This window comes from Lynx rufus, unplaced genomic scaffold, assembly GCF_022079265.1.
Source record: "Lynx rufus isolate CCGP_SWC_20201006 ecotype Redwood Valley unplaced genomic scaffold, mLynRuf1.p SCAF_6, whole genome shotgun sequence".
NCBI classification, from domain to species: domain Eukaryota; kingdom Metazoa; phylum Chordata; class Mammalia; order Carnivora; family Felidae; genus Lynx; species Lynx rufus.
Genome location: NW_025814878.1, coordinates 104,881,779 through 105,007,999, shown reverse-complemented (window position 1 = coordinate 105,007,999; position 126,221 = coordinate 104,881,779). Strand labels below are relative to the sequence as shown.

At 47.8% G+C, this 126,221-nt stretch overlaps 4 protein-coding genes across 8 annotated transcripts; 2 read left to right on the top strand and 2 right to left on the bottom strand.

Moving 5' to 3' along the window:
• The first annotated feature begins 7,657 nt into the window (after window positions 1-7,657).
• On the top strand, window positions 7,658-42,163 carry TTBK1 (tau tubulin kinase 1). Its single transcript, XM_047103321.1, has 14 exons — window positions 7,658-7,765; window positions 12,367-12,514; window positions 12,753-12,826; window positions 12,996-13,136; window positions 14,334-14,438; window positions 14,860-14,925; window positions 15,343-15,435; window positions 15,521-15,646; window positions 17,243-17,397; window positions 18,326-18,557; window positions 18,810-18,988; window positions 21,689-22,250; window positions 39,515-41,103; window positions 41,773-42,163. The coding sequence occupies exons 1-14, from the start codon at window positions 7,658-7,660 to the stop codon at window positions 42,161-42,163; spliced, it is 3,969 nt and encodes a 1,322-aa protein (XP_046959277.1).
• Window positions 42,164-53,337: 11,174 nt separating this feature from the next.
• Window positions 53,338-58,791, top strand: SLC22A7 (solute carrier family 22 member 7). 2 transcript variants are annotated; one of them, XM_047103294.1, is made up of 10 exons: window positions 53,338-53,730; window positions 54,373-54,476; window positions 54,610-54,764; window positions 54,889-55,057; window positions 55,859-55,982; window positions 56,335-56,444; window positions 56,910-57,124; window positions 57,299-57,407; window positions 58,105-58,308; window positions 58,737-58,791. In XM_047103294.1, exons 1-10 carry the CDS (start codon window positions 53,338-53,340, stop codon window positions 58,789-58,791), a joined length of 1,638 nt encoding a protein of 545 aa, XP_046959250.1. The 2 variants fall into 2 exon arrangements, with proteins under 2 accessions (XP_046959250.1, XP_046959249.1); XM_047103293.1 differs by having other exon boundaries at window positions 54,349-54,476.
• A 736-nt stretch (window positions 58,792-59,527) lies between these two features.
• Window positions 59,528-62,831, bottom strand: CRIP3 (cysteine rich protein 3). Of its 2 annotated transcripts, none has more exons than XM_047101643.1 (8): window positions 62,382-62,831; window positions 62,036-62,130; window positions 61,554-61,611; window positions 61,326-61,457; window positions 60,470-60,541; window positions 60,242-60,345; window positions 60,095-60,152; window positions 59,528-59,920 (listed from the first exon to the last, which is right to left on the bottom strand). In XM_047101643.1, exons 1-8 carry the CDS (start codon window positions 62,422-62,424, stop codon window positions 59,859-59,861), a joined length of 624 nt encoding a protein of 207 aa, XP_046957599.1. In that variant the 5' UTR covers window positions 62,425-62,831; the 3' UTR covers window positions 59,528-59,858. The 2 variants fall into 2 exon arrangements, with proteins under 2 accessions (XP_046957599.1, XP_046957600.1); XM_047101644.1 differs by having other exon boundaries at window positions 60,251-60,345.
• A 4,961-nt stretch (window positions 62,832-67,792) lies between these two features.
• ZNF318 (zinc finger protein 318) lies at window positions 67,793-113,535 on the bottom strand. 3 transcript variants are annotated; one of them, XM_047101641.1, is made up of 10 exons: window positions 113,051-113,521; window positions 110,371-110,522; window positions 103,703-104,342; window positions 101,294-102,736; window positions 99,497-99,596; window positions 97,293-97,597; window positions 92,254-92,457; window positions 91,695-91,794; window positions 90,622-90,740; window positions 85,970-90,331 (listed from the first exon to the last, which is right to left on the bottom strand). In XM_047101641.1, the coding sequence occupies exons 1-10, from the start codon at window positions 113,504-113,506 to the stop codon at window positions 87,023-87,025; spliced, it is 6,828 nt and encodes a 2,275-aa protein (XP_046957597.1). In that variant the 5' UTR covers window positions 113,507-113,521; the 3' UTR covers window positions 85,970-87,022. The 3 variants fall into 3 exon arrangements, 2 of the variants coding, with proteins under 2 accessions (XP_046957598.1, XP_046957597.1); XR_006966111.1 differs by lacking the exons at window positions 85,970-90,331; window positions 90,622-90,740; window positions 91,695-91,794 and adding exons at window positions 67,793-70,665; window positions 80,617-81,103 and having other exon boundaries at window positions 113,051-113,535; XM_047101642.1 differs by lacking the exons at window positions 85,970-90,331; window positions 90,622-90,740; window positions 91,695-91,794 and adding an exon at window positions 79,709-81,103 and having other exon boundaries at window positions 113,051-113,535.
• Between the last annotated feature and the right edge of the window lie 12,686 nt (window positions 113,536-126,221).

Below are 126,221 nucleotides of genomic sequence, written 5' to 3'. Positions count from 1 at the left end.
AAGGAGAAGCAGGGCTCACCCAAAGCAGGGCTCACCCAAAGCAGGGCGTGAGCTCACCTGATGTGGGATTCGAACTCACAAATTGAGAGATCATGACCTGAGCCAAAGTCAGATGCTTAATGACTGAGCCATCCAGGCACCCTGCCCATTTTTAAAGTGGATTGTCCTTTCTTCCCCCCTATTGAATTGTATGAGTTCTTTATATATTTCAGATATTAACCCTTTACCAGATATATGATTTAAGAAAAAAATTTGTTTTACATTTTATTTATTTTTGAGAGAGAGAGAGCACAAGTGGGGGAGAGGCAGAGAGAGGGAAACAGAATCTGAAGCAGGCTCCAGGCTCTGAACTGTCAGCACAGAGCCCGATGTGGGGCTCGAATTCACAAACCATGAGATCATGACCTGAGCCACCCAGGCACCCCTACCAATATATGATTTGCAATCATTTTCTCCCTTTCCATAAATTGCCTTTTCATTTTATTGATGGTTTCCTTTGCTGTATAACCTCCCATGTTTAACAAGCAAAACAACTGGATAGGATATATGAAACAATGATGTTTGAACATCGGCCATCAGGCAGTGTAGGACAGCAAAGAGGAAAACAGCTCACCTGAAAACAGCCAGGTGAGCTGTGTGTCCCCTCCTCCCCCATGTTGCCTGCAGGGCTTCCAGGCTTCAGAGGGGAGGAACCAAGCTGAGCCCAGCAGTCTCCTTGAGCTGAGGAGGCCGATTGGGGAGTCCACGGAGGCCAAGGCAACTGGTTTGTAGAACAGAGCATAGGATCCAAGAGAGAGCTCTGGAATGTTCAGAGGGCACTCCGTGACAGATCAGCACATGTGTGTGAGGAAACTCTCTGAGGCAGGAAAAGAACCACCTGAAAGTAGCAAAGTGAATCTCCAGAGCTCACACAGCAGTGGAAAAAGTGCCTGTTCCCTCCAGCCGAGGTGGAAAAACCTCATCATGCATGGGGCATGAGGTAAATTATGCTGAAGGCTTGTGCCTCAGTACTGGGGAAAATTATCCCTGGTCTAGAAGCTGTTTAGGTCCCACCTAATAAAGCTTAAAAAGTAAGCCTTAGTGGATCAAACTTTCTAAGTAAATGAGTTGCATCCTGGAGCAAAACTCAAGAGTATTTACTGAAATACAAAAATATCCAGGGGTGCCTGGGTGGCCCAGTTGGTTAAGCATTCGACTTTGGCTCAGGTCGTGATCTCATGGTTTGTGAGTTTGAGCCCCACATCGGGCTCTGTGCTGACAGTTCAGAGCCTGGAGCCTGCTTCAGATTCTGTGTTTCCCTCTCTCTCTGCCTCTCCCCCACTTGTGCTCTCTCTCTCTCTCAAAAATAAATAAACACTAAAAATTTTTTTTTAAAAAATCCCAAACCCAACAAAGTAAAACTCACACTATTTGGCATCCAATAAAAAATTAGTGTATGGAAAGAAGCAGAAAAACAGTGAAAAGAAAAAGCAACTGAAACTGGTCCAGAAATCATTCAGGTAATAAAATTCATTGGCAAGTACATTAAAATAGTTATTATAACTATTCCATATGCTTAAGAAATTAGAAGGCAAATTGAACATGAAAGATTTTTTAAAGACCCAGATTGAATTTCTAGAGATGTATACTAGAATGAAAAATACATCCAATGGGATTAATACCACCTGCAAAAGGTAAGATTAATGAACTTGAATACACAGCAGCAGAAACTATGCAAAACAGGGGTGCCTGGCTGGCTCAGTTGGTAGAGCATGTGACTCTTGATCTCAGGGTTGTAAGTTCGAGCCCCATGTTGGGTGTAGGGATTACTTAAAAATAAAATCTTAAACACACACACACACACACACACACACACAAAACACAGTGAGAAAAAAAGACTGGGGGAAAAATGAACAAAGCATCAGTGAGCTATGGAAAACTCAAGTGGCCTCATAAACAGGCTAATTGGAGTCTCTGGGAAAAAAGAGAAGGCAGAAAAAAATATTTGAGAAAATAATGGCTGAAATTTTCCCAAACCTGATGAAAACTATAAATTCACAGATACAAACCCCAAGCACAAGAAACATGAAAACAAAACAAAAACTATGGCAGGTCACATTATAAGCAAATAGCTCTAAAAACAGTGATAAAGAGAAAATCTTAAATGTGGCCAGAAGAGTAACAGACATTACATACAGGGAAACAAAGACAAGGATAAGTGTAGATTTCCCAACAGAAACAATGCAAGCTAGAGGAGAGGAGAGTGACATTTTTATAGGCCTGGGGATAAGACTGTCCACCTAGAATCCTAAGTCAATACTTGGATCAGACTTGATCTTCAGTGATTTCCTGTGTGAAGGTCCAATTCCCCTGGACATTGACTCTGAGACGGAGAGGATCACACAGGAGGTTGATAGGGAGGGACTCTGGGGATCAACATCTGTGGAGTAAAGAAAGCAGGGCTGGGCGGAGCTTCAGTGCAGCCTCAATAAAGCTTAGGGTGACCCTCTCAGCAGTTTTGAAAGTGGATGTCCCTTCAGAGCTGTCTTGAGTTGGGGTGAGGGGGCCAGGCCTTTGTCCTCACAGGTTGATCATCAATCAGATATCGGTTGCCCCAGAAAGGGTTCATGATCTTGAGTTGAGGCAGCTCCCTTGGCCAGGGGCAATTTCCAGAAAAAAGAGTCAGCTTAGAGTGCTCAGACTACAGCATCCCAGGCAGGCGGAGGAATGAGTACCTAGATTCTGAAGGGGGATTTGGATGGCTTGTGACATTATCCACTATATTTTCAAAAACTAAGTGGAGAAAATCCAGTCTTCTTAGCATAGTGCACAGTGCCCTTCATGATCTTGTACAGGCCCACCCCCAGCTCACCTCATGCCCTCTTCTCAGCCTGGGAGCCTCTCCCACCCTCTGCCCTGGCCCCACTTACCTGTTGGAAAATAACTAATCCTTCAAATTTCAGTCGAACACACCTCTTCCAAGAAGCCTCCTCTGAATGGCCTTGTTGACTCAATGGTCCTTCCATCGTGGTTAGGAGCATGGACTCTGAAGCCAGGGTTTGAATACCAGCTCTGCTGTATTCAAGGTGACTCTGTAACCTAAGGCAAATTACTCAACCTATCTGTATCTCAGTTTCCTCATCTATAAAATGGGTATAACATTAGTACTGCTATGTCATTGGGTTATTATGAGGATTATATGAGTTAATATGTGTAAGTTAGAACAATGTCTGGCAGGAGTAGATAGTTGCTGCTATTATTATTGTTGTTGTTAGTGAAGGCACTCAGTATGCATTTGTTGAAGGCACAAAGGATGGAAGGAAGGACCTGAGAGAGACAAAGTGCAAAGTATGCTCAGGGAATGCTGAGCAATCAAATTTGTCAGAAGGGTGGTAATAATCTCTATACGGTATTATTACCCATGTTGGGAAGACTATTTAATGTCATGGTAAAGAGTGTGCATCCAATTTTTTTTTTCAACGTTTATTTATTTTTGGGACAGAGAGAGACAGAGCATGAACGGGGGAGGGGCAGAGAGAGAGGGAGACACAGAATCAGAAACAGGCTCCAGGCTCTGAGCCATCATCAGCCCAGAGCCCGACGCGGGGCTCGAACTCCCGGACCGCGAGATCGTGACCTGGCTGAAGTCGGATGCTTAACCGACTGCGCCACCCAGGCGCCCCGAGTGTGCATCCAATTTTTAAGCAATAAGAAATTTGCTTGACAGAATTTGTCAACAGATGGGAGAGAGGGCCAAAGACAGAGAGGGACAGGTTGCGCCAGGAGGTAAGGCCTATGTGTGGAGTGGTGAGTTCTAGGCAAGGGACGTGTGAGAAGAAATGGCGGACGGGGACTGTGGGAGGATGGATACAGGTGAGGGGAGCGGCGTTTAGAAGCAGGTAATATGAACACATGGAAGATGCGGTGCGGAAATCAGTTGAGGCTGATAGGGACAGGCAAGGAGTGACTGGGAGGGGAAAAGATAAGGGGTGATGGAGACAGGTGAGTTTTATGGGGACAAGTAAGGAGTGATGGGGCACTGCAGGGGTGGGGGCGGGGTGGCGGTCAAGTAAATGGCAATAACCAGTGAGGAGAACCGAAGAGCTGAAGCGGGACCATCCGAAGGAGAGCTCCAAGGCTGCCGGCGTGGCGAGAAGAGCGGAGTGGAATGTGATGTCAGAGAGAGGGCGGTGATGTAAGAGCCGGGCGGTGGGGTGGTGATGTCAGGGCTGGTGCTGATGCTGGCGGCGCAGTGCATTGTGGGCAGCTCCCCGCTCCGCCGCTGCCTCCGCCGTCGCCCGAGGAGGATCGGGGCCGGGCCGGGCCGGGCGGGGATGATCCCGGGCGGGAGGCCGCCACCGCCGCCGCCGCCGCCGGAGGGAGCGGGCCGCCCCGCGCCGCACTGAGCCGCCCCCGCCCCCGCCCCGCCCCGGCCCCGGGGGATGCGCCGCCCCGAGCCGCTGCCTCCGCCGCCGCAGCCGCAGCCGCAGCGGGCACAGAGCAGGTGAGGCGGGGCGGGGCCGGCGGCGGGCCGGCGGGGTCGGGGCGGGGGCTCCCCTGCGGGCTCCGCGGGCCTCGGGCCCGGCTCGCCTCCCAGCGCAGCCTTCCCCAGCTCCCCCTCCCCGCGCCGTGTCCGCCCGAGCCGGGACGCCCGCCGCTGGCCTACACAGCCTGGGCCGCATCCCGAGGCCTGGAACGGCTCCCTGCCCCCCCAGCATACGCGCCTGCCTTCGTCAGCCGGCCCCCCAGAGCCTCTGCCCCTCGCTTCTCACCCCTGTCCCCGTCCCCGCGGCTTCACTCGGCTGTCACCCTGACAAGCCCTTCCCAGCTGCCTCCATTACCTCTCCCCCTTGTCCTCAGTCCCTGCGTGCCTCCCTGCCTGCCGCTAGCTGCCTTCCCAACCTCCTTACCCCTTCGGCGGTACCCAGAAGCCTCTCCCAGGGTCCTGCCGCTTCCTCACCAGTCATTAGGATCGCTCACCTGCCTCTGTCTTACCCAACCCCCTCCTCCGATCCTGTCATCCCCCCCAACCCTTCCCTTTTTCTCTGCCTTCTTCCACACCTCTTTTCACCTGTATCCACCACCCCTCACTGGGCTCCTTCACCTCTCCTTACCTGCGCTCCCAGATCCCCACATACACCTGGCTCACACCTTGAGTAGTTACACATCAGCACCTCTACTCACACACCATGATGAGCTCCCTCTCTCTCCCACCCTCCCTGGATGTCTCTCCTTCCCTGTCTCCCCACCCCACACCCACACCCCCACACACATACCCACACCCACACCCACACCCACACACACAGTTGGCCTCACGCTGTCTGACAGATATTCATAAAAACCTCTTCCACAAGCCCTCTCACACGACACACCCATGCCTCCACACACCCAAAAGGTCCTGAGGGGGCAGTAACGGGGCAGCCAAGTTCCTCGTGGCCTGTTGTCCAACCTAGTCTGACTTGAACGTAGTCCTTTGAGGCAGAGTGAGGATGGTGGACTGGGAGAGGCAGGGAAACCTCATTTATCCTCTGGTCTCCATTCTCCCTTTTCCCATCTCACCTGTTCCTTCTAGGCTGCCCATCTATAAACTGGGAGCTGCACCCAAAATTTTCTCATCAACCTATAGAATCCACCATTACAGGATGGAAGACCCACCGGAGGTCACCAGTTCAATCGCTCAAGGCTCCCTCCCTACTGGTTCAATTGCTTCTTCAGTCTTGTCCTCAACCTGTCTTTACCTTTATTCCAGAAGCCCCGATCCCCTCCCTCTCCCTTTATCCTGCCATTGCCCTCACTGCCCTCTGAATTCCTGATGCCCCACATGCCACTTTGGCAAAAGGTGGGCAGAGGCCTATTTGACATCCCCACAGCTCTGATACTCTGAAGTTGGGTGGACTGGAGGAAAGAGTCAGCTGAGTCACTTGAACAAGACAGGAAAAGAGTGACAGTGTCACTCCTCTTTTCTACATGTCCCTCACGGTACACCATGACCTGTTGAAGGTTGTTTCTGTGCCTTTACTATCCCACACTGCCCCCTGTAGCAGGATGGCTAGACACAGGAGCCTTGGGAAGTATCCTGTCCCAAGGAAAGATTGGTTTATGGAGTTTCTGCCCCATCCATAGATACCTTAGGCATTTTCCTCCTTGCCACCTCCCTTCCACCCCACCCTGTCCCCAGCTGGAGTAACTGCCTTCAGTCTGTGACTCTCCAGGATCATCGTGAGGGTAGAGCAATGTGCTTATACAAAGTGGGGGGGGGGGGAGGGGGGGAGAAGAAAAGATCCTGATTCCAATCCTGTACTGAGTTGCCAGAAATCTCAAAAAGTGGCCCCCTGCCTATACACATGCACATCAAAGACAGACACAAAAACACATAAGCACATGCAGACAGAGGTACAGGCACAGACACAAAGACACACACACAGACACATAAACACGCAGAAAGACACATAAAGACATATACATGTTCACAGAGGGACACATGCACAGATTCACGTGCAGACACGTATGCGTGCACACACTTACATTTCCCGACATAACACTGGCTGGCTTTCCCAGTCCTCGCTCACAGTTGGGATGCTCTCCTTGATATTCAACTTCTACCTTTGCCAATGCAACCAGAGCTGTCTTCCTTCTTGTTGTTCCTGAGCAGACACAGAAAGGTGTGGTCAGAGCTCTCTCATCACATGCCCACCCAGACCTGCTGCTCCCTGTCATTCCTCCTGCCTCCTGTTAGACCCATCCCACTCCCTGTGGTCCCCAAGCCCCCCCCCCCACTTCCCCAATTCAGCCTGTCTCTCTCCCTTGGAGTAGCTGCAGGGCTGCAGTCCCTCTAAAATCCATGTCATGAGTCCATCACCTTATGTTCACCCCACAGCTCACATCCTTGCTTTGGAACCATTAGCTGTCAGTGGGATGGACTCTCCCCTGAGAAAGGTGTCTTTCTCACAGCTGCATCCTCCTCACTAGCATTAGCATCCTCCTCAAGGGGCTTTCGTGTATCTCATTTTCTTGATTATCCCATGCCCTGGTTGATTAGCAGGTCTCCATCACTCTGGTGTGTGTCTCCCATGGGTCACCCCTTGGTCAGCAGTTCTCCCCTTTCAGACGCACAGCTCCATGGGCATTTGGTGGCACGGGGAAAGTGTGGGTGCCGGGGTCTCAGATCAAGTCACTCAGACTGGTCCTTCTCAGCCTAGGTGTCCCCTACACATGCATGGGTCCTAGACTAGTATGCACCCCCTCCCCCCACGTCCGCCCCCCACCCTCGGGGTCAGCAAGTTTCCTCCACATTAGTTAGCATATCTCTCTTTGGGAAACGCTTTCCCCATAGCCTGTTCACATGGCATTTTTCTCTCCTTTTTTCAACATGTGTGTTCTGCTGCTGTTTTTCACATCTCCAGTTTGTAGTTTGTATCTCCCTTCCTGTGGATAGTATTTCTGTCTTCTCCTCTGACCTCCACCTGGGTGTTTACACAATGCTTCCCCCAGTAACCCCTAGAGCATCTGCCCACTGGGCCGAGGAAAGATGCCGGCCAGGAGAATGGAGCTGCCCTCCTCCATATCTGCAAGGTGGTCCTGGTCCGTAGCCTGCCCCACTCACAGTCCCTCCCCACTCCCCCAGGTAGATGGCCCCCCCAGGGCAGGCCCTGCGGACACCCCTCCCTCCGGCTGGCGGATGCAGTGCCTAGCGGCCGCTCTTAAGGACGAAACCAACATGAGTGGGGGAGGGGAGCAGGCCGACATACTGCCGGCCAACTACGTGGTCAAGGATCGCTGGAAGGTGGTGAGTGAGTGACCCGACGGGGCCAAGGGAGGGGTAGGGAGAGGAGGGGAGGAGAGGACCTGGAGACGAGTTAAAACAGTTGCCCCCAACTCTTCTACCCTAAGAGGGAGGTGCCCCTGAGCTCATTTGCATACTGCTTGCAGTCACTATTTTGGCGTACACTGGTGGACAATCGCGTTCTCCCAGAGCCCTCTCTCACCCCCTTCCCCGCTAGGTCACGTTGCTCCGGCCCAGCCTGGAACAACTCTTGGCTGGACGTCGGAGCAGGAGCTGCAGAGCTTAGTGGGGGAGGCGGGCAGGGTGCGGGAGGGGGCTCTTTCGTTGCCGGACCTTGGAGAAGGGCAGTGAGTGAGCATGTGTCCCTCCGCTTCCGCAGAGGACAGAGAGGCCTGGCTTCAGGGAAAGAGGCCCTGCGGGCTGCTCCCACCGCAGCCGCACTCCATCTTCTCCTTCCACCCTCCTCCCCTCACTGGTTCCTGCGGCAGGTGCAACACGCCGAGACTCCATCTCCCAGCGTGCCTTGCTCCTCCAGCCCAGGACTTCAGGCTGTTCGGCCTGTTGGGAGTTGTAGTCCGAGCCTCCTCCGGGTTTGGGCCTGGATGGGAAGGGGACACGTGAGGGGCTTGGGGAAAAGCAGTGTCTGGGGAGCGGGACCTACTGTAAATCAATCCCTGTCCCACCCACCCCCCTCTTTCTTTCCGTCGCTTGAGATTGCGCTGGGGTCCTCTTATTGTGGGGGCAGGATGGTGTAGGGTGGATTGCGGGGCGATGGTGTGTGATCTTGTGGGTCTGCGTGGCAGAGTGGGGAGCCTGGAGGAAGGGAGGGAGAACAGACAGGCCTACACTGAGCCTCTATGTGGGGGTGTGTGGGAGTGGAAGGAGGAGGCTCAGCTCACCTGAGCTGTCAGGCTGAGAGGAGAGTGGGGCCTGGGTGCTGGCCGGTTTCCATGGCAACAACCACGCTTCGGGCAGATCCCCTAGAGTCCCAGGGATAGGAGCAAAGGTGGCAGCGTTGTCATTGTCTCAGAAGTCTCTGGGACTGGGGAGGGCCAGGAGAGCTGAGGGAAGGCCTGCTTGGTCCCAGAGGAGGACTTCCTGAGAGGGAGAGTGACAGGACAAAAATTGGGGGAGGAGGAGCCAGGGCAGTAATCAAGGGAATGAGGGTCTGGCCAACTGAGGAGTATTTCTCCAAGAACCCTCCGGTCCCCTAACATGAGAGCCTAGTTTCTGACAGATTGGAGGCAGAAGGACATTTGCACTGAAGAGGTGAGAAAAAGATGGTGTTCACACCATACTGAGTTTGGATTAGAACTTTGTTGTACTTTTTGAGGGAGGGGATGGGAGATGAGTGGGGAGAGAAATGGCAAGAGGGAGTTGGGGGGGAGGGGCAAGCCCACAATCTTTGCCAGGCTGACCTCTCCAGGTCAGCTGCCAGGCTGACTCCCGAAGAACTAGAGAGGGTAGGGTGCCAGATGGCTCCCCTCAGCCATCTCCCTGTGAGGGGTGGGACGTGGGCATGAGGTAGAGCTCAGGAACCAAGAACAAGCTCCCTGAAGAGAAAAATGAGCTGGCTAGGGGAAATTGAGGGTCAGTGGCACTAGGTGGAGTATTTGCAAATAATAACATTTCACTCTTCTTGAGGGGTGCTTCTCAGAATCAGAATAGCAAATAATAATAATAATAAATGATAAAAGCAGCATTTGTTTTGAGCCCCCACTGTCGCCAGACACGGTGCATTATCTCAACAAACGATGGAGTAGATATTGTTATTACCCCCTTTTCACAGGTGTGGAAACAGGGGTAGGGATTAGCTAACCTGCCAAGTTCTTAAGACTGGGTGGAACCAGGTCTGTCTGACTGCTGGGTCAGCAGCCACTAAGCCATACTGTTTCGAAAGAATTAGCCCACCCAAGAATCAGGAGCACGGAGATGAAGGAGTCTTTCAGACCCGTTCTAGAACAACTCTTTCATTTTACAGAGGAGGAAAAGTGGAGGCACAGAATTTAAGAAACTCACTCCAGGTGACCCAGAGCTAGGCCAAGAAACCAGGTTTCCTTTTTCCTAGGTAAATGTTGGTCCTACTGTGTCATATTGGCCCTCCAGTTTAGGGAGTTCCTTTGACAGGGGAGGGGATCATGAAAACAACTAGGAGAGGAGGAATAGGGTCTGGCAAAGGGAGATTAAAAAAATATTTCTGTTAGCAGGCTTGGGCAGGGCTATATTATGACTTTCATGGGCCCTGGGCCCTTTTGCCTTCATGGACCCCTTTCTCTATAATAAAGTAGTAAAAATCATATTTTATGACTGCACTGGTATACAGAGGAATGAATTAATATTATATGCTACAATTTTTTGACCTTCTGATTTGAAATATTGAAATGTTTTTAGGGCTCCCTGTAAGTATTATGGGCCACTGTGCCTGCTGTGCCCAATGGTTAAGTGGGCCCAGACTGTAGGGCCTGGGGAGGAGGGGTGTTAGGTGAATGGGTGGGTGCAGATACCTAGCTTGCCTCCCTGGGAGGTTCTGTAATGGGGTGGGGGGCAGGGAAGGGACCAAGGGAGGAGAAGAAATAGCCTCTTTGGAAATGAAGACGGTAGAGAAATACTATTGGCCACCCTTGGAAATTGGGGAGCAGGTACCAGAAATGTCTTGGCTGCCCCGAGCCCTCCTTACCACCTCCAGTGAGGATTTTGGAGTCTAGAAGATCTGGGCTTGAATCCCAGCACTCACACTTTTAATCCCTGTGCTGTCAACAGTTTCCTATGATATCGCGGTTAAGAGCGTGGGTTCTGCATCAGATTGCCTGGGTTCAAATGAAACCTGGCTTTGCTACTTACTAGCAGTGTGACCTGGGGCAGAGTACTTAACTCTCTGTGCCTTAGTTTTCCTTCTGTGCAAAATGGTGACTCTTATGACCTTCCCCACGTGTTGTCAGGAACCTCAGGGGATGAGCTGAGATGATCTCTGTGGGTCGGGAGCACAAAGCCTGAGATGTGATTATTGTTCCCTCCCCTCCCCGTCTTCCATGTTCACGTACAGCAAACCATAAAGGATTCTAGAAGATACTATCATCTCCCCTGATTTTAAAGTTCCCCAGGGGAAGACATGACGCTGCTTTCCTTGAGTCTGTATCTGTCCCCTCCTTATTCTGAAATTCTTCGATGAGTCTGACTTTCATCTCAAGTAGAGAGAGATTCTGGTTTCAGACTGTTCTTCCCCCTTTCCCTTTTCCTGCGTCCTTTGTGAGCACGAGAGCCTTCAAGATGCAGCCAGACTTCCACTTCTTTTCTGAATCTTCCCTTCTTCCTTCTCTCTCTTCCTAGAGTTGTTTCAACTGTAACCTGCTGGGAACTCCCAGTCCTTGGCTCAGCCCTGCGCCCATCCCCCACTCCGTCCCCTTGCTTCAGCCACCATTAAACATTTAATGGGGTCTGAGTGCTGAATAAATGCTAAGGGGAGGGCTTGGAGATGCTAGAGGCTCAGAGTCCGTTTACAGGCTGGCTGGTCAGAGCAGCCTCCGCCCAATCACTAGCAAGCCCAGCTGTGCTGGTGAGTTAACAAGCCAACCGGAGGCAAGTGAGGGTTCTGGAAGGTGCTCAGCGAGGGCGGGCCACCCATGAGGTGAGCTGTACATCTTTTTTAAACCAAACAGGTCCCGACTTAGAAGTCTGCACCTTCTCCTTGTCCTTTATCATTGCCAGTAGCACACTCCAGGGACCCCGGGGCCTCTGACTTGAAGTGATTTTAATCCCTTCCCATAGCTCAGCTTTGCTCATCCACCCTTGCGAACTCTTCCTCCAACACAATTCTCCCCTCTGCCTTTTCTCACTGCCTGCCCAGGGATGCTGGAGGAGGAGGGCCTAGAGGGTCAGGTCTGTACTGCCCCGTCCCTTGGGGGGATAGACAGACTCTCCAAACCTCCATTCGCACCATGGTCCCACAGTACCCCCTACCCTCAGGGGAGGCTCACCCTGATTTGAGGCATTTGACCAGGGGTCTAGGGAGTGCTGTGAGCTTCAGCAGCAGGATGGGCATTGAATACCCTTTGCTGAGTCCTCTCCCCCAAATACTTCTCCCCCGCATTACTCTCTCCCTCTAATGACACCTGTCAGGACATTGCCAACCCCAGGAAGGGCCAGCTTCCCTGGAGGATCCACCCTGAAGCTGGGAGGTTCTGGAAATTAGTTTTCCTTCTGGATGGTGGTTGTTCAATCTAGTTTGGGGGATGGGGAGAGTGTAATATTTCTTGTCCTTCCAGAAAAAAAAAAAAAAGATTTATGGTGGCCCATGATGTCTTCAGAATCCTACACAGGCTCGTCTCCATGTCTACATGGGGTCAGAGGTCACATACCCTCTCCCACCTCCCAGCCTGACACCTAGCCCTGTGTGTGCATGCACATGCATGCATGGGCTGAGCTGTCTCTGGCACTAGGAGGGGAAGTGGGGACACAGGTGGGTGGGGCAAGGAAGGCAGACAGGGTCCCCCCCTTCAAAACTAGCCCTACTCCCACCAACGAAGGGTATGACCCAGCAGCGTGTGGGATGAGGAGCTGCTCAGCCTGATCCCTGGGTTTCCTATCCCCCTCTTCCATCTCTGTAGCTGAAAAAGATCGGGGGCGGGGGCTTTGGTGAGATCTACGAGGCCATGGACCTGCTGACCAGGGAGAATGTGGCCCTCAAGGTGGAGTCAGCCCAGCAGCCCAAGCAGGTCCTCAAGATGGAGGTGGCTGTGCTCAAAAAGCTGCAAGGTGCGGGCCCTGGGCAGGAGGATGGGAGGGAGGAGGTGGAGCCAGGGGCTAAGGGAGAGCTGATGGGGATGGTGAGATGGAACCAGAGTCTAAGGGCCGTGATGGGGAGAGGGGCATGGGGAGGTGGTGGCAGAAGTGGTCATGGGACCAGGAATCAAGAGGGCACCAGAGACACCTTGGGATCGGAAGTGAGGAAGAAGGAGTGGGAGTTGGGAGACCCCTGTCTGTGCCCCCACAGGGAAAAGCCACGTGTGCAGGTTCATTGGCTGTGGCCGGAATGAGAAATTTAATTATGTGGTGATGCAGCTCCAGGTGAGTCCCTGTGGGATCCTCCCTCCACTTACCCCCCAAAGCTTGGGTTGTGACCCCTGGGGTTGAGGAGTGGGCACAAGCCTTTGGGGACAAGGCTGGGCAGAGTGTCACGGTGGTGCCGGTTGGCATGACAGCTGAGCCTGGACCTCCCCCCTCCCCCCACCCTCAGGGCCGGAATCTGGCCGACCTGCGCCGCAGCCAGCCGCGAGGCACCTTCACGCTGAGCACCACGCTGCGGCTGGGCAAGCAGATCCTGGAGTCCATTGAGGCCATCCACTCGGTGGGCTTCCTGCACCGTGACATCAAGCCGGTGAGGGCTGCCCCACCTGCCCCCTCTTCCAAAGCACACCCCCTCCCCCACCCTCTCCCTCTGTGGGTCCCATGGTTTCTCTTCCAGAACAGTGGTTTGGGCAGGAGCAGCCTCTCCTACCTGTCCCTTCCTCCTGCTTTCCACCCCAAGCCCCTTCTCCCCGCCTGCCAGGAGAACACACCCCTGCCTGCCCCTTGCCCATGTCTCTCTTCTGTTCTTGTCTTCTCCCTTACCCATGCCCTGATTAGTCCTTGAATCTCAAAAGGTGCAGGGGTTGGGGAAGTACAGAGAAATTGATCAAAAGGGGTGGAGGGATGGGGCTCCCAGGTGGCTCCCTCGGTTTAGTGTCCCACTTCGGCTCAGGTCATGATCTCATGGTCCATGGGTTCAAGCCCTGCGTTGGGCTCTGTGCTGACAGCTTCAGATTCTGTGTCTCCCTCTCTCTTTGCCCCTCCCTTGCTCATGCTCTGTCTCTCCCTGTCTCTCAAGAATGAATAAACATTAAAATTTTTTTCTTTTTAAAAAAGGAATGGAGGGGCTGGGCTTGGTAAGAAATTCCAAGTAGCTGATTTTGTGGCATCTTGGATCCCGGTGTTGTAAGAACCTCCAATTTAATAAGGGGTAAAAACTGAGGCCCAGAAAGATTGGTTGAATGACCCAAGGTCAGACAGCAAGAACAATGTAGGTCTCCTGCTGCCTTACAGCAGGACAGTGACCCTAAGCCACACTGCTCTGCTGGGGAGTTCTAAGGATTGGAACCCCCAGCTGGGTTGTCACTTTGCTTTGTGATCTTGGAGAAGCCCCATAAGCTCTTTGGCTTTCAGTATCCTCATCTGTAAAATGAGGGTGCTCCCACCTGCCCCTCAGATGGGATGCCATGGCCTATGGCGCATGTTGATGTTTTCTCTTTATGTTTATTTTTGAGAGAGACAGAGAGAGCACGGGGGAGGGGGAGGGGAGGCAGAGAGAGAGAAGGGGACAGAGGATCTGATGCGGGCTCTGTGCTGACAGCAGAGAGCCCAAAGAAGGACTTGAACTCTGTGAACTGTGAGATCATGACCCGAGCTTAAGTCAGACGCTTAACCCACTGAGCTACCCAGGCTCCCCAAAGCTTACTCTTAAACACGTTTCTTGGCACTCCTTGAGATGGGCCAAGTGGGGTTGAAGCCCCACGGTCACAGCCACTGTCTTTCCCAGTCAAACTTTGCCATGGGCAGGCTGCCCTCCACCTACAGAAAGTGCTACATGTTGGACTTCGGGCTGGCCCGGCAGTACACCAACACCACGGGGGATGTTCGGCCCGTGAGTATCGCTGTTCCTGGGAAACCCTGGCCCCCTCACCCGGCCCCTGACCTTCACCAATTTTTCCTGCAGCTGCCTAAGCAAGCCCGGCCCGTGTTCAATATGAGTGTCACCCAGCTCAGTCTACGCTTGGCCCGTCTCCTGGCTCCCTGGGCTCTTGGTGGATGCCACATCCACACCTTGTGATCTGGCTGCCTACTTTGGTCAGAGATGGATACAGGGGCAGGGAGCAAGGTCAGGAGGCAGGTGTAGGACTAGGGTTGGTGTGTCAGGCTTGCCCCTGACCAGGCCAGCATGGGGGTTGGTGGACAGGGAAAGCAGTCAGGATTAAAGTAGGCAGTTAGACTCAGTTAGCAGGGCTGAGATGTGGCCCAAATCAGGGGCAGCGGGTGAGTGTCCTGCTGTGTTCTCCCTTCTACAGCCTCGGAATGTGGCCGGGTTTCGAGGGACTGTTCGTTATGCCTCAGTCAATGCCCACAAGAACCGGGTGAGTGGCAGAGCTGTGGGCCTGAGGATGCGGGGGCAGCAGGGCCCAGGTCAGGGGCAGAGGAAGGGGAAGAGGGTCGGGTGGGCAGCTGTTGAGGTGGGGAGAGAAGTATGGGGCAGGGGCCGGAAGCTGCCACGCCAGAGGCCATGAGTGGAACAAGATTTTGCGGCCATTTCTCCATGACTTTACCTTCTTCCTTGTTTTTCGGGATTCCCTCCTCTCTGCTCCCACCATCAATCTGTGTGGACACAAGTTTTGAGACTCATACTCGATGTGTGTTGGAGGGTCAGGGATAGAGCCAGGGTTTGGCTGTCAGGGCTCCCTGAAGGGTCCCCTCCTTGTGAAGGATCAGCCCACGCTCCCAGGAAGGACCTGAAAGGTGTGGGTGACCCCCCTGTCGTTCCCCCCCCCCCCCAGGAGATGGGCCGCCACGATGACCTGTGGTCCCTTTTCTACATGCTGGTAGAGTTTGCAGTGGGGCAGCTGCCCTGGAGAAAGATCAAGGACAAGGTGAGCCCTGTGCAGGTGGGGCTGAGGAGGTGGAGGGGGCGTGGGGTCGCTGGGGCTCCATTACCCTGTGCCCTGTTGCCTCCAGGAGCAGGTAGGGATGATCAAGGAGAAGTATGAGCACCGGATGCTGCTGAAGCACATGCCCTCCGAGTTCCACCTCTTTCTGGACCACATTGCCAGCCTCGACTACTTCACCAAGCCCGATTACCAGGTGGGAGCCTGCCACCTGGTCCCTGCACCCCCAGACGTCTCTCTGGGGGTGACCATCCCCAGCAGCACCCATACTGCTGAGGCCCCACTCCCCTGTTGGCTTAGCCTCGTGTATCTCCCCCCCCCCCCCGGTCTTCCAACTGCATGAAACTGTTTTGTGCTCCTGTGAACAGTCTTCATGGCTAAGATTTCTTAACAGTTTACTCTGTTCTCAGTGCCTTTCATGCATTAACTCATTTAAGCTTCAAAACGAGCCTTCGGTGATAATGCGTGTTCCTTATGTTACTATTCTAACACTTAACGGTTAATGAAGCCAAGTGCTTTCGAAACTCTGCATTGTCCCCATTTCATAGATGAGGAAATGAAAGCCCGATAGCAAGGCCGTGAGCAGGGCTGGGCTCAGGCACATCTTCTGACTCCAAGTCCAGTGCTTTTTCCAAGGTGCCACCACCACACCCCTAGGGGACCCACTGACCCCGACAGGAGAATGAGGATACATCAGCAGTGTTCTGCCCAGGACCCACTGTGTGCCAGGCACAAGTCTGCACACCACAGGGAGCATAGCATCAGGCACACAGTGGGCCCTCAGTGAAGTGGGTCCTGCCAGCAGAGAGAACCTGCCCTGTATTCTGGAGAGAGTTAAGTCAGAAGTGGAATGGTCCGGGGTGCCTGGGTGGCTCAGTCGGTTAAGCATTCGACTTTGGCTCAGGTCATGATTTCACGGTTCATGGGTTCGCGCCCCGCATCAGGCTCTGTGCTGACAGCTCAGAGCCTGGAGCCTGCTTCGGATTCTGTGTCTCCATCTCTTTCTGTCTCTCCCTGCTTGCGCTCTGTCTGTCTCTCCCTCTCTCTCTCAAGAATAAATAAACATTAAAACAATTTTTTTGAAGAAAGTGGAATGGTCTGGGGGCCTCTGATGTTCTACAGGTGCCCACTGCCTCCAGAGCCTAGAGCCTAGAGGTTGTGGACAGAGATGCCTCACTTGGGCAATAGAAGGCCCTGCCCCCCTCCCCTCGCCCAGTCCTCAGCCTCCTGGGGTTCCCCAGACCAGACAGCTGCGAGTGAGCGAGCACGCGGTGTGCGCCCCGTGCTGGCTGCTGAGGAATGCAGATCAGGAAATGTGTGGGTGGGGGAATCAGGGAAGGCTTGTTGAGCAGAGAGGATTGGTGGTAAAGGCGGTGTGGGCGGAGGATGCAACCTGTGCAGAGGCATGACCCCAGGTGGTGGTTTTGGGAAATGACCGGTGCTTCCAGTCTGCGGAGGCTTACCCCCCACCCCTACCCCCGCCCCCCCCCCCCCCCGCCAGATGGTGGAAATGGCAGAGCAGGCTGGGGATGGTGAGCAAGGGACAGATCTCAAGAGGGCTTGTGTCCAGCCAGCGGGGCTCAAACCAAGATAGTAATTTGCGTACTGATTTGCATATCATGTGCATGTTTTCATTTAAAATCAATGTGCCCTTCTCCTTCCAGTGCCCCTTCTCGGCCTATCCCTGTCCTGGAAGGCCCCTCTCTTCCCTCTGCAATCCCGGCAACTGTCCTTTCCTCCTGGCTAGCCCCAGGGTCACCTCTCTGTCCTCCCGCCACCCCCACCCCTGCAGTTGATCATGTCGGTGTTTGAGAACAGCATGAAGGAACGGGGCATCGCTGAGAATGAGGCCTTTGACTGGGAGAAGGCGGGCACCGATGCCCTCCTGTCCACAAGCACCTCCACTCCACCCCAGCAGAACACGCGGCAGACGGCAGCCATGTTCGGGTGAGTCTTGGGAGGGATGACGGCCCAGTGGGGGGCCAGGTGACCTCTGCCTAGTGCTGTCACCCAAAAAGCCAGCCCTCTCCTCCTCTTCTCACCTGGACACATCTGGCTGTCTTTCCCATCCAAGGTGCTCAACAGTGGGGTTCTCAAACCCCAGGCGGTCCTGCCCCATCTCCACCTTCAATCTGGGGACAGGGTGCACATCCTCACTTGGAGTTTTTGACTTTACGGGGGAGTGGGGAGCCCTGAGTGAAAATACCTGAGCCCCACCGTCTGTTTCTGTTGCTCACATGCATCCATTTAGTGAACGTGTCTCGAGCCCCAGCACTGGGGCCTGTGGGGGCTCAGAGAAGAAAGTTGCAGCCCCCGCCCTCAGAGTGCTCTTGGTTGGGTCTGGGATATTTGTAACGGATGGGTCAGCGATTCCAGAACCCTGTGGCAAGCACAAAGACAGAGGCACCTGGGGAGGGGCCAGAGTGAGGAGGGACACCCCACCCTGCCACGGGGGCAGCCAGGGAGAGACAAGGGTAGGGGCTCCAGGTGAGAGACCCGTACTGTAAAGATACCGCTCAAGGAGTTCCAAATGACTCCTCTTTACACCCATTCCTGGTCTAAATGAGGTCAGCCAGTGAACTGCGATGGAAATCTGGCTGGGCCTGGAAAGCAATGGGCCTCTTAAATTAACAGGATGAGGTGGTGCCGTGCCCGTCCCAGGCAGTCACATCTCCTTGCAGCCCTTTGCTGGACTAAGGAGAGTCTAGTTGCAGGCTTTGTGAGCCAGGGATGGGGATGGGCCTAGGGACATCCCCACCCCTGCCGAGGCCTCTACTGTGCCTACTTCCATGGGTGGCAGTGATCTCCAGGGCCTGTGCTGGGAGGAGAGAGAACCCCTGCCAGCCTTGCCCATGGCCCCTCCTGGCCTCTCCAGGGTGGTCAACGTGACGCCAGTGCCCGGGGACCTGCTCCGGGAGAACACCGAGGACGTGCTGCAGGGCGAGCACCTGAGTGACCAGGAGAACGCACCCCCAATCTTGCCTGGGCGGCCCCCTGAGGGGCTGGGTCCCAGCCCCCACCTTGCCCCCCACCCCGGGGGTCCTGAGGCTGAAGTCTGGGAGGAGACGGATGTCAACCGGAACAAACTCCGGATCAACATCGGCAAAGTAACTGCAGCCAGAGAGAAGGACGTGGGTGGCCTTCCCCCGCTCCCACCCTGGTTCCCAACCCATGGCCCCCCTCCCGCTCCTCCTGTGTGCCCTCTCCCCAGCCATGTGCCCACCTGCCCTGTCTCCGTGGCCTTGCCCCATGTCAGGATCACCAGCGTCGACCTCCCTCAATCTCCTTCACCCTGGGAAAACCACTTGACCCACAGCCGCCCTGTCAGCCCCAGTTCATGGCACTCCCCTCTCCTGCAGACCCCTTGTGTGGTGGAAGAGGAGCAGAGCCGAGGTGTGGGGGTCCCCAGCTCCCCGGTGCGTGCCCCTCCAGACTCACCGACAACCCCAGTCCGTTCTCTTCGCTACCGGAGGGTCAACAGCCCTGAGTCTGAGAGGCTTTCCACAGCGGATGGGCGGGTGGAACTGCATGAGAGGAGGTAGGTCTGGGGCTAGGGGGACGGCCAAGGGCCTTCTGGCCCCCTCAGCCTTCACGTGGCTGGTCTGTAGGAAAGATTAGATGCAAGGTTGGGGGGCCCCAGGAGTGTTGAGAGGGTTATACTAGGGCCTGGGGTCAGACTTGGTTGGTTGGAGGGGGGCAGATACAGAGGCCCCAGCTCATGCCACAAAGGGATGTAGGGTGGAGGCATGCCATACGAGTGGGAAGCTGGGTCCCTTGGCCCAGGAGGAGGCCGAGGGGTGAGGTGGTAGGTGGGTGTGCTTCCAGAACCTCTCCCTAGAGACTAATTACAGGTGCCTCAGAGCAGCTGACTAGGCTCCCTTCAGCTGTGGGGGAGGGCCCTGGGAGGAGAGCCCAGGGAGTGCTCAACTCCAAGAGTGGTGGATCAGGTTTGGGGGGTCAGGGCTCAGGGATCTGAATGTCACAGGGGGGACCTGGTTGGTGGGAGAAGAGTTTAGAGCCAAAAGGATCCTTCAGGATGGAGGGGGGGGGTGCGAATGTGAGGGTGGTCCATGGCCATCAGGGACCAGAGTCAGAAGCCTGGATGAGCTGTCCAGTGGGTGGGACAGCTCAAGTGGGAGAGGCCTGTGAGAGATGTCCCCACCCTCGCTTGGCTCTGGGCGGGGCTTGACCTCACAGCAGGGCTGAGGTCTTCTCCGCACCAGGAAAGGGGTCTTTTCCCAAGGCCCAGCCTAGGAGGGCCCAGTGTGCCTCATCCCCATCTCATTCATGGCCCCTCCTCTGGCTTGTGCTCCAGACTGCACTCTGCCTCTGGGATGGGGCACGGCGCCCCTTTGGAGCATGGCAGTACTCAAGACAGGGGAGCCCTATACCAGTCCCCACGGCACCCCCAGGACAGAGGGATGTGGGCCCTGTGCTCAGGTGGCCAACAGCCCTCACACATACACTCACACTCACACAGGTTGGCCTCCCTGGGACTGAAGACCACATTTTCATCCATGGTAGCCCAGAGGGTTCAGGAAACAAGGAGAACTGAGGAACGGCAGTTTGGAAGGGATATCAGTGGAGAAGAGAGGTGGGAATGCCCCGAACAAAGACAGTCCTGAAGAGCAAACTGGTTTGATTCAGAATGAACACCTTGTTTCAGGGATGATGGGAAGAGGAGACGGCTGAGGAGAGATTTTCTGGAAGGGAAGGTTCAGGATCTCGTAGGCAGGGCAGAGGGTTTGGGTGGGCTCTGGGACACCTGGGAGCAGGAAAAAGTATGAAGCAGATGGGATTTGGATTTCCCTCCTTCTCCCCTTTCCTCGCCCCCCTTTTCCCCTTCAGCCCCTCTCTCCTTTGTGTCCATCAAAACAAACCATGCTCTCAGGAAAGGAAGCAACACCAGCCATTCGCACGGGAGCATCAGTGTAGGACCCTGGGTGGCCCACCTCAGGGATGTTTGTATTTAAAGCCTTATGAAATCAATACAAATCTTGTGGAGAGGGAGGAGTTGGTAGGTCCCACAGACCAGGGCAGGGGGGTGTTGAGAAAGCCCCACAGTGGCTCTGAACTGCACCCCTCTGTCTCACAGGCTCAAGGCTGCGGGAGAAAAAAAAGTCAGCCCCCTGCCCACAGCCTGAGCATGAGGGTGTGCACAACCCCAGGGGAGCTAAGCCTCCGTGGTCCTCTGTGGGGGCACCCTGGCCTTTGTGTAGCTTCCTGCAGGCAGCAAAATCTTCACCTTGGCACTGGTACCCTCCCCTCCAGTTGAGAACCTCTGGAAGTAATGTGAGGTTCACAGCACAGTGTAAGGTAACAACGGAAGAGGTGTCCCGAGGTAGGATCACTGCCCCAGAGTGAGATGGGACCCAGTCCCTGGCTGGCAGGGCTCACGGCCTCGTGGGGAGACAGGTATGTAAACACACGGGCTCCACTCTGTGAGGACAGGGGCGCACAGACAGTGCTGGGAAGGCAAAGTAGCCCCCCAGGCAGGATGGAAAGGCTCCCCCCACAAGAAGTGACATCCAAGCTGCTTGGGACAGCAAAGGGTGGAAGGTCAGGCCATGTGGAGAGAGTGACGTGTGTAATGGCACAGAAATATGAGCACATGCGCAATTTGGGGAAAAGCCAGTGACCCTGACTTGGGTCCGGCTGGGAGAATGGTGATACTGGGCCTTAGTCTGGCTGCTTGAGTGCCATGCTAAGCAACATAGACTTTGTCATCAGGGCTGGGAGCCACTGGAGTTTGCTAGGGGTGGTGAAACCAGCCAGCCAGACCTGGAGGTGGTGGTAGAAGAAGCTAGAAAGCTCATCTGCAAACTCAAGGGCCAGATGGGTGTGTTTGCCCTGGAGGCAGCCTCTGACGGAGTGTGAGCACTGGACCAGCAAGCATAAAGTGGGCCTTAGGGAGATTAAGTTTCCTGGCTGGTCCAGAAGAGAGCGTTCCTTGGGCACAGGAACCAGGTTTTATTTTCTGCATGTTTGTATTCCTGGAACACAGTAAGCATTCAAATACATGTGTTGAAGGGAATGAATGCATGAATGGATGAATGAAATCTTTGTGGGGAGTGAGGTTAGGGGGTGGTAATCTAGGAGGTGACCGGGCCTGGCCCAGGGTGGGAGAGATGCTGTGGTCAGTAGGTTCTAGGGGTCACATTGCACCTGGCCACCTACTCGAGTTCCTTGGAGATTTGGAGAGGCTTGGCACTGAGCCTCCTGTGGGCTGGCTTTGCAGGTCACGAATGGATCTGCCCGGCTCACCCTCGCGCCAAGCCTGCTCTTCGCAGCCGGCCCAGATGCTCTCAGTGGACACAGGCCACGCCGATCGGCAGGCCAGCGGCCGCATGGACGTGTCAGCCTCCGTGGAGCAGGAGGCCCTTAGCAACGCCTTCCGCTCAGTGCCGCTGGCCGAGGAGGAGGACTTTGACAGCAAGGAGTGGGTCATCATTGACAAGGAGACAGAGCTCAAGGACTTCCCCCCGGGGGCCGAGCCCAGCACATCGGGCACCACGGACGAGGAGCCCGAGGAGCTGCGGCCGCTGCCCGAGGAGGGCGAGGAGCGGCGGCGGCCAGGGGCAGAGCCCGCCGTCAGGCCCCGGGGACGAGGCATGCAGACGCTGGCTGAGGAGGACCCTCGGCAGATTCCAACCCAGCCCCTACCACCCCAGCTGAGCCAAGCTGATGGCCGGTCAGAGACGTCGCAGCCCCCCACGCCCGGCAGCCCTTCCCACTCGCCCCTGCACTCGGGACCCCGGCCTCGACGGAGAGAGTCCGATCCCACAGGCCCGCAGAGACAGGTAAGGCGGCTTGCACCCACTCCCCACCCCTGGATGCCTATAGTTTTTGCCTGGAGCGCTCTTGATGTGCTCCTTGTGTGCTCTATGGGGGTTATTGAATAGCACCCAACAGTTGCAGGCTGTGATGAAGGTAGACAGATTTCAGGGTCCAAAACCATGCTTGGGGGACAGTCAAAGCTTCCAGAGAAGGCACCCTCAACGTTCTGAGTTGAGTTTTGCATTATGAGCAGTGTCAGCCAGGTGACAAAGCAGGAGAAAGGCCTCCCAGGCCAAGCAGACAGTGTGTACAAAGGCCCGGAGGTGGCAGTCAGAAAGCACTGCGCTGATTGCATGTTGCAGCAGATGAGGCTGAGGGGTAGGTCCCTGGCTCCATCCTGGAGGGCCTTGGGGCTGAGCTAAAGGGTTAGAGCTTGATTCTGAGGACTCGGTGAGCCACCCGAGGCTTTGAAACAGGGGTGTGACATATGTTTACCTTGGTCCTCTTGAATGATCCCTCTGGCTGCTGTGTGAAAACGGATTAAAAGGCACAGAACTGCCAGTAGGAAGGCCACACAGCAGGTGCCAGCAAGAGAGCGCCCTGGTGGCTTGGACCAGGGTGGGCGCTCTGGACGTGGGGCAAGGTGGACAGAACCAAGAGGTGTTGGGGAAAGAACTGAGCGGGCTGTGAGCAGAGGGTTCCCGGCTGAGTTCTGGATGGACAGCAGTGCTGTCACTGGTGGTTTTGAAAGGAGCATGTCTCCTCTGAGGGGCTGAGGAGGGCCAAAGAGGTGATGCTGGAGGGCTCTGGGGCTGTGCCGCGTTCCACTCAGTCACCCCACGTTAGGGGTGTGCACCAGGTGGCTCTGGGAAATCCAAGGAGCAGGGCCCAGGGCCGGGGTCAGTTCTGCTGTGTGCTCAGATTGGGAGGCCCGGCCTGGGAGCATGTGGGTGCCCTGGAGAAGGGCAGCTCCAGGCAGGGCTATGTTCAGGCCCCATCCCCACGTCTAGAAGAGAGGGTCTCTGAGCTGAGATCCCAAGGGGTGTGCGTCTTAGCTGTGCCCTGGATTCTGGACTATAAAAGTGGGAACTCTGAGAGAGGTCCTAGCCAACCTAAATTGGAGGCTCAGCCAGGGCAGAGTATGGGCTAGCATGACTGTTGTTGACCTAGACATTGTGCCCACCAGGCCAGCACTGGGTAAGCAGAAGAAGCAAGATCGGTTTGCAATTCCACCTCGCTCCCCTCTCATTTTTTCCTGCGTTCATTCATTTGTTCAATACCTAGTCATTCCACACTTGCTGAGCATGTAGCCTGTGGCAGGTCCCAGAGGCACCAGAGGTCATTTGCACCCACAGGAAGTGCAGAGTCTAGGAGGGGAGACTGACAGTGGTGGTAGAGGGTAGAGAGAGCCCAGAATCCAAGTCAGGAGGCCTAGATTCTGGACCTGGGCTCTCTGCTGGTCCCCTCCTGGTGACTGCAGGCCAGTTGGGTCTCAGAGAGGGAGCTGAGCTATCTGGGAGGTTTTTCTCACCTTCAGATTCCTTCCAGGTCCTGGGAAACACCCTTGCTTTGGGGAATTCCAGCCAAGGGGGTAAGGAGAAAGAGTTGGGGAAGCGGGCGCAGGGGACTTGTTCAGTCTCAGCCTTGGGCTCAGGTCCTGCTCGTGCTGTGGACAGGCAGTGAGTTGTATGTGTCTGGAGGGGGTGTTAAGTGGGGACTTAGTTTCCCCATAGTGCACGGCAGCGAAGTTGGTTAGCATTCTTTGGCTGCGTGTATGCATTTCTGTATCAGCTCAGCTCGGGAGCGCACATGGGTGTGGGTGTGCACACACAGTGGTGTGTCTGTGGAGCATGCAGCGGGTCTGCAAAAGCGCAGGGAACCCTGGGAGCCGGGATAGCAAAGCTGGAGGGCTGATGATCATCAGAGCAAAAATTCTGGTGACAGTGACCAGAGATGCATTGCTCTTAATGCCTCCGTATTTCACGTGTGTCTTCCTCACAACAATTAACGCAAATAAGGAGACCCCCCCCCCCCCCCCCGGCCTTCAAAAGGTAAGGAAACCAAGGCTGGGAGGGGCTAAGCCTTTAGCCCAAGATCACCAGGGGGCAAGAGGTAGAGCTGGGTGAGCGCTGTCTGAGGCCTGTGAATTTAGGAGAGGAGCAAACACAGGCCAGAGAGAGCAGCATCGTGTAGGGTCAGAGAGAACCGGAGTACTTATGTGTGTGAATGCACGTGTATGTGTTCACCCGCTGGCTGGGCCATGTCAGCAGGTGTGCCTTGGGCACAGCAGTGTTCACGGTGGCCTGTGTGTGTGTGTGTGTGCGGCTATGTGTGAGCACACGGGGTGTGACATGTTTTACGGAGTATTTCAGTACAGCACAGTCCAGGTGAAGGAGGCAGAGACCCTCCTTGTCAAGGGCAGAGGAAGACGGAGACGTGGACTGGCACATTTGTTCCTTCTTTCTTTGGTCTGAAAGGAGTCCTGAGTCCAGGCTATGGGGGGGCTCCCAAGACTGGCTGCACACTGGAACCACCCTGCCACCTTTCTGCAGGGAATCCCCTCCTAGATCTAGCTTGCTCTGCTCAGCATCTGATGTGTGAACTTCCTCATAACAGTACTCCTTAAAGATACAAACACCTGCAGCACTGTGGGGAGCAGGGACGAGGATAATGTGGAACCAGGCGCAATTTTAGAGCATCTATTGTTCCTTGGTGTGAATGCCATGATATGTTAAACTTTCTCTTTACACACACGCACTGCTTTCTTCTGCGGGGAATTTAAGGTGCAAATTAGTCGTGGCTGGAAAGCTAAGGCCGAGGGGAAGGCAGCAGAGGGTGTGTGATTTGGGGGAGAGATGTTTACCATCCTTTGCCAGTTGTCTCTGGCTGATAACACAGCAGGCCAGCATTCTCTGAGTGCATGGACATTTGCTTGGCCGCCGCTAGAGCATTTCTCTGCCACGTGCCAGGCAGCGTGCTGGGGGCTGGGGACAAAGATGAATAAGGCTTCACAGTTCTGCTCTTTCAGAGCCCGCAGTTCTCAGGCGTGGGTGGGGACGCAAAGGTGTGGACATGGGTGTTTATTGGCAAGGGCCATAAAGCGGAGAGCAGAGAACTCTTCTTTGCTAGAAGGGGGGGCCCGCCTGGGAAGCTGGGTGGTCTCGCAAAGGTGGCATTTCAACCGGGCACGGAAGGCAAGTGAAGGGCAGGAGCACGCTGGGATTAAGTCCTTCCGGAAGCTGCCACACTCTGGCTGGGGTGTTACACTCAGACTGCGCACGTGTGCTGCGAGGGGAGCCGTGGGCTGGTGTCTCTATCGCTTGGATGGAGGGCCTCGGACCCCTAACCCTCAGTGCAGCCAGGACCGCCAGCTCAGAAGGAGCTGGAAGGAAAAGCAGGGTGGGGCCAAAGACAATCCTATCAGAATCTTCTGTCTCCCCCTCTCTCTGATGGAGGCTCCATGTTGTGTCCCTATTTGACATCTATAAGGGGGCACTGGAACTGAGTGTCCTGGGCCCACCCCACCCCACCACTCCTTCAGCTTTCTGGCAGCTGGCCCAGCCCAGTCCTCAGGACCCACCAAAAGCTATTTAAACTGACTTCAGTCACAGGAAGAGCTAGGGGTCAGGATGGGAAAGGTCTGGTGACACCCCAGTCACCATTTCCATCCCCACGGGCCTGGGATGCACAGGCCCACTTTCCCTTTTCCTTCTCAGGGTATGAGGCCAAGAGGGCACAAACAGGATTCTTCCAGATATCTGTGAGGTGGCCAACCCCCTCCCACCGGCTGCCTTGTGGCTCCGCCTTGGAGAGGACTGGGGGAAAAGCCACTTTGGAGAAATGGTTTCTGTTTGCCTCTCCTACCAGTCCTCTATTCCTTTCCTCATTCTCAAGAGTGACTTAAAGGATACTGGAACAGCTCACATGACACAGCATTTACTCCAAGGCAGTCCTAAGTGCTGTGCATATTATAAACACCTAATCCTTATAACAACCCTATGAGGTGGGAACCATTATTACTCCCATTTATACAGGTGAGGAAGCTGAGGCAGGAGAAGTGAAGTAGCTTGCTTGAGGTCACCCAGGTAGTGAGTGGTAGAGCTGGGATTCAAACGTGGATAGCCGGACTCCAGAGTCCTACCATTCTGCTACATTTTGTTCACTGAGACCCTGGCATCCCGCTGTGGTACAGGCAGAGGGTGTGCAGGGAATGTTCTCTGGACCACGTCATGAGGAGTAAGGAGTACAGCTGGGGAGACAGATGGCAGGTAACAGTTGCAGAGGGGCCTTCCTGGGGGGGAGGGCGGAGGACTCCTCAAGCCCGGAGGGAACTCTGAGCTCCCACCCGCTAAGGCAGGAAGGCTGCCCCGGGGAGGTGAGTGACCAAGGTCTCCGCAAGGAGACCGAGGTGTGAGAAGTGCCAGAGAGGAGGAGGACTGGGAAGGGAGTTGGAGGCCAGGGGCTAGGTTCTGAGGTTGGACGGGGCAGTGTGCACCCCTCCACCTGGCCGATCCTGCCCCCCGCCCTGCCCGGGACGCCAGCGCCGCAGGGGCTGTGAGCGGTGGGTGGCCCCCGAGACGGAGCTGTCGAGTCTGTGCCTGACGCCTCTTTTCCCTCCACTCTCTTGGTCTCTTTCAGTTGGAGGAGGACAGACTCTCGGGGCACTCCCTCCCGCGGTACAGCCCTCTGCGACGACTGGCGTCCTCCGTGTTCTCCTCCTCCACGCTGGAGACCGAGCATTACCCTCACCCTGGCGGCGGCGGCTCCTCCGGTTCCCTCATTCAGCGCAGCCGCTCGGCGGAGAGCAGCCCCGTGCGGGCGCCCCACCGGCGCCACGCGCCCCTCGCCGCCGGCAACCACAGACTCGTGCCCTCGGTGCTCCGCATCTCGCGGTCCCAGCTGCAGCAGGTGTGGGCCCGCTTCACCCACAAGACCTAGGCTGGGCTCCCCCCCCTCCTGGAGGGGGCAGGTGGGGGGGGTGGGGAGCAGGCAGAGACCATGGTTCCTTCCCAGGTCGCAATAATCACACACTCACACACCCCATCCCATCCCCATCATGCAATACAGCCCCATATAACGTTGGCCCAAGGTACTGTAATGCCCACCCCCACCCCCCAACGTCTCCCTTTGCTTGGTGCCAGCCAAATGGTGCAGGGAGGGGTGGGGCTGTCGGTGCGCCTTCAGGGACAGGACAGAAGCACTGGGCTGGAGCCACTAGTGGGTCCAGAGTCCGGTGGAAAGCAAGGTGTCAGGGAGAAAAGGCATGCTGGGTCAGAGTCGGTCTGGCATGGAGTTCATTCTGTTTAATCGGTGACTTCTTGGCATGGCGGGGCGGTTCAGCCCTGGGGGAGGGGGCAGAAGATTGAGACCCTCTCCTGTAATGTGTCTGTTTGTGTGGGGCAAGGCATGTGGCCCTGTGTATGAGCCGGGGGCCTCGTCAGCCAGATTTGGGGCTCGGTAGAGAGTGCCTCCGTACTCAGTGATGTGAAGGGAAAGCAGGCTTGTGATCCAGCGAGTCTTTCCCATGCCCTTGTCACAGAGGACAGAGCCCCTACCTCCCACATCTGACCCAGGAGGCCTGAAGCTCAGTCCCCTGTAGGCTGCCCTTGGCCCAGGGCATATGTGCCATCACCCCCTGGTGGGACTGGGTTGCCCAGCTCGTTTGGGGCTGAGGATGGACGAATGGGGGCCTGGCGTCTGCCCCTCAGAGGGAGCTGGAGCCTAGGGTGAGGGGGCTCAATCTAGAAGCAGTGGCAGAGAGGGTGGTTGTTAAGGATGAGGCGGCACCTGTGAGCTCAGGACAAATCCCAGACAGCAGCAGCCCCACGAGTGTCCCTCTTAGAGGATGACTACTTCCTGTAAGTGCTCAGCCAAGCCAGTTGGCCCCCAGGGACCATGGTGAAGAGGGAGCACAGGGTAGGCAGATCACATGGGGATCTGGAGATGGGTGCCAGATTGCTATGCCCTTTCCGCTCATTTCTCAGCCCCCAACCTGTCACTGCAGGGACCCCCAAGGTTCCCTTTCCTCATTCCTGCCCCTGTCAGCCAGCACCTCTGTTTCTCTGGGTAATGGAGTAGTGGTGGGGAGGGTGCCAGGAAGGGTAGTGCCTATGCCTATTTAGAAAGGGAAGGAAGGGTTGAGGCCTGAAGGTTTGCAAAATATTTATTGCAGTGAGACTGTGTTGGTGTATATGCTTGTGTGCACGCATGTACACTTGTGAGTGTGAGTGTGCTTACATATGAATATTTGGGCATGTGGCAAGGCTGCCATGGACAGGTGCTGAGGCTGTGCACTGCACAATTCCAGGGAGTACCATTTACATAGATCCTAATGTGAATGACACCCACTGAATTTGCAGTGTTGCAGCCCTATGTGTGTGGGTGTGTGTAAGTGTGCATGTGTGTGTGTTAGGGAGTCAGAAAAATATTTGTGCAGTCCTTGATAGTTTCCTATGTACCTGCTCTCATCCTGGCTCCTCTCTCTACCCCCTTTTCCCCTTAACTCTTCTTCCTTCCCAGGTCAACTCCCTTCACCTCTCCAGCTATCTCTGGTTGGAGTAGAGGCCTCAGCATCCTTGCCCCAGCTTGGGGGTGTCATAAGTGGGTGGGCAGTGCTGTTTGGCTGAAATGTCCTCACGGCTGGCTGGCACTGTGTATAGCTCATTCACATGAGCTATACCCACACTCACTATTTCTTTTCTCCAAAATCTGTTCTTATCTGAGGATGTCTGGGCCAAGAGCACCTTCCTAATCTAGGAATGAAAGCCAGACTCCTGCCCTAGTACTTGTGCCCCACTCCCACCTCATCCCAGCTGCTTACTTTTGAACCTCCCCAAGTTCAAGCCTCTGTTGCCCTCCAGTGTGTTTTGGGTGGCTCTACATCCTGCTGTGGCAGAGGGGAGAGGAGCGGCAGGGTAGACCCTTTGAAGAGAAAGGACAGAGAACACAAAGCACAAAGGTTAGGGGGTGGGATGGACAGTAGCCCCACTCCCGCCTTCCACATTCTGGCACTGCCCCCTGCCCTTCCCCCTACCCTCTGGCCCTCTTCCCATCTTCCCTAGCTAGTGGCAGAGGGTGAAATGAAGGGGAGTCTGTCCACCAGCAGCTCTGAAAGTCAGCAGCGGTGGGGGCAGGGCCCCTGCTATCCGGGGTTAGATGAAACCAAGCACTCTGTTATCCGGCATTCCCTTCCAGAGGGTTCTGCTACCTGACCCTGAGCACAGCTCCCACTCGGTGACCAGAACCCTGAGGTACTCTAAGATCCCAAAGTGCCTTGTGACTTATCAAAGATGATGGCACTAGCTTCAGCCTCTGTTTTAGCATTAAATATTTCTGTTTCCAAAGCTTTTGGAGGTGGGGAATCCTGTTTAGCATTCCAAAGGTGGCTAAATTTTCACAGACACCCCTCCCCTCCCAAACTGATACCTGTGGGAGAGGATGTGTCCTTTAAAGTAAGATCGTGATTCAAACATTCTGTCCTTTAGGGGACATCCTTTTGGATGACAGAATGATTCAAACATTCTGTCCTTTAGGGGACCACCTTCTGTGGTGATGGGGAGAGTATTTTGTAAGCCATAACGCTCTGAGCCAACAGGAGGTGATCCTGATAACATTATTATCTTTTGAGGGTGGCTCTGATTTCTGGAAAGAGCGAAGGCCATTTGGAACTACGTGTATTGGGTCAAGTTTATGCGCAGCTCGGTAGAGCCATGCATGCTTTACGTGCATGAGTATAGTTGCTTGTCTGTAAGGGCCCAGGCTGGGTAGGGAAGTTGTGAGTCTGCGGTGTTGGGCTCTTTTTCTGCAGGGTTTCCCAAAGAGGAGGTCACACACAGCTTCCCCAGGGGCAGCTTTGAAAAGAGGCAGCATTCTTTGCTGTACTTCCAAAATAGTGTCTTTGTACTTTATAGTCACACCCTGCATATAATGATGGCTTCCAATTATTATTTTTAAATTTTATTTAATGACCAGTGGCACATAGTACTTTATTATGTGCCAGGCAGTGATCTAAGCAGTTCACAAAATTAACTCATTGAATCCTCATAATAGCCTAGGAGGTAGATCCCAGTATTACCTGCATTTACTAGATTAATCAGAATATTTAAGTTACCAAACATTAAAACACTCACCAATGCCGAATAACTGAGGTCTTGTTTGATAGGCATTTTAGAGCATTTTAGTCTGTGTAGTGGTCTATTTACTGTCCTTTCTGCTTGGCTCCTCCTTGCTCTACCTAAGAGGCAGGGAGTTGTCTAGAAGCCAGACTCTCCTCCCTTCTCCATTCCCACTTCAGTGTAGGATGGTGTCCAGGTGGGGATCACTCCAGAGTACCAGGGTCGGTTGCAGTGGCCGACCCTATCTCTCCAGAGACCCCACCCTCTCCATCCCACAACCCCAGGCATCCCAAAGCAGCTCTGGAGATTCAGAGGGTGGAGTGGAGTAAGAACTACAGTGAGAAGGCAGGTACTCAGAACCATGACCTTGGAGTATTTTGGACTGGGGTGGGGCGGGGGGAGGGGGTGTTCCTGGGCTTCAGGCTCACAGGGAAGGTACTGGCATTGGTTAGCACTGGCCATGGGGATTTGAGCTGTCACCAACTCACACCTCAACAGGAGCCAAGCAGTGTCAGAGAGAGGGCAGGTTTGGGGACTGTGATAAATGGGAGAACCATCCCCCCATCCTCAGCTCAGCCAATTGTTGCCACTATCTTCCAGTTTTTTTGTGTGTGAAATCTCCCAACTTTTAATTATTGGCATATAATTTAAAAACACACACACACACACACACACACACAACTTTTTAAAGAAAAATCACTGTGAGCCAAACAAAACTGGCTTAAGGGCAGAGACTCTGAACACAATTTGCATCCTCTGGGAGCCTGAGGACTCCCTACCCACCTCTTCTGTCCAAGGCTGCAGCACTTCAAGGGGGATGATGTTTCAGGAACTCAAAAATCAAGTGGGCTTCTAAAAGGAGGCAGCTCACGGCCAACCAGTGGGGAATGTGTGGCGTGTGCTATGTGTGCATGTCGGTGACCTCATGGTGTGTGTGCCTGAATGTGTGTGTGGTCCAGTGGGCTTGGGGTAAGTGGGGTCCTCCTGATAGGACCAGTATTTTCTCTGATGGCACAGGACCCTAGGTCAGTGAAAAATACTCTAGTAAATTCTCAGTAATGAGTAAACACCCCCACACACTCAAGGCAGCTCGGGTCACAGCAATAACCACTGATCATTCATCCCAACCACTAGCATCCTGAATCCATCAATCTCCCTCTGCATTTTCCAGTTTGTGGGGAAATGGGCATAGCCGTGCCCAGCATGTGGGGGAATGATGGGACCTTTGAGCCATGCGTGTACATTAACCCTTGCTTCCCCAGCCAAGGGGGTTGGGCAGACCCCTCCAATCCCAGGAAAAAGTAGGGGTCCTCTCTGTAGAGGGTCCCGGGAACCTCCTTTTCTCTCCTCTGCCCTGCCTAGATCCCTTTTTCTGAGGAGGGGGTGGTGCTGTCTGCCCAGGTAGTGGTGATGGGGAGCCTAGGCCACTGGATGGCAGAGGAACTGTGGCAAATGTGTCTATATTGGATGGCCAGGGAAGACCATGCGTAGGGAGTGCGTGGGGGCCCCTGGCTGTGGGAGAATGCAGTATCCTCTGTTCTCTTTGGGTTGATTGGATGCCTGAGAATGGACCCCTAAGGAGAGCCTGAACACCACCCCACCCTACCCCAAACTCCACTAAGATTCCGACCCAAAGGGCAGGAATCTGCCCACTGCCATAGGCAGTCCTTGGTAACAAGGAGTGTGGCAAATCACTCTCCTTTTTCTTTTATGTTTACTTTTGAGAGAGATAAGAGTGTGAGCAGGGACAGGGCAGAGAGAGAGGGGGACAGAGGAGGATCCCAAGTGGGCTCTGTGCTCACAGCACAGAGCCCACCATGGGGCTCTATCCCACCAACCTCGAGTTCATGACCTGAGCCAAAGTCGGATGCTTAACCGACTGAGCCACCCAGGCGCCCTGCAAATCACTCTCCTTAAGTTGGAGGGCATGTCCCCAAAGTTTGCATTATTCCTATTAGGTACAGAGGTGCCTCCTGGGACTTGTGGGTCAGCCTCTGAAAATTTTAAAGCATCCTTCTCCCTAAGGGAGAGGCTCCCAGCCTGAGGACCACATCCCTCAAATATCCCCAATGGCTCCCCATACCATCCAGTGGGCTTCCTAGCTCAGGGCGCCCCGGAGCCTGAGTGGACCCCTTCCCCCCATGTAAAGAGTTGAGAAGCAGTAGGGGAGGAGAGGCAATGAAGCCCAGAGGACTATGGGAACCTTTCTAGACCTCTCCTTTCACTTGGCTCCGCCGTCAGTCCCGTAACATACAGTCCCTTCTACCTGCACAGGCTTTGCGTGTGCGGGGGGTGGGGTTCACCTTGCCACAACTAACTGGCCCGCACACACACGCACACTCCATTGCTGCGCGCACATTTCATCCACTCTCCGGACAGCAAACTAGTAGCCCCCGGCCGGGAGAGCACAAAGATCGCGTTTCCGGGCACCCCTCGCAGGTTTATAACTACTGTAACGGGACCCCAACCGCCACTTCCACTCTGTCCCCGCCCCCGGGACCCGCCCCCACACGCCCGTTCCCACGGCCAGCGCGCCACGAATGTATGGTCCGTCTTTTTAGCTGCTACGCGCGCGACCAGGGTACCGCCCGACACCCCCCCCCAGCCCCGCCTTCCACGTCGCCCCGCCTCCGCGCGCGCCCTCGGGACCTTCGACCCCTGGCCCCCCCGCCGAGCTGCCTGCTGCTAAAGTACCCCTTCTCGGGGGTTAGCCCTCCCCGCCGCCCCGCCCTCGCGCCAAGTTTGTGTTTGCTTTCCCCTCCACCGGCTCGCGGCCACTGGGTCCCCGACCCTGGGGCGGGGGCTTGCCCCTCAGTGCTTCCAGGGCTGGGGTGCAGACGAAGGGCTGGGAGGGGGAGCTGGCCAGTTCTCCCGGCTCGAAGGGCCCCCGTCGCCCCACCCCAGATTCCTGTTACCTCAACTGCCCACAGCCACCCCCCCCCATAATTGGCCTTGCAATTGGATGCCAAAGAGCCCAGAGTTGAGGGGGAGACAAGCTTTGAGCCTAGGTCTCTCAGAGCCACCCAACACCCCCTTTTTACCCACGCCTCCACGTCTGTGTCTCCTGCCCCACCCCACTCCACACTGCGGGCCCTGGGGGTCCCCAAACATGCCCCCACTTCCAGCTCTTCTCCCTCCCCACCCCCGAAAATAAAACTCAGGGACCAACATCTGCTTCCTTTGCACTTGCTCTGTCGACCCCTCCCCTCACCCACACTTGGAGGGGCTTCCGTGGGGGAGCAGGCGGGGTTCGGGGCCCTAATGTTTGCCAGTATTTAGCAAGGAGAGGGCTGGCCCCTGCCCCCTGAGAGGTGGGACTGGTGGGATGGGGGAAGTTCAGCCCCGGGCCCAGCTGAGCCCCTTCCTTCCAGGGACCCAAGGATCCCCTCCCAGCGTTGGGAGCTGCTTCCTAATCGTGGTGGGGAGGGGAGTGAGGGATGGGAAGGGGGTTGGGGAGAGGACCCTTCCGGAGGTCCCGAATTCCAGCCAGTTTATTCCTAAGCCTCCCCCCTCCCATCACATCCCCCCCCCTTTTGTACTGCAATAATACTGTATTATAAGCTTGCACTGTTCCCCAACCCTAGCCGCGTAAGCATGCACGAGAAACTCAAGACCACACACACACACACACACACACACACACACACGAAGATGGGACGCTTTTTTTTTTCTTCCTCTTTCTCTCCGGGGTGCGTCCTCAGTGTACATAGCGGCGTCGGGGGGGCCCCGGGCCCGGGTGGAAAAGCATGCACTGAGCCCCCGCCCCTAGACTGCGAGTACTGTACAAATCCAACACTTGAAACCGACACGCACACGCGCGGCGCCGCCACGGGGGTGGGACACGGACACGCACCCACGCGCACACGGCCGCGCAAGGGCGGGGGTGGGGGGCGCCCCGCCGTCACGCGTCGCTGTGCGAGGGATCTTGTGCCTTTTTAAGTCCCTGTATGTTAATGCAGACAATCCGGAGAGCTTGTGTACTACCAAAACCTGATTAAAGACGCCTTCCAGGAACCTGCGCCTCGCTTGCTTTCTTTGATACTTCTCCTTCCTAACCCACCCCTCGATGCAGACCCCAACTCCGGGGGTGCCTGGCTGAGCAGAGGGCAGGAGCTGATCTTGCTGATTCTGGGATTGGGTGGGGGCAAATTCCAGATCAAGGGATCCAGCCCCACCCCTACCTCAGCCGCCCCTAAGACAAGGACCAATGGAGAGGGGGAGGGGGACGGCAGGAGGTTTGGGGCCTAGTTGGACTCTAGCAACCCTCACCCTGTCTTCTTTCATCTGGAGGACTGGTTTGGGGATGGACCCTGGTCTCTGGGGCCTGAAACCAAATTGCCAACTTACAGGAAGAGGGATGGGAAGTAGGTGGGTGGGCACCTAAATCTGTTCTCTGTGGATCAGACTATTGAGGCCAAGCGCCTGTGCCTGTCTGCAGTGGGAAGGAGGCCAGGAAGCCAGCAAGCTCTGTGAAGGGGCCATAGGAGTCTTCCCCTGTCCCTCTGCTCTGATGGGGGATCTGAGATGGCCCTGGCCTGGGGGAGAATGGTCTGTCCAGGGGGATCAGTGAAAGAGTGGATTGTGCAGAGCCTGGGGCGGGGGTGGGAGGCTGACGGATAGAATGTGGGTTGAAGGAAGACCAGGTCCATGAGAGGAGTGGGACTGGAAGAAGGAGGATTGCTGCAGAGAGAGAGAGAGTGCGTGTAAGAGGGGAGGCTCTCCCTCCGTCAGGTCTTCTGTCACAGTGCCACACTTCACTCCTTGGGGCCTAAAGCAAGTGTGGGGGCAGAAGGGTAAGCTAGAGCTGCATTTCTTGCCCCTGAAGCATTTAGAATGTCCTCATGCTGTGAGCTCCGGGGCAGGCAAGGCTGGGTTGGGAGCACTGAGACCTGGGATTCAAGTGTGCGAGGATCTGCTTAGACCCAGGGTAGGCAGCCACCTTCTCAGGTCTTCTTACCCCTCCCCGCCCCCAGATGAGCATCAATGGCCAGTGTGTCCAGGTGGGTGGCCCTGGGGTGGAGGAGTGCAGGGAGGGCCGTGGCTTGGCAGGTGTGGTTTGAGAGTGGAAACTCGGATAGGTAGCTGAAAGGTCTGGGAAAGGCAACGGTGGTCAGAGTGCTACACTGCCCACTTCTCATCTCTGGTTCCAGGTGGGGGAGTTACGGCAATGGGGGCTCCCTGGGAGGAAGAGAGATGCGGGGCAATTATGGCAATGAGGGCTCCCCAGGAGGATGAGAGATGGGAGGTGTGTGCCAGCCTTGTGGGGGAGGGGTGGGATGTCCCCATCCATCCCACAGCTTTGGTCACTCACTAGCCCCCCTTCTTTGACCTTGGGACTGTGGGCTGAAGTGCAGTGTGCAATGTCTGGGCTTGGCCAGGGTCCAGGCAGAGCTGCTCTCTGCACTCCATCTAGGGAATGGAGGTATGTAACCCATCCAGTCCCCGGCGTGGGGGGTCACTAGTGTCAAATGCTGAGGAGAGCCTCAGCAGCAGGGAAAGATCAGAGGCTGGTTCATCCCTCCACTTTTCCTGTTGACTGGAGTAAACATGGATTAGGGCTGGGCTCTGAAGCTGGGGAGGCCACAGCCTAGGGGTCTGGGCTCAGACCCCAGCAAGGGGAGGGCTGGGACTTTCATTCTCTCTGAGGGTCTTAGCTCCAGTGGCCTGCCTCACCTTCTCCATGATTCACCCTTACAGTAGCAGCCTTTTGCCAAACTCCATCAGAACCACCAGGGAGATTTAAAATAGAGGGATTTCTGGGCCTCATCTCTGACCTACAGACTAGGGGTGGGGGGTAGGGAATAGGACTCAGGGCTCTTTAGGTTTAAAAAGCACCCCGAGAGACTCCAGTGCCAAGCCAGTCTGGAGAGCCACAATAAGTAAATTGGAATCATAAAGGGTCGCTGACCTAGGAAGGGAGTAGGAAGGTGTGAGTCCTCCCAGATGCTGAGTTCCCCTTGCTGACACCCAGCACACTTGCTGCCCTCTGAGCTGGAATGGGAGAGTGTCACTGCTGTCCCCCTCCCACGGTATCCACAAATCTACACGGCCAAGCACACAGAGGCTGTCTAGTGAACTCTGGCTGAATGAATGAGCACAGGATGGCAGGGGCAAGTGGATGAATATTCACTGGGCTCAGGCATTCAGGAGAGGGTGGGGGAGGGTGAAGGGGACCTCCCACTCTCTGAGGAAGGAGGAACTTGAGCCCAGGCCTGTCCTTCCCAACATGGAGCCAGATGGGGAGAGGTGGAGGGACTCTGAAATGGAAAATCCAGTATGCCCAGGCCCTGGGTGGGCTTGTCAGTGATCCTTAGGGCAAGTCTGTCCCCGTTCTGAGGTTAAGGTTCTTCCTGCTAAAGGGCAGAAGGTACCAGGTTTCCCTGCATGGGAGGGTGGGAGGCCAGTGAGGCGATGGAAAGAGTTTGGGGTTCTGGGCCAAGTTGGTTGATGTGCTTTGTGAAGTGGGCTTGCCAGTGCCTCTCTCCAGGCCTCAGTTTCCCAATCTGACATTGTCACTGATGCCTGATTTCAGTTCTCATCCCTCCTCCCTCCCATGTAACAGAAGGGGAGGGCTTTGAGATGGAAGGAGAAGGTTCCACCTGTGATCATCTAACATGGACATTGTGAACAGAGGGTCTGTCCTATGGATGGGTCTTTTCTAAAGGCTAGAGGGAAAGGTAGTTGTGCCACGGACACTCAAAGTGTCAAAGATGGGACAGGGAAAATAGGCAGAGGTTCTGCTGGGTGGCTGAGTTCTGAGCTAGACAGTAGGGAGACATGATCAGAGCTCCGTGTCTGTCTATAGGTACCTAGCACTCAGTACGGGCATCTACACCATGGTGGCAACTCACCCAGGGTCTCACAGCATCCCCCTCACCTCTGCCCAGTCTTTAGCCTTACTGTTGGTAACTAAACATGACAAAGGGCCCCCAGCACAAGGCCTGGCACAGAACTAGGGCTTAATATTTGCTGAATGAATGAATGAATGAATGAGAATAGTGCAGAAAAAGAAAACAATTGCTGAGGACTTCCAGCCTGGATGTGAAGGAGAAAAAGCTCTAAGGCCATCTGGTGCCTGGCTCAGACAGGGTGTGCAGGGGTCCTGCCTGGGGTCGGATGCTACCCCATCTTGCATGCCCCCAACCTTCATTACATCCTCATGGATGGTCTGATCATGCGAAAGATTATGGCAGTTGAGGAGAGGAAAAGTCACAGCCTTGGGCAGCTCCTCAGACTTGGGGATTCCCACCTTCCCCTCCACCAGCCTCTGGCTATTTGCAGAAACCTCAGCTGGGAGAGGCCCTCCTTTTCTCACTACCCTATCTCCCATAGGTGTGGCATCCAGGCATTTCTGGGCTTACAGAGGGAGGCAGTGATCTCCAAACCAGAGAAGCAGGGCAGGGGGCAGGAGGTGGGGGTGGGAAGGAGCTGATATTTATTGAGCAACTGCTATACGCCAGACCCATTGCTTATCTGATCTCATTTATGATCACAATCTCTGTGGAGTATGCATTATCCCAATTTCATTTCCTAATAGAGAGATTGCACACTCTGTGAAAACAAGGACCATATCTATCTTGTTCAATACCTGATGCACAGATGCATAGGCTCTAACATGGTGGCCAGGACAACAGACATTCTAGGACTTCTTCTTGAAGGAAGGAAGGGAGGAAGGAAAGGAGGAAGGAGGGGGGAGGGAGGAAGGGGAGAAGGGAGGAAGGGAGGAAGAAAGGAGGGGGGGAGGGAGGGAGGAAGGAAGGAAGGGAGGGAGGAAGAAGAGAAAAACCCTCAGGGAAAACAAGTAGAAGGGAGGGTGATGATGCCTGCTTGGTGGGTGGACAGGAAGGTGTTTTGGAAGGTTGTTTTAAGCTCAGTCCTGGAGGAAGAATAGGTATTTGTCATGTGCCCAGAGGAAGTGACAGGGACTCAGGCAGAGGGAACTGCCAGAGGGAAAGACAGCAGTGTGAGAACCATGATACATTTGGGGAACTTCTGGTGGCATCAGCATGGCTGGAGCACAAGGCGGGGATCAGAGGGCGCTGATGGAAGTGAGGCTAGAACTGAAGGTCGGAGCCAGACCAAGGAGTGAGAAACAGGATTGTCATGTGCCAAGCCAAGAACTGGAACTGTTTTCTGAGGACTGTGGGGGCTCCTGTAGGTTTGTGCAGGTTTGAAGTGGAGAGAGAGAGGATCAGATTCAAGTTTCAGGAAGATTACTGTAGCAGCTGTCGGAAGGATGGGTGGGCAGTGCGGGAGGGACAAAACAGGCCACCGGCTGGGGAACCACCAGGCAGATGTGCCCATGTGCTCTGCAGCTGCTGAGGTCCTGAGAAGGTGGTCAGGTCTTTCCAGTCCAGAAGGGAGGAGGCTAAGGGGAGATGTGGCAAGAGCCTAGAAAACCAAGAACAGGCCATCACATTGCCAAGCTGGACAAAGCTTCAAAAGGGAAAACTTAATCAACTGGAAAGAAACTGCCCTTCGTAAGCTGGCTGTGAATTCCCGAAGGAAGTATGGACTCAAAACACACCTGTAGAGGGCTGGAAAGTTCTTGACTGACAGGAGGGTAGGGGGGCTGGAGCTCCAGGGGCCAGCCTGCATCTTGGGGTGTGGAAGACTGCCGAACTTTGCCCTTGTCCTCCATAGCTCTGATGGCCCTGGTGGCCAGCTCCCTGGCTGCAGAGAAACTGTGCCCTACAAGGAGCAGTGAGGGCTGACCCAGACACTTGCTGCCCCCCTCCAGACCTGATTTCCTCATCTGTCAAAGGGAGGGTTGATCTACATGGCGGCTACGATGCCTTGCAGCTGTCATTGTCTTCTACTGACTGAACCAGAGCTGGCCCTGGGTTTTGGAGGCAGGGAGAAGAGTGAGGGAGATGGAATATGGGAGACAGAGAAACTGCCAGGATCAGGGCCGGGGGTCCTCAGGGGAACTGGAGCATGCACACAATCCTTCATCAGAGATTTACTGAGCACTTACTAGGTGCCAGGGACCATTCTAGGCCTTGGGGGACAGAGCAATGAACAAAACAGACCCAGTGCCTACCCTCATGGAGCACACACTCTGGTGCACATGGCTGGGCACGTGGGCCTCCTAGCTTGTGGGCACAGCCCAGGTCTCCTTGGGCCCGGCAGGGTGGGTGACCTCAGCCAGTCCCTGTATGTGCCTCTTGCAGGTGTTCTCCGTGGCATCCCCGTTTGAGGTCAATGGTCTCCCACGAGCTGTGCCTCTGAGCCTGCCCTACCAGGACTTCAAGAAAGACCTCTCTGATTACCGAGAACGGGCTCGGTTGCTCAACAGGGTCCGGAGGGTGGGATTCTCCCACATGCTGCTCACCACCTCCCAGGTCCCACTGGCTCCTGTTCAGCCTCAAGCTAATGGGAAGGAGGAGGAGGAGGAGGAGGAGGAGGAGGAGGAAGAGGAGGAAGAGGAGGAGGAAGAGGAGGAGGAGGAAGAAGAGGAGGAGGAGGAGGAAGAAGAGGAGGAGGAGGAGGAAGAAGAGGAGGAGGAGGAGGAGGAGGAAGAGGAGGAGGAGGCAGTGGCTCTAGGGGAGGTGCTGGGGGCTCGCAGTGGCTCCAGCAGTGATGGGAGTGAGAGGAGCACTGACCGGAGCCAAGAGGGTGCCCCTTCCACGTTGCTGGCTGATGACCAGAAGGAGTCCAGGGGCCGGGCCTCCATGGCCGACGGGGACCTGGAGCCTGAGGAGGGCTCCAAAACGCTGGTGCTCGTCTCCCCTGGCGACATGAAGAAGTCGCCCGTCACTGCCGACCTGGCCCCTGACCCTGACCTGGGCACTCTGGCTGCCCTCACTCCTCAGCAAGAGCGGCCCCAGCCCACCGGCAGCCAGCTGGACGTGTCTGAGCCAGGCACCCTGTCCTCTGTCCTCAAGTCTGAGCCCAAGCCCCCTGGGCCGGGAACAGGGCCAGGGGCCGGGGCAGTGACCACAGGGGCAGGAGGAGTGGCAGTCACCTCCTCACCCTTCACCAAAGTTGAGAGGACCTTTGTGCACATTGCAGAGAAAACCCACCTCAATGTCATGTCTTCCGGTGGACAAGCCTCCCGGTCTGAGGAGCTGGGTGCTGGGGGTGAGCCGGGCCTGGAGGCACCCTCTGATGGGAGGGTTGTGGAGGAGGGGGCCTCCGTGCCCCTGCAGAATGGCATCGCCCAGTCAGGGCTGGAGAGCTGTGTTCTGTCTGGACCCCCGATGGATAGCCCCTTGGAGGTGGCCACAGACTCACTGCCCAATGGCCCAGCCCTTGTTAACGGGCCAGCTCCAGCATCCCCGCTGGAGCCAGGCCCAGAGAAACTGGCCACTGTCTCCCCCAGCCGCCATGCCATGCCAGGCCCTCGCCCCAGGAGCCGGATCCCTGTCCTGCTGTCTGAGGAGGACACAGGTTCGGAGCCCTCGGGCTCACTGTCGGCCAAAGAGCGGTGGGGCAAGAGGGCCCGACCACAGCAGGACCTGGCACGGCTGGTGATGGAGAAGAGGCAGGGCCGCCTGCTGCTGCGGCTGGCCTCTGGGGCCTCGTCCTCCTCCAGTGAGGAGCAGCGCCGTGCCTCTGAGACGCTCTCAGGCACGGGCTCAGAGGAGGACACGCCTGCCTCGGAGCCTGCTGCCCCCAGGAAGGCAGGGCGGGCAGCTACCACCCGGAGCCGGATTCCCCGCCCCATCAGCATCCGCATGCCCACGCCTGCTGCAGCCCAGCAGTCCCCTGGCAGACCCCACAGCGCTGCCCCCGCATCTGACACAGCCATCACCAGCAGGTGAGAAACCGCTGCCAGCCCCAGGGTGGGCAGAGGGTGACCACAGAAGGCCTCCACCAGCAGGGGCCTCCCCAGAGCCAAGGTCAGGGCCTAGTGAGGATGCAGCTACACCTGTTCACCACCTTCCCCATTAAGTGTCTCTTCTGACTCAGGTCCCAGCCCTGTCACTGGGCTCAAGGGAGGGGCTACAGTGAACGTGTCTAGAGGGGTGCCAAGGAGGCCAAGCTTGGGAAAGGTTAATAGGGGCCAGTGGAGCTCACATCACAGCCTCAGGTATGTCATGAGGCATTTGAAGCCAAAGGATAAAGGGCAGAGTAGTTGGGAAAAAACACGATTCATATCAATGTAAACACGGGTACATTATAGAGTAGAATGTAAAATCCATGAGAATTTCAGAGATGAAACAGTGACGTCCAAGAAAGCCTGCAGCAAGCTCTTGGGGAGCAGCCTGGGAGAGGGTGGACTCTAGAGGTCCCACCCTGGAGGATGAAGCACCAGGCCTCAGTTTATTCACCTGTGCCATGATCTCCTCAGCCTCATCCAGCTCTGAAGACGCAGGACTCTAGGGCTCAGTGCCCAGAGATTCTGAAAATGTGTCTCCTTTTTTTGTTTCTTTGCCCTCTTCTTTTCTCTTGCCTTCTGCACCCCTCCATCCCCCTCCTCCCGCAGGCTCCAGCTGCAGAAGCCCCCAGGGTCGGCCGTTGCTGCTGACCTCCGCCCCAAACAGCCCCCCGGCCGTGGCCCGGGCCCAGGGCGAGCCCCAGCCGGCACCAGGCCCCCCGCCCCGCGAAGTCCAGGCCCCTCCACCTCCGCCGCGCCACGCCAGCCCAGCGCGTCCCCCCGGAGCCAGTCCCTGTCCCGCAAAGAGAGCTCCTCTCCCTCGCACCAGGCCCGGCCCGCAGGTCCCCCGCCCCGGGGCGCCCCGCAGGCCCGGGCCCAGCCTGATGGTACCCCCTCCCCGGGGGGCCCCAAGAAAGGACCCAGAGGGAAACTCCAGACTCAGCGCGCAGCAACCAAAGGCCGGGCGGGGGTCGCGGAGGGCCGGGCCGGGGCCAGATAATGACGCGCGAGGCTCTCCGCGGCCCCCCACCCTCACCCCGGCCCCCCATCCGCAGCCGGCCACACTGAAACAGCTCCCAGCACAGCCTTACGCGCCTGACGCGCGCCACCCGCGGCCCCAGCTTCCCGCCTGCACCCGCGAGGACGCGCGCCAGCATTCGCCGCGCCCGCCCGCCGGCCCGGCCGGAGGGGGACGCCTTGCCGCGGGGTGGGGGAGGGGGGGGAGCGCCAGCCTCCCGGTACTCCGCCCCCTCCCCGTGACCCCTGCCATCCCCCTGCCGCCCTTCGGGTGGGGCAGGCTCACCCTCCGCCCCGGGGAAGGCTCAGCCACTTTTTCACTGAGGACTCCACTAATGGGGACGCCCCCTCACCCGCCAGGCCTCTGCTGCTCTTCGTGCTCCCACAGGGACCTCTGCTTACACCTCCTGCGGCGCCTTTTCCTCCTCCCGGCCTTCTTCCAGCCCAAGCCCACCCACCTCCACTTTGAGAAAGGCAGCCTCAAATTCCGGAAGTGGAAGTTCCAGCCTCCCCACCAGGGACCAATACCACAATCTCCTGGAAGCTGTGGTGGTCCAAAAGGCCTCCTCTTCTCAGCTGCTAGGCTGGGGTTGGGGAGCTGGGATCCAGGGGCCATTGGTCTACTCAGGTGTGAGGGGGCAGATCTGACCAGCCCCAAAATCCGCTCCATTCTGGACACCCCTGTGGAAGATGGTGGGCAGGTGATTGGGGGGGCTGCTCTTCTGCACCCCTAGGGTGCAAAGTCCTTCTCCCCATAAATTTGGGTGGGTCCTCAATGGGAACCAGAGAGCGTGTGTGGGCTGCCTTCCTGGGCACATGTTTCCCAATGGGAAGTTGGAGGGGGGCTTTAAAAAAGGTTTCACCCCCTCCCTTGGCCTCCTGATCTAGTGCTCAGGACCCCTCACCATCAGGAACTCCTTCTTGCCATCTAACCTCAATCCTGCCTGCTGCAGTTTCAGCCAACTTCCCTCTCTCCTGAGTTCAGTGGAGGTGGAGAATGGCTGTTTTTCATCTTCTCTGCACTGGCCCTTTAGAGATTCATGGACTCAGTTCTGGCCGGGTCACCCTGTCTGTCCTCCTGGGGTGGAGAGTGGGCTGGATCAGACCATCATCTGGCCTGACAGCTGGCCCCTGGACTCAAGACAGAAAGGCCCTTCTAAGTCCAGATGGTATGCTTGTGTGATGGGTCCAGCCTAAGTCCCCTCCTCCCCCAGCTAACCCTTCAGCCTGTCTCCTCTTGTCTTAACCCCAACCCATGCAGCTGAGCTGTCCCTGCAGAGGGTGAGGGCTGTGCTGCTCCATGAATGGATATGGGGCTTCCTCCTGGGTCTGGCTCCTGCATAGCTCATCCCACCTCATCATGAGCCTCAACTGCCTACATCTTGGCCAAGCAGCACACGGCTGCAGAAGGGACAGCCGACCCTGTCTATCTGGGACAGGTCCCCTGCAGGCCTTCTCCATCCTCAGCACCCTCAGCCTCTGTCCCCTGGCCTGGCCCCTCTGTTCTTCTGTGAGTCACAGAGAACAAGGCTAGGCAACCAGGGGAAGAGGAAGAAAGGCCCCAGCAAGCCCCAGTGGTCTGGCAGCATCCAGCCACCATCGCTTAGAAGGATGCCCACGAGGAAGTTGGCCCTGGAAGCAGCCTGGTGGTGCCAGCTGAAGCCCCTCTTGGAGAGTCAGCAGGCTTGGGCAGCTGTTTCCACACCAAGGTGGTGGCTTCTCTGCAAACCAGCCCAGGGGAGGACTCCAGGGTGGACGGCCTTTGAGGTCCATCCCATGCTGACGCAGAAGCTCCCAGAACACTCAGGAAACCTCTCCGGACAGAGCCCTCTTTGTCAACCCAAGACCCTCCCAAGGCCTCTACTGCCCTCTGGGTCCAACAGAGGGGGTGGAAGAGGGGCCACTCCCTGCCACCTAGAGCTTCTCCGAATGACAATCAGCTCGTGCCAGGTGGGGACCAGGGCATGACCCCCGGTGCCCAGGTCCTGGGCCTGCTCCTTGCCACCAACCGAACCGTGAATGTAGGGCCCCCAGCTTCACCTCTGCCCCAGGACCAACAACACCCTGGTTTGGTGTTGGGAAGAAAAGGGGCGGCCTGAGAGAGCCCCAGGCCCATCTGACCCCTAGCTTCACCCAGCACTGGAGCTGGGCAGAGACGCAAAACCCTGTCTGCTCTCGGGATTCCAGACCTCCCTAGGGCTCCCAACTGACCTCAGGCCTCTGCGTCATGGAATGTCACCAAGGTGGGGGAGGAGGGGTAGGGGTGAGTGTGGGAGGGGACTAGGGAACTGACTCTGCTCTTCTCCCCAGGAAGGATCCAGGGCAGAGGACACCACACCTCCCAGTGTCCCCACCCCCAGCTGCAGCCTCTTCCCCCTTGAACATCCATCCCCTCCACCAAGCCCTCCTGGGCCTGAGCCCTTTCTCTATAAGAGTGCCACACCACCACCACCGCTACCACCACCTCACCCCTCGAGCACTTCCCCATCATGACAAACCTGTGTCATTGGCTCAGACACAGGTCTGCTCACCCCAGAACATGCCTCCCCTCCCAAGCCACACTGTGCACGAAGCGGGTGCAGGAGAAGGGCCATGTCCCATTCATGTGGGCACCCCCCCTTCTGGGCTCCTCACGGGGGCCTGGCTCAGTCTTCTCAGCTCCGGGGATCAGCCCTGGTGGGCATGGAGTGGGGGGCAGGGAGGTGCCCTCCCCCTCCCCCAGGGAAGCCACTGAAGAATGTTTACATGCCAAACAGAATGTAACACCCTCCCCCACCTCTTCCCAGTCACTGCATGGCCTCTGCCCACCCTGCACCTGTCCACCCCCACCCCAACACCCTGGAAGCCGCTGTCATGATTAGATCGGGTCTTGGAAGGGAAGTAGCCATCACACCATTAAAAAGCCTGTGGACCTTTCGTTCTGTTGGCCTGGACTCTTCTTCCTTTGGGGAAGAGGGAAAAGCCTAGGCACTGTGGCTGGGAATGGGCAGGGGAGAAGAGTGCAAGTTGGTGGGCAAGTGGGAATGGACTGCCATGGAGGCAGATTAGATTGTCTCTATGGAGATGGAAACAGACGCTCAGGACAGGAACAGATAAAGGGTCACACAGGTGGAAGAGGGCTACTCTCTGTCTCTGATAGCAAAGCCTCTGCTCTCTCAGCTCCTCTGGTTGTCTCTCCAAGGAGGCTCAGAGTCTAGCTTTGTGCAGGGAGGAAGGGAGGAAGAATTTGCATTGCCCCAAAGTTAACAGACACAAGTGAGTTTGGAAAACCATAAAGCTAAAAAGCTCACAGGCAAGGAGAAACAATGGTCATTATTCTAGAAAAATCTATGAAAATTATAAATGAATGCAGCCTATGACCTAGCATTGCCACTGACAGAATCGTATTATGGATTCGTAAACTTGTGAAATTTCATGTCTCCAAAGTTACTCACTGCAGCATTTTCCATGGAGCTCCCCAAACCTCATCTGCTATCTCACACTCAAAACATTCTGGAAATGGGAGTTTTTTCATTAGATTCACACAAACTCATGTGGTATCAAAACTTGACAAGACCATTTATAGTCTTCATTAATTCCACTTATCATACATGTTTGCAATGGAAATATCAAGGTGTTGGATCCTATTAGGGTATTTCATAATATATGGAATACGCACTAAGTATGTATGTGTGTATACACACACACACACACACACACACACACATATATATATACATAATTTTTTAAATGTGAATTCCAAAAGAATTCTCATCCCAATGGTTTGGATGAGAGACTGTGGACTTGTAAAAGCAAAAGTTCAGAAGCAATCTAAATGTCCACTAGTTGGGGCTGATCAGTACAGCATGGCCAGCCATATGATGGGGACCCTATCACTGTGTACTGGGAGGCTCTACAGTGAAGGAGGTGTAGACACTTTGTATACACTTAAGGACTGGTCTCCAAGACTAAGAATAGGTAAGAGAACCATGTCTATGATGTACAGCTATTTATAGATGAGTGAGGGATCTCTGGTTGCTTCAGGGAGGAAGGCTGTGGAGAAAGGGAGGCTTCACTGCAGTGTACTTGCGGTACCTTTTGTAGTTTGGACCCTGTGTTCACCAGGTGTAAAAATTTCCCCTAGGCAACACATAAACAATTTCTGTCTCAGGACAGGCTTCTGGCTGTGCCTGGGATCAGTGGTAAAAGAGACAGGTTCTGAAGTTCTACTTTACGACTCAGATGCAGCTCTGACATTCCAAAACCTGTGTAACCATTTCCTATTCCCCACCCTTGCCTCCTGGGATCCCCTTTCCTCTGACATGCATGCCAGGGGGCTCTAGGTCCTAATTTACCAGACTTCAGTGGGGCCCCCACATGCTTTCACCTTCCTTCTTGTTTAAAAATGTCAAAAGCAGGGGCGCCTGGGTGGCTCAGTCGGTTGAGCGTCCGACTTCGGCTCAGGTCGTGATCGTGCGGTTTGTGAGTTCGAACCCCGTGTCGGGCTCTGTGCTGACAGTTCAGAGCCTGGAGCCTGTTTCAGATTCTGTGTCTCCCTCTCTCTCTCTGACTCTCCCCGTTCATGCTCTGTCTCTCTCTGCCTCGAAAATAAATAAACGTTAAAAAAAATTTTTTTAAATAAAAATGTCAAAAGCAGGTCATATTTGTAGTATAAAAGTGAATGTTATCAGCATATAGAATAAAACAGGAAAGCCCCCTGTCCATGAATCTGATCATCTAGAGGTAACTCCTATAAATGGATTTTTTTTAATGTTTGTGTGTGTGTGTGTGTGTGTGTGTGTGAGAGAGAGAGAGAGAGAGAGAGAGAGAGGCAGAGAGAGAGAGCGGGACAGATCATCCCAAGTGAGCTCTGTGCTGACAGCTTTGGTGCTGACAACAGTGAGCCCGATGAGAGGTCAAACTCAAGAACCGCAAGATCACGACCTGAACCAAAGCCGGAAGTTGGACACTCGACCCACTGAACCACCCAGGCACCCAATGGATCATTTAAAAAAAAATTTTTTTTAATCTCTACACCCAACGTGGGGCTCAAATTCACAATCCCAAGATCGGGAGTCACATGCTCTAACCACTGAGCCACCCAGGTGCCCAAATGGCTTTTTCTTTATGTTTATAATAACTCTCTCCCTCCCTCTCCCTCTCTCTCCCCCTTCATAAATAGAAGAGCATATTATACTTGCTATTCTGAAATGATTTTTATGCCCAGCGATATCTTAAAATACAGTTTTTAGTGTATTCACAGAGTTGTGCAACCATCACCACAATCAATTTTAGAACATTTTGATCACCCCAAAAAGAAATTCCTTATCCATTAACAGTCACTCCCAAATCTCCCCAACACCTCCAGCTCTTAGGCAACCACTAATCTTTCTTTTTCTGTATAGATTTGCCTATTTTGAACATTTCCTATAATACATGAAATACATTTCATACAATATGTGGCTCTTTGTGACTTCCTTCTTTCACTTAGCATTGTTTTCGAGGTCCATCCATTTCATGGCTGAATGATATTCCATTCTGTGAATAGACCATATTTTGTGTATCCATTTATCAGTTGATGGGCTTTGGGTTGTTTCTACCTTTTGGCTGCTGTGAATAATGCTGCTATTAATATTTGTTTACAAGTGTTTGTGTGGACATATGTCTTCATTTCTCTTGGGTGTATGCCTAGAAGTAGAATTGCTGGGTCATCTGGTAATTCTATGTTGTTTTTTAAATCAATTTTTAAAAATGTTTATTTATTGTGTGTGAGAGTACAAGCATGGGAGGGTCAGAGAGAGAGAGAGAGAGAGAGAGAGAGAGAGAGAATCCCAAGCAGGCTCCATGCTGTCAGTGCAGACCCTGACACAGGGCTGGACTTTATGAACCATGAGATCATGACCTGATCCAAAACGAAGAGTCAGATGCTTAACCAACTGAGCCACCCAGGTGCCCCTGGCAATTCTATCTTTAACATTTTGAGGAATTACCAAACATTGCACCATTTTACATTCCTACCAGTAATATATGAGGATGTTCTTTTTAATGGCTACATAGTAGTCCATGGCATGAATGATCCATAATCTATTTAACCTACTCCTTGTTGATTTTTCATTAGATTCTCTCTAACTTTTCACTCTTTCAAGTAGTATCAAAGTTAACATACTGGCTCCAATCTTTGCTTATCTCTGCAAGTCTAGTGCTAGGAAAAATTCCCAGAATAATCAAATAGATGAAAAATGGTATCTTGCCCAATTTTTTATTTCTCTTACTATTACTGAGAAGGAAGGAAGGAATGCCATGATTACTCATTCATTATTTAACATTCTTTCAATCATTCATTCATTCATTCATTCAACTAATTCTTCAGGCCATTGCTGAGCTCCACATGTACCAGAAGCTATGCCAGACATGGGACATTGTCTGAGAATTGAGGCAAAGCATAGAGGGCTCTCAAGAAGGTGGTTGTAAATTAACTTTCACTTGACATGTGCTATATGCACTTAGGCAGAGACTCCTAGCCCAGACTGGGCCCTTCAAGGAAGGGCCTCAGATGGATATGATTCTTAGACTGAATTTTGAAGAACAAACTGAAGTTGGCCAGATGACGAGGAAAGGACATTCCTGGCAGAGGGAGTAGCATGGGCCAGTTGTGGAGGAGTGAGAGCTACATGTCATTCAGTGTGGTGGTTATAGGTGTGAACTGAGGGATAGAGAGAGGAGTGAAAGGTGGTGGGACTGTGTCAAGGAGGACAGCTTTATAGGGTTGTAGGGAATCCCTGCTTTCCCCATTCTCCAAGCCTGAGATCTGCTGGGCACACTCACCTCCTGAGGCCCAACATGACTGCCACAGCCTACATGATGCTCCATGGGTGAGGAGCTATGAGAGCTCTGAGGACATGGGCACAGAGAAATAAGTGGCTTCATGGAGGCTGTTCAGTCAGGGGCTAGAGAGGGGCCATAAGATCAAGGACATTGGAGGTACATTTGTTAGCAGAGAGAGGTCCCTTGGGTATACCTGGAGAAAAGAGACAGGGTAGGAGTAGGGTGGGTGGTGCCATGCCTCTGATCATCAGACACTGGGGACTGCTGAGACTTTCCCACTGGCTACTCAGGAGTCAAGGCCAAGCCAAGACTGAAGGACGGTCAGGATAACCTTCTGAGTCCTCAGAAGATGTCATTGTTCATGGTGATGAGGTGATGGGGAGGGGAGGCTACATGGTCATAGGAATGTGGCTATAGGTTAAAAGGGACACATGACACAAGTTCATGTTCATCACTCCAGGTGGCATTTTCTGCATTCCTTCTCATCCCATGTACCATTAAACCCAAAGTGGCATAACATTACCCATTACCACCACCATCTATCTCCATTACCCACCTCTAACTCTATTACCAGCCCCATCATTACTCAAATCACAGATACCCTTCTCCCAAACTAGGCTCCGTCACCACCATTACCATCAACATTACCAGCCTCTGATGACAGAATGATTAACAAGAGAGATAAAATTCTTGCTCTCAGGGATCCTGTACGTCTTCATCATGACCACCACCACCACTTTCACCACCACAATACCATCACCATAGCCACGCCCACCATCACCTCCTCCACCATTAATACCACCACCACCACCATCAGTATCGTCTACAATATAACCCTTGTAACCACCACTGCCTTCATAACCACATCAGTATTACTATTATCCTAGCCCCATACCCCTCACCCCTACTCCAATCATCCCCATCACCACCATTTTACCATCAGTATTCCCATATGATCACTATTACACCATCCTGTTACCATACTTATCATTAAATTGGGATCCCATCAGTTGGAATTCCACCGTCATTACCACCATCATCAATGTAGGAAATAATTACATGGGTTGCAGTTTAATGGTGCTTTAAAATTTTTTTTTTCAACGTTTATTTATTTTTGGGACAGAGAGAGACAGAGCATGAACGGGGGAGGGGCAGAGAGAGAGGGAGACACAGAACCGGAAGCAGGCTCCAGGCTCTGAGCCATCAGCCCAGAGCCTGACGCGGGGCTCGAACTCACGGACCGCGAGATCGTGACCTGGCTGAAGTCGGACGCTTAACCGACTGCGCCACCCAGGCGCCCCTAATGGTGCTTTAATAATGCTTTAAGGGAAACCCCAACTAAGAAGGGAAGGTCATCTGAGGTCACTCAATGTAGAGAGGGGAAAAGAGTAATAAGTCTGTAAGTGTAAGAAATCTGTATTGCAAGCAATCCCAAATGGGAACTTATTCTTCTCCAAATCCTCTAACAGTTCTAGCAATAATTTCAACGAAGGAGTTGCTATTTTTCCAGTGCACAAGGCTCCTTCTTCTCTAGTTTGGTATAAATGAATGTTTCCTCCATCTTGGCCTCTGAGCTCAAGTTTGGATTCCCAGGTTGGAGAGGGATGAGAGTGGTTAAAAATTTAATCAAAACCAGCTCTTAACTAGTGGTTTAGAGCTGATCTGCCCTCTGGTTAGACCCTTGGCATTTCAAACCTTGCCTGTCTATTTCCATCATCTGCCTCCACACATCATGGTCACTGTCACCACCACTCCTTGATGACATGAGAGAGGAGAGTTGCCATACAGCGTGGAAGCAGGAAATAAAGTGAAGACAGGAGTACAATTAATGCCAAATCATTCTCTGTAGAAAGTGGCTGCATATTTAGATCTGAGTTTCCTAGGAGTCAATGCAAAGAGGGGAAGGTAACCACTATCCGACTATCAGCTCTTTCTCATATTAAGGCAGGAGAGAAATTCCCATGGTGGAGAAAAAAAAAAAAAAAAAAAAAAAGGCACCACAGCCATGCCCAGACTTGGTCTCATTGGCTGTTTCCTTTGGCTATGAAAACTTCAGAGTATTTCCTATGAACCACGGGGGTGAGATGCCTGCAAAACTTAGCTCTTGGAGCTGCAAATGGTTGTGGTTATTTGTTTGTTTGTATGTATGTATGTGTTTGTTTGTTCTTTTTTTTTTTTTTTTCAACGTTTATTTATTTTTGGGACAGAGAGAGACAGAGCATGAACGGGGGAGGGGCAGAGAGAGAGGGAGACACAGAATCGGAAACAGGTTCCAGGCTCTGAGCCCTCAGCCCAGAGCCCGACGCGGGGCTCGAACTCACGGACCGCGAGATCGTGACCTGGCTGAAGTCAGACGCTTAACCGACTGCGCCACCCAGGCGCCCCATGTTTGTTTGTTCTTAAAGTAGGCTCCGTGCCCTCACCATCCTGAGATCAAGAGTTGCATGCTCCACCAACTGAGCCAGCCAGGTGCCTCGATATTTTATATTTTTATATAAATAATATGATTATGAGGGAGGAACCAACAGGGTAGAAGTCACATGTAGGGGAGAGCAAGAGGGGCAGGGCTGTGTCACTCGTAAGCTGGTCTCCAGGGCAGCTTGGGCATCCACCAAGTGAATAAAAGCGAGGCCAGTGCTGCCCAGGGGACTGCAAGGAGGTGTGAGGTGCCAACAGGCTGGTGTATTGGGGGAACTGGAGGGAAGGGGGCATGGTAGGGAAGGGCCAGCGTGGGGCTAAGGGAGAGGGACAATCCTGAAGGGGGGAGGGGAGGAATCACATGGGTCAAATGGAGAAGCTGGACTTTCACCCTCCAGCAGTGGGAGCTTTGCCCTGGGACGCTGCCCTGTTAGCTTTGTGTTTCTAAATGTCCACTGTGGCAGGTGTGCAGAGGTGAGAGGGGTGAGAGGGGTGAGACTGGAGGCAGGAAGCCTTGTTCAGCTTGTTCTAACCCTCTTGCTAGACTGTGTGCTCCCTGAGGGCAGGGGCTGTGACAGGCATCTTTGTACTCTGCAGAATGCTTAGGTTATCTTACTGTTATCACCTCCTGTCACGGCCATTAGATCACTGTCCTCCTCTCATGTTGCCATGTTATTAGCACCACCCTTACCACACATCATGTCAGTGGGTTAGTTCCTCTCCCAGAGCTTTCTCGGGGAGCCCAGCCTAGTGCACACGGAACATCCTCAGTGCAGCAGCAGGTCAAAGGCCTGGGCAGAGGCAGGGATCCTGGTCCTCTTTCCAGTTCTGCTGCTGAGTCACTGTGTGGCCCCAGCAATGCCCCCGCCCCACCCCCCATCACCGTTTCCTTAGCTGTTCAAAATGAGGGCTACATTAAATTAGTGGTTTTCAAATTTTTTTTTTAGGTTGGGCCTTTTAGAAGCCTATTTGCTTAGAAATCTGGAGCCCTGGGGAAAACAAATTTGACAACCTCCCAGCTCTGCCAACCCTGAGTTTGGAGAAGCAGATGAGAATAAAGCTGATATTGCTGGCTTCTGCTGTGCTTTTGCTGCAGGGGCCATGAATGGGAACTGAGTGGGGAAAGTCAGACAAATCCTGAGTCTTAGGCATTGCAGCTACCTATGGTGGGACCTTGGCAAACCGCTCTCTCTGCCCACTCAGTTCCCCAAGGGGAAGCTCCTGAAAAGAGGGGCAGGGGGAAGGCAGGAGGGACTATGTGTATGGGAAGTGGGACGGTGATAGGTCTGGGATCCTCCAGATTGACCAGGCTGCCCAGTGCAGTTCCAGGTGTGTCTCAGGCCAGGGCATAAGCTCCAGGTGGGGGCCTTGGGGTATAGGGAGGCTTTGTGACTCAGCAGAAAGAACTCTTCAACCTGGTTAGGGCCTAGCTCTCAGTCTTGAATCCTGAGGGTCCAGCCAAGCTGTGGCTTCAATACATAAGGCTGACCTAAATCTTCACAGGACAAAGGGCATTCCTGGAGAGTTGCCATCAGGCCCCGGGGACTCCTCCTCTTAAGGACTCTTGGAGCTCAGTTGATCCTGGGGCTAGGGGCTCACTTCCTGCACACCTAGCTACCCCATCATGGCAACTGGAGGCTACCCCTGAGCACCAATATGTAAGTCCCAGAGCCATGGAGTCGGTGACCTCTGAATGGACGGCCCCTCACCCAGGCACTGGGCCAAACAGGCAGGGATCCCTGGAGACCTGGTGACCAGGGAGGGCTCAGTCCTGGCCCAGCCCCTGAGGGCTGGATTCTGACGGTAAACTTCTGCTCATCAGTCTACTTGCTCCCGCCTCCAGAGTCCAAAGGTCCAAGTGGTGGGTGGACTGTGCTGCACTGAATGCTACAGAGGAAGCCCGCACTGAGACCGGTCAGTGGGTGGGTGGGCAGCATGAGATTTGAAGAGCTGCTGGATCAGGTGGGAGGCTTTGGGCCTTTCCAACTGTGGAATGTGGCACTGCTGGCCCTGCCCCGAGTGCTGCTGCCCATGAACTTTCTCCTGCCCATCTTCCTGGCTGCCGTACCTGCCCACCGCTGTGCCCTCCCTGGTGCCCCTGCCAACTTCAGCCACCAGGACGCTTGGCTGGAGGCCCACCTGCCCCGGGAGCCCGATGGCACCCTCAGCTCCTGCCTCTACTTCAATCACTCCCAGGCCCTCCCCAACACCACATTATGGGGAGCGGGGCAGAGCCCTGGGCAGCTGGAGGGTGAGCCTTCCACAATGCCCTGTCCTCAGGGCTGGGAGTACGACCGCTCGGAGTTCTCCTCCACCATTGCAACCGAGGTACCTGAGCAGGAGATCGGGGGACACGTGAATGGGATGGACCTGCCACTGCCCTGGGTGATTAATTACTGTGTGGGCATTAGACCGTTACCTTACCTTACCTAATCTCAGTTTACCTATCTGTAGATGGGGTCTATGAATTTAAAGCACTGAGCTTAGTTCCTGGCTTGTAGTAAGGAGCCCATACACCAGAGCTGCTATTATTAATTAGGAGGTGATTAAGGCAGGTAAGGGCTAAGATGGCTCTAGGGAGTTGGGGGAGAGTTGAGAAAGGTGTTCTGCAGTAGGAGAAGGAGACACAATAGAGGCCTCCTTCTTTCCCTTCTTTTTGGCCCCAGGTCTGGGATTTACATAATCTACCTAGAGGTGAGTGCAGATGGGGCAGAGTCTCTCTAGAGAGGAGCGGACCTGTTGTCAAGGTCAAGACCCTCCACGGAAAGAAGTTGAGGCTACAGAATTGGGGAAGGGCAAAGTCTCTTACCCCTCAAATTGGAGTGAATAGTTGAGGGTTTATTATCTGACACGGAGGTACCAATATGGAACAGTTGACCTCAGGAGGCCGAGAGTCTGGAGGTGGGGGGGTTGGTGCTACCTGGAGAGGGCCTGTGCCCATGAGAGGCCCCTCCCTGTCTGTCCCTGCAGTGGGACCTCGTGTGTGAGCAGAAAGGCCTGAACAAAGCCACGTCCACCTTCTTCTTTGCTGGTGTGCTTGTGGGGGCTGTGGCCTTCGGATACCTGTCTGACAGGTGGGGTGCAGTGGGGGCCAATAAGGGAGCGGGCTGGGGCACCCTCTCCCACTGGTTGGGGTATGGGCCTAGTTTACCTCTGTTGTGGGACCTCCCCTCTACAGGGAACTGACTCTGCATGACCCCTGTGCAGGTTTGGGCGGCGCCCTCTACTGCTGGTGGCCTATGTGAGTTCCCTGGTGGTAGGCCTGGTGTCTGCAGCCTCAGTCAGTTACATCATGTTTGTCATCACCCGCACCCTCACTGGCACAGCTCTGGCTGGCTTCACCATCATCGTGATGCCACTGGGTGAGGCAGGCAAAGGATGGGCAGGGCCCAGAAGACTGGAGGGAGGCAGTTGTCAAGGGTGAGACTGAACTCATCTGGCCCTTGCTAACTGTCTTCCTGTCTCTGGCCCCTGCCCTGGGCCCAGAACTGGAATGGCTGGACGTGGAACACCGCACCGTGGCGGGTGTCCTGAGCAGCACCTTCTGGACAGGGGGTGTGACGCTGTTGGCACTGGTCGGGTACCTGATACGGGACTGGCGATGGCTTCTGCTGGCTGTCACTCTGCCTTGTGCCCCAGGGATCCTCAGCCTCTGGTGAGGACTGTGGGCAGCTTGGGAGTGGGAGATAGAGGAAGCCAGAGATAGAGTTAATCAGAGGCTGAGATTAGAATACAGAGTGACTGAGATATGAAAAGAAAGAAAAAGTCAGTGACCGAGAAACAGAAAAAGAGAGAAAGAGAGACAGACCAGTACAAAGAAGATGGCAGTGGGCATGAGAAGCAGAGAAACACACAGTAACATATTGAGAGACAGTGGAGAGACAGAAACAGAATCAGTGAGAGATAGCAAGTGGCAGAGACCAGGACTGAGGGGCAGATTCAGGGGGACAGATAGAGATGGACATGGGGGTCACAAGAGAGACAGGGATGGAGAGACAGGGCCAGCATAGGGGTAGGGAGTCCAAGCAGGACAATAGGAAGCCAGGCAGGGTGGGCATTTCATTGTCTTCCAAAAATAATTGGCTTTTGATGCCCCTTGGGGATTTCTGTATGTCGGTCTCTCCTTCATCCTATGCCCTCCTGTCACTTATGGGAGAAGTGGGTGGCTGACGCTGGGGAATGAGAATGAGACCAATCCAGTTGAACAGAGAAGGGAATCCCAGGCTGTGGAGGAACTAAGCCTGGGCAAGGAAGTGTGGCAGGGTGGATTTTAAGTTGGGCTTTAAAGGATGAATAAAAGTTTGTCAGGTGAGGAGGGTTTGAGAAGGAGAGCACATTCCAGGTTGAGGGGACTGCATGAGCAAGAGCCTGGAGGCTGACAGGCTGTGGTGTGTCCAGGAGGGAGATGTGACTGTGGGTGCTGACTCTGCCTGAAGGGCCTCCTGCTGTCCCCCAGGTGGGTGCCTGAGTCTGCACGCTGGCTTCTGACCCAGGGCCGTGTGGAGGAGGCCCACAGGTACCTACTCCGCTGTGCCAGGATCAATGGGCGGCCTGTGGGTGAGGACACCCTGAGCTGGGAGGTGAGAGTGAATGTGTGTGTGTGAGCACATGCAAGTCCATGTGTGTGGGGACGCGCACGTGTGTGTGTGTGTGTGTGGCCGTCCCGTGTCAAGCGTCCCCTTCCTGGGGCCCACTGTATGTGCAGGAAAAGCTCTTGACCCCCAGTGGAGAGTTTCCAAACTCATTGGGATGTCCTACCTGGCTCTGGTGGGCCACACCCTTGACTCGGAGCCCACCCGACTCAGCCTGCACGTGCATCCCCACCCCCACTATTGGAGAAGGGAGGAGGAACAGAGACCCAGAGAGATCAGTGTGCCTAGCTAAGGCCCACAGCCAACTCTGATGTCACAAACTCTCTTCCTCTCCCACCAGGCCCTGAGTAAAGTGGCCGCCAGAGAGCAAGTGGTCCGCAGACCCTCGTACCTAGACCTATTCCGGACCCCAAGGCTCCGACATATCTCGCTATGCTGCATGGTGATGTGGTGAGGAGCAGGGGATGGGTGGACAGAGAGGCAGACTCCAGAATGATGCTGAGTGTGAGTTGGAGGGACTGTAACCGTGCAGGGCAGGAGGACCAGCCTCTGGGGAGATGGGACACTGGAAGATCACAAGATGGAGCAGGCATCAGAAGCAGGGCTCAAATTCAGGTGCTGCCACTTCCTGTGAGATCTTGGACAGGTCACTTAACCCCAAGCCTCAGAGCCCCTTCTGCAAAACAGGACGCTGTTAGTTCCTACCTCACAAGGTTGCTGTGAAGATTAGGTAAAGACGCTTTGGCCACTGGCACGTGCTGCATACTCCGTGGGGATTATGAGGACAGGGATGGTGGTGGGCAGTAGGCTCTGGAGGCGGGGGAGGTGGTCCCTCTAAAAGGCCAAGGCTCCCTAGGAAGACAGGACAAGGGAGATGAAGAGGAGGGCCCCTGAGTGCATTGCGACCCCTTTCAGGTTTGGAGTAAACTTCTCCTATTATGGCCTGAGCCTGGACGTGTCGGGGCTGGGGCTGAACGTGTACCAAACGCAGCTGCTGTTCGGGGCCGTGGAGGTGCCCTCCAAGCTGCTGGTCTACCTGTCGGTGAGCCACGCAGGACGCCGTCTCACGCAAGCAGGAACGCTGCTGGGTGCCGCCCTTGCTTTTGGTGCCAGACTGCTGGTGACCTCGGGTGAGCCTCACCCGGAGGCCCCGCCCACTCATCGGAGGCCCCGCCTCCTGGCCCAGAGCTCCTGCCCTTTCCCGGAGGCCCCCACTCAAAGCCCTCCATTTGGGCAACCTCTCACCCTGGGAGTTCTCGGTCTCGCACAAGACCCGCTCACTGCCTGAACCCCTTTTCCTCTAGAGATGGGGTCTTGGAGCACCGCCTTAGCAGTGATGGGAAAAGGTTTTTGTGAAGCTGCCTTCACCACAGCCTATCTGTTCACATCGGAGTTGTACCCTACCGTGCTCAGGTGAGGGGAGCCTGACAACCCATGCGGGGGGGGGGGGAGGGCTTGTAATCAGGTCTCTTTACCAACCCCCCCCTTCCCCGCCACACACACACACACACACACACACACACACACACACACACACTGCAGCCCAGTTCCTCCCACCCATTCCTTATACCACACCCAGAATACAGAGCTAATCAGAGCCGTCTGCATTTGCTTAAGTCTGGGAGAAGGCAGAACATTTTATCTTTACTAAGTGACCCTGAGTGAGGTCACACTTCTCTGGGGCTCCTTTAAAATAAAACAGTCACAAAAGGCGCCATCTGTACCTCCCTCCCATTTACCACAGCCCAGGCAGAGCTGCCCTGTGGGGTTGTCTCTGAAAGTAATTTCTGGGGCCCTTTCAGCTAGCTATTGGCAGGTGGGGAGACTTGTTGGTATCTGGGTATGCTTAGAAAGCCTTGCTCCTCCTCTACCAACATGACAGGGTCTGTAGGAGCTGCTGTCCCTCTTCCTTCCACATCACCCTACTCTCAGAATGAGGGTCCCTGGCCTGGGGACAGGTGGGAAGACCACCTGAAAGAAGCCTTAGCTTTCTTAGCCGTCTGGGGAGAAGGGGACACCAGGGCTTGCCAGCCCAGGATGGGGGAGCCCTGTGAGGCATGACCCTAAGTAGGTGTGAACACCTACCTTCCCCTATCCTCTTTCTGAACAGACAGACAGGAATGGGGCTGACTGCACTGGTGGGCCGGCTGGGGGGCTCTTTGGCTCCACTGGCAGCCTTGCTGGATGGAGTATGGCTGTCACTACCCATGCTCACTTATGGGGGGATCGCCTTGCTGGCTGCCTGCACTGCCCTCCTGCTACCAGAGACGAAGCAAGCACAGCTACCAGAGACCATCCAGGATGTGGAGAGGAGGTGTGTGCACAGAACTATTTGTGTCTGTGTGAGCACATGCATGTGGGAATGGGTGCCCAGGTACCTGACACCTTAGGTAGGATTCAGAGAAGACCTGTGTGCACATTGTGTACCTGGTGCATATGTGCAAGCGTGCATGGGTGTATGGCCTGAGGTATGCAAACTGCATGTGTAAAAGTACACAAGTCCATATATGTGTGTGTACACAGATGTCCAAGATTGTCCAGGAAGAGGTGGGTGTGTGCACCCCTTCACGTATGCCTGCACATCAGAGATGCATACAAGCATGTGTGTGAGTCACTGGCAGAAGTATACATGTTTGTTTACCAGCAGCTGGGGAGAGGCATAGGCCAGCCATGACGAGGCAGGCTTGGGTGGTAGGCCCAGGGGCTAAATCCCACCATTGCTCATGACTCCTTCTTCCCCAGTGCCCTGTCTAGGCTTCAGGAGGAAGAGATGCCCATGAAGCAGATCCAGAACTGAGTGGTATCAGGGGCAAGCTCTCTACAGAAGTTCTGCAGCAGGAGCTGGAAGATTAGAAGGGCAAGCCCTGTGGCTGGGGCTACAGGCATCAAGTCCCCTGCCCAGGGCTGGAGTTGCCACCAGTTCCCCCTTCTCTGTGCTCATCCAGCCTTGACTGTTTGGCCTCCAGCAACTGGGCAACTTCCTAGAATGCAGTGGGCTGCTGGACAATTCTGGTACCCCTCTTATTCTGTAAATAAAGGTGTCCTGTGGGTTTGGGGCAGCAGTGAGAAGCTGTGGGATGAGCCCTGGATGGGAAGCCAGAGTCTGGCCCTGGGTTCTAATCCCAACTTTGCCACTAATTTGCTGTGTGACCTTGGGCATGTGGGTTTCCCTCTCTGGGCTTCAGTCTGTTCATCTCTCAAACGGATAATGAAGCCTCTTAGCAGACCTCACCACAGGATCTGTCTGTTGTCATGCTCAAATGAGATGTTGAATAATGTGTTTCTCCTAGAGATGGTGCTAAAGAAGGAATTGCCCTATGATAACTTCTGGCACCAACCGAGCTGGTGGGCATGCTGTCCACTCACTGCGTGGTGCTGGGAACTGTCCAGGACCAGGGTTCCAGGAGAACAGAGCTCTTTGTTCCCATGGCCGGCCCTATACCTCCCAGGTAGTTTGCAGGGTAATGCATCCCCCCTCCCTATACTTCCCATCCTCCAACCCATTGATTAGGCCTCATGCCCAAAGAAGCGTTGAAGGCATGGGAGCCAACATTTTATTGGAGAAGCCAAAATAAACACATTTTATAAGTACCTTGAAGTTATCGAATTTGCTAGGGAAAGGGATTGGGAAGGCCAGGAGGCTACCCTTTAAAATGTGGTAGCCTAGTTCCTCTGACCAGATAGAAATGGGAAAGGCAGGAATTGGCAGAGAATGTCTAGACCCCCTGGTCTACCATAGAGCCTAGGCCCAGGCCACCTGAAGCCCACCTTCCCCCTGAGGGACTGAAGAATTCTGTAGCTTCCAGTAGGACCATGGAGGGAATGGGTGAGATCCGAGTTAGAGTGACCTCTCCTGTGAGCATCTCATTTGGATTTTATCTCCACGGGGTCATAGATGTAGCAGCCCACATCACCAATGTTCACACCTGAGAGAGAGAGCCCCATTACCAAGGGCCCTGGTGCTGGGGGGTGTTGGGCTGAGGGATGAAAGGAATTGGGAGGGGTCTGGGGTGTGTTTGACCACAGGGAAATTTGCCCACACATCCCCACAGACCCACATGCCATACTTTAGGCCCACTGTCTGGGGTGTGGCTGCCCACCTTTGGGGCCAAACAGGTAGCCGTAGCAGGGGATGTGGCAGTAGGGGACGCCGTCATGCTGGGACATAAAGAGAAAGAGAGCCATCTCAGCTTGGCTCTCTTCCCATCTCCAGCCTCCCTCCTCCCGACACAACCACCCATCCCTACCCTGTTCACCTCAGCATGACTCCCAGCAGTAAGGGTCTTCCGGCAGCGCTGGCACCTCAGACAGGGTCGGTGCCAATTTCTGCCCAAAGACATCACCTTCTCAGCTGGTGGTGGAGACATTTGGTAGTTCTAGGGGCAGGGCAGGGAGACCTGCCTACTTTGCACCACCTCCCTACACTTTGATGCCCATCCTCTGCCCCCCTCCCCAAGCTTTCCATTATCGCTTACCAAAATAGACAGGTTCTTCGCAGCCAGGGCACAGTGAAGTCTCTCCAGTAAATGTCTTCATGTGGGGATGGCCTTTAAGGGGAAGAGGCCCTGGCTAGGGCTGAGGTGGGGGCCATGCCTAAGCAGGGCCCACCAGCACTGGCCCGTGCACATGGCTTCTTCCAAAAGCCATGCTTATCCCAGAGCCCCCCACCCAGGTGGCCATGAGTCTGCTTTCTTGGACAGAGCTCAGTTTCCTGTGGCCCCTCGTCCTGCCCCATCCCTATCTGTAGGAGGGACCACCCACTTCCTTCTCCTCCCAGGGGCTCAGGTGCCCACCATCCCAACCCTGTCAGCAACTCAATCCTCAGGAAACCTGAGCTGATACAGGAGCTGGCCAGGGCATGGGTGTCAGGTGTTGGGGAGCATGGTGTCATTGCCCACTCTAGGGGATGGGAGGGAGGAACAGGGAGAGGGGAGAAGTGGAAGAATATGAGGGGCTGGCCCTGTCTCAATGACCCCTCGCTCCTAGGTCATCCTTTCCATGGCCTTGGCCTGAGAGAGGCCCGAATTCCAGGTCAGGTTTGCCTCTGACTAGCTGTGTGACTGCACAAGCCACACACTTTGCTGTCTACACACTTTGTTTTCCTCACCTGTAAAATGGGGATGATAATGCCATCTACCCAATTTACCTCTTAACTCAGCAGCTGACATAAGGGAACCCCCCTCTCCCCCGCCAAAGTGCCATGGACAAAAGAAGACTTTGCCACAAAGTTGTAGGAATGTGAAGCAGAGGACTAGGTGGGAGACTGCCACCTGGTCCTACCCTTTGTTCCAGCCTAAGGATGAGGAGTAGCTGGGGCCCAACTTCACTTACTTTTCTTGCCCTGGGGGAGGCCAGTCCTGGGCCTGGGGGGGCTAAAGCTGCTGGGGCTGAGGGGAGTGGTGCTGGCAGGGGTGGGAGTGGGGGAGTTGTAGAGGTAGGAGCCCACACCACCAATGTTCACCCCTGCAGAGAAAACAGGGGCAGTCAGCCTTGAGTCTCCAGCTCCCAGCCACAAGGAAGGTCCTGCTGTCCCCTGGCCTCTTCTAGGCTGGTACTTACCCCTGGGTCCGAAGAGAGCCCCATAGCATGGCTTGTGGCAATACGGCCTCCCGTTGTGCTAGGCACAAGCAGAGGAAAGAGGGTTGCTCAGGGCTAAAGGGGGGGTGGGGGTTCTCCTGTGTCCTACAGGCCTTCCCTCAAGTCCGGTTGCCAGGTGTATCTGTCCACTTGCCTGGTGGGGCTGGTGAGGCTGGGAGGGTGGAGGGTAAGCTGGCATGCTAGAATTGCCACTGTGGACAGGACAAAGGGCAAGAGCAGGCCAGAAAACAGCATTGCTTCTCTCCCCTCCCCACCAAAAGGCACCGGGTCCACCAGCACAACTCAGGCGTCCCAAGTCCTGGTTGGTGTGGGGCCCTCCGGGTAGCTGGTCTTGGTAGCTGACTGCTGAGGTTGCCTTCGGTGAGCTTCCTGAGCGGAAACTGGGGACTGGTGCTTGGAGAACAGGGACAGACCGAGGGCTGTGCGCCCTGGCCAGGCCTCACCTCTGCATGCCCTCCTGGGGACAGGACGCTGTGGCAGCGCTCACATTTCAGGCAGAAGCGATGCCAGTTCTTGCCCAGGGAGCTCACCTTCTCCGCTGTGGGGGACAAGGTGGAACCGGGCTGTGGGGGAGCCAGGCCTAGCAGCGGGCGCCCCCATTCCCCTCCTCAGCCCCGCCCGCCCTGCTTCCTAGAGACTACGAGGAGTGTCCCCGGGAGGCCAGTTCCAACCCGCCCGAGTGCCCTGCTCCCGAGAGGTGGAAAGGGGGTCTGAGAACACACGGTCGCCAGTTCCTCGCGTTCTCAGAGGACGTCCCATCTCCCCCTCCCTCCTCAGCCCGGACCTCACCGAAGAAAACGGGTTGCTGGCAACGCGGGCAGGTCCAGCTCATGGCTCCGCGCAAGGAAGCTGGCGCCGCACACAGTAGGCACCACCTAGGGGGGCTCCGTTCCCGCCCCCTTCGCTGGCCCCTCCCATGGCTCAGCTTTGAGCCTCATTGGGCTGGATCCGAGGCGCCTCGGCGCCTATTGGCCGTCAGAAATTTAGAACAACTCCACCTGGGAGACGGTTACTTCCAAAACTAAAGCCTCCGGCCGGGCGGTGGAGAAAATAGAGGGACTTGAAGCCAGACTGGAAAGGAAGATAGAAATGAAGAAGCCTGGAAGGGTGGCACTAGTTTTTGGCTTGGTACAAGAGGGAAACTATCCAGAGTGTAGACGCCATGAAAACACTATTATTTCCTTAAAGTGAGGGGTCAGGCATTCTTTGAAATGTTTAAATTTTTTTTCCCAACGTTTATTTATTTTTGGGACAGAGAGAGACAGAGCATGAACGGGGGAGGGGCAGAGAGAGAGGGAGACACAGAATCGGAAACAGGCTCCAGGCTCTGAGCCATCAGCCCAGAGCCTGACGCGGGGCTCGAACTCACGGACCGCGAGATCGTGACCTGGCTGAAGTCGGACGCTTAACCGACTGCGCCACCCAGGCGCCCCTGAAATGTTTTAATTCAGCCTTGACAGTCTCGCAGGTGGCTGGTTAAGAGCAATGGAATCTGGGGAGCATCTCTGCTATTTACTCTCTGCCTTCAGGCAAATTACTTAAGCTCCTTCTGCATCCGTTTTATTTGTACAATGAGTATAATGACAAATCTCTACCTCATAGGATTGTTGGGGAAACTTAAGTAGGTTAATACATGGAAAGTGCCCAAACAGTGCTTAGCACATAACTGCTATAAAAGTGATAGCTATCATTATGATGGATCTCATAATGAACTCAAGATTCTTTGTTTGGAAGCCTCAAAACCGGTATGGATACAATAGCTTGCTTGTGAGGGGCGCCTGGGTGGCTAAGTCGGTTAAACGACTGACTCTTGATTTCAGCTCAGGTCATTATCCCAGGGTGGTGAGACGGAGCCCTGCATTGGGCTCTGCACTGACAGTGAGGAACCTCCTTGGGATTCTCTCTCTCCCTTTCTCTCTGCCCCTCCCCTGCTCACACTCTCTAAATAAACTTAAAAACAACAACTTTTGCTTATGACATTATAATGCTTATTTTTAAGATTTTAAAGTAATCTCTACAGCTAATGTGGGGCTCTAACTCACAATCCCAAGATCAAAAGTTGCATGCTCTTCCTACTGAGCCAGTTGGGCTTTATAATGCTTATAAATTTAAAGCTATAATTCAGACACTAATTACATATTCCTAATTTTATTTTAAGGTGTTTTAGTATTTGTTAAAAGTAGCCCAGCAGCACCTCAAAGGACACTTCAAGAAAATCCACAGAGAATGGGAGTAAATATTTGCAAACATGTATCTGATAATGATCTAATAATCAGAATATATAAAGGACTCCCACAACTCAGCAATAAAAAGACAACCTGATTTGGGGTGCCTGGGTGCCTCAGTCAGTTGAGTGTCTGACTCTTGGTTTTGGCTCAGGTCATGATCTTGTGATTTGAGTTCGAGCCCTGCATAGGGCTCTGTGCTGACAGCATGGAGCCTGCTTGGGATTTTCTCTTTCCCTCTCTCTGTGCCCCTCCCCTGCTCATACTCTCCCTCTAAATAAATTAAAAAAAAAAAAAAAGAGAGAGACAGGGGCGCCTGGGTGGCTTGGTCGGTTAAGCGTCTGACTTCGGCTCAGGTCATGGTCTCGGAGTCCGTGAGTTCGAGCCCCGCGTCGGGCTCTGTGCTGACAGCTCAGAGCCTTGGAGCCTGTTTTGGATTCTGTGTCTCCCTCTCTCTCTGCCCCTCCCCTGTTCATGCTCTGTCTCTCTCTGTCTCAAAAATAAATAAACGTTTAAATAAATAAATAAATAAAAAGAGACAACCCAATTTTAAAACGGGCAAAGAATTTGAACAGATATTTTTCTAAAGAAGATACACAAATGGCCAACAAGCACACGAAAAGATGCTCAACATCATTAGTCATTAGAGAAATGAAAATCAGGATCACAATGAAATATCATTTTAGACCTATTAGAATGGCTATAATAAAAAAGAGGAGTAATAACAAGTGTTAGGGAGGATGTGTCAGAATTGGATTCCTCATATGCTGTTGATGAGAATGTAAAATAGTGCAGCCTTATGAGAAACATTCTGGCAATTCCTCAAAAGGTTAGACAATTACCATATGACTCAGCAACTGCAATCCTAGGTATATGCCCAAGAGAAATGAAAGCAAAGCACGTGTCTGCACAAAAACTTGTACATGAATGTTCATCGTACTGCTATTCACAATAGCCAAAAGTCCATCAGTTGATAAATGGATAAACAATGTGGTATATCTGTGATAGAATATGATTCAGCCATAAAAAGGAATGAAGTACTGATGCATGCTACAACATGGATGAACCATAAAAACATGCTAAAGAAGCCAGACACATAACACCACATGTTGTATGATTCTATTTGTATAAAATGTCCAGAATAGGAAAATCCATAAAGACGGAAAGTGGATTAGTGGTTGCTAGTGGTTTGGGGTGGAACAGTTGGGCATATCTGCTAATGAGATCTTCTTATGGGGAGATAAAACTGATCTGGAATTGGTGGAGGTAGGTGCACAACCTCATGAATATACTAAAAAATCAATGAATTGTATACATTAGAAGGGTGAACTTTATGGTGTGTGAGCAATTTCTCAATAACAATGCTTGAAGAGAACTTATTTTTTTAAAAAGGTAGCTCAAAGGGTCACCTGGGTGGCTCAGTTAAATGCCCGACTTCGGCTCAGGTCATGATTTCACGGTTCTTAAGTTTGAGCTCTGCATCGGGTTTTGTACTGACAGCTCGGAGCCTGGAGCCTGCTTCAGATTCTGTGTCTCCGTCTCTCTGCCTCTCCCCTGCTGTGCTCTCTCTCAAAAATAAATGAACATAAAATATTTTAAAAAAAATAAAAAGGTAGCTCAGCAAGTGAGGGGCAGGAAAGAGAGCTGATTACTGTGTGCCAGTGCCCCAGCAGTGAAAAGAATACCTCGATGAAGTATTAGGTGGTAAAATTAAGACTTTTCTGGAGTAAGCGTCTTTGTTTTGTCAAGTCAGCTCAGAAACAGCTGAAGGGGACTTTGTGCTAAAGTTATCCTTCAGCTGCAGTGCTCTGCTCTGCTGGGTAAGAGGAGTCTGTTTATGTCTCAGGAGTCAGAGAACCCTCTCTGGACTTGAGTTCCCTCAACTGGGCAATGGAATGGGACTGGTGTCTATGAACTTCCACTTAACACTCCTGTTTCTTCACTTGTCTCCATCAGTACTTTTTGCTTATAACACTTGTTTTATCCTCCTTGTTGAATTATAAAGGTGCAAGGCTGCACACCGTGAAACAAACTTTTCTATACATTTTCATTGTTTCTTGTTTTGGGAACTATTTCAAGATCCTTAGTTTTTTGTTTTTTGTGTTTTTTTTAATGTTTATTTTTAAGAGAAAGACCGAGTACACATGGGGGGAAGGGCAGAGAGAGAGGGAGAGACAGAATCCAAAGTAGACTCCAGGCTGTCAGCACAGAGCCTGATGTGGGGCTCAAAACTCACGAACCGGGAGACCATGACCTGAGCTGAAGTTGGATGGGTAGGGGAGCCACCCAGGCGCCCCTAGAGTTTTGTAACTTTCTTGATGGGCTTCCTTTTACAAATTTGCAAAATATTAGTTTTAGTCTCCACCAATGTTTACTCTTGTGTTTCTGCCTCTCTCATTCATTTCTTCTTAAAGAAGGCAGCTTGGGGCGCCTGGGTGGTGCAGTCGGTTAGGCGTCCGACTTCAGCCAGGTCACGATCTCGCGGTCCGTGAGTTTGAGCCCCGCGTCGGGCTCTGGGCTGATGGCTCAGAGCCTGGAGCCTGTTTCCGATTCTGTGTCTCCCTCTCCCTCTGCCCCTCGCCTGTTCATGCTCTGTCTCTCTCTCTGTCCCAAAAATAAATAAACGTTGAAAAAAAAATTTACAGAAAAAAAAAAAAAAGAAGGCAGCTTAAGATTCATTGCTTTTTGTTCTCTATGGTTCTCATGGAGGTCCCACTTCAGGAGGCTGGGAGGACTTCGTTGTAGTTATTCTTAGACATTGTATGTATTCTCCTTTAGGAAGGTTAGCTTCATTTGTCCAAGGATCTATCCTTTGAATTTCCAGAGCAATCCTTTCCCAAGGCCCTGTAGCTCTTTGTGCTGGATCACCTTGGACACATGCCTCAGCCTCCTAGAGAGGTCATCTTTACCCTTGCATCCAGCACAGGGCCCCACACAAAGAAGCCAGTGTTGCAGTGTGAGCACCATGCTGCTTTCACACAACTTGCACTGAGTTGGGGGGCAAGTGCTTTGCTGCTTCTCTCTTCTGTGGCCTTCCTGTACTGTATGGCTGTAACAAACACAGTATGCCTTGTCTTTTCTATGTCAGTGCTTAGGAAAGACCAGTTGAAACTCTTCCTTTCTAAATATTGGCCATCCATTTGTACATACAGTAAATCACAGTATTCCACTCTTCTTCCTTGCCTGGCTGCTATTATTCTGTCTCTTTTAAAAGAGGCTTTATAAAGAATGTTAACAGGGAAAATGGACACTTCTTGTAGAAATGCACTTGTTTTACTGACAGTGGCTGTTTTGAATACTTTGTGTGACTAAAGCCTCTAAAGTGATATTTTAACAAATACCACGTGTGGCTAAGTCCAGTTGAGTGTAGGTATTACCCATTCAGTTGTCAGGGTAGAGTTTGTGTCATCTAAGAGGCAGGTTCCTCTTTCATAAAGATGATTGTTCCCTTGGTGCTCCACCATTACACCCTACTTTTTTTTCCTGCACAGACCGGTCACAGTATCTGTATACTTGTGTTACACTTATTTACTTGTGACTGAGACTCATCTGTTTATCTATAGCACCAAGTATAGTGTGGGTGCTCAGTAAATGATAGCTACTATTATTATTTTTTAAGATTTTTAAGTAATGTCTACACACAACCTTGAGATCAAGAACTGCATGCTCCACTGACTGAGCCAGCCAGATGCCCTTTTTATTTTTATTAAAATCTATCGCTAACACTTTTTACTTCATGTTTTCAAGGTCTATTTTTAGGTACATGTATGCTTTAGGATTGCTGTCTTTCTTGATAAATTGACCCTTTAAAATTTTTTTTTTAGTGTTTATTTATTTTTGAGAGAGAGAGAGACAGAGTGTGAGCAAGGTAGAGTCAGAGAGAGAGGAAGACACAGAACCTGAAGCAGGCTCCAGACTCTGAGCTGTCAGCACAGCAGGGCTCGAACTCACGAACCATGAGATCATGACCTGAGCCAAAGTCGGATGCTTAAATGACTGAGTCACCCAGGTGCCCCTGAATTGACCCTTTTATTGTTGTTGTGAAGCTGAAGAAATAAGCTCTTCAACTCTAGGTGGTGGCGAAGATAATGGCCTCAAACACCTGAGGGCTGTCACATGGACAAGGCATTAGGGGCACTACTGAGACCCCTGGAGAGAGGTCACAGGGAAGCAGATTTGGATTCTGTCCAAGAAAAGAACCCTTTTGCAGAACCCAAACATGAGTGGATGTTTCAGACAGTAGTAAGCTTCCTGTCCCTGGATGTTATAAATAATGCTGGACAACAAACCAACTGATCGCCAGCGTTGCAGAAGGGATGCAAGCATCATACACAGGCAGACCTTCGGGGTTTCTTCACAATTTGACAGTACAGTATATGATTTTGTGATTCTATTCCCAAAGAAGAGTGTAAAATTTGTGTTAGCAAGAGAACACTGTTAAAATAGAGACAGCTACCACCTATGGAGTACCAGTCATAGGCACTGTACCTGTTATTCCTGACCCTACAACAGCCTGATGAGGGGTTTAAATGCTACATTATCAATTGTACATAAAAGGAAAGTGTCCTGGAGAGGTTAAAAGATTTGTTCAAATCATACAGACCCAAGACTCTCAAGCTCTCAAGCTCTTTCCACCCCCTGCTTCTAAGCATGGTTTCTGCTATGCTGCCGGTGCGTTTCAGTCTGAAAAGATACTACACCTGTCTGCACACCACCTCTGTAAAGATAAGAGGACCTATCCAGGTAAATAATGGGTTACAAGAGACAGGGAAATGTCACTGAAACTTTTCCATGGCTTCTCAGTACCCTCAAGGTAAAGTTTTTAACTTGGCTCTAAGGCCTACACCTTTCCAATTCTAGCCATTTCTCCTGTTTCTCCCTCTAACCATACTAAATGAGCTTCTTAAACCTGCCAAATTGCTTCCTGCCTCACGACCTTTGCAAATGCTATTTCTTTTCTGAGAACTTGCCTCCTTAAGATCACTAATTCCTCACTAATTCCTGCCTAACTTTAGGTTCCCCTCACCTACTCAATACCAGGCTACTGGCCCCCGGCACTCTCTCCTACAATATCCTATGCTGGAGGACCCAGGGGGTACAATTGATGATAACTGTGTTTTCCTTGCTTGAGAGTTCAACCACACAAGGAAAAAAAGACAAATGGAGACTCATGATAAAGTCTACATTGGTAGCTTAGTGGGAGAGTAAAACAGGTCTGACAACTTCCTGCCCACCTTCCCCACTCCAGTCTAGGCTTTGTCTACCCATTAGTCTGTGAGCTCCATAAGGGCATGGACCAGGAATGCTTTGTCAACCACTGTGTATGTTTCCAACACCTCGCTCAATCTCTGATACACAGTGCTCAATAAATATTTATTGGTGAAAGAATGTTAAATGTTATATACAAGTCTCCCTCAAAAAATGGGTAGATGAAGGCTAGTGAAGAGATGTGGAGTTAGGAGGGGACTGGTAGGAGTTGAAAGTTTTGGTACAACAAAAGCCCTGGAGCAAGGGAAGCTTAAGTGCCGAGGAGTAAGAACTCAGGAGTTTCTCTCTTAATATTCATGAGGATCAGCATGTATGATACAAACCAGAATATGATTTAAGCTGATCCTGATTATAAATACTAGGTAACTAATAAAATGAGAACTGAAAATTTGCTTTGGCAGCAAACCAGTTCCACTAATTACAGTCATTCACAAGAACTTACTAATTAAACTTAATTAGTATGTAGCACAATTATGTCTATCATTAAATATATGGCAAATGAGAGAATGAGGCAAAGTGTTATGTAAACTGTAAAGCACCATACAAACTTGGCTGCCATACTGCAGTGGGTTTTGATTACAACTATAAAGTCCACTTATTTTATATCTTTGTAGATTTGTTCAAGTATATGAGCACATGCTTGACTTTTAAGGCATTACCAAAAACTTTGTTCCTAGATGACTCTTGAAAGGTTTCATTCAGTTCTGGCATGTTAATGAAAAATTAGTCTTACCTCTTGATCATTGTGTTTCTTAACCTTTATTTCCCATAACCTGTGTTCTCACTCCATCTTCTGAATATCCCCTCCAACCAGTAAACTTTGTCATTTATATTACTTTAAAAAAATAGAAACATATACACAAAACAAAAACAGACTGAAATGCTTTCTTAAAAACACACCAGCAAGTGTGACCTTTTCCTTCGTTTTCCACTTGTCATTACACGAACCTGGAGAGCCCCCTGTATACAGCTACTTGTGGTTAGCTGCTTAGGGTTATTAAGTGGGCTAGATTTTGTGATTCAGTGGCATCAGCTGTGTGCTAATTCAGACTGAAGATTGTAGGAAAGGACCCTCTGATCCTTTACCACAGTTGCCTTCAATTTATGCTCATGAAGAAATCAACAACAGCTTCAAATGGTGGTTTTCCATAAAAAGATGAATTTGGTTTCTCAAATATCACTTCGAAATGTATATTTCATCTCAAAGTATATAAAAATAACTATATCCAAATAATTTGCAGCATGAAAAATGTATTTATATGCTGGAAACTGAGAAGAAAACAAAAAGAGTGAAACTTGGTGGTCAGCCTGCTATAGACCTGATATTCATCGGCAACTTCCTCATCTAAGGTGTGGTGGGTAATTTTTTACAATATATAAGAACAGTCCTTCCAGGTCATGAGACTATGTTAATGGAACTAAAATAGTTTAATCTTATGAATTCAGAAAAATGCAAATGCTTACCTTTTTATAGAGGAGTTTCTCAGTTCCTCTATGAAACTCAAAATCAGAGAATCAGGAGTCAAGTTCCAGGCTCTTCCCACTCCAAAATGATTGGCTTTTCCCCTTCTTCTCTGGGACTTTTGGAAGAGGCAGAGCATCTTTATTCATAATCTCTTACCACCACCACCCTCCACCAAGGACAGGGCAATAATTATCATATCTTGTGGGGACAAGAACTTGAGCATCTGTATTGTGATAAAAAGCCACTAAAAGAAAGGTTACAAACGTAAAGGCAGCACTGAATCTTTGCAGCTCTACTGAGGACATTTTATTTTCTATTTAGAAGCATTTCCTTTGGGGGTGCCTAGGTGGCTCAGTCAGTTAAGCATCCAACTGTTGATTTTCACGTCAGGTCATGATCTCACGATTTGTGGGTTCGAGCCTCATATTGGGCTCTGCACTGACAGCGCGGAGCCTGCTTGGGATTCTCTCTCTCCCTCTGTCTCTGCACCCCCCCCTCAAAAATAAATGGGTAAACATTTAAAAAAAAGAAAGCTTAAAAAAAAAGAGAAGCATCTCCTTTGAGGAATCTCACCTTCCCCCATTCCACATGAATTCAACTTAGTCTAAATTGTTCTATAGGGTAGAGCCTGCCTTTCCATGGTGAGCTTATGAGCAGGGCCTGGTGTGAGTACTTCATCCACCTGGCCATAGTAACTGTTCAGGGATAGGAATGTGGACCAAGTCACACTTGTCTTCATCCCAGAGATTTTTGGTGTTATTAGGAAAAATACATTTTTCATTTTCTAGATAGAAACCTATAAGGACCATGGCAGCTTGAGACTGTAGGGACTATCCTGCCCCTGAGTGAAGAGAGAATGAGGCTAAGCAAAGCTGAGGGAAAGGGGAAGAGAGGGTCCTAATGACATCTCTGATCTCCTGGATATAACGCTGCCCCAGTTTTCCAGTTACCAAATAAATTATCCCCTATCCATTTTTTTCTTAAGCTTGTTTGAGTTAGGTTTCTGTTATAACCAAGAGTCCTAATTAATACAACATGCATCTTTACACAGGTAGAAGTGCCTCTTCTTGTACTTAAAAATTATGTCATGTTGTATAAAGTTCTGACACTGTAGATACCTTTATATACATGTTTTCTTAATACATGATTTTTAGGATAACCATGTAAGAAAAAAGACTAGACAATGATATATTAAAAAATGGATCTTAGACAAGTTATCCAATTAAAAAATGGGCAAAGGATTTGGAAAGTTTTCCAAAGAATATATACAAATGGCCAATAAGCACATGAAAAGATGCTTGACATCTTTAGTTATTAAAGAAATGCAAATAAAACCCATAAGGATATATCCTTTTACGTCCACTGGGATGGCTGTAATCAAAGAACAATAGCAGAAAATAACAAGCGTTGGGAAAGATGTGGAAAAAATAAAACCCTCCCACTTCTGGTGGGAGTGCAAAGTGGTGCAGCTGCTATGGAAAGCAGTTCAACAGTTCCTCAAAAAGTTAAATATATTGAGATGTCACAGAAATGGCATGGTAGAGAGTTACAAGAATCAGTCCTCCACTGAAGCTATCATTAAGCTGGCAAATCTGAAAGAAGCAACTTTTTCAGAACTTGGGAGTCTAATAAAACTTACAATGGAGTCTAACCAGTGGGGTGCTTAATGAAGGAAGCAGCTATTAAATATCAGTAACAAAACGTGGCATTTTTGTTTACCTGTCTACCATCCCCTCTTCTCCAGTTTGGTGGTGGCTGTGGGACAGTGGCCCACATTCCTAGTGTGGCTTGTTAGTGCCAGGGGAGGATATATGCATCCTTGTTCTCAAAAGATTGTGGCTGTAAATTCTGCCCTGTCTAGTGGTTCCCCAGGGGACCCATGCTGAGTCTGACCTCTTGTTTTGCCCGCTCAGGTTGAAGCAGATTTCCAAGTAGCATCTGTTGAAAGTATTTAAAGACATATATACTACTGGTGGTTACCTAAAGCAAGAGATGGAGAATGGAATAAGCAGCAGATGGATTTAAAAGCCTGACAAGTAGGAGCATGAGGAGAAAGCTACATGGGAAAATAAGGACTCTGAAAGGTTATCATGTGATTGGGGAAACCCAGCATGAAAGTGCATGTTCAGAAAAGAACTGAGAGGACCCTAGACTTGCACCTTTGGATGATCTTTGGGCTCCATGCAATCAGGAGGTGAAGGCTGAGGCAGAGTTTCAGACAAGTTGGTTTAGCACTGAACTAATGCCCCAGCTCAGAGCCAAACTACAAAAAGCTGGTGGTGGTGGTATTTTCACTCCAGGCATTTAAGGAAACTTCTGTCAGGTCACTGACTGACTACTGAGATAATGAAACAGTTTCAGTAGTCACACACAACAAGAAATACAGTCTTAGCAAAAAGAGTTTGGAAAAGTTAATAAACAAATGGATGACAACAGTCTTCAATAATCAACAGCAGCAAACCCTGGGAGGGCGATCTGATTCCCAGACTGACACACTGTAATGTTCAAAATGTTTTTTTAAACAAAAAAATCACAAGGTATAAAAAGAATAAAGAAAGTATGATTCATTCACAGAAAAAAAGTTTATAGAAGCCATCTCACCAAGGAAGTTCAGATGTTGGACTTAACTAGGCAAATATTTTAAATCAAGGTTTTCAATATGCTCAAAGAGCTAAAGAAAAAAATAGGCAGGGCCACCGGGGTGGCTCAGTTGTTAAGCATCTGACTTCGGTTCAGGTCATATTCTTCCAGTTCATGAGTTGGGAGTCCCACATTGGGTGATCTCGAGCCCCACATCTGGTGAACACAAGCCCCATTTCAGGTAAAACATAAGCCCTGCTTCAGGTGAGCCCTGCTTCTCTCTCTCTCTCTCCCTCTCTCTCTCTCCCCCCACCTCCCTCTACCCTTCCTGGGATTTTTCTCTCTCTCTCTCTCTGCCCCTTGCTCACACTTTCACTCTCCCCCCCAAAACAAAACAAAACAAATAACAATAGACAAAAACACTAAAGGAAACTAGGAGAATGAACAAATGAATAAAGAATATTAATAAAGAGAAATTATTTAAATTTATATTATTTTAATATACATTTATTATCATAATATTATATAAGAACTAAATAAAATTCTAGAGCTAAAATGTATAGTAGCTGAAATGGAAAACTCACTACAGGGATTCAACAGCAGATTCAAGCTAGCAGAAGAAAAAAATGAGTGAACTTGAAGATGGACTATTGAAATTATTCTGAGTAGAAGAATAAAAGACTCTCAACCAATATTCTATATCCAATAAAATTATCCTTCAAAACAAAGGGGAAATTAAGACCTTTACAGAGAAACAAAAGCTGAAGGAGTTCATCACTAGTAGACCTGCCTTACATGAAATGCTAAAGGGAGTCCTTTAGGCTGAAATGAAAGGGCACTAGGACAATAACTCAAAACCATACAAAGAAATCCAGTCAAAGAAAACACATAGGTAAATATGAAGTCCAGTATTATTCTATATGTGGTTTGTAACTCCCCTTTAGTTTCTCATATGATTTAAAAGGCCAATGCCCAGGGGTGTCTCAGTGGCTCACTTGGTTAAGTGACCAACTCTTGGTTTGAGCTCAGGTCATGATCTCACTGTTTGTGAGCTCAAGCCCCGCATCAGACTCTGTGCTGACAGTTGTGGAGCCTGCTTGGGATTCTCTGTCTCCCTTTCTCTCTGCACCTTGCCCCCGCCCCCCCCCGCCATCTAAAATAAATAAACATTAAAAATTTTTTTAAATAAAAGGCAAATGCATAAACATTTGAACAACACTGAACTAAGTAGTCCTAACATACAGAATACTTTATCCAAAAACAGAATATACATTCTTCTCAAGTACACATGAAACACTCTCCAGAATAGATATGTTAGTCCACAACATATCTAAAAAATAAAACTCGATACATTTAAAAATACTGAAATCATACAAAGTATCTTCTCCAATCATAATACAATGAAGCTAAAAATAACTGAAGGAAAACTGGAAAATTCACAAAAAAGGAAATTAAACAACACACTCTATACAGTAACCAATAGGTCAAAGAAGAACTCACAAGAAAATAATAAAATACTTTGATGAATTCATCAAAATGCTTTGATGAATGAAAATAAAAATACAACATACCAAAACTCATGGGATGCAGTGAAAACAGTGCCAAGAGGAAAATTATAGCTGTGAAATGTTTTAAAAAAGATCTTAAATCAATAACCTAACTTTACAGCTTGGGGAAACAGGAAAAAAAAAAAGAGACAACTAAAAGACAGTAGGAAGAAAGAAATAATAACGATTAGAGCAGAGATAAATGATATAGGGAACAGAAAAACAATAGAGAATCAATGCAATCAATCAAGAGTTGGTATTTTGAAAAGACTGACAAAATTGGCAAAACTTTAGCTAAATTTACTTAGAAAAAAAGAGAGAAGGGGCGCCTGGGTGGCGCAGTCGGTTGAGCGTCCGACTTCAGCCAGGTCACGATCTCGCGGTCAGTGAGTTCGAGCCCCGCGTCAGGCTCTGGGCTGACAGCTCAGAGCCTGGAGCCTGTTTCGGATTCTGTGTCTCCCTCTCTCTCTGCGCCTCCCCCGTTCATGCTCTGTCTCTCTCTGTCCCAAAAATAAATAAACGTTGAAAAAAAAAATTAAAAAAAAAAAAAAAGAGAGAAGACGCAGATAACTAAAATCAGAAATGAGGGACCTGGGTGGCTCAATAGGTTAAGCGTCTGACTCTTGATGTTGGGTCAGGTCATGATCTCATGGTTGTGAGATCGAGCCCCACGTTGGGCTCCATGCTGGGCATAGAGCCTGCTTAAGATTCTCTCTCTCTCTCCCTCTGTTCCTCTCCCACCCCCAAAAAGAATAATGGCTTTACTAAAACTGATATGTAGTTGGACAAAAAATTAAAAAAATATAAAATCAGAAATGAAAGTGGGACATTACTGCTGACCTCCCAGAAATAAGAAGGTATTATAAGATAACCCTATGAACAACTGTGTAATTAAGTAGGATTTATCCCAGGAATGTAAGGGTGGTAAAACAAGAAAATCAATCAATGCAATACACAACATTAATATAATGAAAGAAGAAACCCCACTCATAATCATCTCAATTAAAACATAAAAAGTATTTAACACAATTCAACACCTTGTCATGATAAAAACTCTCAGAACATTAGACACAAAAAGGAATTCCTTCAATATGATAAAGGTCATTTATGAAAAACCTAGAGCTAACATCACAATGGTAAAAAGCTGGAACTTTTCCCCCTAAAATTAGGAAACAGACAAGGATGTCACTTTTACCATTGCTTTTAAACATTGTACTAGAAGTTCTAGCTAGAGCGATTAGGCAAGAAAAAGAAATAAAAGATATCCAAATTGGAAAGGAAACAGTAAAACTATCTCTATTCTCAGATAACATGATCTTATGTATATATAATATATATTATACTATATTAATAATATGTATTTATTTTTTAATATTAATACTATAAAGAGTCCACACACACATTCAGCCAAGTTTCAGGGTATAAGATCAACACATAAAAGTCATTTGTGTTTCTATACCTGCAATAAATAGTCCAAAAGGAAATTAAGAAACAATGCCACTTACAACAGCATACAAAAGAATAAAACACAGAGGAACAGGGGCGCCTTGGTGGCTAAGTTGGTTGAGCATCTGACTTCGGCTTAAGTCATGCTCTTGTAGTTTGTGGGTTCCAGCCCCACGTTGGGCTCTGTGCTGACAGCTCAGAGCCTGGAGCCTGCTTCAGATTCTGTGTGTCTCTCTCTGCCCCTCCCCCACTCACACTCTGTCTCTCTCTCTTTCTCTCTCAAAAATAAACATTAAAAAAATTTAAAAATATATATTAAATAAAAAAATACAGAGAATCAAATTTAGCCAAGGACGTGAAAGACAAACACAAAAAACTATAAAATATTGCTGAAAGATATTAAAAAAGACCTCAATAAACAAAAAGGCATCCTATCTATGTTCATGGATTAGAAAATTTAATATTGTCAAAATAGCAATGCTATCCAAAGTGATCTACAGATTTAAAACAATTCCTATCAAAATTCCAATGACCCTTTTTGCAGAAACGAAAAGCCAATCTTCAAATTCATATGAAACTGCAAGAGGGCCCGAACAGCAAAACAATCTTGAAGAACAAAGTTGGAAGACTCATACTTCTCAATTTCAAAACTTACTACAAAGCTACAGCGATCAAAATAGAGTAGCACTGGCATCAGGACAGACATGTAAACCACTGGAATAGAACTGAGAGTCCAGAAATAACCATATATCTACAGCCAATCAATTTCAACAAGAATGCCAAGACCATTCAATGTAGAAAAAAGTTTCTTCAATAAATGGTGCTGGAACAACTGTATATTCACATACAAAAGAATGCAGCTGGACCCCTACCCCACACTATATATAAAAATTAACTTAAAGTAGATCAACAACCTAAACGTAAGAGTTAAAACTAAAAAATTCATAGAAAAAATTGATGGGTAAATCTTCATGGTCTTGGATTTGGCAATGATTCTTAAATATTACACCAAACCAACAATAAAAAAAAAATGGATATATTGGACTTAAAAAAAATTAAAGTCTTTTGTGCATCAAAAGAACAAAGTGAAAAGACAGCATACAGCATGGGAGAAAATATCTGCAAATCATGTATCTGATAAAGGTCTAGTATCCAGAACATATAAAGAATCCTTAAAATTCTACAACAAAAGGGCGCCTGGGTGGCTCAGTCAGTTGAGCATCCAACTTTTGATTTTGGCTAAGGTCATGATCACAAAGTTGTGAGATGAAGCCCCGTGTTGGGCTCTGCACTGAGTGTGGAGCCTGTTTAAGATTCCCCCCCACCTCTCTCTCTCCCTTTCTCCCTCTCCCTCTCTCTCTCTCTCTCTCCCCCCTCCCCCCCGCCCCTCTCCCCCACTTGCGCTCCCTCTTTAAAATACATACACACATACATACATACCATTCTACAACAGAGAGACAAACAACCCAATTAAAAAATGAGCAAAGGGCTTGAGTAGACATTTCTCTAAAGAAGATATATAAATGGCCAAATAGTATATGAAAAGATGTTAAATATCATTAGTTATCAAGGAAAGGTAAATCAAAACCACAATGAAACACTAGGATGGCTATAATATATATAAAAAAGGAAATTAACAAGTGTTATGAATATGGAGAAATTGGAACCATTTTATATTGCTGAAAGGGATGTAAAATGATTCAGGTGCTGTGGAAAAGTTTGGCAGTTCCTCAAAAAGTTAAACATAAAAATAATCACCCAGCAATTCCATTTCTAGTTATATACTGAAAAATAGTGAAAACAGGTACTCAAACACATACTTATTCATGAATGTTCATAGCAGTACAATTCACAATAGCTAAAAGGTGGAAATAACTCAAATACCCATCAATGAATGAATGGACAAACTGTGGTATACACATACAATGGAATATTATTCAGCTATACAAAGTAATGAGTGACTGATACGTGCTACAAAATGGATGAACCTCAAAAACATTATGCTAAGTGAAAGAAACCAGACAGAAAAGGTCACATATCCTATGACTCCATCTATGTGAAATAACCAGAATATGCAAATCCATAGGGACAGAAAGCAGATTGGTAATTGCCAGGAGCTGAAGGGAGGTAGGAATGAGAACTAACTGCTTAATAGACACAAGGTTTTATTTTGGGGTGATGAGAATGTATTGGAACTAGACAGAGGTGATGGTTTACAACATTGTGAATGTGCTAAATGTCACTTGTTTATCTCACCTCCATAAAACAAAAACAAAACCAAACAATACCTCAGATAGCAGTCAAGAAAAGTGGTTACATTTCTAAAATGTGTGTGTGTGTATAATGTTTATTTATTTATTTATTTTGAGAGAGAGTGCAAGCAAGGGAGGGAGAGAATCCCAAGCAGGCTCCACATTGTCAATGCAGAGCCCAATGCGGGCTTGAATGAACAGTGGTTACACTTTTGAAAGTGTAGTAACTGGATGAGGACATGAGAGGGGCTTCAGGGGTGTTGGTTATATTCTATCTTTTGATTTGGTTGTTGGTTACCTAGGTGCGTTCATTCCATAAAAATTTTTGAGCTTAACACTTGTGATGTGTGTGCTTCTGTTTTCTATATGCACCTTATACTTTAATATAAAACTTCATTTTTAAAATGTTAGAGAGTTGGCCATAGGACCCAGGATATACTCAAGAGAACTGAAAAACTTGTGTCTACAAACACATGCATACAAATGTTCATGGTAGCATTAATCATATTAGCCAAAAAACAGAAATAACCCCAAATCCCGTCAGTTGGTGGATAAACAAAATGTGGTATATTGACGAAGTAGTGTATTTTTCAACCACAAAATACAATGAAGTACTGACACACGGGACAACGTGAATGAAGTTTGAAAACATGTTAAATGAAAGAAGCCAGACACAAAAGACCACACATTGTATGACTCCATTTATACAAACTACCCAGAATAGGTAAAGCCACTGAGATGGAAAGCAAATTGGTGACTGCCAGCAGCTTTGGGGTAGGGAATAATTGGGAGCGTCTGCTAATGGGTATTTTTTTTTAGGGGGGGGTGGTACAAATGTTCTGGAATTAGATAGTGGTGATAGTTGCACAACCCTGAATATATTAAAAACTACTGGACTGTATACTTTAAAATGGTGAATCTTATGTTACAAAAAATTTAACGTTATATGAAATATATTTCAACAAAAAGGCCTTAAGTATCTTATCATTATAATATGTGTGAACTCTAGCATATCAAATAAAAGTTCAGAGGGAAAATATTACTCTAAAAATGTTCCCTTTCTAGGGGTGCCTGGGTGGCTCAGTCGGTTAAGTGTCCAACTTTGGCTCAGGTCACGATCTTGTGGTCTGTGGGTTTGAGCCCCGCGTCAGGCTCTGTGCTGACAGCTCGGAGCCTGGAGCCTGCTTCGATTCTGTGTCTCCCTTTCACTCGGCCCCTCCCCTGCTCACATCTGTGTCTGTGTCTGTGTCTGTCTCTGTCTCTCTCTCTCTCTCAAACATTAACAAATTAAAAATTAAAAAAATAGTAAAATAAAATAAATAAAAATGTTCCCTTTCCCCCTGCCCATCCCCCAGATCAGCACATCTTAAAGGTGGACCTCAGATACCACTGGAGAATGCAAGCAGGAACAGTTAGGAATGAAAGCTGTGACCAAACACCTGATTGTCCCTGAACAGAGGAATGTGGTAGCTGATGAGAAACAGATCTTGGGTTGAAGCAAGGGAGAGAAAGTAGAAAGTGGTGGTGACAAAGTGTTGGCAGCCCTGGCACCAGAATGCTTTCCATTGCTTCATCCACAGGGTCATACCTTAGGAATGAGTAGTCCTTAACTGACAGAAGCTCAACAGCCAGAGGCCCTGAGATACTTTTTACCCCTTATCCCCTTACTTCTTATTCCTTTGGTGGCTTTGGTTGTATATTATGCAGTTCTTTGTACTTGTAGTGTTACAAGTATTCCCAAAACTTACCCAAACCACAGATTTATTTGGGTAGTAAATTAGACCTCTGGGACTCTAAAAATGCCTGGATTTACAAATCATGAACAAAAGTAGGCTAAGAGTTTTAAGGGCAAATCTGGATCAGGGGGAGCTCAGATTTAAATGAATCTCAGAGTTTAAAGGACTTAAAGGTCAGCTAAAATTTTATTTGATTTTGGTTTTCTTCCTCCACAGTCCCAAAGTGCAAAAAGGAGTAAATAAAGTACCTACTAGCATTTTAGATAGAGAGTAAGGAGTTTCCCTGGTAGTTTGAAATGATGCTTGCCCGCTTCTGTGTACTGGATGTTTCAGTGAGTGTAGGAGAGGTAGTAAGTCTGAATGAAAAGTGGTAGACAGCGGTCCTGAAGTCAGAAATCCTGAAGTCAGGATTTTTCAAACACTACCTTTTGTGATTGTCTCCCCATCCCTCTGCCTCGTTTGTCCATTCATACCCCACTCCTCTAAGGACATGCCAAATTTTTACCTTGATTCTTAAATGGACAAGAATGAAACTGAGACAGTAGATGTTCTACTTGCTGGGAACACTGGGGCCCCTGGATCCAGGACGGATGAGAAGATCTGAACTCCACAGCTTTAACGTAAGTGTGGCACAAAATGAGAGATGGAAGTTAGGAGATAATTGGAGATGAGGAGTGGCAAGTTTAAAATATACATCCATATGCCTATCCTTATCTCGTCCCTATTCTACTGCTACAAAAATACAGACATACATACTTGCTCACCCAATTCACCACTTCCTGGCAGTTAAAAACACAGGGTCTTCACAACCCATTCCTGCCCCAGCAGTCATACCCACCTTCTGAAAGTCAGACCTTAGAGGTGACTACCTACTGGCCCCAAGGGCGCTCATCATTTCTTTGGTCTCTGTGGCTTCTATCCCTGCCTCCCTGAGGCAGAGATGTCTTCTGCAGTCCTTCCTTCTGGAAATCTGAAGACTTCTGCAATTGCTCCTGAAAAGAAAGGAAGAGAGGCGGGCAAAAGTCAGTAAACATCTTCATAATCATCCTTATGTAGGTAGCCTGTTGGAGAGCTGGGTGAAACTTTAGCAGGGGCAGAGTATCAGAGGAGATGAAAGAAAATACCTCAATATGCTTGACTTTACCTCTTTGCCATCTTTCTCCATATCCTCTATCATGTAACTCTGCCTCTACTTTCACCCTGCTTATTCACTTCCCTTAAACATGCTCATTTCCATTGTTTTCTACAAAACACCTTTCTCTCCTGATCTTCCACCAGTGAAATGGACAAAAGCCTATAAAGCTTTTAATCAATACATCTAGATATGAATTAACTTTTATCCTCTTGAATGCAGCAAAGACTTTGTGGTATCTTTTGTGTACCTGCATTAAAGTAAGCTTTGTGAAGACAAGTAGCTCAATTTATAGTATTTTATGGCCAAATGCTTGTATACTTGGAAATAGATAAACAGCTAAACAGAGGCGGGGGCAAGAGAAAGGGAAGAGGAAAAGAGAAACAAGAAAAGAATAATATTCTTCAAGAATGGAGGCTGAAGAATGTACATTGCCCAGCCTTGATGGGAATACAGGAATTTAGGGAGTCTTGAAGGAAAAGCAGCAGGACCTATTTATAATGATAGAGAACTGGTAAGAAGAATGAAGACAGGGATCCACTGAGTGAAAGAGACACATATTTAAAAATACACACACAAAGGAAAAAAAAAAAAACCTGGTCTACAATTCCACAGCACCAGATAACCCTTACTGACATAAAGTTACATATTTTATGTGTGTGTGTGTGTGTGTGTACTTATTTTATATGTGCGTGAAATATTTATATTTTATATAAAATGGTCAGGATGTTGAAACAAAAAGAGAGAGTAAGAAGTGAAAGCATCCCTCCTCCTACCAACAGCAAACTTTTTGCTTTTTTTTTGTTTCCTTCCGGAAATCAAATGGCAGCTTGGCTTAGTTTTTACGAGGTGACAAAGAGGATGTTGCGCCAAATCAGAGATGTGGGTTTGACTGACTGACTTCAACGCGCCTATAAAATCTGGCTGGAAGGAGAAAGGTAGCCATCTGAAAATTAGAGTCCAAAAGTCTTTTATTGGTAACTCTAAGGTCAGTTTATCCCCATTCCTACCCTCAATTTTTCTTCTAGGAGCTTCAGGGGCAGTGTGTCCCCCTCCTGGCCAGAATGCTGTTCAAATGAAGAGGCCACTGGCAGCCTTGATATGCATTTGCTGTTATAGACAGTGCTTTGTATACAAAGATCCAGGACAGAAGCAGTCTTTTGGAGTGCTAAGTACCCAACAAATACAATCAGCAGTTTGCAGCTTTTACCCACTTATAAATTGCTGAGTATTCAAAATCAGTTAACAAAAAATAGCTACTATTACCACATTGATTCTTTTAACGAATTTTTATTGAGCACTCTTATGTGGGTCAGGCAACTGTGCACTGGGAATACAATCATGAAAAAACTGTAAGCAAAGACAAACTTCTTGCTTTGGAGAGTTTATAATCTAGTTGTGGGGGAAGGCATATATTGATCAAATAAACACATAAATATAAAATTAAAACATTAATTGCTACAATGAAAACATACAGAGTCCTCTGAAAGTGTATAAGCATTGAGGGCAAACCAGGATGGGAGTGATTTTTTTTTTAAATGATAGATTTTCATTATCAGTTCCAGTGCTTGGCTTATCAATGAACAGTTACCATACACAGAACTTTTTTGGTTAAAAATTCCATAAACGTTATTACAAAATTAAACTCTAAAGAAATGTGTTCACAATCCCAAACTATTTTCATTTGTCCATGTTCTCACAAAATTGTTAATAAATGAAGACCTTGCTTAGGTTCTCTCTTATCCCAAGCTTGGCAGGTATGTTTTGTTAAGGTGAAAACCAAGGTTTAGGGATATTTATTTTCTTTTTTATTTTTTTTTATTTGTTTTAATGTTTATTTATATTTGAGACAGAGAGAGACAGAGCATGAACGGGGGAGGGTCAGAGAGAGAGGGAGACACAGAATCTGAAGCAGGCTCCGGGCTCTGAGCTGTCAGCACAGAGCCCAATGCGGGGCTCGAACTCACGAACCATGAGATCATGACCTGAGCCGAAGTCGCATGCCCAACCGACCGAGCCACCCAGGCACCCCAGGATATTTATTTTCTACATAAGCTCTAGATCCAACATAGGGCTTGAACTCATGGCCCCGATATCAAGAGATGCATACTCTACTGACTGAGCCAGCCAGGTGCCTCGGGTATATTTTTTAAAAACCCATCTCACAGGGTGCTTCGATGGCTCAGTTGGTTGAGCATCCAATTTTGGCTCAGGTCATGATCTCATGAGTTCAAGTACCATATCAGGCTTGCTGCTGTCAGCACAGAGCCTGCTTCAGATCCTCTGTCCCTCTCTCTTTGCCCCTCTCCTGCTTATGCTCTCTCTCTTAAAACTAATCATTAAAAAAAAAAATACCCATCTCACTTCTTTATAGGCTGTCTCCTCTCTGAACATGCCTCTTTTTATTTTTTAAACACATACTTAATGTCCCTATAGGATGCCTATTTTTGTATGTCCAACCATCCCTGCTGCCCAACGCCTCACCATTCTTCCACAGTCCCTGAATCTGGCAGTTGATAAATGGACATATGTCCTGGCATGCTTTGGTACCAAAGCATTAGCTAGCTTTTTGATTTTAATTTTTTTAGAGATGAAGCTGTATTAGGTAAAATGGGAATACTTACCACAAAGATTAAGAGTATTATTTGCCCTGTGAATAGGAGGAAGATGGCTTACGAAGCAAAAGGTCTCCATTCACAAAGCCAAGTGGAATTTGGGGGGGTTATTTACACAAATTAGGTAAAATTAGGTTTGCCCAAATTTAAACCTAACTACTGATAATTTGTTTTCACAGTTGAGAGATTCCAATAAAAACTTTCTGATGTTTGCAGAATATTAAAATAGTTATCTCTGACACCATAAGCGACATATAAAGATTAGGGCCCACTCCTTGCATGTGCCTGTCTCCTAAGGTGAACATTTATTCAGTGCTGTGATAGTGCTGAATAAAAATAGGCCCTACTTTTAGATGCTGGCAACTGGGTTAGAGTTCTGCCTTTCCTATCACAAGGTTTCTGTGGATGGGCTCAAAGCTAGATCCTACTGATCAAAGAGAAAGCCAGCAACACTTCCTGCCCAGACTACAGAATCCTAAAGGCTCTCCTTCTGCTAGTTCAAGGCAGATATGAAGAATACTATTGTTTCTTACAAGTAGGAATCCACTCACTATTCTAGAAAAAGCCTGAAGTTATCAAGTACAAGAAAATAATTCAAAGTACTCCAGCCACAGCTATTTGAATTAGTTCTGTACTGCCTAGATTTTGCCTCTTTTCTCTTCCCTACCGTTCTCCAGTGTCCCTCTCCTAACCTAAAGAGGAAGATTCTGACTCCCTCAGATATAGAATAAGGGTAAGAGATCTGGACAAGATTAACCCCTCTCCACTCTAAACACAACCATCTGTCCCCAAAGGGAGATGAACTCACTAAGTAATATCTGGCATTTTAAACTCTTAGGTTCTCTGATTCCTGTAGACAGGCTGCCAGAATAGGGAAGGAGTAGTTCTCCAGAAAAACAAATACATCTCCGAAGCTCACCTGGGTTTACGTTCATCTAAAGGGCACCTTCTGAGTCAGTCTATTATTTCTGGGCCAGAAAAGTGCATTAAACTCAAGCTTCAGCCTAAAAAGCAGGCCTAGGAAGACTACTAGGGATGGCATGACCCTGGATACATTTGGTGCTGCAATGGAGATAATGATCCTCATCTTAAAGGAGGGAAAAAAAAATCCCTGTGGTACAGTGAGGTGTGGTAACTTGTCCAATATCACAGCAAGGCAAATGGCTGAGGAACATTCAAGGACTTAACTCTCCCAAATATGTGCCCTTTCCACAACATGAACAACAACAAAGGCCAGGACATCTTCTAAGTAGACATTAGTCAAGGCTTTAGAAAAAGTAAATAGCCTCCCCAAACTCAACCTAGGATTCTGCAGCTCTGCACACAAGTTAACAGGGAAAAAAATTCCTAGGAAAAAAGATCAGCAACTTTGCATTATTTTTGAGGGAGTGGGTAGAAAACAAGACTCTGAAGCCTCTGTTGAGCCAGGTTAGAAATTTCTGACAACAAGAAAGTAAAGAGGAAACTGTGGCAGAGATCAGAAAATCTGAGGACTGGGGAGATGGTTAAGCACCCGACTTTGGCTCAGGTCATGATCTCACGGCTCGTGAGTTCGAGCCCTGTGTTGGACTCTGTGCTGACAGCTCGGAGCCTGGAGCCTGCTTCAGATTCTGTGTCTCCCTCTCTCTCTCTCTGCCCCTCCCTTGCTCATGCGCTGTCTCTCTCAAAAATAAACATTAAAAAAAAGAAAAGAAAAGAAAAAAATCTGAGGACTAAGCTGATCCCCAAGAGCACCTTCAGCAAGAACATGAATGTTCTATGGGGAGCTCAGCTTCCAGAGCACAGGGAGAGCCAATATAAGAGTTTATGAAAAGCTTCACAATAGGAATATACCAAAACCAGACCACTATTGCCTACTCACTACCCACCCAGGCAGCACTGGGCACAGACTACATAATTTAACAATCTGACATGATGGAAGCAGCCCTAACAAATGGGGGGAAAAAACGACTGGGAGGGAGGAGATAGACAACAGGACGGCAGGAGTTCATTGTTCTAGTTTTCCTGTGGAGTTCAAATGTGTGTGGTTTTCAAAACAAAATCCAGAAAGAAACATGAGGTTAATGCATTTATTCCAAGTAATTAACACATTAAAAATAAAATTAAACTTGTCCAAGCCAACTTATAAATTCTTTAATCTTTTGAACAAAATGTACAACCCCAAACATCACACTATGGTGGAAATAACTTGGGAAAGGGAGAGGTAGAGGAAAGAACACATATGGATTGTGGAACAGAGAATGAGTCCAATCCCAAAACAAGTTTCAGCTCTTCTACCTCTTCAGAACAGAAATGGCTGCTACACAATTTAACACAAAATGTTACTGGATCACAATACAATGAACACAAAGGCTGTTTCAAAAATAAAAGTGACCCAAAAAGCATATCTGCTCCTGGCATTGAGCCATGAATAAGCCTTACCGATTTGTCGTCTTCCAAAAGTGAACCTGCTAGATTTTCTTCATTTATTGAGGCTATTTCCAAACAGGTTTGTGGGTTAGCAGGACCATTTCAAGCAAAGGCAACAGGATAAAGGAAGTGTGGGGTTGACATGGCACAAGGAAGTAAACAGTAAACAAAAGAGCTACTCACGCTGCATTTCAAACAATGTTAAGGCAGGCCCATCCAAATGGAAGCCTAAGAGATGAACAATCCTTCCTTCATTAGTAGTTTTCCATTTCAGCAGGCTTTCTGGTGTCTCTCCCAGAGATCCATCAGCTGCCCAGGAAATTGGGTAGGAATACAACATAGCAATCGAAGTCAGCTCTCTGTCTCCCTCCTCCCCCACATTCCAGAAATGGCAGAGTCAAAGCCAAAATACAATCAATCAAAGCACACTATGTGGTGAGCCAGACAGACATTTGATTTTAATGACAAGTAGGAGAAAGCAAATTGGCAAAAAATAAAAATAAAAATAATAATAACAGAAAAATATTTTACAGATATGTATAGAAGTTATGACTGATTTGTCTGGTATCTTAAGAAAAAAGGAAAAAAAAGGAAAGAGGTAAACTTTTGGCTTCCATGAACATTTACTGTAAGATGCTTACTGCATCTCTTGGTGTAGGTTCCAGATGAGATAGCCAACTAGTCCTGGATCATCTGGGCACCTGATTTCTAGAAGCCAATTTGATTCATCCACAAGTAGCTCTGGATGTGTACTTTTAGTCACGAACACTGGATTCTGTGTGGTCCTGGGTGGCAGCAACTGAAGCTTCTTGTGCAGTTATTTCCTGAGGGACCATATTGCCTCCAACTATTTGCTCCCTTGTAGGAGACCCTGAAGCCAGAGATTTTGCCAAATTCAAAGGGTGGTCAGTGTCCTCATCTACTTGAGGAATTGCTAGATGTGTGATGGATACTTTCGGTATTTCTAGCTGTAGTGGTCCCGTCTCTGGGGAACTACACTTAGGAGGGTCACCTGGCTCAGAAAGAGGAGAACATATCTTCTCTTTTTGAACTCCAGATGTCCGTGTGACAAATTCAACAAGGTCTGGAAGGCAAGGAGATGGCCCAAGGCCTGCAGGATTAATTGTTTCCGATTCCAATCTGAGTGAATCTTGTTTCTCTAATTGAGAAGTTTCTTCCACTTCTTCAGGCATCATTCCTCCTGCTAATAGGTCAAGTGCTTGGTGTGTTCCCTCTAAGCTCCCCAAACCAAGGTTAACATTTTCTATAGGAAGTCCAGTTTTCAAAATGTTAGGGGTGATCCTTCCACTTCTGGGATTAGATGAGTTTTGTTCACCTTCTGCTCCAAAGTTAAGCACCAGGGTTTTGGGAGAATCTAATGGAAACTCAGAAAAGGATGGGATTGGTTCCAAGTCAGGGAGAGTGGAGGGATTACATCCTATAGGTGACATAGAATTTTCTTCACACACTTTCTGAGACAGGGCATTTGGGGATCTATGTGCTTGGTCTACCCGAGTATTGCAGAAATCAACACCCATATCCCCCAGGTTCCCCAGGGCAGCAAGCTCTTCTACTTTTAAGTCTGTAACTGCAAAGTCTTCTAAGGCCTTGCTTTCTATTGTCACTGTTAATTCTGGATGGACATCTTGTAGCTCCAGGGTTTCTGTTTCTGGTTTCTCTGGGCTCTTCCAGGTCTCTGACTTATTATTTTCATCCCAAACAGTCAGTTCATAAATCATTTTACCCTGCAAGTCTTTTGATCTTTCTCTCTGGAGTTTGAGGCTTCTGTAACTTGTCCTGGAAGAAGATTCTGGAGCTGAATTTTCTAGCCACTCTTCATTACCAGTTGAACCTCCTTGTTCCTGTGCACTATCTGTTAAACACATATCTGATCTGGCTGGGGACTGGAGAAGCAATTCCGGAGCAGAAACTTTCACAGGTATATCTTGTGGGTTCTGGAGTAAAGACCTAGCTTCTGGTGGAAATGAGTCTATTTTTGCCTTTGTGGAAGAGAGAGCCTGTGCACTCAAGTCACTCACTACTTTACTTTGAGTTTCACTTACTGTCATCAATTTCCTGGACAGTTCAGCCTTTTTGTCAGTCATCTGCAACTCAGACTGTTCTATTTCTCCCTCCCATGTACATCTGTCCCCACGGTTCAAATTAGAATCCTCTATGCTATTGGGCCCAGCACTGATACCTGTTTCCTCTCCTACCATCCCTTCAGAAAGCTTTGGTCTCTTTTCTCTTAGTTTATTGTTTACCTCTACCTCACTTTCCTCACAATCCTTAGATTTGTGGAGCTCTTGAATTTCCTCATCCTGGTTACCAGAGTCTATAAGGTGGGATTCTACCAACTTCTGAGATTCCATGATATGACAGTGCATATCTGACAGCTGAGGGGCTGGCTCTACACCTGGTGGTCCTGGTTCTCTGAGATCAAGCTCGATTTTTCCTCCTGGAGATATATCCCTATTAGTATCACTCTGGAAGGAGCTAGAAGTCCACATGGCCAAAGTATCTGTCTTTGGGGTAATAGTTTCGTAAGGCCTGCTTTGGCACAACCTTGTCAGAGGCTGTAGGAATCCATAGCCACTGCCTCTGTTTTCTGAGTTTGTGTGTTCTACAACTGACCATTTCCCTAGGGACACCAGAGTTTTTGCAGTGGGCTTTTCAGGAGCAGAGATCAAACTTCTATCTGGAGGCAATCCCTCTTGGGATGTACTGTCGTTCAAAGTGGAAGTGGAAGAGGTGTCTGAACTTTCGACTCTAGAAAGATTGCTATTTTCCCCATTGGCCAATAGACCGCCACTCAGCTTAGTCTCAGGGGCCCCCTTTCCACCACTACTGTAGAATATATCATATAGGTCCTTAGCATTGGCTGTGGCTAAGCATGAATTTCGCTTTTCCAATTTTTTGGCTTGTTCACTGAACACACTCGAGAGGGGAGGTGGAGGACGCACTAACACAGAGAAGAGGGTCTGGTCTCGGTCACTCTCACTCACCCCAGGAGCTGTCTCATCGGAAGGAATGGCAGCTGGCTGTGCCGACGCCATGATGGCTACTGGCAACACAGGATTCAAAATGTTAGGACCCAGGAAGCCAGGGCTGAGAGTGTGAGATACAGCTGGGTTTGATTTGACTGGAGCCAAGACAGCATTTGTTTGAGCAGGAGATGGAGAAGCTAGATGAGGTATAACTGGGGGTGGCGGAGGTGGTGGCGGAGGGGGTGGTGGAGGAGGTGGTAGCACTTGTTCAGGTATATGGGATGGTTCATTCTTTTCAGCCAGTACCATTTTTTCCTCTGGAGACCCTTTTAGAATCACCTCTTCCCCACCAAATGCTTTGGAGATGATATCAGGAGGCAAGAGAAGATCAGCTGAAGACTCTTTAACCACTGGCAGAGGCTTAGCAGTAGTTCCAGAGGATTTGATGGACAGAAAGGTATTAAGAGGAGCTGGCTTGCTCACTGTGGCTGAACCTGACTTGCGGAGTACTGTGGATGGGATAGGCAGGTTGGGTCGGATCTTAGTCTGGGTTGAAGTTGTCACAACGGGCATCCAAGGGCTCGTATGTGCAACAACTGTTTTCCCAGAGAGCTTGATTTTGATGGGCTTTGCCTTCCCAGCCTCAGCTTTCCCATCCTCTTTGTCCTTACTGTTTTCCACAACCTCTTCCTTAGGAATACTTGGGACCATTGAACTTTTTTCCTCCTCTTTTTCTGGCTTCTTCCAGCTGAATTTCCCAAAAGATGTTGGTGACTCTTTCTTTACCTCTTCCTTTAATTGCAGTTTGATGCTACCCTTCCTTTTATTTTCAGCCTTTTCAGGGGAGTTCCCACCCTCAGAGAGTTGGTCCTCTAATTCCTCAGAGACTCTGTCATCCTCTTTTACTTCCTTCAAGACCTTTGCCTTTTTTTCTTTCTTCTCCTCCTTTGGTTTCTCACTAAGTTTGCGCTTTAGCTCGTTCTGCCGTCGCCGTTCTGTCTCTAGGACCACAGCCAAGCCAGCTTGGCGGTCTAGATTCCGCCGCTCCTCATACAAAGGGTTTTCAACCACATATTTCTGGGAAGAGAAAACATAAAGGCTCAACAACTGGTCAAAATACAATAAGAAAGAAAATCTTGGCCCTGCTACTACTGGAATTCAATTGGTAGAAACCCCTAGAGTCATCTTCTTCAAGGATATAGATGGTTCTACCAGGTCAGCATCTCTTATTAAGACTGACAAGAACTTCCTAGAGATTACACGGAATTTGAAGTATTAACAACTTTTTCTGGCTCTGAAGTGGTTTGACAAAGTCAAAAGGATTACTGGAGAAAGTAGGAAACTCCACAACTACTACAAAGACCAACCTTGTATTTCTCATTGTGTTGGTGACCCTTCACATGTTGCTCTCCGGAAATTGGATCCCCCAAAAATTCCTCACAGAGCTGGCAGTAATATCCAGTGATGGGAATCAGAAACTCAGACCCTGGAAGAAGTAGAAGTCAAGAAAATAAGTCATTCCCACCCAGGACGTCAGTAAAGGAAATCCCACTTCCCTTTGCAGTAAAAAAGTTAATGGTATATAGGACCTTACCCACTTTCCAGTCAGAAGTGGCATTTAGATGAATCCAAATGGCACAGTTTTCCCAATTTAAAGCTTCACCTCAGGACCTCTAGCCCTTCTACCTCTTGGGAACACTAACTGGTTAATTCAGGAGTTTTCTGTGCCAGACTCATTTCTGTTGTTGACTTTCCTCAAACTCCAACTACCACTAAGCATTGTAGGATGCTAGCTCAGTACCATTTGTATGAGGATCTCTCATGTTGGTATTAATGACTCAGGAATTTACCTTCTATAGATCTAAAGGATGGAGCAGCGTTGACTACTTACAAAGGTAAGAAATTGAGAAGTAAAAAGACAAAAGAAACTTTCTACTTCTCAACTTATCCCCAATAACAACTATTCAAAAATATTTTCTAGTTCTTAGTTGAAAAGGCAGTTAAATTACCATACCTTTTACTGTTCTTTATTTACGTGGACTCTAAATAAATGAGATTTTAGTGATAAATCAGTGACGAAAAAAAGTATACATATATTAAAAAAATTTTTTTTTAAGTAGGCTCCATGCCCAACATGGGGACTGAATGCATAACCCTGAGATCAAGAGCTGCATGCTCTACCGACTGAGCTAGTAGTATGTGGTATGTATATGTAACATGTGTTAGAATTTTGGCCATATGAGTAGAGAGCATTCTTGTCTTACAGATCTCTACTTCTTTAGACTCTAGTACACTGTTTTGCACATAGAAGGCATTCTTACACCATTGTTAACAAAACAGTTATGTCTCATCCCATGCTGCTTCCTAGTACCTAGTTCAGGGACACCTCTTCTTTGGCTAAATGTAAGGAAACTACAAGTGGAGCCAGGGGGGAACATACCTTTTGCAGGAACAGTTATCTTGTCAGTACGTTTTACAGCATCTTGCTTGGCCTCACTCTGGGTCTTTGAAGCCCAAGGTCTGTTGTAGGGATCCAGTGTCTATTTGCAAGAGGCAGAGGTGCTCACATAACAGCACTAAAACTCAATGACCCCTTTTCTTTCCTTTTTCTCCCCCACACCAGGGGGGACCAGAAGCCCCCAGGTACCCACCCCCACCCTCTCTGCGAACTGTTTAAACGGAAATCACCTGTGGAAAAGGTAAACACATGTTAGAGCAAGTACTAGCAATAGATAAAATGAAACAAATAATCAGGTACTCAAGGAATCAAAAGAGGCAGAAGCCTCACTTACACTTGTCATGGTGTTTAGTTACAGGCAGGTCCCCTGGACTGAGCCCTGGGGATGGTGTCTCCTTTGTTGGTATCTCTTGGCTCTTCAGATTGGGGCTCCTGCCCATATGAGAATGTTTCATTTTCCAGCTTTGTAATGCAGATGGGGGTATAGACGTTTGAGGGGAAGGAGGGCGAGAATGGAAAGAACAGTGGGCATGATACCTACCTGTGTGTGCTTCTTATTGTGCATATGAGTGAAGAAGTCAAACATGGTCCCACAGATGGTGTTGCAGTCTTTGCACCAGTGATTGCCAGCATCATAATACTCATAGGCAGCAACGGGCTGATCAGAATGCTTAGTAGCTGGCTGGAGGCTCTCAGCAGGCTTGGGGCTCTTAGTATGGGAATTCTCACTGTTTATTTTGGATTCCTAGAGGGAAAACACCTGCACTCAGAAGGAATTCAAGGTAGTCTAGACCTGTCTTCTCTCAGAAAAAGCAAGCAGCTTACCACTATAATAGATACAGGGCCATATGACCGTATTTCCAGGGCCTAAATCTATATAAACCAGGGAAAACCCGAGAAATCTGTCTGCAAGGCTCAAACAGAACTAGACTCCATAGTGCTGCCTTACCAGGGAGAATACATCATAATGGCAATATATTTACTTATGTATCCCAAAATATTTAGAAAAATAATATTATGGAAACACTGGCTGCCTCTGGAGAGGGAAGTAGAGAACAAAGATGGACAGGAGTCTTTTTATTATATACCCTTTGGTAGATGGTTGAATGTGTTCTCTATGCAATTAAATATGTTAAATTTAAAAATCATAATGACAACTACGAAGAAAAGAAAAAACAATATGGAAAAGGTAACTGACAGGTTAAGCAAATGCAGAAAACAAGTCAAAGTCACATCCAGGGACACAAAACTGGAGAGCAGGGTGGGCACTGTGCACAGATAAAGCAGACAGTCATCTACATGGAATGACTTAAAAGAATCTGGGTAAAATATTTCAAACTGCCTAAAATACCATCTTTAGAATTTAACACCTTTGAGTTAATGTGAATCCTCTTTTAAAACATATCAACTCCCCAGATTAAGTTATCAGTAATAAATACTTTAATATGAATTCATGTGTCAGCAAGCTGGGAATAAGGTACTTAGGAAGTGAGAATCTTGGTTAATGTTGAGGAGTGAGGCACAGAAAAAAATAATTTGGAACACAGGGAGGGTAAGTATGAATGAGGAGACAAGGTCAGAGAACTAGGCACATGGGTTAGTAGGGAGAGGAAGACAGGCTGGAGAAAGAGAAACAATTAGGACTTCAAAGAGAATCTTTCCTTATTACAGTCTTATTCAAGAGTCACTAAAGAGGGGTGCCTGGGTGACTCAGCTGGTTAAGCATCTGACTTTGACTTAGGTCATGATCTCCTGGTTTGTGGGTTCAAGCCCCTCATTGGGCTCACTGCTGTCAGCGCAGAGCCCACTTCAGATCTTCTGTCCCCTTCTCTCTATACCTCCCCTGCTTGTGTTTCTCTTTCTCTCTCTCTCTCAAAAATAAATGAACATTTAAAAAACTTTTTAAAAAAAGAGTCACTAAAGAAATCACACCCAGCAGGTAAGAGATGGGTTCGTGTATACACTGCTGGCAAGTACTGACTGGCGCTTTCTGAAAAATAATCTAGGAATACATATTACATATCTCAAAATTCTTCATACCCTTTGACCTAGCAATTCTACTCCTTGACATTTATCCAAAGTAAATGATTTTGTCAAACAGGAGGTGATTTGACTGGTTAAATAAATTTTGGTATCCATACAAGAATTTCAAATTAAGGTCATTTAAAATATTATAAGGGCACCTGGGTGGCTCAGTCACTTAGGAGTCCAACTCTTGATTTCAGCTTGGGTCATGATCTCATGGTTCATGAGATCGAGCCCCGTGCAGGGCTCTGCATTGACAGCACGGAGTCTGCTTAGGATTCTCTCTCTTCCTTTCTCTCTGCCCCCCTCTCCACAATTAAATAAACTGTAAGAAAATATTTTAAAAATAAATTATAGAAATCTATTTATTAACATGGCAAGATGTTCGTGATATACTGAAAAAGCAAGTAACTAAATACATTTGAATAATCAAAACGGCTATGCAAATAGGACACAATGTCAAATATCATCTTATCCAAACAACTTTCTGTAACTACTCATATTCCTTTATCCTGTTTTCTTTTCTTTTCTTTTTTTTTTTTTTAGGCATTTATCATCACCTAACCTGTACTTGCTTTTGTATTATCTTTTTCTATTTCATGAGAGTTAGGACCTTGTCTATATAGTTCATTGCTATACTTCCCTCTATCTAAAATAGTGCCTGTCACTTTCTTGGGAGATCAATAAATATTTGTTTAACGAATTATAAACAGAAAATGAATAGCTGGAATAATATACACCAAGGTATTAATAACAGTTGTCTCTAGCTAGATGAATTGTGGACTTGTGTATGTGTTTATTTTTATGAAATGAATAGAAAGAAAACCTCAAGCCAGCTATGCATTTTATTTTTTTTTTTTCAACGTTTATTTATTTTTGGGACAGAGAGAGACAGAGCATGAACGGGGGAGGGGCAGAGAGAGAGGGAGACACAGAATCGGAAACAGGCTCCAGGCTCTGAGCCATCAGCCCAGAGCCTGACGCAGGGCTCGAACTCACGGACCGCGAGATCGTGACCTGGCTGAAGTCGGACGCTTAACCGACTGCGCCACCCAGGCGCCCCATGCCAGCTATGCATTTTAAAGTGAGGCAAAAACAGAAAAAATACCAACCAGAGGAACAACATTCCTTACTATTGAAATGAATACTGACTTGTAACATATCCATATTAGCTTCAGTGAAAATGAAGCCAAATTCAAATCAAGATGACAGGCCATCATGGGGCTGGTGCATAAATGGACCCCAAACAATGTATAAGTCAACTATAAAGGGTCAGAACTTTTAAGTTCTTCTCCCATCAAAGGCCCTGAACTCAATGACCCTGGTATAAAAAAGAGCATAGTCCTACCTGGTTGAAAAGAGGACTCTCCCAGGAAGGCATAGAAAAATTAGAGCTTGGACGATAGAGGATACAGAATATCCTCTTCTCTACCTCCCCAACATTAACTGAGCACCTACTATGCCCTAGACAAAGTGGATACCATGGGAAACACAAAGATAAATGAGTTTTACTCTTTTATTCTCAGGAAGTTCTTACTTAGTGGAAGAGACAGGCGTGAGAACAGACATGATCTTAATTAAGTTTTAAATAAGATAGAATGAAATAAATCTTATACGGTAACCATAATACATTATGAGAGAGCTCACTACATATTTAATATATTAAAGAAGGGGTGGGGTGAGGCACCTGGGTGGCTCACTTGGTTAAACGTCCGATTTCAGCTCAGGTCATGATTTCATGGTTCATGGGTTCAAGCCCTATGTCAGGCTCTGTCTTGACAGCTTAGAGCCTGGAGCCTACTTCAGATTCTGTATCTCCCTTTCTTTCTGCCCCTCCCCTGCTCACGCTCTGTCTCCTCCTCTCTCTGCCCCTCCCTTGCTCACTCTCTCTTGCTCTCAAAATGATTAAACATTTTAAAAAATAATTTTTAAAAGTTTATTTTATTTATTTCGAGAGAGAACATGAGTGTGCACACAGGGAAGGGGCAGAGAGAGAGAGAGGGAGGGAGACAGAGAATCCCAAGCAGGCTCTGCCCTGTCAGTATGGAGCCTGGTGCATGGCTCAAACTCACAAACCATGAGATCATGACCTGAGCTGAAACCAAGATACAGCCGCTTAACCGACTGAGCCATCCAGGCGCCCCAAAAATTTATTTACTTTGAGAGAGCGTGCATGTGAGCAGGGAAAGGGCAGAGAGAGAGAATCCCAAGCAGGCTCTGTGCTGTCAGCATAGGGTCTAATACAGGGCTCTATCCCACAACCCTAGGATCATGACCTGATCTAAAACCAAGAGTCAGACACTCAACCAAATGAGCCACACAGGTGCCCCAGCCAGTATGAAATTATAATGAGCAAGGGGAAAAAGAAGCATGAAATGAGGCTGAAGAGGTAGGTAAGGGAGTATTACAATCACTGGCTTATACTTGGAGAAAGGATTAAGAGTATAGCCATATAAGCAAAAATTGAAGGTGGCTTGAACTTGGATGAGATGGTGAGATGGATGAAACTGAGATTTACTTTGCAGGGAGAACTGAAAGAATCTGGCATTGATTTTGCATGGAGCAGTTAAGGAAAAGCAGCACTAAGAAAGCTTTTCAGGTTGTTGGCATGAAAACTCTTGGACACTGGGGCCCTTGAGATGGGTTAACAATGAAGGCAGAAAAGAGGGAGGTTGAGCACATCATTAGTTTGTTTAGTTTAGTTTAGGGTATGTTGACTTTGAAGTGTCTATGAGACAATGAAGTAGAAATGGTGAGTAAACCATTGGACCTCAGGTTTGGATCTCACCAGACTCCTTTGAGTTAGAATATAAAACTAGAAGTTGTCAGCATGGTATTTCAGCATAGACCTGGATGAAATGACCTAGGGAAAAAGCAGAATTCTGGAGAACTGGGCTATGACTGATTCCTGAAGAACCAAAATATTTAAATATCAGGCAAAACACAATAGGCAGCAAACGAGACTAAGCAGCAGCAGCCAGCATACTAGGAAGAAAAGAAATGTGAGAGAAGCCAAGGGAAGAAAGCATTTTTAGAGAGAGTGTTTCCCTGTATTAAATACTGCTTTGAGAACTAAAATGTATTCACTGGCTATGCAGCATGGTGGTGACCCTGTTGCTATGAACCCACAAAATGGTATACATAAGTTACAAGAAGATTAGAAGCCAGGCTGGAGTGGGTTAAGCAATAAAGGCTAGAGCAAGAACATGGGGGGCCCTGAATGCTGAGGATTTGGGATTCTATTCTGTGGGCAATGAGAGCTGCTAAAATTCTGAAGTAGAGTCCCGTTGTCTGACCTATGCTTTACAAAAATAACTTCAACAAGAGTAAGAACAGGTTGGAAAAGGAATCTAAGAAAATGGTTAGAAGCCTTCTTTAGGAGCCCATGGAAATGAAAGATATAACAGAAACAGAAAGGGGCACCTGGCTGGCTCAGTCAGTAGATCATGCAACTCTTGATCTCATTGTTATGAGACTGAGCCCCACACTGGGCATGGAGCCTACTTAAAATTTTTTAAAAAATTTTTTAAAGAAATGGAAAAGTTGAATTGTTACCTTGCTATTTGAAGAGGAGCTTGAGGTTGATGACACTTTTTCTGGGCTCTTAGATTTTTCTGCTTTCCCAGCCTTCTCTGTAGTCTCTTTACTGTCATTTGAAGACTTTTGGGATTTATCCAAAATGTTTATTCCCAAGATCTGAGCCACTTTGTCCAGTTCAGACTGCTTCTTTTCTGCCTCTTCCGCTTCTTGTCGAAGTTCTGCAATGTCCTTCATGATGTTATCCTGAAGCCGACTCACCTCCACCAGGAGTGGGTCTTTGTGGCCATCCTTCTCCCTTCGTTTCTTGCGCAGCATTTCTCCTGAGCAGAAGAATGTCAAAAGAAAGAAACACAAGGAAAGTAAGACAGGTCATTTTTCTGTCACAAGTAGTAATCTCCCAAGAGTCTATGGTGAGAAAATCTTTTCCCTTACAACTTTCCTTTATAAAGGCAAGAAAGACTCTCCTATCACATGGGCTAGTTTAGGTGAAGCTTCTATGGAGGTAAAGGATGAGTGATTACATTATCTCTTATGTAGGAGTTATTAGCTAAGGATCTACAAGCAGGCTTCAGGAGATCCATGAATCCCCAAAATGGTATATATAAGTTTATGTGCATTTGTCTTTATGTTGTTAACTATGAATCCAGTGACGGTCTTCTTCAGAGAACCAAGGAATTATTCAGAGGGCGAAAAGAATTCAGTTACATATTTGACTTTATCTGATTTAAGGACCCTTTACCAGTACCTACACTGAGTGTTAGGTTTTGCCTCAGGTTCACCTAATGTTATCTCCTATTCCAAACAGAAGGTCCTCATGAAATAATCTTCACAGGATTAATAACTAAATTTCTTATCCATAAACAGTCCAAATCCAAACAGAAGAAAGTGTATCTTCTCTCACTCTCTATTATTCCAAGCTGTCATCAAGCTGTAATATTTAGAAGCCTTATTATGTTCTTTCCTCAGTGTGCATGTGAATTCCTAAAGGCACAGATGAAGAGATGGAATCAAGAGGCATCATGGAACATCTTTTTGTGCAAAAAATAAGGAAGTACTTAAAAAATGATGGAGACATATCAAAGGACACAGGAGACCCTTTAAGGGCTCCCACTGGCCAAATCTGGGGCAATTTGGGCATGAAAATAAATGACAGTATATAATTATAACTTGTTAAATGAAGAATCCATGACTTCACACCAATATAAATGACCAAGAGATGGGAGAGGAGGGATGGGTAGGAAGCTCTTCATCCTAGTAGAAAGCCAACTAATAAAGGTAGAAGGAATAATGAGATTAGAAAAATCACTATTTAACAACCATCATAACAAATGATTTAGGCAAGAATCACCAATGAATGCTCAACTAGTGAGAGGAAATTTGAGGACTGACTAAACATTTACACAGTCTAGAAGTATCTCTCCTATAAGTTACTAATTATAAAGGGTAAAATAATAACTTTGCAGCAAAGAAATTCCTGAAGACACCATCTTAACCAAGTGATCAGAGTTGATATCACCAGTAATGGGACAAATTAATACATGATACAAACTCAGCATCACTTCTGTGATGGTCTTGTCAAAAATGCATAACCTAAATTTAATCATAAGAAAACATCAGACAAACCAAAATTAAAGGACACTCTATAAATATGTGACTTCTTTTCTATAATGTCAATGTCATGAACTATAAAGATCCAGGAAATGTTATAGGAAAAAAAAAAAAAGAGTGAAAGAAATGACAACTGAATGCAACGTATAATTTTCCATTTTCTTTTGCTTTAGGGCATTATTAGGACAGCTAGTGAAATATAAATAAGATCAGTAGACTAGTAGTACACTATGGTTAATTTCCTAATTTTGATAAGTGTACTATGGTTATACAAATGAATGCTTTATTGTTAGGAGATACACAATGAAGTTATTTAGGAGTTAAAGGAGTATCATATATAAAACTTAAAGAATTCAGGAAAAATCACACACATACACAGATTGAGAGGAAAAAAAGGATATAGAAAATATGGTAAAATGCTAATAATCATGGAGAATATCTGAGAATTTTTACACTATTACTGCAACTTTTTATGAGTCTAATTAAGCCAAATTTTTTAAAAAGTGAGGCTTCAGATCACTGAACTTATCTGAGAGTCCCCACAGTTCTCCATTTGGGTCTCCTACTCAAGTTACTACAAAAAGGCACTTATGCACAGGAATGTCTGATACCTTGTTGTTTATGAAGCCGCTCCAATTCAGTCCTGAGGTAGTACATCTTTTTTTGGCGAGCTTCCCGGTCACTCTTTAGCTTTTCCCTCTCTTCAATAACCTGCAAAGTACATAATAGTGTCCTTCAGCCTCCATCATTCTCCTTTTTCTACTACTCTCTTCTGTAAGTCCTCATGCCAGATGATACCTGAATCCAAGGACCCAAATGTCTACACAGAGAAGTTCTGACTTTATAGCAAAGTTGGTATTTCATTCTGATCCAAATTCCAGAGTAGAATTATCCTTTTCAGAACTACATTGCCCAGAAAGCATTATTTTTATGCAGGAAGCACTGTACTATTAATGTTAACCTAAAGGCACTGACAGCAACTATTAGACAGTGGTTCTGAGCTCAAAGGGAACCATCAAGAAGTGAACTAATGAGTGTTACAGGTGACACATTGTGTTAGTTGCATTACATACATCAATTTATTTAATCCTCATGACATTATCCTTGTTTTACAGTAAGAAAACTGAGGTTGTGAAAGATAAAGTAACATATCCAAGGTGATACAGTAAGAAGATTTAAAATCCAGGTATATTAGATAAATAGATAGATAGATAAATAGATAGATAGATAAAATCCAGGTATATATAGCCTAAAGCACACATTTCAACTGTATTACTACTAGTTGATGGAAAAAACAAATATAGTTTGTATATAATGGACTAGTGTGGAAAACCTGTATATTATCAGCCCTGACTTAAGTGCTAGGTTCTTGAAGGGGAAGTAAAAGGAAAGCACTCAATCTCCAAACAGTGTCTGTACAGTCTCAGGTTTTGTCTATATTGAACCTTTCCCTCCTCTTTTCCAAAAGACTTCAACAGAACAAAAGACTGAAGCTCAGAGTATCTAAATGCAATAAAAAATTAAGAGGTGATTTTTGTTTTCTCAAGAATCAGCTAAATTTCTTTTAAACTGGAAAAAAATTGACCCTCTAATTTTTCCTTTCCTTCTTTTTCTTTAGGTTTTAATTACTTTATTAGCAAACCAAATTTAATATATTACATTTTTACGCTCCTAAACAAAGTGAGTCATTAGTTACTAAGGACCTTTACATTAAGAATATGCATTAATTTTTCCATTTGAAATTCTGCTATTCTGTATTCCTCATCCCTAATTTTTACCTGCTGTTTTAAAATATCTAGAATTATTACATCATTACCCCAGCCAGTTCCCTTCTTATACCTGAGAACCCAATGAACTTTGTAGTATAAAAACTACTGTTTTTTTTAAGTGTCAAAAAATATGTTGTATTCTTGGACTCTAAAACAAACCAGAAAAAGCAAAGCTGATTTTTTAATTACCAAGAAACAACCAGGTATTAGCTTTTAACCCACATAATCACTACAGGAAATGGATCCAAAATTCACTAAGATGAAAACACATTTACTGATCGTCCTTCACCCAATCCAATTTTGGTTCCTCACTCCCTGACGAGGTCATATTGAAAACTTCAAGGCTCTCAACTCCTACCCATAGTATTCTAAGGCCAATAATTCTGATAGAGAAATAAACTTAAAAAAGAAGTCAAGAAATCACAGTGGGACCTAGGGCTAGAATTTAGTTTAGTCCTAATGAGAAAATGTGAGAAAAACAGAGGGAGTATATACATTACTTAGAGTGAGGACAGCAGCCTCCAAAAACTTAAAAGGGCCAATTTTAACTTAAATACCAATTTAACTTAAAATACTTAAAATACCAATTTATGTTAAAATAGAAGACTCAGGCACAGGATGCCCAAAGCTAATATTCACCTTCTGCTTCTGGGAAGCACGGTTCTTCTCATCAGAGATCTTCTCCGGATTATATCTTATGAGTGATGGGATGGACACCTGGACAGGCACTTGAGCAGTAGGAATTGAGCCTAGCACTGACTCCTCCTGCTTGGGCTCATCAGGAGTCACAGTGGGGATCACACGGAGATTGGGACGGCTACGAGTAGGCTGTTTGGTAACTGGCATTACCCTGTGTGGTTCAGGTAGAGAGTGGTTTGATGGTTGAGAGGCAGGGTACATGGGCCACCTGGAGGCTGCATATGCCATGTAGTGCCTATAGGCATCAAAGGAAGCAGGGGGAATGGCAGGTCCCTGATAGTTAGGAGGTATCCGAGCTGCAGCAAACTGAGAGGCCCTTGGCATATGAAACTGTGATAAAGAAGCAGGATGTGGAAGTCTAATTGGGGCAGATGGGGCTGATGGTAACATGCATCTGACTGCCACAGATGACTGAAACCCACTGCCAACCACCTCTGGTCCTGCAATATGACCCACTGAATGGTCAGACTTTAGGAATGGGGGGCTGTTTTTTGTGAGCAGGTAAGGGTCTACAGGGGAGACTGGATGTGGATGGGACACCTCTGGGGAGTGGGTATTGCTATGGTGTGCCTCTCTGCTCTCCAGTCTGTGAGGCTCTGAGGAGTGCCGATCAGCTGAGAAATGGTGGTCAACTGAGGAACAGCGTTCTGCTGAAAAGTGCCGGTCAACTGATGGACGGCGGTCAGCAGAGGAACGTGATGGTTTCTTGCCATGAAGTCGTTCCTGAGTGCGTGCGGCCAGTTTACTAATCTCTGCTACCCCAATATCCAGCCCTATGGTCTTGAGCAAGTCATGAATCTTGGCATATTCTGGATTGGTGTCTTCTATTGATTCTAGTTTTACAGCTGGAGCTGAAGAGGGCAGGGAGCTTGCCTTCTGTCTCATGACTTCATTCTCAGAGCTCCCAAGGGGCTTTGGTGGAGATTCTGCCTTTAAATCCTCTTCTTCGTCCCCATAGAGAAATTTCTCCTCATCCTCAATGTCAGGGAAACTACGGCGCCTTTTTTCCTGTGTACTGGTAGAATCTGCCAACATGCTCAAAATGCGGGAAAAACCACTGCCATCCTGGCTAGCTCTCTCATGGGGCAGCAAGAAGTCTGTGTGTCGTTCAGGCCCCTCAGGCTTCATATTCAATTTTTCCTTGTGGCACAGAAAACTTCCAAACTTCTCTCTGAGAGGACTGTTGTCTTTGGGCATCCCAGGGAGGGGACCCCATTGATAGAGGTTGCCCTGAGGTTCTTTCAAGGTAGTCTCTACCATAGTCCCCTTGTTTTCAATTTCTGAGGCAAAAGCAGCAATAGCACCACTTAGTGGAAGAGATGGGTGACCAGAGTAGACAGGGTGATCCTGGCTGGGGCTGGTATTGCTGGAAAAACTCTCAAGCTGTAAAGACAGACACAACTGATTTAGCCTCTATGTAGAATCTCAGAAAACTAGTAACTGAGACAAATACTTAAATAGTTGGTTCTTCTTGAATAAATAGGGGGATGCTAAGTATGAATGAAAGGGAGGTACAGTATCCTTAGGCAGGTTCAAGATTTGGGTCTCCATCTCTCCAGATGCTTCTGCTGTAGCAAGGGGAAACAGGAAATAAAGTAGATTGGCATGAATCTTTACTTTTGCCCATTTCTTGTACTCCTTACCAAGCAATACGAATTCAAAAGGATTTTAGAGATATACTCTAGCTTACTTGTTTTTTTTCTATGGGTCCCTCAAAGGGGGGGGAAACATATAAAAGTGGAGCCACTTTGAAGTGAGATAAGGAAACTCTGAAACCTAACTGATCAACCTCCCCTTGCTTCCTTACATGCCCTTAGGTACTTCTTCAGAAACTTTTAGCTCCTAGGAGAATAGCTAAAAACTAGCATTCATGCTTGACCATCTTTTCAAAGATGAGGAAAAAACATCAGGGCCCAGTAACTTGTCTAAAAATCACACAGCATGTAGTGGCAGTGGGATCAGAATCAGAATCACCTGGTTTCTGGTCTAGTGCCTAGTGTCTACTCATAAATCTTTTCTCTAAAGAGAAATGAGGAAAATTCAGATCATCTACTCTCTTTGCCCTTCAAGCTTCACTTCCAAGAAACCCATATTCAAAGATTCCTTGAGGGCTATCCAATTTAGAGAAAAAAACTTTCAATAAATACTCTCCAAAATGTTTACTTAGCCTAATATATGACAATAGAAGCCCTCCACTGATGCATTATGAGGCCTACAGTTTACTCTGGAAAATCTTGGAAGATACTATATTACAAAGATACCATTAGGGACACAACCCTCAGGAAAGTAACCGAGTTTTAAGATATTAGAGGGACTAGCAAGAGATTCTAGAAGAAATGCAGCAGAGACCTGAATGGAAGGCTCCATGTCCACCTCAATCCGTTTCTTCAGAATTGACTTCTTGGGCATAGCGGATACTTCCTCAGGGCGATGTAAAGAATACCCTGGCTCTGATGTTGTTAGGACACCTGATAGTCCAGGAATAGAACAGCTAGTGTCACCACCATCAACTCCCACTAGCTCCTGACTCAAGCTCCTACTTCGTTCTTCCTCTTCTTCTCGTTTTCGCCTGGCAAGGTCCAGCTCTCGAAACTCAGGATCTAGATACCTAGGGCTTGGGCTTCGTCTACGCTGTCGATAGTTGCGGGTCCCTGATGAAAAACCTGAGTGATCACCGCCCATGCCATGTATCTTCTCTGTGTCATCATAACGGGGCCGTTTGGCCTCCCGGCTCCTTTCCTCAGGTCGTACAGAGTAGGAGCCTTTGAGTTTATCTCTATTCCGCTCTGTTCCCCGCAACAGCTCATCATGACAACTGATATGGGGACTATAATCAGAACGATGCAAGAAAGTTTCTCTTGTCCGGTAGTCCTCATCAAGTTGTCCCAAGAAGGGACTGAGAGGTCCCTCCTCCCGAGAAATATATCGTTCAAGACCTCGAGAGCACTGGGAACTTCGAGTGAAGACTGAATCATCAGTCAGGTCATCCCTGAAGAAAGAGACAAGCATCAGTGAATACAATGGACTTGGAAAGAGCAAGAGCAAACAAGCCTCTAAGAGGCTAACCTTCAGCAAGGGGGCTACAGAATGCTTAGGACAAAAGACAAAAATCATGAAATCCAAGAACAAATCTATGGAACATTTCTTCTCCCTTTCCCCTGGGCACAAGCAGCTTCAATCTCTAACCAAAGGGAACTATTACTATCTATCTAGACAGAACTTTTAGGCTAATCTCTTTGACTAGACTTTGGGGATGCAGAATATCACGAGAGGGTCTGGGAGATGTGAAAACATCACTACCAGACTACAAAAAGTGTGGGTTACACAATTCCATGCTAGTTTAAATTCTAGCTCTTTGCTATCAAAAGTGTGGTCTCAATTAGCAGCATGAGTATTACCTAGGAACTTTTTAGAAATGTGGATCTCAAGCTCCATCCAGGCCTACTGATTCAGAAACTGCATTATTTTAATAAGAGCTTCAGATGATTTGTATGCACTTTTAAATGTGAGAAATGGGAGCACCTGGCTGGGTGGCTAGGTCAGTTAAGCATCCAACTCTTGATTTTGGCTCAGGTCATGATCTCATGGTTTGTGAGATCAAGCCCTGCACTGGCTCTGGTGCTGGGTGGGGTGCCTGCTTAAGATTCTCTCTCTTCCTCTCCCTCTGCAACCCCCTCTCGAAAAAATTAATCCATAAATGAAATGTGAGAAATATCAGGCCAGGTCAATAATTTTCAAGCTGTGTTCTACAGAGACTCTTAAGAGTGCTTAGGAGATGCCTAAAGGAAAGACATGCTAAGAAAGCAGAGCCTGCATGGCTCTGGGCCTTCCACCTCACTGAAATCATACTGGCCCCAACTTTTACTGTTTGTAATGTAAAGTTCTGTATAATATACCATTTGGAAAAGAAGTATTTCACTGTGGGGAAGATTTTTTTTTTAAACTACTGAGCTACCTAATTGGCACGATTTTCTCACAAGTTTTAGAAGATTCTCCAATGCTCTGTTTTGCTAGGTCACGTATTAAAAACCATAAAATCCCTTTACAGCCTGTTTTGTTCTCTCTTTTCTACTTTGCTTGGATATCCACAAGCACTCTGCTAATCCTGGGTCTACGAAAGAGTATGGAATGATTTGGCTCACTATATATTTTTATTTTCATAGAAATAAAATGGTCTTTAAAAAAAAAAGAAATAAAATGGTCTTGGACCTTTGTGGCACAAAGATAAAAATACAGGATGGGACACCTGTCCTTTCAGCTCAGAGCTTTTTATCACACAAAATCGTCCTAATCTTTTTGGGTACTATGGTCACAGAGTTTCTACTGTCCAAAAAAGAAAATTTCTGATTCAATCATAGATAGAAATAAAGATCCTCCAGCACTCTAACTTTTAAGTAATCTGAATGAAACATTTACATGTCATGGCACCTGGGTAGCTCAGTTGGTTAAGCATCCAACTCTTGATTTCGGCTCAGGTCATGATCTCACAGTTCATGAGCTCAAGCCCTGCATTGGGCACTGTGCTGACAGTGCAGAGCCTGCTTGGGATTCTCTGTCTTGCTTTCTCTCACCATCCACCCCCCGCCAACTCCTGCTTGCACGTGTGCTCTCAAAAATAAACATTTTTTAAAAATGTATGTGTCATTCACACTCCACTCACATTGGTGTTTTCTAGTTTCTAGTATGTACTTTTGTGTTTTGTAGAGTTTCTGAGAAATAACTTTTCTTTGATTTTGTTTTTTTTTTCGTTGCTTTCTCTGGGACTGAGCAGAACATCAAAGAGTTGCCTTTTCTAGAACTTTGTTCAAAGTTTTAGACCTGGGTAACAGCTATAAATAATTTTACGAAAGACTATCATAGATAAACTTTATCACTTCCTCTAAAAGAATGCCACCCATGAGAATCCAGGTTCCTGTTACCCACCTCCTCCCCAAGAATCTGGGGAATTTTGAGGTCTCGATATAGTATAAAATAGGAAAAATGGGAATGAACCAAGGATGATCTCTGAAATCAAACATAACTAGAGTAATATATTTTACTCTATGGGTTTGTCAGCCATGAACACGCCTATTTCCAGGGAGGAAATGTCCATGAGCCACTCTATTACTACAACACCATCTACCATGAAAAAGTCTCTGATTGTATTAGTGTAGAGGAAAAAACACAGGCTCCATGGGGAGTGGCAAATTCATCCATACTTCCATGTTCAGCTCCCCACTAGAACTATTACATATCACCACCAAATGGCATACTAGCTCAAGATCTAATCTAGCACTAAATATCAAGAAGCTAGAAATAATGAGATGACTCCCAGACAGTATCAATCCAGACTTGTAACCTTCAGCAAAAGAAGGCAAAAACAACACAATGAAAAAAGGTATGTTAACAGTTAAAAAAATAAACTATCATATGTATATCATGCATATATATCATGCAATACAGAAATCATTGATTTCTATACAGGCAGAAATCAAGATGCTTATTAGAAGCTCATGTCTTCCTTCCCCAGGTCTCCCAAAGGATAAGAGAAAGAACTGGCTACGGTAAAAGTGAGCCCTAAAAAGGGTCCCATCCTCTGTAGCTTAGAATAGTCCAGGGACAGACTCTCTCTGAAAGTTTTAGTTAAGTCCAACTCTTTTCTAAGGTTTTAAATAGTGTATAAGGTCTATCTATTTAAAAAACTGACAGGGTGCCTAGGTGGCTCAGCCAGTTAAGCATCCGACTTTGGCTCAGGTCATGATCTCATGGTTTGTGAGTTCAAGCCCCTCATCAGGCTCTCTACTGACAGTGCATAGCCTGCCTGGGATTCTCACTTTCTCTCTCACTCAAAAATGAATAAACTTTAAAAATAAATAAATAAGTAATTGATTGTTGGATTGCTGGATGGGTACATGGGGGCTCACTGTATTATTCTACTTTTTTTTTTTTTTAAGCTACTCATGAATTGGTCAGCATCTCATCTAGCAAGTAGATGGGAGCTCCCTCTCTGTACTTTTGTATTTATGAATTGCATTAAACAAGTAAAAAAACATATAACATATACCCACATAAAACTTTGTACACCAATGTTCACAGCAGCATTATTCACAATAGCCAAATAGTGGAAACAACCCAAATTTATCCATCCAATCATCTCTGAGGAATGCATAAACAAAACACATACAATGAAATATTATTGGTAACAAAAAGAAATGAAGTACTATTATATGCTACAACATGAATGAATCTTGAAAACATTATGCTAAGTGAAAGAGGCTAGTCACAAAGGACCATATAGTGTATGATTCTATTTACATGAAATGTCCAGAACAGGCAAATCTATAGACAGAAAATAGATTAGCGATAAGCTATTGTATGTGTGTGTGTGTGTGGGGGGGTAACTAATAGCTAAGAGTGCAGGTAATAAAACTTTTCTAAAATTAATCGTAGTAGTGGATGCACAACTCTGTGAACTCAGTGACTAAAAGTCACTGAACTGCACACATTTTTTTTTCTTTAAATAGGTTCCATGCCCAGCATGGAGCCCAGTGCAGGGCCTAAACTCACAACCCTGAGCTCAAGACCTGAGCTGAGATCAACAGTTGGGTGCTTAACAGACTGAGCCATCCAGGCACCCCTGAACCATACACTTTAAATGGGTGAATTTTACGGTATGTGAATTATGGCTCAATAAAGCTGTTAAAAAATGTATATGATTAAGAAAAAGAAGAAGAAAAAAGACCCTGTAGAGTCCAAACTTCCCATTCTTCTGCTCTGATTCCCTAAAATGCCTGAAGAAAGCTCTTTGCTTCCGTCTTTTCCCTAAGGCAAATCAGAAAGAAAAAATTCTGCTCCTTCAACCTAAGTCAGGGCAAGCAAGAGTTAAGATAAGAATTTTGTGAATGGAACGTGCAGACTACTTTGTTAACAGGGTAAACTGAACTCACATACACAAGTCTTTAGAAGCTTAAATTAGAGCACGTGCTCTCTCTCTCAAAATAAATAAACTTTACAAAAAAAATAAATAAATAAGGGAAGAGAAAGATTATCAGGGTCCCAGGAAAAGTTTATTTTTAAAAATTTTAAGTAATCTCTACACCCACAACCTGGGGTTCGAACTTAACACCCCCAGGAACAAGAGTCCCTGGGAATGAAAGTGGCATGCCCTAGTGACTTAGCTAACCACGTATCGCCAGGAAAAAAATGTAAAGCACCTACATACAAAGGATGGAAATGGCCTGTTTCATTAGCTGAACTGGATACACTGTCAGGAGACATCATGAGAACGCCAGTGGTCCTATGGCCTGGTATTACTGGACAGTAATTATCCACACAAACCATATAGAGAAAAAATACAGGGGACAAAACAATATAAAGAATGGGTTGCTACCTCCTTTTATTATTATTTTTTTCCTTAAGTAATCTCTATGCCCAATGTGGGGCTTGAACTCACGACCCCAAGATCAAGAGTTGCATGCTCTACCAACTGAGGCGCCCCCGATAGCTCCTTTTAGAACCTTAGTCTCATTTTCTCTAAAACAGACTTGTCTCTCTGAAACACATGATTCTGGGAAGACAATTACTATCCCAAACTCCCTAAAAGGCAATTTTTAATTTTTATAACTTAAAAAAGGACAATTCACTATCTGAAGCACACGTGCATAACGAAGCTTATAGAAAGGGGAGGTGACAAGAGGAAATGCTATAGTTATCTCAAAACCTTAACAAGGAAGGAAGAGAGTCACACCTGGCACCACCTACTCAATCATTTCCCAAAATAGAAGTAGCCAGAAGGGCAAGGGCTTTTGCCTCAATTAAGGGATACAGTCACATAACTTAAAGCCCTATGTTCAGAAGTTTCTTTTAATATATTTTTTAATGTTTTTAGTTTTTTTTGAGAGAGAGATAGAGCATGAGTGGGGGAGGGGCATAGAGAGAGGAGACAGAATCTGAAGCAGGTTCCAGGCTCTGAGCTGTCAGCACAGAGCCAGACGGGGGACTCAAACTCGTGAATCACAAAATCACGACCTGAGCCCAAGTCGGACGCTTAACCTACTGAGCCACCCAGGCGCCCCATGAAATTTCTGTCATATGACACAGAACTCTCCTGCCTTGGTCTGCCACATCAAATTGCCACTGGAGCTTTGAAGTAAATATCACCAAAGAGTAACACTGGTCTTCAGACTTCCTGCCCAGCCATCCCCCACCTGTCTGCCTATGCTCAGTGTACCACTACATGGACAGTCTCAGTTTGAAAGAATATTACATTGACTTGTTGCTACTGCTAATCATTTGTGAAAACTCCCAATATGCTGGGCAGAGACCACAACAGACATGGTTCCTAGCTCTCAGAAAGCACTTTCCCTGTACTCCCATTCTTATTTATTTACTTTTGTGAGGTGAAAAACACCTAATGTGATTAGTTAACTTCCCACGTGGTGATGTTCCTAATACCTAAGATCTACATTTAATACTCTGTGGAGTGTATTTGTCTGCCCTCAGCATTCAATAGTTGTAAAAACTGAAATTAAACATTTTTAAAGAGCTTTAACTTTTCTACTAATGCTTAATATACTTAATATACTGAATTTAGATACATGTTAGATATGAATTTATCTAAAACCTTTCTGAATCTATATTTCAGCCTGACCAAGCTGAAAACGCCATTTAAAAAAGATTTCCTATTTTGTCCAGAACTTTCTTTTGTAGAAAGGATCCTAGTTCCAGTATTTTAGAATCCTTACCATCTCAATTGTTTATGTTTATGTCCTGTTTATGTCCCCTCAGCCTTCCCCTTTCTAGACGGACCAGGATGACATTCTAAAGTCTTTTCTTCTATGTAATTCTTTCAGCAACAGAGTCTACGTCAACACACTCTTCCCACTTAGAAAGCCTTTTCCAATGCTATACTTTGTACTGGACACAGGGTGTAACTTCAGTGCTGGCACCACTCTTCCAAATACATTATTCAGAAAAAAAAAGCAACTTTTCTAGCTTCAAGCACTATTATAGTGTGCCCTACCCCAAATGAAGCCTACCTGTCCACGTCCTCCAGATTATCCACTGGTGACCCCAGTCGATCACTAAGCCGCCGCCGTTCTGGTATGCCAACACAGAAATGGTCATTGCCAACAGTGATTCTTAAGCTCTGTTCCAAAGAAGAGTCAGAACGCAGACCAGGAGAGCGTCTCTACAAAAGTAAAAGATAATGTAATATTCTATAGGATCAAGACATCCCTATACCCAAAAATGTACTCCTCGGAGGTCATAAAATTGTCACCCAAAAAGGAGAGAAATGACTATGGTAAGATACTACTCAAAAAATAAAGCATGTTTTTAAAAATTATCATTTTCTTAGATGAAAGACCACACTTCCAAGCCTCCCAATCAGAGACCTCTAATTCTTTCATTTACTAGTACTGGGCATGAGACTAAAAGAGTAAATTGAGTCTGTTCTCAGAATCTATACATTTCTGGTGAAGTAAGCAAATAACAGGTTTTGTGTGTTTTTTAAAGTACTTCTGATAGCAGTAAGTGCTATAAAGTCATTAAAAAGTGATAATATGAAAGAGATTAGAGAAAAGGAACTACTTCAGATAGGATGGTTAAAGACGGCTTTTTCTGAGGTGATATTATTTAACCTGACCCTTGACTGATGAGATGTCAGCCTTGCAAACAGATGGAAGTATGTTTCTGGCAAAAAGAACAAGCTGTGGAATGAGCTTAGCATGTTCTGAGTAACAGAAAGACAGCCAGTGTGACTGTAGCAAAGTGACAGAAGACAGGAAATTTGGATTTTATTCTTAGTGTAGTAATAAACCACAGAAGGAGTTCAAGCATTAGAGTGATATGATCTGACTACATTCTTCCTCCAGATGCTTGCATTGCTCCTACTCTCATCTCATTGAAGTCTTTATTGTAAAGTCACCTTCCCAAGCCTTCCTTGGCTACCGTATTAAAAATGATGAATTCCTTTCTGTTTTTGTTTTTACTTAGTACTTAATCCCATTTAATATGCCAAAATATTTTACTTCTCTTATTGCCTGACTCCCCCTGGTAGAATATAAGCTCTACAAGGGCAGGGGTTTTTGACCGTTCACTGTTGTATCCCCAGTGCCCAGAACAGTGCCTAATATGGTAGATGTTGAATAAATACTTCTCAATTGTATAAAATGAAGATTAACAAAAATTATCTTGATTGCTAGGTACAGAATAAACTAGGTGGTAACAAGAATGGAATGTAAAGGAAACCAAGGCAATAATCCACTCAAAAGGCAATAGGGCTTAGACTAATGGCAGGTGGACAGTTTGGGGGGTGTATCTTGGAGGCAGAGCTGACATGTTGACACATGGAGTGAATCTGACAGCTTAGACTTGGGAGAAGGGAAACCATCACTATTTCTGGCTGAGCAATGGGTGATGTCACTGACTTGAGAAGAAAAGCTTGGAGCATTGAAGAAAAGGGAGGCTGTGGGAACTAGTATTCAATTTTCTTTGCTTCCTCTGTAGAACTTCTTGCTTCCTCAGACTATAGCTGCTCAGCTGTGAAAATCTTAACATAGTGACAAGTCAATTCACCTAAGACCAGAGTACCTAGAGCACGTCAATACTCTTAGAGAGCCAGCAGAGAAAACAGAAACTTTGTCATGGGTTTTTTTTAAAAAAAATTGATGAACTGAAAATAAAAACAAATTCCAAAACACCAGTCCCAGGCCAGAGGCAGTTACAGTGAGAGGTCAATATTATGTCTAAACTTCTATCTTTTTTAAAAAAGATTTTATTTTTAAAGTAGTCTCTCCACCCAATGTGGGACTTGAACTCATGACCCTGAGATCAAGAGCCCTATGCTCTACAAACCCAGCCAGCCAAGTGCTCCTAAACTGAACTTCTTAACCTCATGTCCCATCCCTTTAGCAGGAAAACATAACCATTAAAATTATGGATGGTGGGAACCGGGTACGCATGGACTGAATCACAGCTACACCGCTTCTTAGTTGTATGACATTTTTTAAAGTTGCTCAAACCTCTCTGGATACCTCAGCTATTCAATAAGGCAAAATTTTAACTTCCTCGCCTCAAAGGGTTGTGAGTGTTCAAAGGAAATGTGTAAATGAAGGTCGAAGCATAATCCTGCCACATAACTCAATAAGTGGTGGTACTTATTAATGACTGTGGGTATGCACAGTTCATTTCGGAGTAGCGCCAATTTGCTAACAGTTTACACTCTAGGCGTCTTCGCTGATGAGGTTTAGGCAACCCTAACTGGCCACAAAGACATTTCAGCTTCTTTTCTAAGATCCACGGGGCAGCTCAGGTCTTAAGGGGATACCAAACCACGCAACTCTGAGGGAAACATCGACTACTGAACAAGTACCAGGCACACAGTTTGGAGGACATTCCCCTCGCCCTGGCAAACTTTTCCGCATCTCACCCAGAGTGAGACAAACAGCCTATTCCTGAAATGATGCACTGCCTCCCGAACCAGGCGCCCGTCTGGGTCCCGAGTCCGTTATTGTGTAAAGCGGCTCCCAGGGCTGACGGGGAACCTCCAGGTTGGGACGTCGCCGAGAGAGCCCGAGGGGGGGGTGGAGGGCCTTCGATCCTGGGACTCTGGCCTGGAGGCCTTGGGGCGCCTGTGCTGCGGGCGTTTCTGAAAGCGGGAAGCCCGGGCGAGGGGGCTAGGGTATAGAGGGAGTCCCGGTCGAGGGGTGGGATTACCCGGCTGCCGCTGTCGCCTGGATGGTCTCCACGGCCGTCCCGGGCGAAGTCCGCGCGGGACTCCCCGCGGCTGCTGCCTCGGAAACCAGCCGGGCCCGGCGGGAAGAGTCGTCGGCCCCGCGGCGGCGACGGGGAGCCGCGACGCGCCCGCGGCGGGGAGGGGGAAACGCGACGACCCCGCGGCGGGGACGGCGAGGCCCGGCGGCCGCGGGGCGGGGACGGGGAGCCACGGCGACCCCGCGGCGGGGACGGCGAGGCCCGGCGGCCGCGGTGCCCTGAGGGCGAGCGGGGACGGCGAGCCGGGTTCCGAGACGAGGAGGAGCTGGAGGGCAGCGGCGAGGTGCGGCGAGCCGGGCCTGAGGAGGAGCCGGAGCTGCGGCCGGTGCGCGGGCCGCCCCCGCCGCTCTCTTTAGGCCGGTGCGAAGAGACGGAGGAGCGGGCGCCGCTGCGGTACATGGCTCCGGCAGCAGCAGCCACGGCGGCAGCTCCGACCGGGGGGCGCCCTGGACGCGGGGCCCCAGCGCGCCGCCGCAGCTGCAGCCACGGCCGCCACGCGCCGCCCCCGCAGCCGGAGCCGCCCCCTCCCCTCGGCCCCGCGCCGCCGCTGGGGCCGGCCGAGCGCGCGGCCGCTGCTGGCGGTTGGAAGCGCGAGCACGCGTCCGACACACCCCCCCGCCCTCCGGGGCTCCCCGCTCCTCCACTCAGGGAGCGGCCACAAGAGCCTGAAGTGGGGAGGAGCGCAGAAGCCCGAGCGAGGCAGGGCGAGGGGAGGGGAAGCGGACGCGCGACCTGCGCCCCGTACGCTCCGCCTCCGAACCTGCAAGATGGCGGCGGCTGAGCCGCCCACTTCCCCGTCCCCCGGCGACCACGTGACTTCGGGAGCCTCCGCGCAGTTAGGCCTGGGCGGAAGAGGGGATTAGCGGGAGCTGAACTGGATTTTCTGGGGTTGCTCGAGGCGTGGGGTGACATCTGGTAGCATCTTCGCCCTTCTCCTGTTCCCCAATCTTGTTACTTTATGTGGGGACGATAAGTGGTTATAAGTGATGGGAATATAAATAAACCCAAAACGTTAGGTATGGGGAAGGTTATGGCACGTAGTGACCACCAACGCCCCGGACCCCACAGAAGACGCATCATTTTACTTTCCATTTTATCTGATCTCTGTCGATTGAAGTTGGGGACGGAGAAATGCGGAATGGGGACGGGTTTGGGGGGCGAGAGTCAAATCCAAAGCAGACATCAGAGTAAATTGTTCTTTCAACCAGAATACTTACGGTCATGGGGAAGGTCTCATTGCGAAGGGGTCCATATCATGACAGGAAGACTGGAGAGTTTTTTGAACGATTCAGATCCTCCAATCTATGACCAGAATTTTCCTGGACACCTGACTGTAGTAGTCCCCAGTCTCAGGGCCTGCATACTTCATACAAAAGTCAAGAAGTCAACACATGAAAGAAGAAAAACCATGGTCAAAACGGAAAAAAAAAGTTGACCTTAACCAAACTCTTCCAAACAAAACAATGCTTTGACAGTTTTCATCTATCAGCTAGAAACACAAAATGTGAAATTGGTATGAGAATTAGACTTCTGATTCCCAAGCAAAGGCAGAACAAAAAATTTTAAACATTATAAAAGATTTCTATCTTCTAATTTATATATTACAACATTAAATTTAAAATATATCCAATTTCATGACATTTGCTTATATCATAACTCTGTAAGAATAAATTTTTTACTAGTTAATTTCTCTTGCACTCAGCTTAGTTCCCTTCTTAACATTACAAGCTTGCTCCCAATAGGCATTTGAATTTTTGATTCCTGACTTTTGGGTTTCATGGCTTAAGGTCTTCATCATGTCAAGGTTATTAATGTATTCCACATATTTTTTAACACTTGATTTTGTTTTCCATATTTAGTTTATCTGGGATTTTACGTGTGAATTCCCCCATAATCAATTCATTAAGTTAAAATTTAAAATTACTTTTCACAGATAACCAATTTTGTTCAAAACATGAGTTGGGATTACCTGTATAGTGGGAAGTCAGAGTGAGGGAGTGAGTTACCCAGCTAATGAATGAACCTTGCCAAGTGTTCACCATCCACGACTCCACCCATTTTCTTTTCTTTTAGTTGTGTAATTTAACAGTAAAGAGATTTTGTTGATGGGATTTCCTTGTGAAAAGAAAACAAAATATCAGTATTGATGATGGAAGTAAAAGAAAGTAAAGCAGTCTGAGAAAGCAACGGCTCTTAACCAGAATATATGAGTTATTCATATATTATTCATTATTCATATTTCACGTATTATTCATTATTATTCATGAATTCATATTATTCATTATTCTTATATTATATTATAACCATAATATATGAATGTAAGGTTTTTGTACAGTTTAGAACATATTTCATAATGTGTGCTGTGCAGTAGAGACCTCTACTCAGAGATTTGATTATACCAGCTAAGTAGCATAAAAGACTTGTCAGATTGAAAATGGGGAAAATTCCTGCTCAAACTATAACCTAAGGTCCGTTTTTTTTCAATATATGAAATTTATTGTCAAATTGGTTTCCATACAACACCCAGTGCTCATCCAAAAAGGCGCCCTCCTCAATACCCATCACCCACCGCCCCCCTCCCTCCCACCCCCCATCAACCCTCAGTTTGTTCTCAGTTTTTAAGAGTCTCTTATGCTTTGGCTCTCTCCCACTCTAACCTCTTTTTTTTTTTTTTCCCTTCCCCTCCCCCATGGGTTTCTGTTAAGTTTCTCAGGATTCACATAAGAGTGAAAACATATGGTATCTGTCTTTCTCTGTATGGCTTATTTGACTTAGCATCACACTCTCCAGTTCCATCCACGTTGCTACAAAGGGCCATATTTCATTCTTTCTCATTGCTAAGGCCCATTTTTTAAAACAATAAACTTTAAAACTGCCTCTGAACAGCAGACAGCCCAGGTAAAATATCATAAGAATGTATAACTGCTTCTATGTATGAAATGTCTCTGAGGTACAAGTCACAAGACACTTAAGCTTAAGTTGTCTTCCAGGAACTAAGAGGCCCACTTTCATCCAGTTCAGACGGGTCAAAACCTTCCTACTGGGCCCGCACAAATCTCCATAGGTGACAGTTTGATGTCAAGGAGCCTGAAATCCCCACCCCCAATCTTGTCAATACCCCATCTTTGAGCATGTGATATATGAAGAAGCAAGATGATGGACTGTGCCTGCATAGATCAACAATTCCCTGACCTTTATCTCACCCTCTCTAGCTTCCAGTCATATCCCCCCACACTGTCCCTAAAATCCCATAAATACTCAAGAGACCTTTTTTTCAGGAAAGGTGATATGAGACCTGTTCTCCGTCTCCACGCTTGGCTGCCTTGTGAATAAATTCCTTTCTCCGCCACATATCTGCAGGTCTCAGTGATTGGCTTCTGTGCATAGGGCAAACTGAACTGGTTAGGTAACAACTGAAGGGTGACAGTCTATGTAAGTTAAATTGCCACATAAAATAGTCCAGAGAAGGGGTGCCTTGCTGGCTCAGTCAGTAGAGCACATGACTCTCAATCTCAGACTTGTGAGTTCAAGCCCCCATATTGGGCATGGAGCCTACTTTAAAAAAATAAAATAGTCCAGGGAAGATGATTTTAGTCATCCCTGGGTTGGTGAGATTCAGAGATCTGGAAGACTTTAGCAGGGCTTATTGATAATCTGTGTTTCCTCTCATTTAGGGCACAAAGAAAAGGACATTTCCTTCCTTCTTTCAGAAAGGGGGTCACGTGACTATTTCTATCCACTATAGACTGAATGGAAGCACTTCCAGGCTCTATCAGGAAGGAATGGTTATAAGATTTCCATGCTCTTTCCTCCTTTGCTGTGGCAAATGAGGAAGCCACATGTTACAGATGGTACAATTTGTCAGCCTAGGTCCCTGAGTGACTGTGTAAAACAGAGTACCACCCCCAACCCTGAGTTGAACATACACTATGAGCATGAAATGAAGCTTTGTTGTGTAAAACACTGAGATTTTGAAGGATAATTTGCTACCACAGTACAACCTTGACGAATGTGACCATTATGAAAATGTTTTTTTGGTTGTTTTGTTTTGCATCTGTATTTTCTGACTCTAAAAATTAAAAATCTATAAATTAAAAATTAAAAATTTATAAAAATTAAAAATCTATAAAATTGTTTGAAAAAATAATTAAAAATCTGCCAGAGGGGTGTGCCCTGTCTTTGTATTAGCCTAAACATGAATTTCAGTTACTCATGTTTTTGGTGGGATCTAAACAAACATGAAGAAAAGTTAAAAGATGTTCACAGACACTTGGAGTCAATACATTTTATTTATTTTTTTACACGTGATCTTAGCCAAAAGACTGAGAAGCAATTATTATTATACTTTTTTAAGATTTTATTTTAGGGACGCTTAGGTGGCTCAGTCGGTGAAGTGTCCAATTTCGGCTCAGGTCACGATCTTGTGGTTTGTGAGTTCAAGCCCTGCATCAGGCTCTGCCCTGATGGTGCTGAGCCTGCTTGGGATTCTCTCTCTCTCTCTCTCTCTCTCCCTCTATCTCTGTGACCCTCCCCCATTCATGCATGTGGTCTTTCTCAAAATAAATAAACTTAAAAAAATAATAAAGATTTTATTTTATTTTTATTTATTTATTTTTGATTGAGAGGGAGAGAGAGAGCGAGCAGATGAGGGGCAGAAAGACAGGGAGAGAAAGAATCCTGAACAGGTTCCACCCTGTCATTGTGGAGGCCAAGACAGGGCTTGAACTCACAAATATGGAGAACATGACCTTAGTCGTAATCAAGAGTCAACGCTTAACCGACTGAGCCACCCAGGTGCCCCTAAAGATTTTATTTTATTTACTTATTTTTTTAATGTTTATTTTTGAGAGAAACAGAGTGTGAGCGGGGGAAGGGCAGACAGAGAGGGAGACAGAATCCAAAGCAGGCTCTAAGCTCTGAGCAGTCAGCACAGAGCCCGACAGGGGCCCAAACTCACTAACTGTGAGATCATGACATGAGCTGAACTCAGTCGCTTAACCGACTGAGCCCCCCAGACGCCCCTAAAGATTTTATTTTTAAGCGATCTCTACACTTAGCGTGGGGTTCGAACTCACATCCCAAGATTAAGAGTCACACACCCCACCAACTGAGCCAGCCAGACGCCCCTGGAGTCAATACATTTTAAATCAGGATTAGTTAGGGGCACCTTGCGTGGCTCAGTTGGTTGGGCATCAGACACTTGATTTCAGCCCAGGTCATGACTTCTTGATTCATGGGATCCAGTGGGCGAAGTCAGGCTCTGTGCTGACCGTTTGGGATTCTCTCTCTGCCCCTCCCGCTTCCCCACTCACGCCCACACACTCTCTTTCTCAAAATAAATCAATAAACTTTAAAAAATTGATAAATTAAAACAAAATAAATCAGGGTTAGTTATACTCTATATCAAATTCTCCTCTTCAATCCTTCTCCCATACTGAATAGCTATTTTTACCAAGGGATTTGGCCTCCATGGTGTAGAATTGCAAAACTCTTCTGCTTCTCCTTCACATCTGCCTTACGCATAGTTCTTTCCATGTCCCGCATGAAACCTCTTGCAGATTCCTTCACTTTTTAAGTATTTTTCAGTCACAAGAATAGTCTCATTGCAGTAGTGAAAATGTTTTGTCCAGGGTAACAAGTACCACTCTAAACCTCAGTTTATGAGGTTCTCCCATTCCCCAGCTCTTGCCTGCTACAGATGGGAAATTTGCTGTGATGAAGGGAGGAATGCCAGGCTTCTCCACATCCCTGCCTTTACTCCTCAGTGTATATTGCTCCTCTCCCACTGGCCAGCTGCTGTTTCTGAACTGCCCTCCTCCAGCATTTGGTGCAGGAAAAGAATGGATTAGGGGGAAAGGGCCGTCTTTCCTGGGTGGTGCAGAATACTGTTATCTTTGAAAGTTGGTTTCCCATGCACGTGGAGGATTCACAAATGTTGGCTCTTTCTCTTGTATGTCACCTTTGTGGGCTTTTTTATGGCTCTCCTGTTGGGACCTCAGTGATGCCTCTTCTCTGGTTGACTGCCTGTTACTTTTCTCCCCACAGTCCCTGGCCTTGTAGAGATTCATCCCACATAAAACTCACTCTCCTGGGGTCCCTTTCCTCTTTGGGCACACATCATGGGAAAGATCCTTTCATTTATTTGCTTGTTTGTTTTAAGTTTTTATTTAAATTCCAGTTAGTTGTCATACAGTGTAATATTAATTACAGGTGTACAATCTAGAGATTCAACACTTACATACAATACCCGGTGCTCATCACAACAAGTGCACTGTTTAATCCCCATCACCTATTTACCCTGTCGCCCCATCTGCCTCCTTTCTGATAACCATCAGTCTGCTCTCTATAGTTAAGTGTCTGTTTCTTGGTTTGCCTCTCTCTCTCTCTTTTTTCCCTATGCTCCTTTGTTTTATTTCTTAAATTCCACATGAGTGAAATCATGTGGTATTTGTCTTTCTCTGATTTATTTTGGTTAGCATAATACTCTAGCTCCATCCATGTTATTGCAAATGGCATGATTTCATTCTTTTTTTATAACTAATATTCCATTGTATATATACACCATATCTTCTTTATCCATTTATCAGTTGATGGACATTTGGGCTGTTTCCAAAATTTGGATGTGATAGATAATATTGCTATAAACATTGGGGTGCATGTGTCCCTTTGAATTAGTATTTTTGTATTCCTTGGGCAAATACCAAGCAGTGCAATTGCTAGATCATAGGGTAGTTCTATTTTTAACTTTTTGAGGAACTTCCATACTGTTTTCCAGAGTGGCTGCATCAGTCTGCATTCCCACCAACAGTGCAAAAGGGTTCCCCTTTCTCCACATCCTCACCAACACCTGTTTTTTCTTGTATACTTGATTTTAGCTATTCTGACTAGTATGAGGTGACATCTTATTGTAGTTTTGATTTGTATTTCCCTGGTAATGAGTCTGTTGGACATCTGGATGTCTTCTTTGAAGAAATGCCTGTTCATGTCTTCTGCCCATTTTTTAATTGGATTGGGAAGGATCCTTTTAAAATGATTCCATGTTGGTTTCTTTGTGGGGACACTTGGCCCACCGGACCACTTATGCATCTTTGCCCTGCTAACAAGGGGAGTGCAGTTCACTCTCTATCCCACACACCTTACTTGCCATGTCAGTCAGCTGGCATTTGCTTTTGAACTTCCTCAGGTGGGAGTTAGGATATCATTCCCTATGGACTTCCAGACCCCAGGAGATATATGCCAAACATTCTGAGAGGTGCTAGTGGAAGCCTCTAAGTCACTTGGCCTTAGGCGAAGGGAACAACCCTTCTCCCCTCCCAGAGTGGCAAAGAGGAAATTCAGAGCCCACAGGTAACTCCCAACATAATCCTCATTCTCATATACAAACTGTAGAACATTAGTAAAGCTGGCCGACTGGATCACAATCTCTTCCCATCTCCCTTTGAGGTGGATGGTGGGGGAAGGGGGTGCCTGGCATCTATTGTATTCCTTTCTGCTTTTGAGGCCTTTGCTGAAACTCCAAAGACAACAGGGAGAATCTAATTAACATCCTGTCACAACTGCTGTCTGTCACCAGTTCAAGAAACTCTTACTAGACCCCCAATGAAAATGGTGAAATGGGTACACACACACACACACACACACACACACACACACACTGCAGCAGACGTATAGCAATGACAGATAAAACCTGAAAAGGGAAAAGAGACCTAGACTTTAAGACACAATACACCTTCCCTGTGAATATGTGCAAATCCACAAACTTCTGAGGCTTTGAAATAAGTCTAGATAGAAGTAAGGGTAGCCATCAGAGATTTCACTCCTGTGTGTGGAGATATAAGTGCCTCCCAGGAAGTGGAGGACCTGGGCCAGGTTTTCAGCTTGAAGCCAAGGACACTCCAACCCTATGTGCAACCTGAACACAACTATTGCCAAACCTCTGCCTGGGGCTATAGCTTTATGGGAAGCTGTGTGCCAAGTAAGCAGGAGAACAAAGTTGTTGAGTCTTTAGATGAGAACTGAGCTTAGGCACTGCCTGTTCAGTGAGTGGAATGGCCGTACCTTTGTATCACCAGCTCCTATATGCTAGCAATAACCAATTAGAAAATATGATTTTATGTTAAACATGGTGGATTCAATCCATGCATTATCACTATTAAGTCCCTAAACCCCTATAAAATGACAGTAAATGTGCGGCGCCTGGGTGGCTCAGTCGGTTAAGCGGCCGATTTCGGCTCAGGTCATGATCTCGCGGTCCGTGAGTTCGAGCCCCGCATCAGGCTCTGTGCTGACAGCTCAGAGCCTGGAGCCTGTTTCAGATTTGTGTCTCCCTCTCTTTGACCCTCCCCCATTCATGCTCTGTCTCTCTCTGTCTCAAAAATAAATAAACGTTAAAATTTTTTTTTTTTTAAAATGACAGTAAATGTTTCATTTGTCTGTTTTTTAAGGTGTATACTCCTACATGCAACCTGTAAATGTGAGGGATATAATGCTCCATGGTGTGGAATTTTGACCAGTGGGAGACAAGAGCCTGTGAATAATTTATCCCCATTTCTTCCATTATCTCACCTCTCCCAGGATGGTTTTGAGAAGCAGTTTGTTTATTGAGGACACAGTGTCCAGATCCAGCAATCACTTTCATTTAGTGGCCGCCAGGTATCTGATGAAACATCCTCCTGTTGTTTCTCCTTTCTTTCCTGCATCACTCTCCTTGTCCCTCACACCTGCACCCTGGACTCCCTAATAATACAATGAGGCTCTGGTTTAGGGGGAACCAGGCTAACACAAATGACAACAAAAAGAATGATATACTTGACTTCACCACAATGAAGAATTCCTGCTCATCAAATGGCACCATTAAGAGAATGGAGTTGGATGGGAATGCAAGCTGGTGCAGCCACTCCGGAAAACAGTATGGAGGTTCCTCAAAAAACTAAAAATAGAACTACCCTATGACCCAGCAATTGCACTACTAGGCATTTATCCACAGGATACAGGTGTGTTGTTTCGAAGGGACACATGTACCCCCATGTTTATAGTAGCACTATCAACAATAGTCAAAGTATGGAAAGAGCCAAATGCCCATCGATGGATGAATGGATAAAGAAGATGTGGTATGGGGCGCCTGGGTGGCGCAGTCGGTTAGGCGTCCAACTTCAGCCAGGTCACGATCTCGCGGTCCGTGAGTTCGAGCCCCGCGTCGGGCTCTGGGCTGATGGCTCAGAGCCTGGAGCCTGTTTCCGATTCTGTGTCTCCCTCTCTCTCTGCCCCTCCCCCGTTCATGCTCTGTCTCTCTCTGTCACAAAAATAAATAAACGTTGAAAAAAAAAATTAAAAAAAAAAATAAAAAAAAAAAAGAAGATGTGGTATATATATATATATATACAATGGAGTATTACTTGGCAATCAAAAAGAATGAAATCTTGCCATTTGCAACTACGTGGATGGAACTGGAAGGTATGATGCTAAGTGAAATTAGAGAAAGACAAAAATCATATGACTTCACTCATATGAGGACTTTAAGGGACAAAACAGAGGAACATAAGGGAAGGGAAACAAAAATAATATAAAAACAGGGAGGAGGACAAAACAGAAGAGACTCATAAATATGGAGAACAAACTGAGGGTTACAGGAGGGGTTGTGGGAGGGGGGAAGGGCTAAATGGGTAAGGGGCACTAAGGAATCTACTCCTGAAATCATTGTTGCACTAGATGCTAACTAATTTGGATGTGAATTTTAAAAAAATAAATAAAACAAGTTAAAAAAAAAGAAGACATACAGATTGCAAGTATGTGCATAAAACAATGTGCAAACATCAGGAAAGGTAAAGTAACAGTACAATGAGATAGCACTAGAAAACTATTAGAAAGGAGAAAAAACTGAAATTTCAATTACTGGTGAGAACACAGAGTAACAGGGGCACTCATACATTACTGGTGGGAATATAAAATGATATATCAAATTTAGAAAACATATATACTTTCAAAAAATAGGTGTGTACATGTTTAAAATTGTTATATCATCTTGGAAAATTGACCCTTTCTGTCATTTTTTAATATCCTTTTTATTCATGATAATTTTCCTTGTTCTAATGACTATATTGTCCTTATACCCATTGTAGTTTTTTTTTTTTGGCTGTTTGAATAGTATATCACTTTTACTTTTTTTACTTAATATAATTTTCCTTCCTAAAATATTAATCATATTCACATAACATGGTTGAATACGATTTTTTTAATCCACCCTGAAAATCTCAGGCTTTTAACTTGTATATTTAGATCATTTTCATTAAAATCATTGCTAATGTGAAAAATAAATAAATAAAAATAAATAAAAAGTCAGTATGGCTCTAAATCATACACTGATATATACAGAAACTTAATACAAGGAAAGAAGCATTTAATATCACTTCTGCTGAGATGCCCTCACTGACCATCTGTAATAAATTAGATTCCCTTTGCTGACATCCTTATAATATCTCCAGTATAATTATAATTGCTTGTTTAATATCTGTCAGCTCTGTGAGACTGATGGCCATGTCCATTTTGTTCAAACTTGTAAAATCTACATGTAGCACAATACCTGGTTTATAGTAAAAAATACATATTTATAGTCAATAATTTTGTAATATATTTACTGTGGTGAGAATTTGGAAATATGTGAGCTGCTAAATCATTATGTTGTACACCTGAAACTAATTTAATATTGTATGTCAACTATACTTCAATTAAAAACAAAAAATAAAAATAAGTTTAAAAAAAGAGAATGGAGTTGGAAAAGATATGGTACACGTAAAAAGGACTCGTACATACAATATATAAACAACAGTTAAAATACAAGAAAAAGACAGACACCTCGATCAAAACATGGACAAAATATTTAAGTGCTCAAAAGTGGAAATCCAAATGGCTAGGAAACATGTAAAACCTCACAAATAATCATGAAAATGAAAAGTAAAACCATAATGAAATAACACTTTACACTTACTAACAGGGCTAAAATTCCAGATGTTGGTGAGGAGGTAGAACAAAGGATATGCACATACACTTCAGATGGGAGTGTAAGTTGGCACAGCCCCTTTGAGAACAGTTTGGCATTATCTGCTAAAGTTGAAAATGACTATTTAATTCTATTCCTAAGTATATATCCTAAGAAAATCATGTGCAGGTATACTGGGAGATGTGTGTAAGAATGCTCACAGAGGGGCGCCTGGGTGAGTCAGTTGGTTAAGGGTCCAACTCTTGATTTAGGCTCAAGTCGTAAACTTCTGGTTGTGAGCTGTCTCCTAACCGTGCAGAGCCTGCTTGGGATTCTCTCTCTCCCCCTCTCTCTCTGCCCCTGCCCCATTCACATTCGTTCGCTCTCTCTCTCCCTCCCTCTCTCTCAAAATAAATAAGTAAACTTTTTTTTAAAAAAGAACCCTCGGGGCGCCTGGGTGGCGCAGTCGGTCAAGCGTCCGACTTCAGCCAGGTCACGATCTCGCGGTCCGTGAGTTCGAGCCCCGCGTCGGGCTCTGGGCTGATGGCTCAGAGCCTGGAGCCTGTTTCCGATTCTGTGTCTCCCTCTGTCTCTGCCCCTCCCCCGTTCATGCTCTGTCTCTCTCTGTCCCAAAAATAAATAAAAACGTTGAAAAAAAATTTATAAAAAAGAACCCTCACAGAAGCTTTATTTGTAATAGACAAACAGTCCACATATTCTTCAACAGCAAAATGGATTCACTTTGTATGTTTATAGAATGGCATACTATACTGAGTTGAAAATGAACGAACTGCTTAATTCAATAACAGAAATAAATCTTAAGAACAATATTGAGCCAAAGAAAATAGATACAAAAGTACTACATACTGCATGATTCCATTTGTAAAAAATTTTTTAAACTGGCAAATTAAACTATAGTGAATAGGAGTGCATTCTTAGGTGGTACATTATAAAGATAAGTAAACTGAAAACCCTAAGAATCAGCATGGTGGTCATTAAAAGTGTGGAAGGCGCTGTGATTCAGGAGAATGGAGAGGGGTCTTTTGGGGTGTGGCATTGTTCCAGATCTTTACTTGGGTGATTGTTTTTCCATAGATATCAGCTTTTTCATAACTTAGTAAACTGCACATTTATGTTTTACGCACCTTTTATGTACAGTATGAAAATTTTTACAATATAAAAGGGTTAAAGAGAGAAGACAAAACTGTAGCCTATGAAATTTGAAGTCCAGATGGTATTATTTTTGTGCTAGCAAGCAATTTATGTTCCTCAGATTTGGTAGCCAGCCTCCAAGATGGCCTCCCATGATCTCTGTCTCCTGGTATTCACATCCTTGTACAGTCCCCTCCTATATGGCAGTAGGTTTGGTCTGTGTGACCAATAGAATATGACAACTTATAAAATAATTTAAAAACTAACATTAATAGGGGCACCTGGCTGGCTCAGTCTGTGGAGCATATGACTCTTGATCTCAGGGTTGTGAGTTTGAGTCCCACATTGGGTGTAGACATTATATATAAATAAAATCTTTTTAAAAAATGAACACTAGCAACAATATGAACAGCTAACACAAATGTTTATGAAACAGCTAACATTTACAGCAATGTATCCCAAAGTGTAATATATACACCTGAAGTAATTCTAGAGATTTATGTAAAACAAACTTTTATATGTTAATAGACAAGTGTTTGCTTAATTGATTACAAAATGGCTTGCTGGGGTGCCTGGGTGACTCAGTCAGTTGGGCATCCAACTTTGGCTCATGTCACGATCTCACAGCTTGTGAGTTTGCACTTTGGATTCTATGTCTCCCTCTTTCTCTGTCCTTCCCCCCCCCCAAAAAAAATAATAAAACATTAAAAAAATATTTTTAATGACTTGCTGAAGCATCTGAGTGGCTCAGTCAGGTGAGTGTCAGACTCTTGATTTCAGCTCAGGTCATGATCCCAGGGTTGTAGGATTGAGCCCCACATTGGGCTATGCACTGAGAGTGGACCCTGCTTAAAATTCTCCCTCTCTCTCTCTCTCTCTCCCTCTGCCCCTCTGCCCTGCTTGTGCACTTTCTCTTTCAAATAAATAAATAATGAATTTAAAATGGCTTGCATATAAAATTTATATCTTCATAGATATTGCTAAATT

Coding starts and splice junctions, on each gene's coding strand:
- ZNF318 (XM_047101641.1), bottom strand. CDS start 113,506: ATGTACCGCAGCGGCGCCCGCTCCTCCGTCTCTTCGCACCGGCCTAAA. Junction 102,737..103,702: donor ACATGGAGCCTTCCATTCAG/GTCTCTGCTGCA, acceptor CTGTCTTTACAG/CTTGAGAGTTTTTCCAGCAA. Junction 92,458..97,292: donor GCTCCTCTTCAAATAGCAAG/GTAACAATTCAA, acceptor TTTTCCCTCTAG/GAATCCAAAATAAACAGTGA.
- TTBK1 (XM_047103321.1), top strand. CDS start 7,658: ATGCAGTGCCTAGCGGCCGCTCTTAAGGACGAAACCAACATGAGTGGG. Junction 13,137..14,333: donor TGCACCGTGACATCAAGCCG/GTGAGGGCTGCC, acceptor TGTCTTTCCCAG/TCAAACTTTGCCATGGGCAG. Junction 22,251..39,514: donor CCACAGGCCCGCAGAGACAG/GTAAGGCGGCTT, acceptor TGCCTCTTGCAG/GTGTTCTCCGTGGCATCCCC.
- CRIP3 (XM_047101643.1), bottom strand. CDS start 62,424: ATGAGCTGGACCTGCCCGCGTTGCCAGCAACCCGTTTTCTTCG. Junction 61,612..62,035: donor CCCCAGGAGGGCATGCAGAG/GTGAGGCCTGGC, acceptor GCTTGTGCCTAG/CACAACGGGAGGCCGTATTG. Junction 61,458..61,553: donor GGCTCTCTTCGGACCCAGGG/GTAAGTACCAGC, acceptor TTTTCTCTGCAG/GGGTGAACATTGGTGGTGTG.
- SLC22A7 (XM_047103293.1), top strand. CDS start 53,338: ATGAGATTTGAAGAGCTGCTGGATCAGGTGGGAGGCTTTGGGCCTTTC. Junction 56,445..56,909: donor CTATGCTGCATGGTGATGTG/GTGAGGAGCAGG, acceptor GACCCCTTTCAG/GTTTGGAGTAAACTTCTCCT. Junction 58,309..58,736: donor ATCCAGGATGTGGAGAGGAG/GTGTGTGCACAG, acceptor CTTCTTCCCCAG/TGCCCTGTCTAGGCTTCAGG.